The sequence below is a fragment of the Oryx dammah genome, unplaced genomic scaffold, assembly GCF_014754425.2.
Source record: "Oryx dammah isolate SB20612 unplaced genomic scaffold, SCBI_Odam_1.1 HiC_scaffold_16, whole genome shotgun sequence".
Classification (NCBI taxonomy): domain Eukaryota; kingdom Metazoa; phylum Chordata; class Mammalia; order Artiodactyla; family Bovidae; genus Oryx; species Oryx dammah.
Genome location: NW_024070200.1, coordinates 12,967,463 through 13,085,942, shown reverse-complemented (window position 1 = coordinate 13,085,942; position 118,480 = coordinate 12,967,463). Strand labels below are relative to the sequence as shown.

Below are 118,480 nucleotides of genomic sequence, written 5' to 3'. Positions count from 1 at the left end.
GCTTCAGCATCAGTCCTTCCAATGAATATTCAGGGTTGATTTCCTTTAGGATTGACTAGTTTGATCTCCTTGCTATCCAAGGGACTCTCAAGAGTCTTCTCCAGCAGCACAGTTCAAAAGCATCAGTTCTTCAATGCTCAGCCTTCTTTATGGTCCAACTCTCACATCTGTACATGACTACTGGAAAAACCATAACTTTAACTATATGGACCTCTTACACTATTATAGTGGTAAACTTGATTACTCTCTGACTTGCAAAAAAAAGTTTCAAAACCTAGGTATTAGTTAGTTAGTTAGTTCAGTCTCTCAGTCGTATCTGACTCTTTGCGACCCCATGAATTGCAGCACGCCAGGCCTCCCTGTCCATCACCAACTCCTGGAGTTCACTCAGACTCACGTCCATTGAGTCCATGATGCCATCCAGCCATCTCATCCTCTGTCATCCCCTTCTCCTCCTGCCCCCAATCCCTCCCAGCATCAGAGTCTTTTTCAATGAGTCAACTCTTCGTATGAGGTGGCCAAAGTACTGGAGTTTCAGTTTTAGCATCATTCCCTCCAAAGAAATCCCAGGGCTGATCTCCTTCAGAATGGACTGGTTGGATCTCCTTGCAGTCCAAGGGACTCTCAAGAATCTTCTCCAACACCACAGTTCAAAAGCATCAATTCTTCAGCACTCAGCCTTCTTCACAGTCCAACTCTCACATCCATACATGACCACAGGAAAAACCATAGCCTTGACTAGACGGACCTTAGTCGGCAAAGTAATGTCTCTGCTTTTGAATATGCTATCTAGGTTGCTCATAACTTTTCTTCCAAGGAGTAAGCATCTTTTAATTTCATGGCTGAAGTCACCATCTGCAGTGATTTTGGAGCCCCCCAAAATAAAGTCTGACACTGTTTTCACTGTTTCCCCATCTATTTCCCATGAAGTGATGGGACTGGATGCCATGATCTTCGTTTTCTGAATGTTGAGCTTTAAGCCAACTCGTATTAAATTACTAGTAACTAATTACTAGTAAACATTTTACAATTGGTATTGTGATTGAGAGTGATTAATATAAGATATTATCCTGTCCATAGCTGTGCATGCATGCACGCCAAGTTGCTTCGGTCAAGTCTGACTCTTTGCAACCCTGTGGACCATAGCCCACCAGGCTCCTCTATCCATAGGATTCTCCAGTCAAGAATTCTACTACAATGGGTTGCTATGCCCTCCTCCAGGGGATCTTCCCTACCCATGGATTGAACCCCCATCTCTTGCATCTCCTTCATTGGCAGGCGGGCTCTTTACCACTAGCACCACGTGGGAATCCCCATGCCCACCACACACACACGGCTGAGATGACACTAATTCTAGAAATAAGAATGTTTTCTGCTATTAATAACAGAAAACCCAAATTGAACAGTCATAAACTTCAGGAAATGTATTGGCTGATGTCATGGCTTAAATCATGTTCATAATTCTTTGAAATTCCTCCCATCAAGGTTGGGATCCATGTCCTCTCCCTGTATTGAGGGTAACCATAGTGACTAATTGATCAAGAGAGTACTGTGGAAATGACAGAATGTAGAAATAATGGAGTGAGTGATTACAAATTAGAGAGTCAATGTCATGATTAGAAAATGAACTTTTTTTAAAGCATTTTGGCATAGATCAACCAAAATGAACTGGAATTGAATCAAGCCTAAAGAGTTCATTCTCCCCCTTATTGAAGTATCTAATTGGATTTCTTTTAAAAATTACATACACACACACAATCTGTATTTGAAATGGTTGTTGAATTGTTGCCATTGCCCAGAATCCAGCCTGACCTTGCAGCACTCCTAGATATTAAAAATCCTTTCCATAGTCTTACATTTTTTGGTTTAACAAGCACAAGAGGCCATGAACTCCAATATCTGAAGCAAACGTGTTAAACATCTGGGACCTGGCACAAGTTTCTCCTGTGGGATGCTTTGTTTGTGCAAACTTTTATTGAATTAAAAAAAAGTTAGGACTGAATTTCAAAATATTCGTGTAACCTAGTAAGATTATTTCTCTGAAGCTCAAGTCAAAATACAGAGTTCTTCAAAGCAATTAATGAGCTTAATTTAAAATCAGGCTAGAAATCTGGTCTTAAAAACACAGAGCAGTGTCTAAAAGGAATCAAACTGACGTATCCAGAGCTCTCATTCCAACAAGAAACTGGCTAGGGCTTCCCTAGTGGCTCAAATGGTAAAGAATCTGCCTGCAATGCAGGAGACTTAGGTTCGTTCCCTGGGTCAGGATGATCCGCTGAAAAAGATCATGGCAACTCACTTCAGCATTCTTGCCTGGAGAATTCCATGGACAGAGCAGCCTGGCAGGCTTCAGTCCATGGAGTTGCAAAGAGTCGGACACGACTGAGCGGCTAACACATACACAGTCTAAATTAGGTGGATTTTTCCAGGCTAAGGTTCCAGTTCACAACCACTTGAAGAAAGGCCATGACATTGGCAGGAAGGGCACTGGTCTGTGGTTTTGGGCAAGTTCTGTCACTTAAACACAGATGATCTTAGGCAATTTACTTTACTTCTAGGCTTGATTTTCCTTATATCCTATAAAAAGTGAAGAGAACAACGACCCCACGGGTCTTAGAAATTTACAAGCATTAAAAAAAAAATAGAATAATGAGGGCGACAGAACATGTAAAAGCACTATTCCTATAGAAACATGGGAGAAGAGGAAATACATAGAGAGAGGAGGAGGAAATAGAATGCAAGAGATTATCATTAGAAGATGAGAGAGATCGAACAAGTTGAATAAAGATTTTAAAGAAGAAAAGCCAAGCTTGGTCTTCCAGGTTATTCTTCAGGGTGGGCTTGAATTCTTTTAACATTTCCCCAAAGTGCCCAGGGCTTCCCTGGTGGCTTAGACAGTAAAGAATCCGCCTGCAATGCAGGAGATCTGGGTTCGATTCCTGGGTTGGGAAGATCCCGTGGAGGAGGGTATGGCAACCCACTCCAGTATTCTGGCCTGGAGAATCCCCATAGAAGAGGAGCCTGGCGGGCTATAATCCATGGGATCGCAAAGAGTCGGACACTACTGAGCAACTTAGCACAAACTGCCAAGGGCAGCAGCCACTAATGACAGATGTAACCATCCCTCTTAACTGTTCACAGTCCATATTCTGAGCATACTAAAGGGTGGGGTGAGGGTTAAGGCTGACAGGCTTAACCACTGGATCTAACAGGCTGAAGGACAGGAAGTAAAGAAGAAACATGTCTTCTTAAAGGGGCACAGAAATCATTTTCAAAATCCACCTCTTTCTTCTAAGAGGGGCCAGTAGTCCCTACAAAGTGCTTTGTGCAGCTGAGCATTTGGAGGGGTTTCGGCCTGAATGGTGGGCTGGGAACTGAGCTTGAGAGTAAGCGTTCTATATCTTAGAGCAAGATGAATTTGGAATTCGTGGACTTTTTGGGAAGGAGGGACAAGGAACAAGTTGAACAGAAGAGAAAGAAGGCAGGGTGGGTGGGGTGGGGATGGGGGATGGCAGAGGAGCTTGTGAAACAGCAGAAATGGAGAACTGAAATGTAAATTACTCTCTGTCCTACCCTCTATTCTCAAATCCTCAGTAAAGTTGATTACCTACCCAGTCACCACAAACTGGGTGGGTTAAAACAACAGAAATTTGTTCTCTCCCATTCTGGAGGATAGAATCGCCAAGCAAGGTGTCAGCAGGACCGTGAGCCCTCTGGGGCTCTGGGGAAGTAGCCTTCCTTGCCTTCAGCCAGCTTCTGGAGGCTCCTGGAGTAGTATGATCTCAGCTTGATTGATTATATGTGCTAAGACCCTATTTCCAAAGAAGGTCAACTCAGATGTTCTGGGCAGATATGAATTTGGGGGGACACTATTCAATCCACTACCATGTTATTTCATCTTTTTTTGTGTGTGAAAATCAAGTGCAAGGCAGTTTCATGTCAGAATCAACTGGCAAGGGACTGAGGGTGGGGGGGCCATGTTGGTGGTCAAATGGCCTATGCACCAAGTGAATTAATTCAGAAAAGTTCAGAGTTTGAAGCTGGAGGTGACCACCTCCCACAAGAACATTCAGAAATCTAGAAAGACTTTGGAATTTTACAGGACATGAAATGAGGAGTTCCAGCCAATATTACCTAGATCTCATGGGCCAGGAGACCACAGCTAACTTCTGTGCTTTAGTCACTCAGTCGTGTCCTACTCTTTGTGACCCCATGGACTGTAGCCCACCAGGCTCCTCTGTCCATGGGGTTTCTTCAGGCAACAATCCTGGAGTGGGTTGCCATGCACTCCTCCAGGGACCTTCCCAACCCAGAGATTGAATTCAAGTCTTCTGCATTGCAGGCAGATTCTTTACCATCTGAGCCACCAGGGAATCCCAAGAATACTGGAGTGCATAGCCTCTCCCTTCTCCAGCAGATCTTCCCAACCCAGGAATCAAACCGGGGTCTTGTGCATTACAGGTGGATTCTTTACCAGCTGAGCTACCAGGGAAGCCCTCTGGATTATCAATAAAAGAAAAAGGTCTAGAGCAGGGGAAGATAGAGAGGTAAAGAAGAAGAACAAAAGAAAAAAGGTGGGGAGATGAGTAAGAAAGACGTATGAGTTTTTAAAGGGAGACCAAGGAAAAAGAAAGCAGGGTTAAGAATCTAAGGCAAGACCTGGCATATTTAAAGTGCCTAAGAGAAGTTTAGAGAAGAAAGAGAGGGAGGGAGGGAGAGGTGTGTGGGTAGCCTATCCTCTTCCTTATGTAATGTCACCAACAATTGCCACAGTTACCCAGAGCTGTCCATACCACGGCGATGTGCTCATAACCTTGATCAGTTTCAAAGACCAGAGTGACATGTGGAAACCCTAGTTAGTTGCTTCTCTGTCTGTATCCGTGTTCTGTGGACTAAAGAGGCCAAAGTCCATTTTCCACCCAAGGCCCCTGACATCTTTTCTTTTCTGATGATGTATATTCTATTTCAACTCTAGTTTGAGGTACCGCATACTTCTTGTCTCTTTGTGGTTTTTGCTGTCCCTCACTGTCCCAGAGTTTATCTTACTGAATTCATGAAAGGACATGTCACTGCTGCTGCTGCTAAGTCGCTTCAGTCGTGTCTGAGTCTGTATGACCCCATAGACGGCAGCCCACTAGGCTCCCCTCTCCCTGGCATTCTCCAGGCAAGAATACTGGAGTGGGTTGCCATTTCCTTCTCCAATGTGTGAAAGTGAAAAGTGAAAGTGAAGTCGCTTAGTCATGTCCGACTCCCAGCGACCTCATGGACTGCAGCCTACGAGGCTCCTCCATCCATGGGATTTTCCAGGCAAGAGTATGACAATGGTCTAAATTAGTGAATGTCTTTCAGCACAGAAGGGCAAGGAGAACCCTTGTGGATTAAGCAAATAGCTTTCAGATCACTTGAGACACAGTTGAAATAGTTCAGGACAACAAAGATTCTGTGATTTGGGGAAAAGAGAACTACTAGACCTGGAATCAGGAGACCTCTGTGCCAATATACCACCAGATTACCTGAAGCAAGTAAATCCCCTATTCCTAGCCTTGGATTCCTCATTGATGTCATGGCATGATTTCTAGATCCTTTTGGCTGTCATTGTCTGTGTAGAGGCGTTATTAATAAATTTCAATTAAAATGACCTCCCTAGGACATCCATGGTATATTGGGAGAATGAAAATGTTGCTAGAAACCACATTCCCACTTGTAGAAAGTGAAGATGAAATGGACCTGATTTCAAGTCATGGAGTGAAATGAAATGCAATGGAATGAGAAGGAGACTGCTGAGCATATGCCGAGGGAAGTGAGGGCACTTCGGTCCTTCAAGTTCCAGGAACTGTTTATAAACTGAGTTATCACTTGGGTAAATGACTTGGATATTTGGAATATCTGAGATGAAGAAAGTCAAGGGGCAGTTGCTTTTCTGCTAGGACAATAGAGAAGAAAATCAGCAAGAATTTCCGCACACATCATCTTGTTTCTCAAAACAAGGAGGTATCATTGTCTCCATTTCATAGATGAGGAAACTAAGACTCAAAGAACCTAGGTAACTTATTCCAGGTTACAAACTAGTAAGTGGCTGAATAGGACCCAAATCCAGGTCCATTCAACTCCAATTCCAGTGTTCCCTCTGCCTCCCCAGATGGATGCTATTATACCCAGTTGTCTGAGTCAAAAAAAAAAAAAATTCCTATAAAGAAACTGAGGGGTACATATCTCCCTTTTTCATCCTCTAGCATAAAGAACTGGAGAAGGCGATGGCACCCCACTCCAGTACTGTTGCCTGGAAAATCCCATGGACAGAGGAGCCTGGTGGGCTGCAGTCCATGGGGTCACAAAGAGTCGGACACGACTGAACGACTTCACTTTCACTTTTCACTTTCATGCATTGGAGAAGGAAATGGCAACCCACTCCAGTGTTCTTGCCTGGAGAATCCCAGGGACGAGGAGCCTGGTGGGCTGCAGTCTATGGGGTCTCACAGAGTCGGACACAACTGAAGCAACTTAGCAGCAGCAGCAGCAGCATAAAGAACATAGGCATGCTTTCGAATTGAGAGTGATGGCTAGCAGGTCAAAGCCAAGAACAAAGTAGAAACTTGAAAAATATTACTTGACTTAAGTGAATACTGAGTTCAGAGTTAATCTTTTTTGCAGGTTACAAGAAAAATTTGAGATTCAGAGAGGCCAAGTGTCTTGCCTTAGGTCAAGAGACCTAGAAAAGTTCTCTCTTTTTCCAGAGAGAGCTGAGAAAGGAACCAAAGATGTCTAGACTTCCAGACTCAAGATATGCCTACCATATCACCATAACTCCTAAGGCCAATAGAATTTTTCTTACACATTTAATTAAATACAGTATACTTTAGGAGGAAATTAATGCTAACCTCCAATCAAGAATATTTACTTGCCTAATGGGTTAATAAGAAAATGACTCTGCTGTTTCAGAAGCTAATAGATGGTATGGTTAGTATAATTTTCAGTTTTGATATGGGTTATGAGTCATCTTTGGTTTATCTTAGCATTTTTTCCTCAGGTGTGGTATGTCCTGACCATAATTACTGGAAATAGGAGGCCTGTCACTCACTCAGGAAGTAATTGACAGACTTGCAGTGAGTGGATGACCGTTTTCATGAGTGTGTTTGGTCACTTAAGTCAAAAACTGGGTCCTTGGGGGATTTTGCTAGTCAGGTGGTTGACTGCACTTTCACTGCAGGGGATGCGGGTTCGACTCCTGGTTGGGGAGATTCCACGTGCCACTAGCCAAAGCCAGAAAAGGAGGGGGGCAGTTCTCCAGAGTTTCTCCAATGAGTCACTTCATCTGCATCCCCAAGACCACATTGCAAAGGACCCCCAGAACTCAATCTCTAGGATGAAACTCTCTTGTCCAACACACACTTCTGACTATCTTCAGAAGACCCGCACCTGGACGTGTCATAGTCACCTCAAATTCAGCAGAGTCTACCTGTCCAAGGGTATCTAACTGTGGAATTAAGATATAGGCACTTCCCTGTATGTAAATTGTATGCCACAGAGAAATAAAAATAAAGAAGCAAATTTAAAATGGAGTTCATCTTCCCCCATTCCCCAAACTCCTCCTCCTGAGGTATTCCTTGACTTGGGTCAGGGTGTGCCTTAGTTCCATAAGCCTTCACACCCAGTAAGTCACCAAGACCTATTGATTCCATCTACTACAGAGAACAAGGCTTCCCTTGTGGCTCAGCTGGTAAAGAATCTGCCCGCAATGCGGGAGACCTGGGTTCAATCCCTGGGTTGGGAAGATCCCCTGGAGAAGGAAAAGGCTACCTACAACAGTATTCTGGCCTGGAGAATTTCATGGACAGTATAGTCCATGGGGTTGCAAAGAGTTGGACACAACTGAGCGACTTTCACTTCACTACAGTTCTCTATACTCTTTCCCCTCCTCTCCATTTTCTCTTGTCAGTTCCCATCATCATATTCACCTGAATGACCCTGACCCCCTACTTTGGGCCAGACAGACACTATGCTAGCCCTTATGTCTATAATGACAAGCAACATGCATATCGTGTCTTGAAGGAGTTTGCATTTTAGAACTCCATGTGGGAATCACAACCACAGAAACACAGATAACACAGAAGGAGCATTTCATCTTACAAAGGAGTAGGGGTCAGAGTGAGCAGTGCAGTTCCAGGGCTTCAGGGATGGGTCTGGAAAGCTCAGAGAGGAGTTGACCTCTTAGGAGAAAACTGAGAGATGGATAGGCATCCAGCAAGTGGACAAAGAGAAGCGCTGCCAATGAGAAGAGCTCTAGCAAGAATAACTGGAGGGAATATTTAAGCCTTTCAGGTTGGCTAGAGAGGTGGGGACATTGTTTGAGAATTTATTACAAAGGAGAGGAAAGTGATATGAGATGGAGCCCAACAGGTGGGCAGGAACCAGATCATTGGAAAGCTTTGTCAATTACATTTAAGAGTTTGAACTTTATTCTATGGGAAGAGGGTGGTCAGTAAAGACTTTTAAGCAATGGACTAAACAGCCTTCTCTCTAGAAAGATCAGTTTAGAGATAATGATCTCTTATGTGAACAACTCAGTATTTTTCTTGATGCCCATTTCTCTCATCTCCATAGACCACTTCCAAAGTGATCTTCCTAAAAATAAGACCATGTCCCTTCCCTAATTAAAAAGCAAAACAAAATAAACTAAAAACCCTACCATAGCTTCCTATAGCAGATGGCAGCAATTCCTAAACTCTAAGGAAAATTATCCCTGAAGATGTTGATGTTCTGGGGAAAAAACACAATTCCCTTGGAAATAAGTTTCAATCACTTTTATACAATAATTAAACAGTTGTCCTTTTCATTGTAGGACTTCTTGGAGGCTTTAATTTTCAAGTGTCCATTGTGAATCTTTCTAGAAGGGATTCAGAATTCAGATTCCCAAATCTATTAAGCAAGCGATTTCTTCAGTCTTGGAGCTCTATTGGCATCTCCATGGACTGGTATTCTGTGAAATTCTGGCCTCTACATAAAGTCCAAACTTATTTAGATGAGTAAGGCCATCAGTGATGTAAAAAATTTCATGGCTGTCTGCCATACTGACACCCCTGAATCCTCTGCCGCAGCCGCATTGGTCTTTTCAGTGTCCTTTCCTTCCTATGCTTGAGGATTTCTTGGGCATCCTTTATGCTGTTGTTCAGCCACTGAGTCACGTCTGGCTCTTTGCAACCCCATAAACCACAACATGCCAGACTCCTCTGTCCTCCACAATCTCCTGGAGTTTGCTCAAATTCATGTTGATTGAGTCAGTGATGCTAATCTAACCATCTCATCCTCTGCTGCTCCCTTCTCCTTTGGCCTTCAGTCTTTCCTAGCATCAAGGTCTTTTCCAGTGAGTCAGATCTTTGCATGAGATAGCCAAAGTATTGAACCTTCAACTTCAGCATCAATCCTTCCAATGAATATTCAGGGTTGATTTCCTTTAGGACTGACTGGTTTGATCTCCTTGTAGTCCAAGGGATTCTCAAGAGTCTTCTCCAGCGCCACAATTTGTAAACATCAATTCATCAGCACTCAGTCTTCTTTAGGGTCCAACTCTCACATCCATGACTACTGGAAAAACTATAACTTTGATTATACAGACCTTTGTCAACAAAGTGATGTCTCTGCTTTTTTAATATGTTGTCAAGGTTTGTCAGAGCTTTCCTTGCAAGGAGTAAGTGTCTTTTAATTTCATGGCTGCAGTTACCATCCACAGTGATTTTGGAACCTAAGAAAAGAAAATCTGTCACTGCTTCCACTTTTCCCCCTTCTATTTACCATGAATTGATGGGACCAGATGCCATGATCTTGGTTTATTTTAACTTGAATTTCAAGCCAGCTTTTTCGCTCTTGTCATTCACCCTAATCAAGAGGCTCTTTAGTTCCTCTTCACTTTCTGCCATTAGAGTGGTATTATCTGCACGTCTGAAGTTGTTGGTATTTCTCCTGGAAATCTTAATTCTAGCTTGTGATTCATCCAGCCCAGCATTTCACATGATATACTCAGTATAAAAGTTAAATAAGCAGGTGAAAACACTCAGCCTTGACGTACTTCTTTCCCAATTTTGAACCAGTCTGTTGTTCCATGCCCAGACTAGTTCTGACTGTTGCTTCTTGACCTGCATACAGGTTTCTCAGGAGACAGGTAAAGTAATCTGGTACTCCCATCTCTTAAGAATTTTCCACAGTTTGTTGTGATCCACACAGTCAAAGGCTTTAGCATAGTCAATGAAGCAGATGCTTTTCTGGAACTTCCCTTGCTTTCTCTATGATACAATGAATGTTGGCAATTTGATCTCTGGTTCCTCTGCCTTTTCTAAACCCAGTTTGTACATCTGGAAGTTCTTGGTTTACATGCTGCTGAAGCCTAGCTTGAAGGATTTTGAGCATAACCTTGCTAGCATGTAAAATGAATGCAATTGGATGGCAGTTTGAACATTCTTTGGCATTGCCCTGCTTTAGGATTGGAATGAAAAACTGACCTTTTCCAGTTTTGTGGCCAATGCTGAGTTTTGCAAATTTGCCAACACATTGAGTGCAACACTTGAACAGCATTATCTTTTAGGATTTGAAATAACTCAGATAGAATTCTGTCACCTCCACTAGCTTTGTTCATAGTAATGCTTCCTAAGGTCAGGCTCTAGGTGAGTGACCATACTATTATGGTTATCCAGGTTATTAAGATCTTTTTTGCATAGTTCTTTTATGTATTCCTGCCACCTTACTCTCTTCTGCTTCTGTTAGGTCCTTGACATTTCTGTCCTTTATTGTGCGCATCCTTGCATGAAATGTTCCCTTGATGTCTCCAGTTTTCTTGAAGAGATCTCTAGTCTTTCCCATTCTATTTTCCTCTATTTCTTTGCACTGTTCATTTGACAAGGCCATCTTATCTCTCCTTGCCATTCTCTGGAACTCTGCATTCAGTTGGATATATCTTTCCCTTTCTCCCTTGCTTTTTGCTTCTCTTATTTACTCAGTTATTTGTAAAGCCTCTTCAGACAACCATTTTTCCTTCTTGCATTTCTTTTTCTTTGGGATGGTTTTGGTTACTGCCTCCTGTACAATGTTACAAACTTCCATCCATAGTTCTTCCAGCACTCTATCTGATCTAATCCCTTGAATCTATTTGTCACTTTCACTGTATAATCATAAGGGATTTGATTTAGGTCATACCTGAATAGTTTAGTGGTTTCCCCTACTTTCTTCAACTTAAGCCTGAATTTTGCAATAAGGAGTTCATGATCTGAGCCACAGTCAGCTCCTGGTCTTGTTTTTGCTGACTGTATAGAGCTTTTCCATCTTCAGTTGCAAAGAACATAATCAATATGATTTTGGTATTGACCATCTGGTGATGTCCATGTGTAGAGTGGTCTCTTGGATTGTTGGGAAAGGGTATTTGCTATGACCAGCATGTTTTCTCAATAAAACTTTCCATTTTGTATGCCAAGGACAAACTTGCTTGTTATTCTGGGTATCTCTTGACTTCCTATTTTTGCATTCCAGTCCTCTGTGGTGAAAAGGACATCTTTTGTCAGTGTTACTTCTAGAAGGTGTTATGTGTCTTCATGTGTGTGTGTGTTAGTCATCCAGTTGTGTCTGACTCTTTGTGACCCCATGGACTGTAGCTCATCAGGCTCCTCTGTCCACAGAATTCTCCAGGCAAGAATACTGGAATGAGTACCCATTCTCTTCTTCAGGAGATCTTCCCGACCCAGGGGTTGAACCCAGGTCTCTCGCATTGCAGGCAGATTCTTCACCATCTGAGCCATTAGCGAAGTCCTGTAGGTCTTCGTAGAACCAGTCTTCTTTGGCATCAATGGCTTGGGTATAGACTTGGATTACTGTGATGCTGAATGGTTTGCCTTGGAAGCAAGCTGAGATCATTTTGTCATTTTTGAGGTTGCACCAAGTACTGCATTTCGGACTCTTTTGTTGACTCTGAGGGCTACTCCATTTCTTCCAAGGGATTCTTGCCCACAGTAGTAGATATAATGGCCATCTGAATTAAATTCACCCATTCCCGTCCATTTTAGTTTACTGATTCCTAAGATGTCAGTGTTCACTCTTGCCATCTCCTGGGTGACCATATCAAACTTACCTTGACTCATGAACCCAGCGTTTTTGGTTCTGATGCAATATTGTTTTTTTATAGCACTGGAGTTTACTTTTACCACCAGACACATCCACAGCTGAGAGTTGTTTCCACTTTGACCCAGATACTTCATTCTTTCTGGAGCTATTAGTAATTGCCCCCTGCTCATACTCAGTGACATACTGGACACCTTCCATTCTGGGGCCTCATCTTTCAGCTTCATATCTTTTTGCCTTTTCATACTTTTCATGGGGTTCTCACAGCAAGAATACTGGAGTGTGTTGCCATTTCCTCTTCCAGTGGACCACAATTTGTCAGAACTCTTAGCTATGACCCATCCATCTTGGGTGGCCCTACATGGCATGGCTCATAGCTTCATTGAGTTACACAAGCCCCTTCACCGTGACAAGGCTGTGATCCATGAAGGGGGTCCTCCTTTAAATCGCAGCTAAGTCTCAACTCCACTGTGAAAAGGGGGTGTATGGGAAAAGTTTGCTAAGATATAGGTGGATTTGAGTAAAGGTTAGTGTCCATAAAACCGCAGTATATTCTTTATGAGAATAGTTTGGATGAATAATTCTATAAATTGTGAATCTATGAAAAGTGCTAAACTACAAAGAATGTTGAGTTATTTGTTATGGGCAAAGAAACTCTGGTCTTTAGAGACAGTACATTGTCCCGTGTTTAAACAGACTCCAGTTTTTCCCAGCCTCTGCTCCTGACTACATGAAGAATATAGGCACCATGACAAGATGGACTAGGGACAAAGAGAGTGCTGGAAAGATTTTTTAAAGTGAATTTCTGGGAATGAGTAGGGGTAGCCTGGCTCCTGACCAAGGGGTGTTGTTGGAATGAAGGAAGTCAAGCCTGGAAGGGAGAAACTGGAGGTCAGAAAAGATCCTGAGAATGACTCCTCATGAAGAACATCCACAAGGAAGACCCAGAATCAAATCACCGGATAAAAATTCTTTCTATTTTGAGCAGGGAAGACGGGAGATAAACAAGCAAAGGGAAATCGTGGCTTTGCTCAGGAAAGGATGTTCCAGAGACTGGAGAGAGGTTCTGTGTGCTTGGGAGAGAAAAGGAAGGGAGGTGGACAGAGAAGATGTCAAACTATATCCGTCATTTTATACATTGCCACTCGGACCCAGCTCTGCTTTCACTGGACAGGACCCTACCACCAACTTCCAACTTTGGGATGGAGATCAATGGGTGGGAGTTAGGGGACAGTGTGGAAAAAGAAAGAACAGAGGGAAGAGAATAAAGAGAAGAAATGAGAGGAGAAAGAGGAGGGGAATGAAGGATTCTCCCAACCCCAAGCCCACAACCTTACTCAGAACTAAAACGAAGAAACGGAGTTCTTATTTGGGAGGAGGAACAAGAGAAGCCCCATCCTTGTCTCCATCCTTGCCCTCTTCTTCCCATCTCCCAGCCTTCAGCAGGTTGTTGAGGAATCAACAAAGGAGTGGAGCAGAGCTGAGTGAAATCTGGTGAAAGTTACAAACCAGAGCAGCCTGGAGGCAGTCTCCCAAGATGGAAGCTTGCAGCTGGAGGGAGTGAGTATGACGAGCAGAGTATTTATTAGCTGAGTATTAGCAGTGTGCTGGCTCGGGATTAGCTGGAAGGAGGAACTTCCTTCCCTTCCAGAGCCTGCCCCATCTCTCCAGCTGCTCCAGAGGAGCAAACCGCTGCTTTTCCACGTGCCTCATGGTCACAAATTCTTGCAGCACACCTGCAAGCTCTTCACCACTTACTTGAGAAAAGTCCTGGCTTTTTACGATGGAAAATGATGCCATGCGTCTTTAAAAGTGGTACTGAGGGCTCTGAGAAGGTTATACATTCCAAAGTTCCAACAGGAAAAAAGCAGGAAGCAAGACGGGCTAGCTCTCCCCACTCTGGCTAGATTCTGAGCTGAAAGGATCCTCTGGACTAACTGTGGTTTTACTGAAAAATGCCAATTATGATTTCAATAGTGCCTTTGCACATAAAAACGCTGCCTTTGCTGCAGTGTTACTGGCCCACAGCTCTGCTTTTCAGAAAGACTGGGAAAATGCTCTGTGGAAATGCCAAGCTTGGGGTGGACACTTCTGTGGGGTCTCTTTCAATGTGGAACTAGAAAGAAACGAAACAAAGTAAGACAACAGAAAAATGTAAGGCTACAGGATCACTGTAAAGAGCTAATTTATTTGCAAATACCACAGCTTGGTTTAAATGATGGGTACTTTCTTGGTAAAAGTTTTTAAGAGCAGAGAATGAAGACTGTAAGAGCGATCTGTGCTCCTCTTTAACACAGGGGGTTCAACCTGGTGCGGAGCTCTGTGACCACCTAGGGGGTGGGGTGGGGATGGGGCAGGAGGGAGGCTCACAGGGGCGGGGATATACGTATAGTTATGACTGATTTGCGTTGCTGTACAGCAGAAACCAACACAACATTATAAGGCAATTATCCTCCAATGAAAAATAAACTTAAAAAAGAAAGGGGCAATCCAAAATAGGGTAAGTTATAAATGGTTTGTACATTAAAGCTCAGAACTCAAGGCACGTGTTTGAAAGTATAGTAGCTATCGTGTGATAGAAGCCAGTTCTGCGACATCAAATGTATTCTCAGTAGAAAGTAGGAGAGGAAGAATTAGAAAAAAGGCTCAGTTGAAACCAAAACAACCCTCCCCAAACAAAAATTACTTTAAAATGGCATTCAGCAATCCAGTGACTCTCTGGTGGTCTTAAATCAGATTAATAAATTACCAGCTTAAATCTTGATAGATATCATAAGGATCTTAATATTTGCATCTATGCACAATTTACACTTACATTCACCTTACATTATTGCTCAAGAATATTTCAAATTCCTGGGAAAAAAAGGACTGCTAGTCACCCCCTGTCAACATGTCTTTCCCTCTTTGAGAGGACACCAACAACAAAATAATAGATCATTCCTGTGTTGACACCTGTTTTCTTACCCTAAGGATCAATTTCACTGATGGAAGCTGGCGAAGGTTCCTCACCAGGAATCATTAGCAAATCAAAGATTCTAACTAGATGCTGTCATTCCCCCACCCAGGGCCAAAAAAAAGAACAAAACACTACCAAAGTAATAAATCTTGTCTCAGTGCACTCCCTTTTGTCCTGAAGCTTCTTGGTTATTATTATTATTTTTTTACAAAACTTCTTTTAGTTATTTATGTCAGGGATTGTAATGAAGCTATCAGTGATCTGTTAAGTAAAGGCACTAAGAAATTTGAGAACAAAAACATCAACAAGAAGGAACAATCTGTATATCTGTGACAGGTGATGGGTATTGGCCAATTTCAAAACAATGAAGAGCTTTACTAAAGTCTGCTTTTTTTCCCCCTAGAGATGAAAGCATTGCATTTCAAAGTACATACCCACAGTATGTACCTCATATCCTAGAGAGAGAAAAAATCCAGCCTCAGTATCCTAGAGAGAGAAAAATTTCGGCTAACATTGATTTTGTGTTTCCTTTCAGTGTATTTAGTAACTCCTAAGCAGAGGCTTTTGAACTGTGGTGTTGGAGAAGACTCTTGAGAGTCCCTTGGACTGCAAGGAGATCCAACCAGTCCATTCTAAAGGAGATCAGTCCTGGGTGTTCATTGGAAGGACTGATGCTGAGGCTGAAACTCCAATACTTTGGCCACCTCATGCAAAGAGTTGACTCATTGGAAAAGACCCTGATGCTGGGAGGGATTGGGGGCAGGAGGAGAAGGGGACGACTGAGGATGAGATGGCTGAATGGCATCACCGACTCGATGGACATGAGTTTGGGTAAACTCCGGGAGTTGGTGATGGACAGGGAGGCCTGGCGTGCTGTGATTCATGGGGTCGCAAAGAGTCGGACACAACTGAGCGACTGAACTGAAGCAGAGGCATCCTAGTCTAAATTTTAAACACGTGCCTGACGATGTTCATAATTTTTGTTGTATGAACCAGGTATGTCTTAATAATTATGAAAATCTAATCCAAATCATTTTGTTCACACTGCTAAACTGCATCCAAAAAAATAAAAAATAAAAAAAATAATAAACTGCATCCACCATGATGTATTTCAGTTAGTTTTGTCTTGGAGGCTGCATCAATCCTTAGATATTCATAAATTTCTTATCGGGACCTCTATGTATCTTATTCATCTCTGAATCCAGAAACTGGCCCAACCCAAGTGGACTGGGTGGATGCTTAACCAAACTGTGTTCTCCTCTTACAATGAAGACTTTTTACAAACAAGATTTCATGTGTTGAGAGGGGAAAAAAGAATAGTTGCTCTTCGGTCATGTCATCTCTCTCTGGGGGACCCTCAGACCACCCTCTTGGGTTACCCAGATGAAGAGTTTGTACATATTACAGTAAATAATCAGTACACAAAAATACATTGAAACCACCAAATAAACAAAGTAATCAGACCAGCTGAAAAATTTTCACCATCTGGGAAAATAATACCCCAAGCACCAAGACAGTTACCTAAGAAAATTTCTAAGTATGTTACTCAGGCCTGAGAGGCAACAGGTAGGTGGATTCCATGCCAATTAGAAAGTGTTATGATTGGCAAATCGCTGTAAAACTCTAAAACTGCAGTTTAATGGAAACGCTGGCTGTCATCCCCAAAGTACATTTCAAGGAATCGCAGAACTTTAGAATTAAAGGCAGCTGAATGGAAGTTTTCATCCATATTGAACCCAGAAGATCAGGTGGTAACACAAGAACTTTTGTAGGTATCCCAATTCTTAATCTGGCATTTCTTCCACCACATAACCCTTCATTCCTCTGACAGAGCAGGGTTCATGTGACAAGCTACCGGCCCAGCTCAGAGATGGGGTAGAGTTGATGGGGTGGAGGGTGGGGGAACAGGCATGGAATGCCCTGATACCTCAAGTTCCAAGGGAACAGCTAGCCCCTGCAAACTCGAGCAGAAGGGGGCACAGTGCTGAGATTCGAAGAGCAGACTTACTCCTGGTCTTGTGAAAACAGTAACACTCAACTGTTCTCAAAGGGTGGCCGAAACCAACGGCTTTGGGTTCTGGGAGCCTCTGAAACTGTTTCCCAAATGTTTGGGGTTTAGCCCTACAGTACATACATGCTTTGCCCCAAGGCATCTTTCCCTTATTTTTTAGGCCCCAGTGTATTTTAAGGTAAATTGATCCCACATGCTTCTGATTCATTTACACTGAACTCATCAGGCTATTTGGAAAGAGCAATCTGAAGGCCAAGAAGCTCTTTGAGACTGCTTTTATGTGCCTTTTTTCTTAGAAACAGGAAGCCACGTCTTGACATGAACAAATAGAATGCAAACCCTTGAGACTCAGATCTGGTTCCAAAGGTGGCCCCTCTGAAACCCAAGGGTCCTCAAATCATCAAGACAAGGCTGCCCCTCCTACTTTTTCAGAAGTTAAAGGAAACATTACCCTCGTGGTGTTATGAGCCTGAATTAGTCCATTCGGAGCGGCTTGGCGCAGAGCTCACATAAGCCTTTGGCATTCTAACTCCACACCCATTCCTGACACCTAGGACTCCAACATGCAAGGGGAGCTCCAGGCCCAGGGCCATCTCCTCTTTCTGCTCTGCGGAGCTGGGCCTGCAAAACCTGGCAAGTTGATAGGAAGTTGCTCTTTTTATCTGAGCGGCAAAACTGGGCCGTTCAGTTGTTGATTTGTTGCTGGCGTTACTGTTAACATCACTTGAACCTGACAGAGGGGGCATAGTGGGAAATGGTTCGGAAAGGGTTCCTTTTAGGGAGGAAGAAATTAACATATCCCCTCCAGTGGCTGACCAGAACCAGGAAATGTTTGACTTTGCTTCCTCTCCTTTTAGTATATAAGAAGCCTGAGGTCCAACTCAGGCAAGATGGGTTTTGGGATATGCGTCAAAAGTCTCGGCCTGCAGACTTTTGAACAAAGTCGTCATTCTTTGCCCCAACAATTGGTCTCTCAATTTATTGACCTGTAGTGAGGCCAGCAGTGTGAGCTTGGACTCGGTAACAAGTTTGATCTCTGGGATGGGACACAAAGGCAGCTGTCCTAGTCCGTTCTCCCATCTGTGACCTGCTCTGTTGACTCCCTTTAATCCTGCCTGGGGTTCCAAGACTGAAAGGAATCCAGGTCACTGACTAGGAAAAAGACAACAAACTGTACAAGTAACTGAAAAGATGTTGAAGATAAAGGGGCCAGGGCTTCGTCCCATTTGTCTCCGTCTCTTTATACAGTGCACTCTCAACTCCACCCACTCATGAAGTTTTTAAAATTCTTAGGCCCTAGCTAAGAACAAGTAAATCAGAATCTCTGGGGGTAAGGCCCAGGAAGTCAAGTTTTTGTCTTGAAAACCCCACTGGTTATCCTACTATGCCGTCAGGGGTGAGGGCCACCGATTTAAAGCAACTTGAATACTTTCCTGTTCTGGAAAAGTACCTGGAAATAATCCACATCAGAGGGTTTGATCATTTTCTTCTAATGAAATGGACTAGGATTTGGGGTTGATGCTCTCCTCTCCCTCACTCCCATTTTGTTTTTAATGATGATCATGCTCTCTGGAGAGCTTTTCAAGCCAGTACCCAATAAACTAAAGAGAACTAGAACCAACCCCAAAGGCTGAATCATCTCTCATGTCAAAATGAACCAAACACAAGATCTCTTCAAATATTTAATCAGTTTGGAGACCTCTGCCTTCCAACCCAGTTGGGTAAAAATTCAAAAGAAAGCATGATGAAGGGGTCTTCAAAGAAAACACTGGACTAAAATGGAGAGGAGACTGGGTTTGGGAAGACAGAATATAACATGTGCCTTATGACCTTTTGAAGGCATTCTACCATGGATTAAAAATACTAATCATCATCAAAATGAACAAGAAAGGATTAAACGGTTATACAAATTTAAGGACAACTAAAACTTCTCTTATGGCTGAAAATACCAGACATGGCTTTGAAATAGACTCTTTAAAAACCTTTAGATCATTCTGTGGTTTCTTTCTATAGCCTTCTGTACATGCAAGAAGCAAGCTAGCTACACCTAGCATCCCCAGGAGCTTTGGGGGGCCTTGGCAAAGAAGCAATCAGTGAGAGATAGAGAGAAGGCCTGGAGGAAGTGAGAGGAAGTGGTTCACAGTTTTTGAACATGGACTCAGACCCCGCAAACCTAATCTATTTTCTTTGAAAGCTATGGAAATAAACTGAAGGCCTTGAAAAATCACCGTCGATCTCAGGTCAGTGTGCCAATGATAATGCTTTTCGATAACTGTGTCATAGAAACTGGGGAAGTATGTCCTTCAAAGTGATGGGTCTGTAATAATAGAGGCGTGGTCGGGACTCATGCTGACTCCTCAGGAGACATTCAGCCGAAAAGGCCTCACGTCTGCCTCACTCTCGAGCTCTCTCTGGTTTCTCTGCTTCTCTGTCCCTTGGTGCAGTTGGAGGCAGTGTCAGAGGCTGCGGCCCGGTGCTCAGAACGGGTACTGGGATACATATATCCGCAGTCGGATCACAGAGCTGCCTCTGAAGTTGATGACGGTGTTGACCGTGATCATTTCCAAGTCCAGTTGTATGTCTCGGGGCCCTTTGATGGGGCGAGTCATCACCAGGGTGGCACTGATGGGGCCCGTTTGCTGTGGACGGAACCAGGTATACAAGTTAGAGAAGGTCTGACTGGCTGAAGGAGCCAAGGGTAAGCTTGACTCTGGAAGCTGTTAAACAGCAGCAAATGGTACAGATGAGCCTGTTTGTAGGAACAGGAATAGAGACGCAGATGGTGGACACAGAGCGGGGAAGGGAGCTTGGGAGAAGTATTGATATATATACAGTATCATGTGTAAAATAGATAGCGAGAGGCTACTGTATAGCACAGGGAGCTCAGCTCAGTCCTCTGTGATGACCTACCTATAAGGGTGGGATGAGAGTGGTGGGAGGGAGGCTCGAGAGGGAGAGGATATATGTATACCTAAAGCTGATTCATGTTGTACAGCAGAAACTAACACATTGTAAAGCAATTATACTCCAATAATAAAATTTTTAGAAAAAGGAAACAAACAATGGTAGAAAGGGTGAGGAAAGCCTTCAGGTGACATGGCCTCTGGGACAGTCACCAAAGCCGAAGTCAAGTGGTCTGGTCACAGCCAGCCTCTGTAGCCCCGATCGGGGTGCTCCCCCTTGCCCACTGCCAGCAGACTGGCATCCCTTGATGCCCTCCTGCCTGACTTTGCTCATGTTCCCCTGGCTTCTCCCTGCTGCCCCTTTAGGTCTCACTGAAATATCACCTCCTCAGAGGAGCTTCTCTGCTCTTCCCAATTTAATTCAGGTCACTGTGACCCTCTGCCAGTGCACCCCCTACTTTACCAAGGAAGAAGAGTGTTCATTATCACACGTCATCATCCACGCTATTTACCAGGTCCATGTCTGATGTCTAGGTCCACACTAGACTGGGGGTGGGTTTTCCACCGCTGAGTCCTCCAGAACCCAGAATAATGCCTGGCATGTGGTAAATGTTCAGTGACTGGGTCTTGAATGAAAGAACAAACAGTTGCCCGAACTATGTGACTCCAGGCTGTCACTTCACCTCTCTGGACCTCCTCTCTAAAAGGAGAGTTTGTACCAGATCAGTAGTTGCCAAGTAAACAGGTCCATAGCACCTGGGACACTTTTTAAACTAACAATTCCAGGGGCCCATTCCAAGATTTTCTGCTGTAGTGGATTTTTTTTTGATGCTGCCTGGGGAAGTGTGACTTGTTTACCAGCCTCCAGGTGGTTCCGAGTGCAGCCTCTGCTGGAGCTTCTGGCTGTACACACCACACCCCCTGCCCTGCAGCTTCATCACTCTGGGAATCTATCTCTGTCGTCCTGATAGCTTCATGTGAGCTTTTTCCCTCCACTGAATCTTTTCCTAAAGTTTTGAAGGTGGTGAGGAGAGAAGACTGACATAACTGAGCTTCTGCTATGTGTGAAGCACTCTTCCGGCCACTTTTATGTACATATTCTGGTTTAATCACTATAAAAGCTCTGAAAGGCCTGGCTACTCAAAGTGTGGACCTTGGACTAGCAGTATCAGCATCACCAAGGCACTTATGAGTGTTGCAAGACCTCAGCACCCGCCTAAGGCATACTAAGCCAGAATCTGTAGCTTAATACAATCTGCAGGTGATCCATGGGCACATCAACAATTAAGGGGTGCTCATCTAAAAGCACAGGACCCAGTCTGGGGACCCTAGCTGTCATACTAAAGGTATGTCTCGTTATCCCCTTGTTGTTCCTTGTGAACTGAGTCTCCATAAGTTAAGTCACTGCTTAGGGTCACTAGACCACTTATGGGCAGGGACATGGGGTTCCATTCCAGTGCTTTTGACCACAAACTCCAGGCTTTTTTCACTACACAACAATTATCAGAAAAGACTGATATGTGTTTTATTTCTCCCTAGCACTGCCCTAAAGGACAAATACTCAGAGGGCCAGTGCAATGGCCAGAGAGTAGGTCCCTGGAAAGGAAACAGCACAAGGGAACAGGACATGCTGGACGATCCCTTCCTACACGTTGCAAAGCCCGGCGCTGTGTCCAGAAACAAAGCAACAAGCTCTGCAAAATCAAGAAACTTGGCTTGTTTAAAGCCACACCAGACATTTTATCTGTCTCCATGAAGGGAGAGCTCCCCATAAAGTTCTGGACATCCCCAAGAGCTGCCACAGGTATGACAAGGGCAGGGCAGGCAGACAGGTGCCACCCAGGTAGTGGGACCTCCCCTGTCCTCTGGGCTATCAGCAGCCTGACACCACATAACTTCCTCTTGGCATCAGTTCCCTCTGTTCCCGTCAGCATCCGTGCAATTGGCACCCTCTCATACAGAGGATCGTTCCGACTTCCTTCTCAACTCTTGAAAAACCTTGGAGCCCTGGGCTAGGACTTCAGAGGGTACAGCCATACAGGGAAATGCCCAGGGCATTTACAGATCTAAATATCTCACCAGCTTTCACTGTTTACACAAACAAAGGCCTGGGGTTGAGGACCCTGAGCTGTGGGCAGGCTTGGGCAAGCTGCAGAGGGTTGCAGAGCCAGGGACTGGGAGTGGGACAGCTGGAAACGTCCCAGTTGTTCCTTTGGACTGTCCTTGTAAATGTCTCCAGAGTGTGAGAGCATCACTGCCTCTTCTATTTGGAAGTGGTCTTAGAGATCAACCAGTCTGATCCCCAGCAGGATCAGATATGCAGTAGCCTGAGAAAGGCCCGCCCACAAGCACATGGAGGACTCAAGTGTCTGCCAAGTTTGCTGAGGACAGATATCGCCACTCCTCACTAGGCTTTTAGGGCAGACCCAGGGCATTCATGAAATGGGCCCCCTTTAGAGGCTCTGGTCATTAGTGGACTTGGTGATCACTTGGTACAAAATGATGATGGTGGTCATGGTTGATACTCAGCATTTGGCTAAGACTTGGGCTTCCCTGTTGGCTCAGATGGTAAAGACTCTCCCTGCAATGTGGGAGACTCAGGTTTGATCTCTGAGTCAGGAAGATTCCTTGGAGAGGGGAAGGGCTACCCACTTCAGCATTCTTGCCTGGAGAATCCCCTGGACAGAGGGGCCTGGTGAGCTACAGTCCATGGGATCGCAAAGAGTCAGACATGACTGAGTGACTGACACTTTCCCTTTCTTTTGCATACATCTCCTTTTTAATCTTTATAACCCTACAAAGTAAGTAGGTTAAGTATATTAGCACATGGTACTAGAGAATCTGACTCCAAAAATCAAGCTTCTAGCCATTAAACTCAGATAAGTTCTCAGTATCTCTCCATTTCCAGACCATCCCAGGCACTTAGTCTACTTGAGAATCACTCCTTTGAATTGTAAATATTTGCCTGGTTGTTTTTCCCTCCCCTCATAATGGGCAGAAGCCAAGTGTTCCTAAACTCTCAGAGCTGCCAATGTAGTAGAGCTGAATTAACATCAATGACAGAAGGTGGAGCGAGTCGCAATGCCAGTGAAGGGGCCCACAGGGGAGTAGCTTGCAAACAGCCCACCTGACCGTCTGTCTTCTTGGGCCTGCCCCCACACAGGCTCAGGTTTTTCCTGAGTCAACCAGCAAGATGGCATTGTCTGATGCAGGGCAAGCAGCCAGGCCACAGCAAGTCAGCTTCCCCTGGTCCCGTCACCTGATCTCCATGCCCTTTGGCACAGTTTGTGCCCCGTGACCATGTTCCTTCTTCCCGTCCTAACTGTCCCTAAGTCACCTGGCCAAAGCCAGTCACCAGTTGTCTGTCCAGGTCTCAGTGGGAGACAGAGTGCCAACAGGGGCTCATGAAAGGGATGTGTGTGTACGTGTGTGTGTGCACCTGTGTGTGTGCATGTGTGGATGTACCTGTGCACATGAGCAACTGTATGAGTGTGTGTACACGTGTATGTACAGGCATGTGTGCATGTGTGTGTACATTTGTGGGTACGTATGTGTGTGGCTTGCCTGCTGTGAGAAATGAAGCTCTTCTTAGGAGACTGTAACACCATCAGTGACACTCAGGGTGGCAGAGCCTGAACAGCCATCAACACCCACGCCCTGACAAGATGCTGCAGTCCCTTGGGCATCTCCAGCATGTCCAACCTTGCCAGGGCCCAACAGCCCACAACCTCCTAACAACAGTAGCAGCAGCTGCAGAAATGACTCTACCAGTACAATCATAATCAGTGCTTATTGGACACTTTCTATTGTGATTAGATGTTAAAGGAGAGTTATTTGTTACCTCAATTTTGGCTGAGACCCCAAAGCTAGACAAGTACTCCACATCCTAAAGAGAAATGTGAGAGTATGTATAGATACTAGTGGCACACTGTCTGGGTTCTAATCCTGCGCTGGGATTTGCTAAGCTGTAAGATCTGGGGCAAGTTCCTTCAACTCTTGGTGTCTCAGTGCTCTCTGTAAAGTCAGGGAGAGCAAGCAAGCTCTAGCAGTGGTCCCCAACCTTCTGGGCACCAGGGACCGGTTTTGTGGAAGACCGGAAGGTGGGGGATGGTTTCAGGATGATTCAAGTGCATTACATTTATTGTGCATTTTATTTCTACTATTAGTACATCAGCTCCACCTCAGATCAGGCAGTAGATCCCGGAGGCTGGGGACCCCTGCCCTAGAGAACAGGGCTGTGATGAAGATGAGAGCAGTGATATATGGAAAATACTTGGCATATGTCCCACACCATACAGGATGAGCTGCCACTGCTCTTTGTGTAGTTGCTCCTGCTGTTGTCTTTCAGGACTTGAAGGCCATGGCCCAGCGCCAGATCTGTTTCTCTCTGTCACCTCCAGCCTGTATAAGTGTATCAGACACACTTACCAGCCCCCAGATCAAGCTTTCAATGTGGCTCCTCTGAGGTTAAGGGTCCAGAGAGTGCACTGGACTCTCCCGGAGAAGAGAGCCCAGAGATGCTGTGCACCACGCAGGGGACAGGGGGCTGAGGGGAAGCCGGCGGTTGGTGTCCTGAAGGCCCAGTGCAAGGTCTGCCCGCCAGGGTGAGGCAACACCCACACATGCAGACTTTCTGAGAGAGCAGTTTGGGGTGGCAAGCAGCCAACCAGAGGCCCTCGCCCACACCTGGGAATGGTCAGTGCAAAGTCCTCAGGGAAGTCTCCAAAGAACCGACAAAGCATCCCATGAAAGCAAGAGCATTTGGGTCCCAGAAGAGAGCACCAGGTCCTGCCTACAATGGCAACAAGGGAGTAAGACCCTGGCCCCCCTCACCGCCTCCCTTCCACCATCTGTACCCCCAAAACCCCAGAGGAGGAGCCAGGTCAGCACCATCAGTGAGGAAAGGGGAAGAGGAAGGCAGGAAAGAGGCCAAGCTGGCAGGGAGGGCGGGGGGAGGCGGGGACTTTACACTGAGAGACTGGGTGGTTGGCTTCTACCTAAAGCAGCTGGGACTTCTGATATGGGGGAGAGAGACAGTTCAATAGTAACTGAGAGCATCTGTGAATCCTATGGGCTGAGAGCTCACCCAGGTGTGTGCAGGTTCAAAATAGCCAGAGGAGAAATAGATATTGAGAGTTTCATCCTGCTTGTTTGATAAAAAAACAGCTGCTCTGTACTCCAGGCACTGGGCTAAGTAGATGATCTCATCCAATCCCAGAGAAGATACTGTCATTATCCCCTCTATACAGATAAGGATGGCTTCCCAGGTGGCACTAGGGGTACAGGACCTGCCTGCCAATGCAGGAGATGTAAGAGATGTGTGTTCGATCCCTGGGTCGGGAAGATCCCCTGGAGAAGGAAATGGCAACCCACTCCAGTATTCTTGCGTGGAAAATCCCATGGTCAGAGGAGCCTGGCGGACTACAGACCATAGGGTTGCAAAGAGTCGGACACGACTGAAGTGACTTAGCATGCACAGATGAGGAAACTGAGGCTCAGAGAGGTTAGAGTGTGTGTCCAAGGCCATAGGGTTGGTGAGTTGTAGAAGAAAATGAGGTGGGTCAGCCTGACTCCACAGCCCATGACTGCGTGGCCTCCTGAGGAGGGCACTGCTGCTTTGCACAATGTGGCGAGGGAAACCCTACCTCCTCCTGCAGGGAGGCTGCCTGGCTTCACAGAGCCCCTACACCGGGCCTGTCTTCTCTTCCCAAGAGCAGCCTTTAGGACCTTTCCAGCCAGGATCCAGCTTCCCATCCCTAAGTTCCTTCAGCCATTCCCAGGGCAGGTCTGTGTGCCCTCATCCCCTTTGTGTCCTGGCATCCTCAGTTGAATAAATGCTAACAAATTAGGGGCCTTCTCAATGTTCTCCAGAGAGAGAGCAAACCACATACAGCTCAAAGTTTTGTGAGTTTGAAGGGTCCCCTTGTCGCCATAACAATCCAGGCACTAGAGTAAGCTCGCAGGAAGGGGCCCCCCTCCTGGTCACTCGCCTGCAGAAGACGATCTTCCTCCCCCGCCATCATGGGGCAACTCTTACAAGTCAGCTACACAGGTAACATCTGAATCAAGGGGATTTCAGTAGGTGGTGACCTGGCCAAGACAAGGCCACTTCCTACAGAGCTTCTATTCTGCTGGGCTGAAAACTAAAGCAGCTGATATAGGTGATGGTATTTGAAATCCCTGAGAGGGGCATCTTTGTACCCTATGATTGGCACCAGCTGTGTCTGTACGGACGACAGAGGCCAGATTGGAGAGTGCTGGCAGGCTGGGCTTATGCTCAAGGGGCTTATGCAAGCCCACAGGGGCGGGCAGAGGTGGGTTCTGCTGGATGGCCATGGCTGATGGGAACGCGGGAAGGACTGACAGAGACGCAGCTCCATCTGTTTCATCTTGAGAAGTTCCTCTACCCTCAGCTCATTCCGTCTTTTTACAAATCCCGTGACCCCACTACACTGTTCTAGAGATGCTGGGTCCACAGGTGCGTTATCACATGTGACCTGGCTCTGTTAGAGTCTTGCCAAAAACATATTAGTGAGGAAAAAGATACTCGCCCCTGAGGCCTTTGCTAATCTGTTCTAATCCTGCTTCTGAAACCTCTCTGTTTTCAGATCGTCCCAGCCCCAGAGGCAAAGACTGGAAGACAGGGGCTTCGGAGAGGGTGACGAGAGCTCAGACTCTTGGTCCTTTCACCAGCCCACAGGCTGAAGCTGTGAACTTCTGAGTGCCCCACACTGACCCTGGAGGACCACATACTGTGTTCATTAGAAATGCAGACTCCCAAGGGGAATCATGGCCCCCAAGGGTATCAAGTCCTAATCTCTGGACCCTATAAATATTACCTTATATGGAAACAGGATCTTTGCAGATGGGATTAAGTTAAGGATCTCAACACAGGGGGATTATCCTGGATTATCTGGGTAGGCCCTAAATACAATGACAAGTGACATTCTAAGAGACAGGGGGAGATTTGATACACACAGAAGAGGAGGAGGGACTGTGACAACAGATGCAGAGATTGGAGTGGTGTGGTCACAAATCAAGAAAGACTGGCAGCACCAGAAGCTGGAAGAGACAAGGAATGGATTCTCCTCTGTAGCCTCTGGAGGGAGCACAGCCCTGCTGACATCTTGATTTCAGCACGTGTGTGGGTATGCTAAGTCACTTCAGTTGTGTCTGACTCTTTGACCCCATGGACAGGCTGCTCTATCCATGGGATTCTCTAGGCAAGAATACTGGAGTGGGTTGCCATGCCCTCCTTCAGGGGATCTTCCCGACCCACGGATGGAACCCGCATCTCTTACATCTCCTGAATTGGCAAGTAGGTTCTTTACCACGAGTGCCACCTGGGAAGTCCAGAGCAGTGGGTAGATTCTAGCACAGTGACAATGATTTCAGACTTCTGGCTTCCAGAATAAATTCCTGTTGTCCTAAGCCATCAAGCTGGTGACAATTTGTTATAGCAGCCATCAGAAACCGATACACTAGGTCTTAGTCACCATCTTCTGAAATAAATTATCTAGAGAGGAAGTTCTGGGATTCACTTTTTCAACAAGCATCCAAATTCACACTGAAATGTGAAAAACATAGCTGTAAGACAGTGGGCTCCAAAGACATGTGATTACTCCAGAGGTTGAGGGAAATGAAGCTCAATAATAGAAATGGTACAGTATCACATGTGTGTAATTTACAAATAAGCAAATACATTTAGGATGTGTGCTCTAAAATTTGTTCCTGATTAAATCCACATCAATTTATCCTGATATGGCTAAATTGATGCTAGCCAACCAAACTTTCTACAGTGACAGAAATGTTCTATATCCAAGCTAATACAACAGCCACATGTTGCTACTGAGCCCCTGAAATGTGGTTAGTGCAACGAAAGAAACTAATTTTTAATTTTGCTTATTTTACTTCATTTTCATTAGCTTAAATTTAAAGAAACATATGGCTACTGTGTTGGACAACACAGGTGGAGCCCACTTCTTTGAGGAATGCCTTTAAGTTCACAGCTATGTAAGTGCCATGAAGGCAGGGATTCGGGACCATTTTGTTCATTGCTGTAGTCAGTTTCTAGAAGCAAACAGTAGGGACTTGATGCGTGTGTGAGTGGATGCTCAGTTGCTTCAGCCGTGTTGGACTCTTTTGTGACCCCATGGACTGTAGCCTGCCAGGGTCCTCTGTCCATGGAATTTTCCAGACAAGAATACTGGAGTGGGTTTCCTCCTCCAGGGGATCTTCCCGTCCCAGGGATCGAACCTGTCTCCCCTACAGCTCCTGCATTAGTAGACAGATTCTTTACCACTGAGTCACCTGGGAAGCCCAGGGACTTGAAAGAATATACATATATAGACATAGATATAGATATGTCTATATCTGTAAATATAACTGAATCACGTTGCTATACACCTGAAACTAACACAACATTGTAAATTGTCTATACTTCAATTTTTTAAAAATGGTTAAAAAAAATACAAAGAATTGCAGGAAGAAAGAGACCTACCATTGCATCTTGGCCTAATTTCTCATTGCATAGGTAAGGATCCTGAGGCTCACAGAGGGGGAGCAACTTTCTCAAGGCCACTCAGAAAGTGAGAGGAACCAGGACAGTGGAGTCCTGACTCCCATCCACTTTCCCCTCCTGCCTCCACACCCATCCCTCCAAACTGCACTCTGGCCTGTTTCTAGAAGCACACTCCAGGCTAGACAAGAGAACACCTTGCGGAAGATGGTGACTACCACTCAGCACCCCCTCTTACCCGCATATAGAATTCTCTGCCCTCATTCCCAGACTTGATCTGGAAAATGTAATAAGCCCCAGGGTAGCGGGTCGTTGCTTGCATTTGGAAGATGTCAGCGGGAACAGAGCGTCCTGACACCACGTCCATATCCCGGTACAAGATGGTGAAGGGCTGGTCTCTGCAGCCAGGATTCTCCGCGGGACACATGCAGCGGCTGTTGGGAAGGGAAATCGTGTGAGAAAGTGGCAGATCCTTTCCAGATGCTGGTTGTACCTACCTCTGTGCTTGAAACATGGAAAAGGAGGACACCCTATTTCTACCATCCAAATGCTGTGACTGTGGAGGCCCTCTCCTTCTGTCTCTGGTCTAAAAACTCTCCAGCGTGTAGGTGAGCCCTCTGTTTCCTAGAGAACGGCCTGTTCTGGCCAATCAGGTAGTCCTGTTACTAAAGCATAACCCTGAGTTGTCTGGTTTTCAGAACACTGGGACATCCTGTAATGTACTTCATGTTAGTCACATACTTAGTTGGCAAAAGCGTGCTGCATAGCCCTTCACTTCCCAATCATCCATACTCATTGAGAAGCTTTAAAAGTGAGAAATTACAATAGATTGATGGGTCTTGAGTGGTCTTTTTACATTTTCTATTGTACTTACCCCAGTCTGTGTGGAATAGAATTGGGTATTTCCTTTCCCTAAACAAAGCATCAAAACTCACTATATACAAGATACATTAGGACAGGACTTTCAGATGTTAGGACATTTATTGCAATGATAAATTTAATGATCTTAAATTCACTCTTTAATAGGAGAAATAAATCATAGATGTAAATATGTCTGATACAAAGCATCTCATTTGAAACACTAGAAATAGCATAGACTAACTATGTATATATTTAACATAGTATAAAGTTGACTCATTACCAAGGTATGCGTTTTACAGCGGAGAAGGCAATGGCACCCCACTCCAGTACTCTTGCCTGGAAAATACCATGGATGGAGGAGCCTGGTAGGCTGCAGTCCATGGGGTCGCTAGGAGTCGGACACGACTGAGCGACTTCACTTTCACTTTTCATTTTCCTGCATTGGAGAAGGAAATGGCAACCCACTCCAGTGTTCTTGCCTGGAGAATCCCAGGGACGGAGGAGCCTGGTGGGCTGCCATCTATGGGGTCGCACAGAGTCGGACACGACTGAAGCGACTTAGCAGCAGCAGCAGCAGCGTTTTACAGACACCTCTGGATTTATCTTGAATCAACCCCCATCTCTCCCCTCATTCCTGAGATTCCCCCTAGGGGTCCGAGTGCATAACAAGATGAGGATATCTGTTGATCTATGCACTGGAGAAGGAAATGGCAACCCCCTCCAGTGTTCTTGCCTGGAGAATCCCAGGGACGGGGGAGCCTGGTAGGCTTCCACCTATGGAGTCACACAGAGTTGGACACGACTGAAGTGACTTAGCAGCAGCAGCATGCCTTGGTGGCCAAAACGGGGAGTAAGTTTTGCTGTTTCTGTCACTCTCCCCTGACTTCCAATCCATCTTCAAAATCTATCCATTCTATTTCTAAAATGTAGTCCAAATCCAGCTACTCCATCTCCACTGTCCGTGCCCCGCCTCGCTGTCTCACCTGGACCTTGTGACAGCCTCCTTGATGGAACGGAAGGCTCTCCCACTCCAACCCATTACAGCGCAGGCAGAGTGCCCTTGGTCAAACATAAATCAGATTATGTCTGTATCCCGCTTCAAAGGTTCTACAGTGGCACCCATTGCAACTTGGATTAAAAACCAAACACATACTCTAACCTCTAAAACCTCATGGGGTCTGGTCTCTGTTAGTTTCTCTAACTTCCTCACAGGTCACTGTCCATGTCATTGATGAGGCTGCAGCTTCTTCCCGCCCCTGAAGTCATCAAGGTCACTCTTGTCTGATAGTCTTAAACACGCTGTTCCCTCTGCTCTTCTACTCTGTTAACATCGACTCACCTTTCCATTCCAGCTCAAGGGTCATTTACTCAGAGGGGCTTTTAGACTCCCCAGATTAGACCAAGTCCAGCCTACTCTTTCACTTTGTAAATTTCCATTCTTCCTGTTCCCAGCCCCTACTACCATCAAGGGTCATGGATTCATTATGTGACCATTTGTTCACTGTCTTTCTCCTCCACCAGCATAAGAACAAACACCATAGCACCTGGCATTGGGCACAGACCAGGAGTTCGACTAACACTTAATAAGTGAGTGTATAAAAAGAATTTTTAGGGCCTTCCCTGGTGGCTCAGTGGTAAAGAATCTGCCTGCAGGAGAGGTTGGATCCACATGCAGGAAGTACTATGGGTTCTATTCCTCGTCTGGGAAAATCCCATATGCCAAAGAGCAATTAAGCCCATGTGCCAAGAGAAGCCACCGCAATGAGAAACCCTCGTACTGCAAAGGAAGAGTAGCCCCTGCTAACCGCAGCTAAAGAAGAGCCTGAGAAGCAATGAAGACCCAGCACAGCCAAAAATAAACAAATAAATATAATTACTTTTTAAAAAGGAATTTTTTAAGTTTTGGTTTTTTTTTTTAAGGCTCCATCCAAACAGCCAAGTCAAGATGTTCCGGGTGCCAAAATAGCCACATTAAAATGTCACGTGTCACACAGAAACTAATTGCTTTCTAAAAGAGATTTGGAGGAGGGAGAGATGGCTCCCAGCTGAAGAGGATCGCAAACAGCTGGGAGGTGGCATTGGCAGCCAGATCTGAAAGATGGGCCGGGTCTGTCCCTGTGGCAATGGCAGGAAAGCCGTCCATGTGCAGAAAACGTGTGCACAGAAGCCAGGAGGTGGGACATTCCGGGGTGTGGGTGAAGGTGAGAGCAGGTCATGCTCAGGTTGGCAGGAATACAGGACATCTGAACAAAGAAATGAGCTGGATAAGGGCGGCTGGAGTGAAACTGGAATGGGGCCTGGAGGCAGGGTGCAGGAGTCTCCCAGGGCTCTCAGCGGCTTGTCAGGGCCCCGGCAGTAACACCGGCTCAGGGCGGGTCCTTACCACAGACAACTGAGACCTGGAGAAACCCAGGGACAACCAGGAATGGGAGTTGGTGAGGGTGGAGTTCTGCTCTGCCACAAAGGGCCCTGGAACCAGAAATCAAAGAACACTGTTCCACAGGGCTACTTAGAAGCACAGCTCTTAGCAGCCAGCAAAGACTCCTTTAGGACCTGTCTGTTCCTGCTTTGTCTTCTTCTGCCATATAGCTCTGGCTTTTGCTCAGAGCGGGAAGCACACTAGTAAGGCGTGAATTCCTCTTAGGAGCTGTGTCCTTAGAGGGCATGCACGATGGACGTGTCCATTCATCCCTGTATCCCAGTTGGGAGGGCTGGGAGCTATGGGGGTGGTAAACAGGTGACTGGAAGGGAGGAGGGCAGAAGACATCTGTGTGTGTGTGTGCGCGCGCGCGCACGTGCACCTGTTGCAATGCATTCAGGCTGCAGTGGAACTGAGAGTTAAATAGGAACTGAACAGTAAGAAGAGGAATTCCTAGTACACAGGGGCAGAAAACCACTGTTCTAGTGTGTTCACTCTGTAGAGGTTCTCTTCACTTCGGTTCTCACCTCAGCTAAATATTTGCCATCTGGTGATTTCATTCAATCACTATTGTGACATCAAAAACTTGATTAGAGCAAGCTAGGTACCCTCAGTTAACGAGAACTCTCTAGCAACCTGTCCAGCCCCTCGCTACTCCCAACAAGGTCCAGGAAGACTGGAAGCATCCATTTCACCTGGCGGCTTGTCTGCAAGGCCGAGTCTCACACCAGAGCAGGCCCACGGAATCAGAACTGGGCCACTAACAAGATCCCTGGGTGGTTTCTATGCGCGTGATCTTTGAGAAGCCCAGCTCTAAAGCCCCTGTATATCCACCAAAACAGCAACAACATCCAGCACAAAGTCATTAAAGGGAAAAGGAGATTCATGAACCCCACCTCTCCTCTTGATTAGCTTTCTAGAGAATCTCCATATAGCTCTGGCATGAGCGAGGGAACGGTAGAGAAGTGGGGGGGGGGGGGGCGGGCACGCATGTGTTGTGTTCAGTTCAGTCGCTCAAAATGGTGTCCAACTCTTTGTGACCCCATGGACTGCAGCACGCCAGGCTTCCCTTGTTGTGTAGGAGACAGCGGACCACATCTCCCATTACCCTGGCAGGTACTGTCTCCTTGACACCACATCGGCTGATTTCTGAAACAGGCTCCTCATCCACATTCCCATCTCCCCAGGGGAAGCCGTGACTTACTTATCACTGATCCGCAGATAAGGCTCCTCACAGCGGATGGGGTCAATGCACTTGAAGCCCCCTTGCAAATTGTAACAAGTCTGCTGCAGGATGCACGTGTGGTTTCTGTGCTCACACTCGTTAATGTCTGAAATGCATGATAGACAAGAGGCTAAAGCCAGGCAGCACTTCCGAGGTGATGGTCTCAGGGCCGGACGGGTAGGAGCAGGGGTGGAGGCTGCCTGGGTCTTTCTATAGAGCTACACTAGCCAGTATAGCAGCCTCCAGCCACACATGACCACTGAGCACTTGAAATGTGACTAGTCTAAACTGAGATGTGGAAAATACAGATCAGAGTCCAACAACTTAGTAAAGCCAAAGAATGTAAAACATCTTTAATTTTTATATTGAGCACATAGTAGAATGGTAATATTTTAGATATATAGCTCTAAATAAAATATGCTCTAAAATTAATTTTACTTGTTTCTTTCTATTGTTTTAATGTGACTACTAGGACATTTTAAATCATATATGTGGACCACATTTATAGCTCCCAATATATTTCTACTGCTTGGCACTGTTGTGTGGAGAATTCTTGCTTGGTGTTGGGATAAGGCAGGTCCAAGGAGCTGAAAATGAATCTGTTGCCCAGCTACCAGCCTCCTCCATCCGCCCCAGTAGGTGAGCATGGGCAGGAAATCATCTTGAGCAGCCAATCTTGGGGAGACACCACCCCCGTCACAACTGGGGGTCACAACCCTTTGAGGCAGGTGTCCCTCCACCTGCGTCCATTCTCTAGGAAGTGGGTAAAGAAAGGCTGACCAGGCTGCGGTCCAGGGACCATGAGAAAACCAGCTCATGGACCACGACCCGGCCATCAGAGGTCCTGATGGGGTCTGGAGCCTTCCTCAGAGGGGCCACAGAGACCTGCCTGGGGAGGCAGGACCAGCTGTGTGTATCTGCAGAGGGCATTCCAGCAAGGAGACTGACCTTGTCCTTTCTGAAGCCAAAGGATGGGGTTGCAGGGCAGGAACGTACCAGCCCAGGCATCCTGCCCAGAGCCTGCCGCACTGGGAGTCACCAGCACCCATTCACACCCTCACCCCTGCCACCTTCCCCAGGCAAAGACATCCAGGTGGCCCCCTGAGCCAGCCCCATCTCACACCTCCCCTAGCTGGGTCTGTCTAGCAGCCTCACCCTGGCAGCTCCGGTTGTCGTCCAGCAGGATGTAGCCAGCTGGGCAGGAGCAGAAGTACGTGCCTGGCTGGTTCACACACTCATGTTGGCAGAGGAACTCAGAGAAGCTGCATTCATCCATATCTGGGGGAGACAAGTTACATACACCATTTATAATCATAAACTACCTGGGCATGGGAACTTAGTGCTATTCTAGCTTTATTTATCCCAGCCTGCACACTCTCCTTGGTCAGCAAGGAGATCAAATCAGTCAAACCTAAAGGAAATCAATCCTGAATATTCGTTGGAAGGACTAATGCTGAAGCTGAGGCTCCAATACTTTGGCCATCTGAAGAAAAGAGCCGACTCACTGGAAAAGACCCTGATGCTGGGAAATACTGAAGACAGGAGGAGAAGAGGATGAGAGAGGATGAAATGGTTGGATAGTATCACTGACTCAATGGACATGAGTCTGAGCATGACGAAGAGAGACGGGGAAGGACAGGGAAAAGTCTGGCATGCTGCAGTCCATGGAGTCGCAAAGAGTCAGACATGACTTAGCAACTGAACAATAGTAACCACACTCTCCTGACACATAGGATAGCTTCTCTGCCAAGAAGTTTCCAATTCATTTTTGAACACTTCTGGTGATGGGGAGCTCACTACCTACCAAGGAAGCCCACTGATAATTGGGCAGCTCTAATTGGTAGAAAATTCTCTCCTTCACGAAGCTAAACTCTGTCTCCATCAAGCTTCCAACACCGTTTTGCCTCTGGCTCAGCTATATCATCTACTCATCACTGTCTCATTTTGCCCTGTAGGTGAATCTACCCTCTAGGTCTGGAGGTGAGATTTGTTTGTCTGCTGGAGTTTCTGGGTGCAGAGCTCTTCCCCAGACCTAAAAAACATTCCCCAGACCTAGTCTTCTGAAAGGGCAACTTTACCAATGCCTTGTTGTTATTTAGTCACTGAGTCATGTCTGACTCTTTGCAACCCCACAGACTGCAGCAGGCCAGACTCCTCTGTCCATGGGATTCTCTAGGCAAGAATACCGGAGTGGGTTGCCATGCCCTCCTCCAGGGGATTTTCCTGACCCAGGGATCAAACCCGCGTCTCTTATGTCTCCTGCATTGGCAGACAGGTTCTTTACCACTAGTGCTTCCTGGGAAGCCCCAGTTACCAGTGCTAACTCCCCTCTAATCGCCCACAAGTTGAGAAACGATATTATTCCTAAAATCACAGCTAAAAGGGACATCTCCAGAAGGCCGGGGGGGTGCGAATTTTATTAAAACTTCATTGTGTCCAAAAACCTCCCTGAGGGACTTCCCTGGTGGTCCAGTGGCTAAGACTCTGTCCTCCCAATGCAGGAGGCCCAGGTTCCATCACTGGTCCAGGAACTAGATCTCACATGTTGCAACTAAAGATGTCACATGCTGCAATGAAGATGGAAAAGTCTGTGTGCTGCAACTAAGCCCTGGCACAGCCAAATAAATAAATAAATATTTAAAAACTTCCTTGAAAGGGAAAACTCTGTGTGGCATGGGGTGGCCCGCCTGCCTCGGGTGGTCCCTGGGATGTGGGGCCTGGCGCTGGGTCACTCTCCAGCCACAGAGGTGGGGACCTGAAGAGGGAGCCGTTGAACTTGTAGACTGTGGCCAGGGATACAAAAGCAGGCGCTCCAGAAAAGCCAACTCTTCATCACACACAGCGTTTGGCAAGAGAACCCCTATTTGAGCCTCACGCGATAAGCACGCCAAAGAAAACATGTTTTCTTTCATTTGTTGTGTTCCCGAAAACTTGCTTTCACTGGCTTCCCCATGTGACATGTCCTCGGATTGCTCTCTGGAATCACCCAGAGAGGGTGTCCGCACATGGGAGGCTGCTCCTCCACTATGCGATAATTTCTGTTACATGCCTGCTGTCTCCTCACATTCGAGAAGGGAAAACTCCTTTCCTTCTCTCCCAGGGGCCTCCGGGTGATGGGTTACGAGCCAGCAGAACTGAGATGCTGCTTTGAAAAGTTAAAGCATGCTCAGTGAGTCAGATCTGCTCTGTCCTGCCCACTCCTGCTCCCTGGGGAGCCTTGTAGAGTCTGGTCTTGGCCCGAGCCGTCGTAACAGAGTATCCTGTTTATTTCTGTTAAGCGTGTAGATTCCATTCATACCTTTAGTAGAAGGCAGTGGTAAAACTTGTCATTTCCTGAGAGCTCGCTGGGTATCAAGCCCTGGGTTACATGCGCTACACGCCTCATCTTATTCAATCCTCACCTCAGCCCTAGAAAGGGGTGCTATTACTAACCATACTTGACAGAGGGGAGATTGAGGCTCACAGAGATTAGGTAACTTTTTTTTTTTTTTTTTTACTTTTTGGCCATGCCATGCGGTATGTGGGATCTTAATTCCCCAACAAGGGATCAAATCTGCCCCCTGCATTGGAAGCACAGAGTCTTAATCACTGGACCACCAGGGAAGTCCCAAGGTTAGGGACTTTGACTAAATTTACAGATAACAAGTAAGCAGTAAAGCTGGGATTTGAACCTGGCCAGCCAGACTCTGGATTCTATATTCATCAACACAATGCCATAATGTCTCTTGAGTAAATCCTGCCTGAATCAGACTCCAAATTGGTGGATCTGGGGAGTCCTGGGCTTGGGAAGTTCCCTGGCTGGAGCTCACCCCACTGCAGATGGAGAAATGGCAACCACCTCCACCTAACAGAGCCCTCTGCTTATGTTAGGGTCACAATCCCCAGACTTTACTAAGGATTGTGGCTCCATAAGCAGAAATACAATGGACCTAGAGAAAAAAGTTATGACAAACCTAGACTGCATATTAAAAAGCAGAGACATTACTTTGCCAATAAAGTTCCATCTAGTCAAAGCTATGGTTTTTCCAGTAGTCGTATGGATGTGAGAGTTGGATTGTAAAGAAGGCTGAGCGCCAAAGAATTGATGCTTTTGAACTGCAGTGTTGGAGAAGATGCTTGAGAGTCCCTTGGACTGCAAGATCAAACCAATCCATCCTAAAGGAAATCAGTCCTGAATATTCATTGGAAGGACTGATGCTGAAGCTGAAGCTCCAGTACTTTGGCCCCTGATGTGATGTGATGTGATGTGATGTGATGTGATGTGATGTGAAGAGCCAACTCATTGGAAAAAACCCTGATGCTGGGAAAGATTGAGGGCAGGAGAGGGGGATGACAGAGAACGAGATGGGTAGATGGCATTCAATCCTCACCTCAGCCCTAGAAAGAGGTGCTATTACTAACCATACTCAACAGAGGGGAGATTGAGGCTCACAGAGGTTACCGATTCAATGGACATGAGTTTGAGCAAACTCTGGGAGATAGTGAAGGACAGGGAAGCCTGGTGTGCTACAGTCCATGGGTTTGCAGAGTCGGACACTACTGAGCAACTGAACAACAACAAATAAATAAGTGAAGTAAGTCAGAAAGAAATATCACATGTTAATGCATCTATGTGGAATCTAGAAAAATGGTATGAATGATCTTATTTGGAGAGCAGAAATGGAGACACAGACATAGAGAACAAATGTATGGATACCAAGGGAGGAAGATAGGGATGGGAAGAATTGGGAGACTGGGATTAATGTATATACACTACTATGTATAGAATAAATAGCTTACGAGAGCAGACTAGATAGCACAGGGAACTCTACTCAGTGCTCTGTGGTGACCTAAATGGAAGGGAAGTCCAAAAAAGAGGGGATGTGTGTATACATATAGCTGGTTCACTTTGCCATACGGCAGAAAAGAATACAGCATTGTAAAGCAACGAGACTCCAATAAAAATTACTATTAAAGATTGAAGCAGGAATAAAAAAGAAATACAGGCCAGCTTCTGGGCAAGGAGCACAGTTTCAAGCATCCACATGAGAATCCATTGTGGTTTCCTGGGTCAGGTCACTTAGCAAATCTCTAAGGGACATGGGGCTGCACGGAGGGGCCACAGCAGCTGGACCAACACAGTGAAGGTCACGGTTCCCGGCCGGGAAACAAGCAGCACAGAAAGGGAGCAAGTGGGAAGGCACAGACAACAAGCTCCCAGCAAACGTCCCCGCGAATCCTGTCTGACTCTGCGACCCCATGGACTGCAGCCCGCCAGGCTCCTCAACAGAGGGGAGATTTGTCCTGTCCACAGGATTTTTCAGGGGAGAATGTTGCAGTGGGTTGCCATTCTCCTCCTCCAGGGGATCTTCCTGTGTCTCCTGTGTCTTGTGTTTTGCAGGCAGATCCCACCTGCTGAGCATCAGGGAAGCCCAGGCCCACAGCGGACAGGGGTTACCTAAAGATTTCGGAAAGGGTGCATCATCACGAATATGGGGAAAACAATGACCATTTTGGTTAAAGTGAGTCAACTGAAAATCTCTGCCAAAACACCAAGGATGGCTTCTTGAAAAACCAAAAGTTTCTTACACTTAGGCTTAGAGAAAGTAAGTTAACACAAATGACACTTAGGTCCCCCAGCTCATCTCATCTTTATGACTGCCGGTGAAGGTATTTGTTAGTTGGTTTGTTTTTTTAACAAATGAGGAAACTGAGGCTCAGGAAGTGACTTGGCCAGGGAAAGTACTGAACGGGAGAGCTAGAATTTGAAATTGGCTCTGTCTGACTCTTCAGTCACTCTCTCACACCTTCTCTGCAGGTAGCCACATCTGTGCATGTGCAGACAATTCTCCAAAAATGAAGGACCCCATCCCGTAATGCTAAACTTTTCACCTCTTAGTTCCTTAGCCCAGATTCCCCAAAGGAGTGCCACAGGAGATGGGGAGAGACAGGGATTGAAATCTAGGAAGAAAGTAGCTTTTTAAGCCTGAGTGTATTTTACGGCTATTTCTGGGACTGACATTTAATCGGCCTAAGGCTCTCTGTAACTGCCTGCTTGTGGCTGTGTCTTTCCTGGCCGTGGGGAGAAGAGCTCCTTTGTTTCAGAGAATTCCGTCCCCACAACACTCTAGTCCTACCTGAAGCTATCACACAAGTTCCATTCATGGCCTGGGTCAGTTCCTGTTACAGTGAAATCCAGGATTAGGAAACTTTCTATTCTGGAGGACGAAAAGATTTTCACACTCTAGGATATGGCCCACTTGTTTTGAAAAATACAGTGAAGCGTCATTAATTTGGACTGTGCTCCTTCACAATTGCTGATGATGCTAAAACTGAATAGAATGGAGTTTAAGTCAACATTTAAAAAAAAAAAACAGGAAAAGAAAGAAAAGAAGGAGAAATGGAGCAAAGAATGAACTATACATGGCCCTCTGCAGAATGCTACAGGAACAGATGGGAGTAAGAAGCTACTCCTATTCTCAAGGAGTTTACTGGAGTTTACAAGTTTCTAAGATAATTATAAGAGTCCACAAGCTAGCATGAGCAAAGAGTCATAGCTTCCTGGGCTTGGAAAGAATTTACAAAAGGTCAACTGAGCCATCTGTGTTCTCACAATAAAGATTTTATTCATTCAACATCCAATCTTTCATTAGTTGATTTGAAAACTAGTTACTGCATGTTCATGATGGGCCAGGTCTAAAGTTAGGCACTGATTATAGAGATTTTAATAGTTTACATACATAATCTCATTCATTCAACACTCCCCCTCCCAACCCTACCCTGTGAGACTTGCTTTTATTCCTGCTATTATTTTATTAGTACTATCTGCCCTATTCCCATGACTTGACTCAGTGCTGGGTGAAGACAGATAATTCAAACCAGCACGCAAAATTAGGCAATTCCTCTTCCTCTTCAACCCCATGTCAGATCCTAAAAGTTAGCTCCGCTGATTTTTGCATTAAGGGTCAAATAACAAGGGACGTGCAGTTGCGTGCCACCTTTGGGAAGTGACTCATCTGTTTTGTGTGGTTGTAACCCCGCTGCACTGGAAGATGTCCCAAACTGGAAATCTGTCTGGGAAATGAGAGGAAACACCTGTGAAGAAACCCCTGTCCCAGTGCCCCTAGGACAAGTGCAAGTCTCCAAAGCCAAGCTCATTACCACTGCAATGAACGCCATCATCCTCAAGTTCATATCCTGGGTCACAGCGGCAGATGAAAGAGCCATAGGTGTTGACGCAGGTTTGTACACAGGGATTCTCAGTTGCACACTCATTCACATCTGTAAAAAAACAAAAGCATATCACTGACCATTCCCACAAGAGAACGTTTGTATTCACTCAGCAGAAGAATGCACCAGCAACAAAATCCACTACCACCAGGAGACCAGATCCACAGATACCAAGGATCTCCATCTAAGACCTGTCACATGGAGAGCTCAGACCCCAAAGTTTTCACTGAAGAAGCATGGGCTCCATCCATACATCCCCTCTGGGGTTGCAAGTTAGGAAGGGTGGAAATGGCATGTATACATTTCATATACGTGTGTAGACATGTACACGTTTACACCTCCAAGGAAGTCCACTCTCCAAGGCTCGCCAAAGGGAATTTCTAGGCTATATCTGCTCCTTCCCATCCCCAATTAGCTCTTACCTCACCCCCACTGACTTTGAAATTTCAGATAAAGAGGTAAATAAGCATGATAATTTACAAAAAATAACTATTCACTATCATTGTGGACTGAACTGTGTCCCCTCCAAAATTCATATGTTGAAACCCTCATCCCTACATGTGATGATATTTGGAGATGGGGCCTTTGGGAGGTAATTAAGGTTAAATGAACTCATAAAGGTGGGGCCCTTATGAAAAGAAGCACTAGAGCACTTGCTCTTGTTCTTTCTGTTGTGTGAGGACAGGGAGAAGGCGGCCACCTACAAGCCAAGAGGCACCCAGGCAGCCAATCATGCTGGCAACTTCACCTTGGACTTTCAGCCTCCACAACTGGGAGAAAGTAAATTTATGTTGTCTAAGCCACCACGGTCTATGGTGTAATATTTTACCATGGCAGCCTGAGCCGACTACGATAGATGGATATAAATAATATCACTGATTGTTACAGAAGGATCTCGTACTCACCGAATCCTTACAGCCTGGGCTCAGGACCATCACCCCATGTTATAAGTTCAGTAGGTTAAGGAGAGAACCACAAAAGGGCCCAAGGAAACTTTAAGGAGTGATGGGATATTCATTGGTGTTCCCAGGTGGCACTAATGGTAAAGAACTCACCTGCCAATGCAGGAGACGTAAGAGATGAGGGTTTGATCCCAGGATCTGGAAGATCCCCTGGAGGAGGGCATGGCAACCCACTCCAGTGTTTTCCCCTGGAGAAGCCCATGGACAGAGAAGCCTGACAGGATACAGTCCATAGGGTTGTAAAAAGTTGCACACGACTGAAGCGACTTAGCACACACGCATGCGATATTCACTGTCTTGAGCTGGCGATGGTTTCGTGGGGATATATGTATGTCAAAGTGCATGCAATCGTGTGCCTTTAACAGTGCAATTCATCTCATATCGATTATGCCTCAACAAAGATGTTTATCTTGGTTTTGATGTTGACAGATGTGCCCAAGTCCCCAAGCTAGCAAGGGCACAGTTGAAAACGGGACGTGAGTCAGGGGTCTTTGCACAATATGCAGGGTTCAGTCTGCAGAGCTCAGAGAAGGGGAGGCAAGAAGGGAGCCACTGCTACAATGGCACTGGCTGGCCCATTTTAAACTCCTCTCCCCGACACTCCATATGACAACGGCCAAGGTGCCAGCTGAGAACATTTCCATCCCTTTCAAAGTCCAGGCAAACCTCCTCAGGCTCTTGATAGGGATTGGAATGCTTTCAGAATTAAAAGGGAAGTGGCTCGAGAAGCTTTTCTTATAGAAGAGGGCAAGCCCATATCCACATAGCTCCCACTTCCTGGCATCTTTGAAACTTTCAGAGGGGCAAAAAAAAATAGATGGCCATGCAGGGTGAGTCCAGGGAGATGCCAGTCTCCCCCAGTGCAAAGGAAGGCTAGAGGCTGTCCACCCAGGAGGCCAGGAAAATGTGATGCCAGGCTGTCCAGGCAGGACAGCACCAAGGAGAAGGAGGGCTCGAGTCCTCGGCTTCCAGCCAGAGGCTGGCTGTGCAAGGAGAGCAAGCCCAAGACCCACCCTCTTACAGCTTCAGCTACTTGCACTTCTGCCCCCAGGGCCCTGGCAGCCCTCTCTGGCCAGCCCTGCCCTCCACATATACCCAAGGGCCCTTCTGAATCCTGTGGGAGCGGACCCGCTCCCCACTCCAACCTGCTGGACGGGACAACTGGACTCTTGGGCTTTACGCTCCTTTCTGCCACCACCTAGCTGCGTGACTCTGGCCAAGTTGCTTAACCTCTTTGAAGCCTGATTTCCTCATCTGCCCCGCCTACCACACAAGGCTATTGTTGGGGCTCGGTGAAATGAACAAATGTGACAATCCTTTGACAAGGGCAAAGCCCTCTACCTTGCTTGAGGTGTTAGGAATACAAAAGCTTGCTGGAGTCTGTCACATCCTGTCTCGCCGAGGGCCCTGCTGATGCAATATCCCAGTGGCCGAGCGCCTGCGTCCAGGCCTGGGTGCTGTGTCTGTCGCTTTATCACACTGCTGGACCCGGCGCCAGGTATGTTAACTGCTCCTTGTCAGAGGATGCTCTCCACGGGACACAAGAGCCTTTGGGCTTCTCTGTGCATGGCTGTGCCTTAGGAGGGGCTGGCATCTCGAACCTCCAGCCCTGGCACGGAGAAGCCTGCATCTGCGCTAAGCCACTTATCACAGCAGCAAAGGAGCCAGACGCCTGCTCCCCTGCCCAATCAGCTCCCTCAACCTCCCAGGCCAGCCTCTGCTCTCAGGAGAAAATGACCTCTCCTGGCATGAGGAACACAGTCGAGACTTCTTGGAACAGCAGCAGAACCAGCTTTGGAAGACAGACTGACAAAGAATCCAGGATCCAGCTCTTTAACGCTGATGCCTTCCTGTTTACTCAATGATTTAGATACGATTAAACTAATGGAGACATAATATCCTCCAACTAGCTGGCCAGGAGCCTGCCAGCCAGACCTCGAGTGCTGTGACAAGGAAATGGATCCTGCAAAAGCTGGTGGCAGGCTCCAAACAAAGACCTCATTCTGAGTCTCTGGCGCTGTCTCCACCCTGGATGGGGCAGCTGCCAGGGACTGGCGGCCCCAGGCTGCGGGCTGAGGGTGGGGAGCTGGGGGCCAGGCAGGACTTGCGCTAATTCTTTGGGTCTTAAGTCCCCTGTTCACTTCCTGAGCAGAAGATACCTTCAGCTGGAAACTGCCATAAGCCTGGAACTTGTTTTTCTTACTTATCAGTATGTGACATGATCATGTGAAAGTCAGAAAATGCCTTTGTTTCATTCTGTTACTGCGGGGAATGTCGGGTTGTAAGGGAAGTTACCACTATCACCATCCTATTACTCTTTAAAATAACAGGCCCTCCTAGCATGGACAAGGGAAAGCTATAATGACAGGCATCGAAGTTGCCTGTGGGGCTTCCCCTGGTGGCTCCGGGGTAAAGAATCTGCCTGCCAATGCAGGAGACAAGGGTTCCATCCCTGATCCAGGAAGATCCCTCTAAGCAGCTCAGCCCGTGTGCCATAACTACTGAAACCCCCAAGCCCTAGAGCACACCCTCTGCAGCAAGAGAAGCCCACGCAGAGAGTAGCTCCTGCTTGCTGCAACTAGAGAAAGCCCATGCAGCAATGAAGACCCTGCACAGCCAAAAGTAAAATAAATAAATAAAATTATTATTTTTTAAAAGTTGCCTGTGAAACCCTTGCATAAAATGTATGTGAATATCTCACAATTCATCAGGAATCAGGAGCCCTCTCTCTTTATCCCTCTTTGGGCCTTGGGAATTGAACTCAGGCTAAGAGGACATATGAGAAAGCTTCTGACTGATCAAAAATGTTGGCAAGGCTACTTGTGGACAGCGGATACACAGAGAGAAGTAAAATCCATGAAATTGTAAGCTCCCAGCTGGTGGATGATGTGGTTCTAATCTCAGTAAATGCGCAGAGTACATCCTGACATGTTTCACATAAGCTCAGTTAGGATCTCAGGTTTCTGTAAGCAACGGCATAAGCAGGCAGTGAGTGGAAATACACTTTAACAACGGCGTTTCCCACCGACATAAGCTGTCAGACTCTGAAGAAGACAGCATCTAGGGTTTCACACTGTGTTCAAGCTATCATTCACATCACATACCTTGGCAAGACCTTCCATCCTCGTTGAGGGTAAAACCAGGGTTGCATGTACAGGAATAAGATCCGGGAACATTCGCGCACAGCTGCTGGCAGTAGCCATAACGACATTCATCAATGTCTGGAAACAGAATTGCAAGCAAGGTAAGATATTTCTTCTCCATCACCGGTGCCACCCCCAGCATCATTACTGCCCGTCTCTTCTGGAACAGCATCACAAAGGGAAGCGAAAGGGGAGCTAATGCAAAGACAGCACCGACTAAGCCTCAGGGAAAGTGACAACCCTCTGGATTCCAGGCTCAATCTCCCCCCCATCCTCCCTGACCTGTCTCAGTTTTGTGAACACCTGAACCTATCTTGAAAGCTGCAGAAAAAAATTTTTTGCTTAGAGAGGAACGTTGGTCCAGGTGACCTCTAGGCTTTCATCCAAATCTAAGACTTAACACTAAGACGGGTCCAACCCTGACAGTTGCTCTAAGATTCTACGGGAGCATGTCACTGCCCTGGGAATGGACAAGCTAAAGTGTAAAAGGATTCCATAGTGTGGTTCCTGTAGGCTCTTTGCCAGCTCCACTAATAATGAATATGGGGACCTTCCTGGTGATTCAGCGGTTAAGAATCTACCTGGTAATGCAGGGAACATGAGTTCAATCGCTGATCAGTGAACTAAGATCGCAAACATCATGGGGCAATTCAATGCGTGCACCACAACTAGAGAAGTCGCCACTCGCCACAACCAGAGGCCTGCCTGCTTCAACAAAAGACCCTGCATGACGCAACTAAGACCTGACACAGCCAAATAAATAATTATTTATTTAAAAATAATAACAAATAATGAATATATCTGGCTGTTGGGAACAAGACTGAGTACAGGCTAGGCCGAGCTGGGGAGTACTGCAGTCTGGAGACCTGTGAACCCAGGAGCACAAGGATGCTGGAGTTCACCTTGAATCTCCTCTTTGTAGCAGAGCAGTCATAAAACTCTGAATAAACACACCTTTTTCATACTACAACCAGTTTCTCTTGAGCAAGCAGCTATGTGGGTGAATGGTTCCTTTTAGCAGAGCCAGGCTGACATGTACCAGTCAATGGGGAGTCTGAGGTTGTGGGAAAGCACTTCCCAACACCCCAGGCTGATGGGCTGGAGAAATCACTCCTGCAAGATAGGATGTTTTGAATGAAGCCTCCAGGTGGGGACTAAGCTCTCACTTGACTTATAGCTATGCTGCTGCTGCTGCTGCTAAGTCTCTTCAGTCGTGTCCGACTCTGTGTGACCCCATAGACGGCAGCCCACCAGGCTCCCTCTCCCTGGGTAACAGGTCCCTATTTCATGCTCAACTCCTACTAAACGTTCCCCCTCTGGTATCCCAGTTCCTTTGGAACCAGGGCCCATTCAGGGTTTTGAAGACCAGCTTAGAACTTTTCTCTGTGCCTGGCTTCTACCACCTACTGCCAGAAAGCAGTAGCCCCTCGTTGGAAGGACTGATGCTGAAGCTCCTGTACTTTGCTGCTGATGAGAAGAGCTGACTCATCGGAAAAGACTCTGACGCTGGGAAAGATTGAGGGCAGAAAGAGAAGGGGGTGACAGAGGATGAAATGGTTGGATGGCATCACCATCTCAATTGACATAAGTTTGAGCAAACTCCAGGAAAGAGTAAAGGACGGAAAAGCCTGGTGAGCTGAAGTCCATAGGGTCACAAAGAACTGGACAAGACTGAATGACTGAACAGCTGCCAGAAAGGACCCCACCTCCACATTACTCATTATTCAGCCCCCCTCAGAAGCTGTGCCTTGACCTTGTCATTCTGTTTTATCTCTGAGTGGCAGCTACTTTTAACCCAGCTCACCCCACCGCTGAGAGGCATGCAGCTCCCACGTGGAAAGCACACTGACTTTTGCAGTTGCTGGTCCTGACTCTTATGTGGGTGCAGTTGGGTGCATCCCCAAGCCCAGAGAGACAACAGGGGGAAAAGAGGGCATCTTCTGCCTTAGGGGTGGCTTGGAGGAAAGGCAATCCCCTGGCCCTTCTTTTTCTGCAAAGGCAATGCCTCCAAAGTCATGCAGAAAGGGTGGTGGATGGCTATGGAACTTGCACTTTGAAAGCAAAAGAAGAGTTTGGCCAGGAGAAGGCACAAGTTTAGTCATACTGGGGAAAGGTCCTCACTTTGGATGTCAATTATAAGCAGACTCTGCGTGTAGCACCAATTAGGCCTCCAGGAGCATCCTTCCTAAAGCTTCATGCTCTGTGAATAAGAACAACCCTCCTGGGGGAGGAATGTCCCAGTTACTGTCCCCACTCAGACGGGGAGGGATTTCTTGGTCCCAAGGTCTCTGCAATCTGGCCTGCGTGTCTGGGTCACCTGGTCTTCTCTAGCACCCCCTTGTGGTGGAAAAAATTGGACTGAAAAACAGGACACAGATTTTAGACCCAACTAACTGTCCAACATGTCCCTCCTCTATGAGTCTCAGTTTCCAACTCTATAAAAGGTGGATGACATAATATATAACATCCCTTCCAGCTCTGAAATGCTACACATTGAGTTCCCATACAAATAACTCACACTGATCTGCTTATGTTCAAATCAGTGGCCTCAGATTTTCCATAATAGCTGAGGTTGGTTAAAATGCAAAGCAATCATCATATTCACATATGCCCATGCGCAGCCAGCTCTTCGCTGCCTGGAAAGGAGAACCAAGTGAGGTCCAAGCTGGCTTGTCAGGCCTCTTTGGGCAGGGCTCTACAGGAGACCTCAACACAGTCTCAATCAAGAGAAAATGGGAAAAAAGAATCTTTTTGTCTGTTTGTTTCCATGATGTTGTTTGGATTTATTTCTTAGCACCTCCAGGACTGACTTTCAGGCAACAGAACAGTGTCTTGAGACTTTAAACTAGAAGGGCTTTTCCAAGAAACAGGAAAGAAATCACACCCTAGAAAGAGAAATTGCAATGACAACTAGAGATTGCTATGAATGCATTCACTTGGCTAAACCAAAGACTAGAGGGGAAGAAAGGAAAATAACCCTCCAGAAAAAATAAACAGAGGGATCATATAGCCGATGTCAACTGCAAGGGAGAAAATTCTCAATAGGTGCTGACTGACTTCTTAAAAAAGACCAGAGCTAGAGGGGTGGGCATAGGGTGGGGGATATTGTGGGGTATTGGAAGGAGATGATGTTAGATCTGAATCCCCTGATTCACATTTGAAACCTGGGACATTTCTGTGACAAAGCGAGCACTCCCTTCTTTCCGTAGGATTTCTAATTAGGGACAGAAGGCAATGGCACCCACTCCAGTACTCTTGCCTGGAAAATCCCATGGGTGGAGGAGCCTGGTAGGCTGCAGTCCATGGGGTCGTGAAGAGTTGGACACGACTGAGCAACTTCCCTTTCATTTTTCACTTTCATGCATTGGAGGAGGAAATGGCAACCCACTCCAGTGTTCTTGCCTGGAGAATCCCAGGGACTGGGGAGCCTGGTGGGCTGCCGGCTATGGGGTCACACAGAGTCAGACACAACTGAAGCAACTTAGCAGCAGCAGCAACCCACACCTCTACCGCTTCCTGCCTCTGTTATAAATTTCCAAAGGCAGAAAAAAGGTCTAGGTAAGACCAAATATGAACCTTTAAAAATTACATTAAAAAATTCTGATGATAGAGAGGCAGTGATGAAGGCCTGAAAAGCACCTTCCTATCCTGGCAGAGTCTTTATTAGACTCTATATAAACAGGGCAGTGAAAGGGAGGAGGACCGCAAGGCTCAGGGCCTGAAAAGCAGGGTAAGCAGCTGCAGCCATGATGGATCGATCCCAACTGTTAACAGCAGGGAGCCAGGCTGCTGCAAGCTTGTCTGCATTTGGGACTGGACAAAAACATGTTTTAGTGGTTCAGTGGTAAAGAATCTACCTGCAGTACAGGAGATGCAGATCCGATCTGTGGGTTAGGAAGATCCCCTGGAGAAGGAAATGGCAACCCACTCCAATATTCTTGCCTGGGAAATCCCATGAACAGAGGAACCTAGAAGGCCACAGTCCATTGGGTTGCAAGAGCTACAACTTAGTGAGTAAACCACCACCATTATAATAAAAATAAGAGAAAGTGAAAGTGGCTCAGTCGTGTCCGACTCTTTGCGACCCCGTGGACTGTACAGTCCATGGAATTCTCCAGGCCAGAGTACTGGAGTGGGTAGCCTTTCCCTTCTCTAGGGGATCTTCCCAACCCAGGGATCGAACCCAGGTCTCCCGCATTGCAGGCAGATTTTTTTTACCAGCTTAGCCATGAGGGAATACTGGAGTGGGTAGCCTATCCCTTCTCCAGTGGATCTTCCTGACCCAGGAATCAAACTGGAGTCTCCTGCATTGTAGGCAGATTCTTTACCAACGGAGCCATCAGAGAAGCCCCAAAATAAGAAAGTGGGGGAAAGAAATCCCTGGTGGTGACATGCCATGATGCGGTGACGGTGACAAGTGATCTTAAAGGGTGGTGCTCCATGTAAGCTCAACAGTCTTCCGCCACCCCCAGCCCCAAAGAAAAGCCCATTGCCCTTAGGCCACCCAGCCATGACCACAATTCACAATACCCCCAGGAAATCGTTCACTTTCAAGAGTTTCTCTATTACCTAAGCACTGGCCTTCGAGCAGCCAGTAGCCATCCGTGCAGGAACAGGTGTAGCCTCCTTCGGTGTTGATGCAAATCTGGGTAGGGTTACACTGGTGGGAATCCGTTGCACACTCATCCACATCTGTAACACAGACATATTCCAAAAAATGTCACCTACATCTGTTTAGAGCCTTTGGAGCCATCAGAGGGGCTAACTGCTTGCTTGTCTGGCTGGGAGGCAGTTGATTATGTCCCTGGATAACATCACCTCCCTAACAGGTACCACTAGGAGACCCTGGCTTTTCTGGAGGGGGCAGAGCTAATCTGCTCCCTGGAAAATCTACAAGGGAAATGGCCAAAAAGAAAACACACGTCCTTAAGCACTGTCCTGCCATCCTGTCCAACATTCTCTGAAAGCAAGTTCACCTTGATGACAACCATTACTTGATTTAGAAATGTATTTTGTATTAGGCTTATCCATTCACATATAAACAGGTCTGTTGTGTACCTTCTGGGTGCACAGAGCCATGACAAACAATTCTGAGAACAATAACGGAAGGAAGAGAAACATCCCTCGCTAGAGGAAGCTTGCGAGTCATTTGACTGCATCCACGCATGAAAATCTTTTAATTTGAGGCCCCTGCATCTTCAGGAAGCTTCTAGGAGCCCTCCAGCCTTCCCTCCTCCACTCCAGAGCTCTGGGGCTCACCTCCTGCTGCCCTCTGCTCAGATTGGGTTTCCCCATGCTGTCGTTACACATGCCCATCTGTCTGCTGCCGGGCAGGTACTTGTGCCAAGTCAGCCCCTTCTCCTTCACTGGGACCGTCAAAGCGCAGAGATCAAGCTGTATTATGGCCGCGTTTCTCATCTGGTGTACACAGTACTCAGAACTGTTTCAGCTAAAACGAATCCTGCTTTCTTTTCTCCCCACCCTGCACCTTAGGGAGTCCTGTAATGGGTGCTCCTGACACCACGCCCTCACTTTGACAAAACTCCATGGGGATTCACCCAGCGCCCTTAATTCATCTGGCCTGGCCCTGCCTCTCCCGTTCACTCCCACTTCCACCTGCCTGCACCCTTAGTAGGGCTCCTGCCCTTTGGCCTCTCATCAGGGTTTGCTCATCTACACCCTACCCCTCCAGAATGGACCATCGCACCATCAGGAATACCAAGTTGACAGAAAGTTTGTTAGGGTTTTGCCATAACGGCTGCTGAAAACCCAAACAAACATTTTGGCCAACCCAGGAGCATTAAAAGCTGCACTTCACTGGGACTGAGCCGTGCACCTGGCTCCTCATTTTCCTCTCCCAGTCGCCCCAGGCAGTGGGCTCGTGATTCCCATTTTACAGATGGGAAAACAGTGCCGAACATGCTATAGCATCGAGCCCAGAGCGGAGTCCAGGCCTCCCTGCCTCCCAGCCCCCTCTGTCCAGGGATGACGGGGCTCATGCTGCCGGGCCCTGGCAGGTCAAGCAGAGGAGAGAGGGCTGAGCTTTTGCTGCCTTTTCCTGCCCCACCTGGGAAACTGTCTGCCTCTTAACATTGTAGATGGCAGACTGGGGGCAGGGGGCAGCGTTGGGGGCCCCGAGGATTCCAAAGTGTTAGCTCCATAGGTAACTCAGGAAGCGAGCACAACTGATGCAGTGAAACAAACATTCAGCCAGGTAAGTGATGGTCTCCTGGGTCCAAGGACACCACCCACCACAATCTACCACCATGTGCCTCATCAGTCGACACCAAGGACGCTGGTCAATTCCCACCCCAGCCCCAATGACCAGAGTCTGGACATCACATGGAACCAGGCTCCAACCTTCTCTACATGGACAACCTCCAAGAACCTACTTCCAGGGTGGCAGCCACTTCTGCTGCACCCCAACGATGTACAGCCTTGATGGCAAAGACCCAGGGCCATTCTCAGCTGCAAGAGTTCCTGCCTTTGCCCCGGGTATCGCCTCCAGCCCCAGCTCTCCCCACCCAGCAGAGCCTCCCAGGGGAACCCACAAATAATGCTTGGCCAGCAGCCGCTCCTGCTCAAATCCGTATCGAAGCCTAGGATAATAAATAACGCCACTATCAGCCAGCACATATTTACATCTTTCCGGCGGGAAGTGATGGATGACAATTGTACCCTGGGAACAACTCTGCCTTAGGAATGTGTGCTCTTTATCCTGCTTCGAGGGGAACGGAGGGTGAAGGAGTAGCAGAGCAGTCAGAGAGCCCTGGCGACAGCAAGTTCCCAGGGCTCTATGCTGTGTAACCTGCATGGAGACGACGCGCTCCCAGTAACCTGATAGACAGCCACCAAACTGGTAGAGGCCCAGACTGGGCTCAGAGGAGCATGGGAGGCCTCAATGTGTAGGCACATACGAATAATTCAAGTCATCCAGAAATAAAATCTCTAAGGTTTATTTTTTTTTAATCCACCATTTTTACTCAGTTAAAGAATTAACTCAGTTATACTGCATATCTATTGATGGACATTCAAAAAACTACTTGAATTGACTGATTGGATGACTTTCACGGGTTGAATTCATTGTCAATTGATTGACGTTGAACGGATGGTCAATCTAAATATGTTCTGAGAACTCAATAAGTCTGGGAGTCTCTGGGGGGAAGTATGTCCCATCTTTACATCCTCCAAATGTACCTGGTTTAACTTGGGTCCATGTATGTGTTGAATCGTGTCTGATTCTTTGTGACCCCGTGGACTGTAGCCCACCAGGCTCCTCTTGTCCATTGGTTTTCCAGGCAAGAATACTGGAGTGGGTTGCCATTTCCTCCTCCAAGGGATTGTCCCTCCAGGGGATCTTTCTCCTCCAAAGGATCTTCCCTCCAGGGGATCTTCCTCCTCCAAGGGATCGTCCCACAGGATGGAACCCATGTCTCCAGCTTGCGTCTCCTGCATTGGCAGGCGGGTTCTTTATCACTTAAGCCACCTGGGAAGTCCCCACCTCGGGTCCATATAAATGTTCAATGAATGAATGAATGAACACATGGGCAACACACATTAAGGCCTTTGAGTCCCCAGACAAGTTTTTCCAGCCAACTTGCTGACAAGTGTGTAGACTTTAAAAACAACCACCCCCACCGAAAACCCCCATCAGCTTGCACACCTGAGGGGCTGGAACTGAGAATGTTCACGCCTTGGGTTCCGCACGAGGTGAAAAGACTCATCACACATTCCAGCTCACAGCTGAATTGCTTACATTAAATACCTTTAACTTAAATAACAGAAGGGAAAAAATATGTCGAACCACTCCCAAGGACATTCTTTGGAAAGGGGCCTTTTCTGCACCAGTGGAAAAGTACAAGTTAGGGCAACCTAAGTAAGTGCCATTATCCTCAGATGTAAATTGTGCTGGTTACCCCTTTCCTTTTCTGTGTAATGTTTAGGAAACATCCCTTTAGAGAAGAGGGTGCTGGGTTCATTCAATCATTCATGCCCTCACTCATCTATTAATCCTTTCTGTTCTACTGTGGCTGTGTGTGTGTGTGTGTGTATACTCCCAAATCTTCAGGCTGCTGAGAAAGCCAGTGGGGAGCACAGTCCCTCCAACCATGTGACTCCCACAGTGTCTCTCCTGGGGCTGTAGTCCGGGGCAGCTGCCTGGGCCCTTCGAGGACTCCAGCACAGCAGCTGTGGCTCATCTCTCCTCCAGCGGGACAATATCTACCCACTGTCCAGGCGACCAGCACCCTGGTAACTGGAGGACAGAGCTCCCTGATACCTCCAGAACCAGGTCACAGCCCAGCACTGCACCTGCCCAGGGAGAAATCATTCTCCGTGTTGAGCAGCACAACCCTGCTGCCCATTGCAGCTCTGAGCTGTTGCCCTTTCCTACAGACCTCCCCAGGGTGGCCTTTAATTACAACATTCTCGGGACTTCCCTGGTGGTCCTGTGGCTAAGACTCTGCACTCCCAATACAGGGGGCCCTGGTTCAATCCCTAGCCAGGAAACTAGATCCTGCATGCTGCAGCTAAGAATCCACCTGCCAAGACTAAAAGATCTCACATGCGGCAACTAAAAAGAAAATCTTAGGCCTCACCAAAGACTGAATATCTTATGTGTTGCAACTAAGACCTGGCACCCAAAAAATAATAAAATAAATAAATACACGTGCATGCGTGTTAAGTCACTTCAGTCATGTCTGACTGTTTGTGACCTTATTGTCCATAGCCCCCCCCCCACCCCCGCCAGGCTCCTCTGTCCATGGGATTCTAAAGGCAACGACACTGGAGTGGGTTGCCATGCCCTCCTCTAGGGGATCTTCCAGACCCAGGATTCGAACCTGTGTCACTTACACCTCCTGCATTGGCAGACAGGTTCTTTACCACTAGTAGCACCTGCTGCTGCTGCCTAGGAGGCCCCCAAATAAATGCATATAAAAATGATTTTAAAAGAACAGCAATCTCAAACAACAACTGCTCACTTAGAAAAGTTCTCAAAGCAGTCAACCTCATCTCCTTGACCCACTTCCAGGAGGCAGAAGTGAGCTCCCGGCCTTGGTACAGCGGCCCACGTGTCAGACATACTCATTCAGGAGGTCATATCCATAGCTGTGTCCCATGTCCCCAGCTGGTGCACTAAGGCAGCAAGATCTCACAGGGGGTACCAGATGGAGAAATTGGCCTCAAGATATCAGGATACATCTGCCCAACAAACCAGGACAATAAAAGAACAGAATCTTCTAGGCTGAGACCTTAAGAAACATTTCTCTGAACAGAACATACAAGTGGCCATTAGGCACATGAAGAGATGCTCAATAGCACAATTATTAGAGAAATGAAAATTAAAACTGCAATGAGGTACCACCTCATACCAATCAGAATGGCCATCATTAAAAAGCCTAGAAATAAATGCTGGCAAGGGTGTGGAGAAAAAGGGGCCCTCCTACATTGCTGGTGGGAATGTAAGTTGGTGAAGCCATTATGGAAAACAGTGCGGAGTTCCTCAGAAAACTAAAAATAGGATTTCCATATAATCCAGCAATCGCACTCCGGAGCATATACCTGGACAAAACTATAATTTGAAAAGATCATGCACCCCCTAGTTCATAGCAGCACTATTCACAATAGCCAAGACATGGAAACAACGTAAATGTCCACTGACAGATGAACGGACAAAGAAGATGTGATTCGTACATACGATGTGATACAAACGATGGAATACTACTTGGCCATAAAAAGAATGGAATAATGCCATTTGCAGTAACATGGATGGACCTAGAGATTATTGTATTTAGTACTAAGCAAAGTAAGTTCAGAAAGAGAAAGACAAATACCATATGATATCACTTACGTGTGGAATCTAAAGTATGACACAGATGATCTTATCTATGAAATAGAAAGAAAATCAAGGACACATAGAACAGACTGGTGGTTGCCAATGGGGATGGGAAATGGGGGAAGGATGGAGGGGGAGGTTGGGGTTAGCAGGTGTAAACTATTATATACAGAATGGATGAACAACAAGGTTCTACTCTACAGCACAGGGAACTATGCTGACAAATCACAGTAGAAAAGAACATGAATAAAGAATGTCTATATGTGCAGAGCTGAGTCACTTGGCTGTACAGCAGAGATTGACACAACATTGTAAATCAACTATACTTCAACAAAAAATATAAAATTAGAATCTTCCAGGCGGACTCAAGGGACAGCATGGGAAAAGGCCAGAGTCTACAAAGCTGCTGGAAGGTTTAGCCCTTGGAGCCGGAGTCTGTGATAGAAGCAAGTAGCAATAGACAGGTCCCCCCGCCTTGTCAGATGGAGTTCTGACATCCTGACTATCATGCTGTGGCTTTATGCCTCTTATACACCCTTCCCTGGGAGTGAGTTAGTTCTCAGCATACAACCCGCTTTCCCATTCCCTATAAAACTAATGGTTCCAAGTATAATCTTAGGGTTAACTCACAGTTTATTATATAAAAATCTCTACAGGCAGGTAAAATGGACAACATACCCCTATAAACATGCAAAAACGTGTGTGTGCTTAGTTGCTCAGTCGTGTCCGACTCTTTGCAACTCCATGGACTGTAGCCCAGTAGGCTTCTCTGTCCATGGGGTTCTCCAGGCAAGAATACTGGAGTGGGTTGCCATTTCCTCCTCCAGGGATCTTCCTGACCTGTGTCTCCTGTATTGTAGGCAGATTCTTTTTATCCCCACCAGGGAAGCCCATGCATAAACATGTTTGAATACAAATAATATACATACATAAGCCAGGTATTTATTATATTTGAATGCCCATATTATATACCTACACTTCCCCGGTGGTGCAGATGGTAAAGCATCTGCCTACAATGTGGGAGACCTGGGTTTGATCCCTGGGTCGGGAAGATCTCCTGGAGAATGAAATGGCATCCCACTCCAGTACTTTTGCCTGGAAAATCCCATGGACAGAGGAGCATGGTAGGCTACAGTCCATGGGGTCACAAAGAGTTGGACATGACTGAGCGACTTCACTATTTACATTTCAGCATTTATTCCTAAAAGTTCAAGAGAAAATAGATAAACTGTTCTCACAACACAAATTCTCATTGAAATAAATGTCCCTTGAAAACCATAAAACAAAGCAAACCAAAACAAAAACTAATGGTTCCCCCATGCCCACAGGGAAAAGATTTCCTAAGTCATGCTGCCCGTACCAAAGCTGAAGAGGAAAAAAAGACCAAAGGTCTGAGACCTCCCCAGAAAGTGCTACTGGGTTAAAAAAAAAAAAAAATGTTGAGGGCAGGCAGAGCTGGGTGTGAATCCAGTTCTTGCACTTAAGAACTGAATATTACCGACAAGTTGATTAATCTGAGGGATGCTCAGATGCTCTGCAAAACAGAGCTGCAACAGCCTGCCTCCTCAACTGCTAGAAGAGTTCACAAATAATTGTGTTTGCAGGTGCTATTGCCGCTACCTGGCGCACAGGAGGTACTTGGGAAGTTTTAGTTTCCTTCCTTAGTGAGCTGCTGTTTCTAAGAGTTGTAAAGATGGAAGAAGCTTGTCTTCTGCCGGCTGCAGGCTTTGTCCTCGGTGGGCTGTGAGAAACAGTTAGCTGATGGTTCAATCAACCACAGCCGCCAACCATCCACGATTCTGTAACTGAGGATGTCTGAAAGCCTAACGGTGCGTGTGTCTCACTGAAGTCCACAGCCAAATACCTTAACACCATGATTCTTCCCTCTTGCTATGTTTTCTCTTCTCCAGTACTGTGATTAAGGCAGGGCTGACTTTGTGAGCCTGTGTACACACCCTCGGCCGAGCGTCTCGGTTCTTGTGTGAGAATGGCCATCAGCCAAAGGGAAACATTCTCACTGGGTGACACCAGGAGAAAGTGTCCAACGTTTGGAAGACTGCACCTTTCCAGAGGCCTCCATGAGTCCTTTTTTGGACACGGCCAAATCATTTCCTTGGTAGTAAATTTTTACCCAGTGAAACAACATGTTTTCCCAGCCCGTTTTTGTTCCTTCCTTGCTCAAGCTAATGGGGGTTGATAAGAAAGAAGAAAATAAAAATGGCACATTCCAATGCCTCCAATTGAAGCCAGTTTCAGGCCTGCTGCTGGGCTGGATTGGGGCCATTTTTCAGCGAGACGAGCTCAGCCAAGGCTGGAAGCTACACAGGATCAACTTCCCAAACACCTGCTTAATTAAAGATCTCAGCGTTTGAGAACTCTCTTGTTGAATTCCCAGGACATCTGCATTCCATGTGTCTTATGGGTCTGGGGCAGTCATCAGAAGCCAGCTCTTTCTGTGTTTACAGCACTCTTCCCAATGCTTGATATTAAGCTTAGAACACAAAGCCTGCTCGTTTCATGCCTCTAATTAAGCAACAAATATGTGGTCCATTTTCCAAACAACAAAAAATCCTCTTGGATGAAACCAGCTGGGCTGAAGTTTCCAACTTCTCCGTGGATTCTACCTTTCTATCCATAAAGCAAAAGCGTGGAGGAGAGCTCTAAAAGGCCCTTCTAGCCTTCTACAGAAACAAACTATGCAACTAATGGGGATCACATTGTTTGGTTCTTGGTTAATTTTTTTCATCCAGAGTGCTTGGTAAACATCAGCTGACTTTAGCTGCTCTCAAACTGGGCAGTGAATTGGCTAAGCTCATTCAAGTTTTGACAACGTGTGAATGATCACTGCAGGTTCAGGCATGGGGGTGAGAGTGAGGAAGGGACACATATGTTCCTTCTTGAGTATCATGCACCAATAGTCCTGAGAGGTCTCTTCACTGTAGAGTTAATTACTTAATGTATTTATTAATGACTTTAAAGTATTTTGTAGAAATATACTGTAAGATTCTTTATGATAACATTATCATTAGCATTCTTCAGATTTACGTTCTCTAAGAATCTAGGTATTCCCCAAATCATTAATTACCTGAAGATTTAAAAAAATTATAAACTTACAGCAATGAAAAATATTTCATACTTGGGAGCACATTACACAAAACAATGTGAATAAATTTATTTTACTAGACTTAAAAATTGTCCTGAGAGTAAGGGGACAAGGCTGCTTATTGACAATGTAGACAATGGTATTTTTCAAAAGGGCACAAGACTTTAGCTATTATTGTGATTATAAAGCAAACAAACATGGAGCTCAAACTAGATTTCCATTTGCCAAAATTCTTGCCATTTGTCCATCAACAGAGAAGGATTTTTGCAACTGTACAAGTCAGTGGTTCGCAAACCTAGCTGCCCAAGAGAATTCCCAGGCTAACACAGAAAGTCTGGGGTGGATGCTTGAAAAACTTTTTAGAGTGACCTAAATTATTCCAATGTAAAACCATATCTGGAGCTTGCCGTGCCAGACTAAAACTTCTTAAACTTTAATGTGCACATGAGTCAGTGAGGACCTTGTTGAAACGCAGGCTCCGATTTGGTCGACTCTGCATTTCTAATGAGCTCCCAGGCGACGCCAGTGCCGCTGGCTCCAGGACCTCACTCCACAAGGCAAGGTGCTGGATTATGGAGAGCGGTGTTTGGTTCTGTATCCACGCAACCTGCTCAGAGTCTAAGAAGCTGTTCAAAAGAGTCTGGGAGGGAATTAAGTGTTCAAAAATCAAACTGGCAATCCCTAGCCAGATTCTTCTCTAAGATCAAACCTGTTAGTTATAACAGTATTGTGATTTTTAGAGCCTTATTTAAAAAGTTCTCAACACAGTCAAAACCACAGTCTAAAAATGCTTTCCTGGGGGTACAAACAACAGCTATTACTCACATCCACCTGCAGTGGTTGTGAGTACTGTGTACCTACAAAAGGTTCTCCTCCTTTCAATTTGCTGGTGGTGTTTTGATTTCCTAAGAGTTAACTCAGTTCCCTGAATCTTAACTAAGTTCTTAGAAATACTGCCCCCAAAGTGATGACAAAAAGTGCAAAAGATTTCAATTAGGAGAAAAGACAGGATTTTTCCTTCAGTGCAGACCATCCCTTGTTCAGGAACACAGTCTGTAAATACTTCAGCTCTTAAATTGTGTCATCTCCACTGCATCTCCCCATAGGCTCCATCTCCCGGTTCCTTCTGAGCTATTCCTCCCCCACACCCTCAGCTCAACATCATCCACAGGGCCCCAGGCTGGGATCTCATTATCCCTGATCCCCACACCCTCCTCTCTGTTTTGCAGAACCCCAGGCTAAAAAGCTCATACTTCCTTAAATCCTTTCCCCCACCCAGGACTCTCACACAGTTCTCCTTTTGGAAATCTTGCAAATTCTTTCTTACCATCCCTTATACCCTAAAATTCCAAGGCCTCACTGTCTTTTCTCTCAATGACTGGAATAACTCCATACTAGTCTGCTGGCCTCCAGCCTCTCCCCTTGAAAGCAAGTAAAACGCAACCTCCTGAACCATCCAAGACACAGGAATGTGTGGCCCCTACTACTCAACACCGTATTTCGCCTCCTTAGAAACTTCACAGCTTTCTTTTTACATCTTGGCAAAGCACACTATGTGATGTGATGTAATTAAGCACATCAGGTTTTACAGCATCTCACACCATATTATATAATTAGCTGTGCAGGGCTCCATCTCCTTCCACTAAACTGTGAGTTTCTTGAAAACAAAAAGTGGGTCTTATTCACATTTGTATCCTCAGCAGATAGAGGACATCTGGGGACTGTGCTTGCCCAGCAGACCTCAGGCTCCCGCCCAAGATGTGTCCTAACCCCTGTCCAGTCTTCACCGAGGGCTGATTTGAAAGTGTCTACTTTCAAATTGTGGTGCTAGAGAAGACTCTTGAGAGTCCCTTGAACTTCAAGGAGATCAAACCAGTCAATCCTAAAGAAAATCAGCCCTGAACACTCATTGGAAGGACTGATGCTGAAGCTCTGATATTTTGGTCACCTGATGCAAAGAGCTGACTCATTGGAAAAGACCCTGTTGCTGGGAAAGACTGAAGGCAGGAAGAGAAGGGGTTGACAGAGGATGAGATGGTTGAATGGCATCACCGACTCGATGGACAGGAGTTTGAGCATACTCTAGGAGATAGTGAAGGACAGGAAAGCCTGGAAGGCTGCAGTCCATGGAGTCGCAGAGTCGGACATGACTTAGTGACTGAACAACCAACTTCCAAAGGCTTTGACACACCATGTACTTGGCTTGATGGACTGAGTTATATTTCCTCTTTCCTCCTAAAGAGCCAGACAACCTAGACAAGCAAAAAGTTTATTCTCAACATTCACAGAAGGGAGGGACATCAGAGGAGAGAAAAGATACACCTTTTCCTGGCCTGAAAATGGGCACCAGCAAGGAACTTGTAGGGCACAACCAGGAAACCCAATCCACTTTGCAGACCCTCAGTCTGGTGCCGGCTGTGAGAATACCCAGGTGTGCAAATTCACCCCAAGAAATCAATCATCCTGTTGTCAGGATCCAACACTCCCTGCCAATCCCTCCCAGAGCACAAGAAAGGAATCTGCATAGGCCTCCCCACACAGGGGATCAGAGACTCTGCTACCACCTCTGACGCCATCACTAACTAACCAGCATGCCCGTGTGTATGCCATTGGCCTGGCTGTGCTTCCCTGTCTTGGAAATGGGGCCTCAGAGGACCTGTAGGTCAGTGGGGAAGACAGGTGGTGAACAGAAATGAGGAGTGCACCGAGGAAGACTATGGGAACACACAACAGTGAGTGTCCCACACCTGGGAGGTGAGGGCAGGCTTTGACCCGGACAGCGACATAGGGGAATGCTTCCTCCATATACACCCATTCCCGGAGCCCTAAGACAAGAGAGGGGAGAAACAGATGGCTCTTTCGACAGAAGTTACAAGCAGCAGGCCAGTAGGTGATTACGGATATAGATATTCCCTCCTGAGACTTCCCTGGTGATTCAGAAGGTAAAGAATCTGCCTGCAATGCAGGAGACCTGGGTTCAATCCCTGGGTCTAGAAGATCCCTTGGAGGAGGGCATGGTAACCCACTCCAGTATTCTGGCCTGGATAATTCCATGGACAGAGGAGCCTGACGGGCTACAGTCCATGGGGTAACATAAGAGTCAGACATGACTGTGGAGAAGGCGACGGCACCCCACTCCAGTACTCTTCCCTGGAAAATCCCATGGACGGAGGAGCCTGGGTAGGCTGCAGTCCAGGGGCTCGCAAAGGGTCGGACACGACTGAGCGACTTCACTTTCACTTTTCACTTTCATGCATTGGAGAAGGAAATGGCAACCCACTCCAGTGTTCTTGCCTGGAGAATCCCAGGGACGGGGGAGCCTGGTGGGCTGCCGTCTATGGGGTCGCACAGAGTCGAACACGACTGAAGTGACTTAGCAGCAGCAGCAGCAGCAACAGACATGACTGAGGGACTAACACTTTCACTTTTCTTTCATCCTGAGATCACCCCCTCTGATGGTCTCCTCTCCTGCTGCCCACTCCCTACTCTGCTGTGGTCCAAAGTTCCCTGTTCCTCATCTCCAGCCGATGACCTCAGCACATCAGAGAATAACTGTTGAGGCTACAACTCAAGAGGAGATGAAACCCCATAGGATGGGAGAAAGAGGTCAAAGGCACAGAGGGACTCTGAGGTTAGGGGAGAGGATGCCAGAAAGAGACAGAGTCTGTCTGGTGACTGAGGGGTTGCTTGTCCTGAGGGTCTCGAAGGGAGAGCCCCACCCCAAACGGCACAGGACTGCAACAGCCACACCTGCTCCACACAACCCTTTGGACTTGGTAAGCCTTGGATTGTATCACTTAAACCTAAAATAAATATTTGAACTGATTAAATACTTCCCAGGATTGTGTGTTTACCTAGCTGATGGAGTAGGGGCTGCTCTCTTCCATTCCCCCTCTGGGGTCACTAGCAGATGTCTGGATTTCTCTTCTTCAGAAGGCAGGGAGGTGAAGGAGCAATATTTGAGGGCAATCAAGTAGGTGACCTGCCAACAAGTCTAGCCCTCCCTCCAACCATCAGGAGCACAGCACCAAAGACCCAGGGCCTGAAATACAGCCATTCAGGATTCATTTATGCAACAGACATTCACCATGAGCCAACAATGCTGTAGGTACTAGGGAGTCAAAGATAAATGACACATGGGCCATGTCTGTTTACAGTCTAGCAGGCAACGGATAAGAGACCAGATAATCCCAATTCAGTATGGTAAGCGCTGTGCTGGAGAAAAGAATGTGGGCACTTCCGGGAGGAAGAGATGTCTTGGAATAGGGGATGGATTCCTGGAATAGGACAATGGGGTGAATCTAGATGGACGATGTGGCAGAGGCTACTCCAATTGGACATAGTCTTCCGATACCCATGCTACCAACTAAAGACTGCATTTTTCATTTTCCTTCACAGTGATATGTGGCTATGTGATGAAACTCTGGCCACAGGGATATAAGTAAAAATAATATATAACAACTTCTGGGTCATGCTTTAAAAGAACAAATGTGTGGTTCCCTTGTCACCTCTCTCCTCCCTCTGGCTGGGATGCAGGTGTGATGGCAAGAGCTGGAGCAGCTATTTTGGATCCAGAGGTGAAAGTCACACATTGAGCTTGGTCTAGCCAGCCTCTAGCCCTGAACTGCGTGCCTCTGGACTGTACTATGAGAGAGAATTTTAATTCTCTCCTATCTAAACCAGTGTGTTGAAAGTCTCTTTGTTACTGTAACTTAATTTGTTTCTCAAGTAAGCCAAAAGAATGGCATGTGCAAAGGCACTGAGGCATAGGAGCCACAGAACATTTAGACAGCCAAGAGCAGTTACTACAAGCAAACACATATGGGTGAATGCAGGGGAGGGCAGGGAAGATAGGAGCCCATTTGTGAAATGATTGTGTACCAAGCCAAGGATGCTGGAGAAGGGGGAAGAGAAGACAAGCAGAAAGAACTGGAAAGGGGAAAATAAAATGAAAAAAATGAAGAGATGATAAGGAGGGCAAAGGAGGAGTGAGAGGAAGGATTTAAAAAAAGCCATAGTCATCCTTTCCTGCATGTGGGAACTTGCATTTGTTCTCCGTTAACACCACGAAAGTCCTATTAACACCACAAAAGTCCTAGCCCTTTGTGGTTCTGCAATAATTAGCATTAAGCTTCATGTTTTAATGAGCTCTCTGAGTCAGCCTCAATCAGAACATTTTGACATGAATTTTTTAAATAACACAGTAAGATGAACCCTCCAAAATGTAGTTACTGATTCTAAATGGTTGGGTTAACAGTATGCTCAGTTCAGTCTGTAATAAATGCTGTTTTGATTAATAGTAGCGGTAGTGAAGGTAATGCTAACAAAAACACATGATCCAATGTAACTCCCCTGTGACCACCGAATTTCTCTGGGTCCCTCTGCCACAGTCTTCCAGGAAGTAATTGTCCACAGTCACTGCTCTGCCTTCCCACCTCCCACTCTCTCTAACCTGATATAATCAGATTTCCATCTTTTTGATTTTACTATAGCCTTTCTCTTCAAGGTCACAAATGATTTCCACAAGGTCAAGAATGATTTTCACAAGATCAAATCCAAAGATTTAGTCTTTATCTTTCACTACTTCCCTTCAGCATTTGGCACAGTCATCATTTCCTTTCTTCTTTCAAGACTTTCTTCATTAGACTTTCATGATCCCACCTTTCTCTGGTTTGGGTTCTCTCCTAAGGGTACTCTGGTAGTCAGTACGGGTGGGTCAGGACATATTATGGGTAGTCAGCATGGGTGGATTGTTACAGCATTAATCACAATAGCCAAGAGATGGAAGCAACCCTACTATCCATCGATGGACGAATGAACAAACAAAATGTGGTTCTCTACATACAGTGGAATAGTATTTGGCCTTTAAAAGAAAGGAATTTCTGACATGCAACAGCATGAAAGAACCCAGTGAGACATCATACTAAGCGAAATAAGCCAGTCACAAAAAGACTAATATTAATGATTCCACTTATATGAAGTATCTAAAAGTAGCCAAATTCATAGAAAACATAAGGTAGAATGGTGCTTACCAGGGGTTGAGGGGAAGGATAAAAGGGGAGTGACTCTTCGATGGGTACAGAGTTCTAGATTTGCAAGATGACAAAGTTCTGGAGATCTATTTCACAATAATGTGAATGTCCTTAACAGTATTCAACTCTACTCTTAGAAATGGTCCAGATGGTAAATTTCATGTTATGTGTTTTTATCCCCAATAAAGTTAGTATCTGTAAATCAAAACATCATTCATTGACTTCGACTCTAAATTTTATCGATTATTCCTACTGAAGACATAATTGCCCTGTGATCTGAAATAAAATCCCAGAGAAGAGGCAGACAGTAGCATCCTGTGCTTCTGACGAGCTTACCTCCCTGCCTATCAGCCTTCACAGCTTACCTCCCTGCCTATCTCCTTCACAGCTCCCTTCTCCACAAAGGAATCAAGACTTGAGTATCCTTGGATGGGAGCAGAGAATCAGGAGAACAAGGATGGAGGGGGAGAATGATGAAGGCATAGAGGGGAGGGGAGTGGAACAGGCAAAGAGATCTGCACTAGGGCATGGGGCATCTCACACTTCTGGGCACTAGGTTCAAAGGGCAACAGAGGTCGGTGGGAATACGGGCTTTGGAGTCAGACCTGTTTCAAATCCTATGGCTATGTGATTTTAAGCAAGTCTTTTCTTGTTTTTTGCTGATTTGTTTTAGCCCCTAAAAGCCTTGGTTTTCCTCATTTGCAAAAGGAGTTGGTGACAATGCACAACTCCTGGTATTTTGTGAGGATCCCATATAAGTAAAGCCTGTAAATCAATGCCCAACACAGAAATGGCCCTCAGCCAAGGCTGATTATTCCAGCTTCATGTCAAAAAGTAGGAGGAAGAAGGGGAGGAAAATGACGGGAGGGGAGCTCACCTTCTGAAAGAAGAGAAAAAACAAAGGACTGAAAGCCAGATCTTAGTCCAGAACCTTCCACTAGCTCAATGGTGGCCCCAGGCAAGTCTTTCCTAGACTTTCCTCCTCTGAAAAATGAGATCTGGGGTCTCCTTTATCTGGAAAGTTTGATACATCTGAATCCTCTCTGCTCCGGAGGAGTTCCCTACTCTCATCAAGCACTTTACACCTCTTACCTATGCAGGGCTAAGGAGGCCCTCTAGAGGACACAAGCGGAAAAGACATAAACATGGCTGGGGGCTCACAATTTGACTCTGCATACAAAGAAAGGACATGACCTTGTAGAACAGACTATTACAAGGTTGGGAGAAGACACAGGATAAGAGAGAGACCTAAATGGGGAAGGGCTTCTTACCTGATACTCCTGGGAGCACAACTAAAGTTAACTTCTACTTTCTGGTTGGCTCCATGTCAAGTGTCTATTATAATACATAAACATTGTTATCAGGTATGACTATGCCAAAGTCTCTGACTGTGTGGATCACAATAAACTGTGGAAAATTCTTCAAGAGATGGGAATACCAGACCACCTGACCTGCCTCATGAGAACCTGTATACAGGTCAGGAAGCAACAGTTAGAACTGGACATGGAACAACAGACTGGTTCCAAATAGGAAAAGGAGTACATCAAGGCTGTATATTGTCACCCTGCTTATTGAACTTATATGAAGAGTACATCATGAGAAACGCTGGGCTGGAAGAAGCACAAGCTGGAATCAAGATTGCCAGGAGAAATACCAATAACCTCAGATACACAGATGACACCACCCTTATGGCAGAAAGTGAAGAGGAACTAAAAAGCCTCTTGATGAAAGTGAAAGAGGAGAGTGAAAAAGTTGGCTTAAAACTCAACATTCAGAAAATGAAGATCATGGCATCTGGTGCCATCACTTCATGGGAAATAGATGGGGAAACAGTGGAAACAGTGTCAGACTTTATTTTTCTGGGCTCCAAAATCACTGCAGATGGTGATTGCAGCCATGAAATTAAAAGACACTTACTCTTGGAAGAAAAGTTATGACCAACCTAGATAGCAGATTAAAAAGCAGAGACATTACTTTGCCAACAAAGGTCCATCTAGTCAAGGCTATGGTTTTTCCAGTGGTCATGTATGGATGCGAGAGTTGGACTGCGAAGAAAGCTGAGTGCCAAAGAATTGATGCTTTTGAACTGTGGTGTTGGAGAAGACTCTTGAGAGTCCCTTGGGCTGCAAGGAGATCCAACCAGTCCATCCTAAAGGAGATCAGTCCAGGGTGTTCATTGGAAGGACTGATGTTGAAGCTGAAACTCCAATACTTTGGCCACCTCATGCAAAGAGTTGACTCATTGGAAAAAAACCCTGATGCTGGGAGGGATTGGGGGCAGGAGGAGAAGGGGACGACAGAGGATGAGATGGCTGGATGGCATCACCGACTCGATGGACATGAGTTTGGGTAAACTCCGGGAGTTGGTGATGGACAGGGAGGCCTGGCGTGCTGCGATTCATGGGGTCACAAAGAGTCGGACACGACAGAGTGACTGAACTGAACTGAACTGAACCGATGACCATTGTTACAGTATATGGACATTATCATAATATGATGCAAGTATTGTTACAGTATATGAGTCCTGTTTTAATGTATAAACATTGCCGTCTTCCCTGAGATACACTCTGAAAGAAGAATGGTCTCATATTTCCCTCTGGAACTCTTTTAAGACCTGTTGAATAGGCATTTTCAGAAGGCCCTTCTCAGGGGCTTAGGAAAAGACAGAGAAGCTTCTAATTAATTAGTTTCTCCTTTATATTCCAGCTTCACACTCCCTAGGTTTATGTCAGTGTTTCTGTTTTTTAAATGGGTGTATCATGCCTAACTACTTTCAGGGATTCAGTGAAATACGAGTTTCCTTTGGAAGAAATGCCAACTCATACATATTTTAGAGACTATTACCATTATAGAAGAAATATTTTTCTCCAGAAATAAGTGTAAAGCAGTTATCTAATTCTATTACATTGAAGACCGGGTCTGACGGTCTCACACTATCAGTCTTGCAAGCAACCTCTCACCCCTCAGTGTCTATTTCCGAGGCCAAAGGAGGAAGGGTGTGAACAGGAGAGGAGACAGCTTTGGCGGGCCATTATATTCCTAGTGCGCGTTTGCAAGGGTATTTTGGAATAAGATGTAGCTGGCAGGATTGGACAACTTGGCTGAGTAGACAGAGCTAATTCCTCTAAAGCCTGGTCACTAGACATTCATTCATCTGTCATTCATTAGATCAGAAAACATTTACCAAACAACTTCCACATTCTTGGCATCAGGCAAGGCACTGTGGATACAAAGTGAGTAAATCATGTTCCGAGCAAATCTCACAGTATCCCACAAATCATATTCCCCGATGACAGTGCAATTAAGTGGAAATCAATAACAAAAAAGATAACCCCCATAAATACGTAAAATTTAAAAACTCATCACTAAGTAAATCATAGACCACAAGAAGTAGTCACAATAAATCAGAAAATCCCTAGAACTTAATGGCAATTAAAATACTACATATCCAAATTTGTACAACACAAAGAAAAAATATATAGTCTTAAATGTTAGGAAAGAAAGAAGGTTTAAAATTAATTAGCTAAGTATCCAGCAAAAGAAATTAGAAGGGGAACAAAGAAATATTTAAAAAATTAGAAAGAAGATACTAAGGATAAGAGCAGAAAAATAATGAAATAAAAAGCAAAAAGTAAAAAAAAATCCACAAAGCCAAAAACTGTTTCTTCGAAAATGACTAATAAAATAGATATGACTTTAGTATATTTTTAAAAGAGCACTAAAATCCTGGGAATGAAAAATAGCAACAGAACTACAGAATAGCAACAGATTCAGCAGAGATTTAAAAGAAAATAGAAAGAATGCTATGCAAAAGCTCATGCAAATTAATTTGAAAACTTAAAATAGACAAATTCTTAGAAAAACATAACTTTGCAAAACTGACTTAAGAAAGAGTAAAAAGTCCAAAAGTCCTATAACTGTTAAAGAAATTATATCAGTAGCTAAAAATCCTCACACACACATAAAATCAGACCTCAATGATCTTATAGAAAAATTCCAATAACTTTCCATGAATCATTCTAGCCTTCCAGAGAAAAGAAAAGAGAGAGTATCACACTATCAAGATCAAACACAGCAAGAGTAATTTTAAAAAAGAAATACAAGTCATTTTAATACATAGACAGTAATGAAAAAATTCTAAACAAAATATGAGCCAAACAAATTCAGCAGTTTATTTGAAACAAATTATACTGTATCATGAAAAAGTTGGTTATACTAAGAATGAATGAAAGGTGGATTAATAAGAAAATCTGTCATTGCAATTCCCCACAAAAGCAGATTTCAAAAGCATATAATTATCTCATAGTTGTAGAAAAAGCATTTGATAAAATTCAATAACCATTAATTATTTAAAAGAAAAGAAAACATTCTTAATGAGGAAAAACAATAGACACAGTCCTTTTACCATCAGAAAGGCACCAGGATTCCACTGTCAACACCTATGTCCAATATTATTCTAAAGGTGGTATCGTAAGACATAAAAACAAAGAAAAGGTATTAAAAATTAGAGAAGAAACAAAATTCTCATTTTTCATAGATAGTGCAGTTGTCAAAATCACCCAGAAGATTCTACAAAGTATTGGAAAGAATATGAGAATTTCACAAACTATCTAGATATAAGATCAATATTTTAAAATAAACTATTTCTATACACTAGCAACAAAAGAAACACAGAGTTTTTTAAGATATCATAAATATAACAACAAAAATATGTATTATATATATACAGACACATATATATATGTGTACACTTCCAAGAAATCAATCTAGACAAAAGATATGCAAAAAGGGAAGAGATTTAACGTATACAGATAAAGAGATACAGTAAAATGAAGATGACAGTTCTCTTCAAATGCATCTAGAAACTCACTGAATTACAACCACAGTCTCAAAAAGTTTTTTTTAAGGCACTTGACCTAAGAATATCCCAGACACTCCTGAAAAAGGAGCCTGCCTTATTAGATAGTAAGACGACTTATGAGCTCTAATAATTAACACTGAGAGGTACTGGTGCAAAAGCTGACAACAGAGGAGAGTGACAAGAACACAGAAAGAACACAAGTGTAGATATTTGACAGGCAAGTGGGGGGCACCCCAGAGCAACGGGGAGGGGAGGCACTCCTCAGTAATGGGCGATGGGGTAGTCAGTGATCGTCCACGTGGAGAAAAGGGAAACTGGATCTATACTGTTCACCATATACACTAGTAGGTTCCAAATGGATTGAAGGTTTATTTGTGAAAAGCAAAGCTTTAAAACTTTCAAAAGACAATATAAGAAAACATATTTATCTTAGGGTTGGGAAAGATTTTTCAGGCAAGCCTCCACAAAAACATTTGACTACATTAAAATTGGGAATGTCTGTTCTTCAAAAAACTCCATGAAGATACTGAAAAGATAAGCCATAAATTGGGAGAAGTCAATTGCAACTCATACAATTAAAAAAGGATAAGTTTCTAGATATACGGATTCATACAAATCACAAGTACAAAAAGGAAAAAAAATCCAATTGGAAGACAGGCAAAATACACGATCAGACAATTACACAAAAGAAGAAATACAAATGGCCAATAAATATATTAAAATATGATTAAGCTCATGAGCAACCTAGGAAATGTAATTTAGAACACAAAAAATACCATTTACAACTACAAGAGTGGTAAAAAAATTAGGAAGTATATCATACCAAATGTTGGTGAGATTGAAGATCAACAGAAAATCTTAATCACTGCTCATTAGTATGTAAACTGGTATAACATTGAAATTCCTATACCTTCTTGGATATGTGTCTTAAGACACATATTCAAAGTCACACAGCTAGTGAGATCTGGGGTCAGGCCCAAATATCCTGGCCCTGGCTCTAAGGTCTTCCTATAGATGCTTCTCCATTAAATACTTGGAGGGAATATTCTAGTCTACTTCTGACATCTCAGGACTATGCCCCGAGCGTAACTCAGGTCCTTTTCCAGAAAAGCAGTATTCAATTGCTTCAGATTTTCTTTCTCAGTCATGGGACAGTGGTGTATCCCTGGACCATCATTCCAGTTCAAAAGCTCTTAGAAGCTATCCTTACTCTGTAAGTGATCAATGGGGCTTTTCTTTAGGACAGAAGTTAATTACTCTAATGAAACAAGTCTTAGGGAATATATGGCTACCTAGAGCTACGCTTCTTATTTATTCTAACATCACATACTTTGTATACATTCTTTTAATCCTCACAGAAAAACATAAGATAGGCATTATCCTTATTTTATAATTAAGAAAACCAAGGCCATTCCCAAGATTTACCATGATAAGGGGCCAGGAGATAAAGAAGAATCAAAAACTCTGTCCATGTGAGTAGAGGCAATTAACGTACACAAACAATTAAAACTTATCAGTGCTAGTGAATGCTAAGTCTGTTCAGACGTGTCCAACTCTTTGTGACGCTATCGACTCTAGCCCACCAGGCTCCTCTGTCCATGGGATTCTCCAGGCAAGAACACTGGAGTGGGTTGCCATGCCCTTCTCCAGGGGATCTTCCTGAACCAGGGATCAAACCCATGTCTCTTGGGTCTCCTGCATCGGCAGGTGGATTCTTTACCACTAGTGCCACCTGGGAAGCCCAGAATTAACGTATCACCACCATTAAAATAAAAATGGAATCAGAGACACATAGGTTCCTTGATGTGCTATGGTGATGATAATGGTTATACTCAGTACTAATCTGCCATACCTGTTTTTTATTTTTTGTTTTTCTTAAGCGCAGGATAAGAAAGAGCAGCACAAATGATTTGAGCAAGACAACAGGCATTTCTCCTTGACTCAGAAAATTGTAACAGCCTGGTATTTCTAAAAAGAGAATTTGTATTATTATCTCCCTGGCAATTTTTAATGACTAAGAGCATTAATTGTCTTTGAGGGGCAGTGTGGATACCCGGCTACATGAGGACAGATGGGTAGCGTCTGGACAGTTCCAGGCCCCTTACTTCTTTCTTTATTGGCGACCACCCCTCCATGTCACAGAAGGTGCAGGTACAATGGACACTGAATTAGCGGGGGTGCACATTCTCCTTTATCTATCATGTCGACTCAGAACAAACTATGGTCCTTCTGTTTCCTCTGTTTCCATGCGGAAGACAGAATCTGCCCTGAAAATCAAGAAGCCTTTACAGTGGAGACAGGAGATCCTAGCTCTTGCCCACTCAACATCCAAACTCCTTTCACAAGGTAACAGTATTCTAAATTTCCTTTGAGAAACCATCTTTCCTCACCTTAGGGCAGTGTTCCAGACAGCTTTACAACCCAGTACTGGCTCCAGCATTGGGCTGGTGATGTAGGCTCAGTAAATCACAGCCCAAATTGTTGCTGGTCACAGTAACAGGCTCAGGACTGGGCATATGACCCAAACTAGCTAATAAAATCCTACTACATCCTTTTACCAGAGTTCCAAAGATGGAAGCAATCTCTCTCATGTTGGTAACCCGGTAAGAGAAAAGCCTGCAGCTGCTAGGGGCCACATCTTAAGAGAGCCTGCCTCGAGAATGAAGAAGCCTTTGTATTGGAGACAGGAGACCAGGAGAGAAAAAAAACCAAGTCCATATGATACCACATGAGCCCTTGGATCTAGCCATCTCTGGGGCTAATTCTGCTCATGGACTTCTCAGTTATGAAAAACCATAGCCTTGGTTATACAGACCTGTGTTAGCAAAGTGATATCTCTGCTTTCTAATACACTGTCTAGGTTTGCCATAGCTTTCCTTCCAAGGAGCAAGCATCTTTTAATTTCATGGCTGCAGTCACTGTTCACAGTGATTTTGGAGCCCAAGAAAATAATATCTGTGACTGCTTCTACTGTTTCCCCTTCTATTGATGGGACCGGATGCCATGATCTTGGTTTTTCAATACTGAGTTTCAAGCCAACTTTTTCACTCTCCTCTTTCACACTCATCAAGAGCCTCTTTAGTTTCTCTTAATGTTCTGCCATTGGGGTGGTACCATCTGTATGTCTGAGATTGTTGATATTTCTCCCAGCAATCTTGATTCCAGTTTGTGATTCATCCAACCTGGCATTTCGCATGATGCATTCTGCATATAAGTTAAATAAGCATGGTGACAATGTATACAGCCTTGTCGTACTCCTTTTCCCAATTTTGAATCAGTCCATTGTTCCATTTCCAGTTTTAACTGTTGCTTCTTGACCTGCATACAGGTTTCTCAGGAGACAGGTAAGGTGGCCTGGTATTCCCATCATTTTAAGAATCTTCCACAATTTGTTGTGATCCACACAGTCAAAGGCTTTAGCATAGTCAATGAAGCAGAAGTAGATGTTTTTCTGGAACTCCCTTGTTTTCTCCATGATTCAACAAATGTTGGCAATTTGATCCTGGTTCCTCTACCACTTCAAAATTCAGTTTGTATAACTGGAAGTTCTCCATTCATGTATCGCTGAAGCCTAGCTCAAAGGATTCTGAGCATAACCTTGTTATTAATAGCATATGAAATAAGCACAATTGTACAATAGTTTGAACTTTCTTTGGCATTGCCCTTCTTTGGGATTGGAATGAAAACTGACCTTTTCCAGTCCTGTGGCCACTGATGAGTTTTCCAAATTTACTGACATATTGAGTGCAGCACTTTAACAGCATCATCTTTTAGGATTTTAAATAGCTCATCTGGAACTCCATCATCTCCACTAATTTGTTCATAGTAATGCTTCCTAAGACTCATTTGACTTCAAACTCCAGGATGTCTGGCTCTAGGTGAGTGACCACACCATTGTGGTTATCCGGGTCATTAAGAGCTTTTTGTATATTAATACACTGAATGTAATCAAATTGCCCTACAACTTTAATGAACCATAGAGTCCTAATGTTGGCTTTCACTTTGTCCAAAGTCAGAGCACCAAAAGTAATAAGTGAATGTATTTCACTTTAAAAGGTAAATACTGGGAAACCTGCTCAGTGATCCTAGACATCTCTGCAGAACACATCAGTCTAAAGCAATCCTCACCAACCTTTTCCATTTGGAGGCATACGTAGAAAATTCTAAAAGTGTATAAAGCACAATGGAGAGAACCAAGGCAACTGGTCCAAGGACTCAAAGCATCCCAAAGCCCTGGCAACCATCCCAGGAGCTGAAGGGATCGATATCCAGGTATACCTACCCTCCGAGAACCAGGTAGGAAGCTTTACTAGAAGAAGGTAGAGGAAGGAGGGGAGGGGACGTGTTTCAGAGCAAGTCCTCCAAGGAGTCTTCTCTTAACAAGACAGGTGACCTCCCTTATCTAATAGTACATTCCTCATCCTCTGTACACCATTCTGAAATAGTGATTTTAAATTATCAGCATTGTTTTTCAGAATCAGCCTGCCAAAACCCAGCTGTTTTCTGCACAGTCAGGCTTTCTGGGCTATGTGGCTCTGGGTCCGTGGGAAGGACCCTCACTCTCCCGAAACTTCCTCTGCTCTCAACAGCAGACCCAGACGCTCAGCCAAGAAACAAGGGGACAGAAGGTCACAGGACTGGGGGTGGAGGGAGGAGCATCCACAGAGTCAGGCCAAATGAATGCTATTATTCAAGCCATGATTGAAGTGCTTCTTCAAGAACGGCCAGAGGAGTCATTCTCTTTGAACTCTGGGGGTTTAAGAATGCTGAGAACCCAGATGGCAGACTTCTCTGTTGACCCTTGTGGTCAAACAAGGATAGAAGGGTGGAAAGAGCTTCTTTTTTTGATAAACCCAGGAGCTCAACTTTGTCCATGAGTGCAAAGACTCTGAGGAAAGGCATGTTGCTGTGGCTGTTTTATTAATAGCTGCATCTTCCTGTTTATCCAGCACTTATTACCCAACTTCCTTGGACAGCCAGACCATCAACAAGCCAACAAATATTACCAAACCTGCTCCATATGCAAGACAGGAGGTGGTAGGCTATGAGAGAGACACAAAGATGCCGAAGACATGAGGTTTCAGTAAATCAGAAGCACAGACACATTTCTAATGAAGTCTGAGGGAGATGATCATAAATGGCTCAACAGAAGCACCAGCTAAGTGTCTGAGGAACTCAAGGGGTGGTGGGGAGGGAATCCAATGGGCTTGGGATGGAGCGGTAAAGATCTAAGAAGGCTTCCTGGGGGAAACCACCTAACAGCTGGGTCATTAAGGATAAGACCAAAAACCGGCTTTCCCAGTGGCCTTTGATGTCACAAGGGTCCCCAACCGTCCCCCCCTACCGCCCACCCTGGGAGAAAAAGGACTGTGTCCTGTGTTTTGGGCTGAATTGTGCTCCCCCCAAAATTCATATGTTGAAGTCAAACTGTGTCTCTTGAAATTCATTTGTTGAAGTTCTGAGCCCTGGGACCTCAGAATGTGACTGTATTTGAAGGTAGGGTTTTTAAAGAAGGGATTAATTAAAATGAGGTCATCAGGGTGGATCTTAGTCCAGTGTGACCGGACTCCTCACAAGATGGGGGAATTTAGACACAGAGATGTACACAGAAGGAAGATGATGTGAAGATGACTTTTTGCAAGCCAAGGAGAGAAGTCTAGAATAGACCCCTCCCTTCAGGCGCTCAGAGGAATCTGGCTCTGCTGGAACCTTGACCTTGGACTTCCAGCCTTCAAACTGTGAGAAAACAAATGTTGTCCTAGCCTCTCTAGTCTGTGGTGCTTGTTACAGCAGCCTGAGTGCCCTCGGACCTTCTGCGTGCTTCCTCGTGGCCCCGAACACCTCCCTCCCTGGAGCCTGTCCCCAGACTCCCAGAGGGACGCGATGGCTCGCCCTCCCCTCTCCTCCACCCGGTCTCAGGGTTCTTAGTGTGTGTGTGGCTCACTGGACTCGACTCGAACCCCACACACTCTTCCTCAAGGCCAGTAGGCTGCCCTGGAATGCGATCCTGGCAAGCCTGCCCTCCTCATGAGAGCTAAAAGCCAAGTCACACTATCTCCTGCTGTCTTATAATCGCTCTCTATTTTATTAACTCTTTTCTGACTCATTTGCTTCTGAAGTACCAGGGTCTCCTGCCACCTTTTATATATAATTTTTTTTTTCATCTTCAGAGGGAGATCATGCTAACAGTCAAATTTATTCCATGTACAACACTCTTTTCCAAACTGGATTTTTTAAAACTGCTTATTTGGTTTTTGCTGTTGCTGTTGTTCTTCATGCTCTTCTGCTTGTGGGATGTTAGTTCCCCAACCAGGGATTGAACCCACGGCCCCTGCATCGGCAGTGCAGAGCCTTGACTACTGGACCTTCAGGGAAGTCCCCCATTTATAACTCTTTATGGAGTTTGAACATGGAAAGAACAGAGCTGTATGACTCACAAAGAAGATTCAGCTCAGCCTGTCCATGCAGCTGGGTTGGGGCAGAATTCCCGTGAAACCAGACTCTAGTGAAAGCAACTGTGGCCAACGCAATGAGTCTGCTTTAGAAAGACAGTTGTGGTTATGCCCTGACTCACCTTATCCTGACAAACACTAGCTTGCCTAAACTGCTTAGAATATAAAAGTTAACACTGGCACCAGAACCAGAGCTCCCCAGTCTATCCATCTGAGATCGTATGATGTTCATCTCTTATCCCCACAATGAGTGAGGGCCTAAACTAACCCTACAGATCACTGTCCTCTGTGAGGCCCACAGACAAGAAGGGACTTGTTCAAGGTCACTCAGCTTCAAATCCAGTCTCTTTCCACAGCACCACATGGTTTTCTGGAATCAGGAATCCAGTGAGTTTAGGCTCTCTCCCTCCTCTGCAAATGACAGGTAAGGTGACTTTGGGCAAATTACGTCTCACCCCTGGTCTCCAGGTTCCCATCTAAATTATGCCTGTCCCTTCTCTGGGTAGACTTCTTGACTCTCTTGGGCAGAGGTAGTTGCCCCTGTAATATGTATTCCAGAGCAGCCATGTGGTTTGCAAACCCATCCCTTCTTGTGCAGGCACGTGTGTGTGCACACGTACACACACCCACTCTCTCTCTATTTCCCCGGGGGTCCTTGAAGGAGTCCTGCCCACAACTGGAGGATGAAGCGTGGGCCATCTTGGCCCCAGCCTCTGCTCAGCACTCCATAAACACCTCAGACCTCATCTTCCACTCCGCTTTGACCAGGAAAATCAAATTTTACCTTTAAAACCCAATTCCAGTCTGGCAAAATCTCAACTTTTTTCTCTTGAAACCACAGGGTAGAAGAGGCCTCAGACACTTGAGGTTCTGAAAGTACCACTCTGGGAATTAGAAGTGTCCCATGCAAGCCAGTCCTAAAATTTGAATTCACTGACCCAGAAAGTTCCCAAGAGGTTTAGAGCTGTGATATCTGGGCTGGGTCATAGTTTGTTTGAACAAAATGCTGACAAGCCCAAGGTGAAGGTTTCTTCCTGTAATTTCAATCTGCTCATCACAGAGGAAAACCCTGACCCATGGCCACAGCCTGCACGCCCCCAATCCATCACAACTGCAGCTGGCTTGCCGGTCATTTGTCCCAAGTGGAAGAGTGAGGATGTGTGTGCTCTTCCCTGTGGACAGGTGAGGTGAGGTGAGTATCAAAGTTTAAGTACAGCACAGAGACGTGGCAGACTCAGGGAACCACGCTTGGCTGCATATCCTGGTTGGACTTTGGACAGCCCTCCTTCAACCCAGATAGCCTCATTCATTCATCTGGAATTTCATGAAAATTATCCATGAAAACTATATACCAATTTAATAATAACCCTTAGAACAACAAACTAGTGAATTCAACAAAAAAAGAAGCAGACTCACAGATATAGAGAACGAAATAGTGGTTACTAGTGGGGAGAGGAAGCGGGGAGGGGCAAGACAGAGATAGGGGACCAAGAAGTACAAACTATTGTGCATAAAATAAGCTATAAGTATATAATGCACAGCACAAGGAATATAGCCAATATTTTGTAATAGCTATAAATGGAATATAACCTTTCAAATGGTGACTCACTATGTGGTACACGTAAAAACATATATTTTTGTATATCATCTATAATTCAATAATAGTAATAATAACCCTCAGAAAAAGCTTAAGAGTGAAAAAGTGAAAGAAAAAGGTAACAGGGAGAAGAGATCAGACCAAATAACTCCATGTTTCTGTCAATGTTCCACCTTCCTTCTTAGGTGTGGGACAACAACAAAATAAATGAGTTCATCTGAGTTTTCAGTCAACACTCATTTGACAAATACCTATCAGGCACCAATGATGGACCAGGCATAAACAAGCATACAGCAAAAACAAGATAAGAGATCGAACAGACAGTAAACAAACAAGTACTGCCAAGATATGGAAACAACTCACATGTCCATCAGTGGATGAATGGATAAGGAAATCCGCCATAAAGAGGGAAATCTTGCTGCTTGCTACAACATGGAAGGGCCATGAAGGCATCATGCTAAATGAAATAAGTCAGAGCAAGACAAATTCCTTAGATCTCACTTACACATGGAATCAAGGGGGAAAAGCTCCTGTATACAAGAATAGACTGGTGGTTGCCAGAGACAGCACTGGGAGGGTGGAAAAAATTGTTGAAGGGAGTCAAATGGTACAAATACCCAGTTATAAAACAAATAAGTCATAGGGATGTAATATAACTCATGGTGACTAGAGTTAATAATACTGCATTGCATGTTTGAAAGTTGTTGAATGTATATCTTAAAAGTCCTCATCATAAGAAAAAACTTTTTTTTAAATTGTGTGTGGTGATGGATGTTAACTAAGCTCACTGTGGGGATGCAATATACTTTGATACTGTGCTTGGAAGTCCTCCAGGTGATTTTAAACCTGCTCCATTTCAGGACAAACAGCATGGACCTAACAGAAGCAGAAGATATTAAGAAGAGGTGGCAAGAATACACAAAAGAACTATACAAAAAAGATCTTAATGACCCAGATAACCACAATGTTATGATCACTCACCTAGAACCAGACATCCTGGAGTGTGAAGTCAAGTGGGTCTTAGGAAGCATCACTACAAACAAAGGTAGCGGAGGTGATGGAATTCCAGCTGAGCTATTTCAAATCCTAAAAGATGATGTTGTTAAAGTGTTCCACTTAATATGTCAGCAAATTTGGAAAACTCATCAGTGGCCTCAGGACTGGAAAAGGTCAGTTTTCATTCCAGTCACAAAGAAGATCAATGCCAAAGAATATTCAAACTACTGCACAATTGCACTCATTTCACATGCTAGCAAAGTAATGCTCAAAATTCTCCAAGCCAGGCTTCAACAGTATGTGAACCAAGAACTTCTGGATGTACAAGCTACATTTAGAAGGTGTAGAGAAACCAGAGGTCAAACTGCCAACATCCACTGGATCAAGGAAAAAGCAAGAGAATTCCAGAAAAACATCTACTTCTGCTTCATTGACTATGCTAAAGCCTTTGATTGTGTGGATCACAACAAAGTGTGGAAAACTCTTAAAAAGATGGGAATACCAGACTACCTTACCTTCTGAGTAATCTGTATGCAGTTCAAGAAGCAACAGTTAGAACTGGACACAGAACAACTGGTTTCTAAGGAAAGGAGTATGACAAGGCTGCATGTTGTCACCCTGCTTATTTAACTGTTATGCAGAGCACATCGTGCAAAATGCCAGGATGGATGAACCACAAGCTGGAATCAAGATTGCCAAGAGAAATATCAATAACCTCAGATATGCATCAGGTACCACCCTTATGGCAGAAAGTGAAGAATAATTAAAGAGCCTCTGAAAGAGGAGAGTGAAAAAGCTGGCTTAAAACTCAAAAAATAAAGATCATGGCATCCAGTCTTATCACTTCATGGCAAGCAGATGGAAAAACTGTGGAAACAGTGAGAAACTTGTTTTCTTGGGCTCAAAAATCATGAGGACAGTGACTGCAGCCATGAAATTAAAAAACGCTTGCTCCTTGGAAGAAAAGGTATGACAAACCTAGACAGCGTATTAAAAAAGCAGAGATATTACTTTGCCTACAAAGGTCTGTATAATCAAAGCTCTGGTTTTTCCAGCAGTCATGTATGGATGTGAGATCTGGACAATAAAAAAGGCTGAACACTGAAGAATTGATGCTTTTGAACTGCAGTGCTGGAAAAGACTCTTAAGAGTCCCTTGGTCTGCACGGGGATCCTAAAGGAATAAAGGAAATCAACCCTGAATATTCATAGGAAGGACTGATGCTGAAGCTGAAGCTCCAATACTTTGGCTACCTGATGTGAAGAGCTGACTCACTGGAAAAGACCCTGATGCTGGGAAAGATTGAAGGCAGGAGGAGAACAGGAAGACAGAGGATGAGATGGTTGGATGGCATCACCAACTCAGTGGACATGAATTTGAGCAAAATCCAGGAAATGGTGAAGGACAGGGAAGCCTGGCATGCTGTAGTCCACGGGGTCACAAAGAGTTGGGCACGACTGAGCGACTGAACAACAACACAACAGCAAGTTCAGAGCAAATAATGATAAGAATTGTGACAGAGAATGACAGCAGGGTGACTTCGGAAAGGGTGGAGAAGAACGGGCTCGTTAAGAAGACATTACTGAGCTGAAGCCTGAAAAGGGGGAATGAGCCAGGGAGCGTTCCAAACAGAAGGATTTGCAAATGTAAAGGCCCTGAGGTAGGAAAGAGCCTGCTCTGTTTGAGAAGACAAAGGAGGCCAACGTAGTGAGCATATATCTTACATCTTACTGGAAGAGCTGGGTCTGAAGATCAGCAAGTCTACACTCTGGTTGGCCTCTCCCATGGACAAACTGAGATGTTGCGACAGTCATTCAGCCCTTCAAAGTCATCCTTCTGAAATGGGGACATGATTCTGAGCCTGCCTCCTGGTCTGTTTGAGAATTCAGTGAGTTATTGGATGTGAAAGCACTTAGAAAATGGAGAGGCAGCGTTCAAGTGGGAATTATTACAATGAAGGGAGTCACTTAAGGATGTAACCACAGGATTGAGCTTCCCACAGTGAGTGGCCATCAGACCACAGGCCAGCACCACCTGGTCCTTGGCCAACTCCTGCTCTCTGCAGCTGAATGAGATTGAGATGATCCTTTAAAAGGGTCTGTTTAGAAGAACTGAGGGAGGGGGGATTTCCCTGAAAGGAGGGATTGTAGAACTCTTACATTCTTAGCCTGTTGGTCAACCTCAGAAGAGTCTTGGCTCTGTAAGGAATCTGTTTTGCTCCAGCTGCTTGCAGACTCTCCCCAGGTGTTATAAAGGCAATGCCAGATTTATTACAGAACTAGGCCATGAGCTATCATCACAGCCAAAGCCAATTTCATCACCATCCACTGATGACCTTTTCCTGGAGGTACTCAAAAAGGACTCATCTCTGCCTCAAGCTTAAAAGAAGGCTCCACAATATCACTGATGAACATAGATGCAAAAATCCTCAACAAAATCCTAGCATACAGAATGCAACAACATATTAAAAAGATCATACATCATGACCAAGTGAAATATAGTGAAAATGAGTATACTACCCAAAGCAATCTATAGATTCAATGCAATCGCTATCAAGCTACCAACGGTATTTTTCACAGAGCTAGAACAAATAATTTCACAATTTGTATGAAAATACAAAAAAACTCGAATAGCCAAAGCAATCTTGAGAAAGAAGAATGGAACTGGAGGAATCAACCTGCCTGACTTCAGGCTCTACTACAAAGCCACAGTCATCAAGACAGTATGGTACTGGCACAAAGACAGAAATATAGCTCAATGGAACAAAATAGAAAGCCCAAAGATAAATCCACACACCTATGGACACCTTATCTTTGGCAAAGGAGGCAAGAATATACAATGGAGAAAAGATAATCTCTTTAACAAGTGGTGCTAGGAAAACTGGTCAACCACCTGTAAAAGAATGAGACTAGAACACTTTCTAACACCATATATAAAAATAAACTAAAAATGGATTAAAGGTCTAAAGGTAAGACCAGAAACTATAAAACTCCTAGAGGAAAACATATGCGAAACACTCTCTGACATACATCACAGCAGGATCCTTTATAACTCACCTCCCAGAGGAATGGAAATAAAAGCAAAAATAAACAAATGGGACCTAATTAAACTTAAAAGCTTTTGCACAACGAAGGACAAGGTGAAAAGACAGCCTTCAGAATGGGAGAAAATAATAGCAAACAAAGCAACTGACAAAGAATTAATCTCAAAAATATACCAGCAGCTCATGCAGCTCAATACCAGAAAAATAAATAACCCAATCAAAAAAATGGGCCAAAAAATTAAAGACATTTCTCCAAAGAAGACACATAGATGGCTAATAACACATGAAAAGATGCTCAACATCACTCATTATCAGAGAAATGCTAATCAAAACCACAATGAAGTACAATCTCACACTGGTCAGAATGGCTGCTATCGAAAAGTCTACAAGCAATAAATGCTGGAGAGGGTGTGGAGAAAAGGGAATCCTCTTACACTGTCAGTGGGAATGCAAACTAGTACAGCCACTATGAAGAACAGTGTGCAGAGTCCTTAAAAAACTGGAAATAGAACTGCCATATGACCCAGCAATCCCACTGCTGGGCATACACACCAAGGAAACCAGAATTGAAATTGTACTCCAGCTGAAGGGTACTCCAATGTTCATTGCAGCACTGTAACAGCTAGGACATGGAAGCAACCTAGATGTCCATTGGTAGACGAACGGATAAGAAAGCTGTGGTACATATACACAGTGGATTATCACTCAGCTAGTACAAAGAAGGCATCTGAATCAGTTCTAATGCACCTCTAATGAGGTAGATGAAACTGGAGCCTATTATACAGAGTGAACTAAGTCAGAAAGAAAAATACCAATACAATATATCAATGCATGCATATGGAATTTAGAAAGATGGTAACGATGACCCTATATGTGAGACAGCAAAAGAGACACAGATATAAAGAACAGACTTTTTGGACTCTGTGGGAGAAGGTGAGGGTGGGATGTTTTGAGAGAATAGCACTGAAACATGTATATTGCCATATGTGAAGAAGATCACCAGCCCAAGTTCGATGCATGAAACAGCGCGTTCAAAGCCGGTGCACTGGGACAACCCTGAGGGATGGGATGGGGAGGGAGGTGGGAGGGGGGTTCAGGATGGCGTACACATGTACACCCATGGCTGACTGATGTCAGTGTATGGCAATACCACTACAATACTGTAAAGTAATTAGCCTCCCATTAAAATAAATTAATTAATTTTAAAAGAAAGAAGGCTCCAACCAGGACTCTGTGGAGCATGGAGGTGATACCATTGGAGGTGGTCCGATAATTAACTCCCAGAGTTTAGAGTCACTGCAAAATCACTGCCTCCAATAAAAAGATACCACCTCTAAGTCTACCTCCCCCAAGAAGCTAGTCTCCACTTAGCTGTCACAATCATGTCCACATCCTGAGCAGTCAGGGCTGGAGGGAGCCTTGGAGACTGTGGTCCAGCCCCATTGTATAGACAGGGAAATGGAGCCTAGAAAGAGAAGGTTTAGGAGCCACGACACCTTCTACCCCGAGCTTGTGCAGTAATGGGATTAAATCAAGACTCCAGTCCACTGGGTTCCTAAGCCAGGAATCTTCTTCAAATAGATATCAAGACACTACTCCTCTTAAAAACCAGTGTTCATAGAACACAGCCCAAGAGATTATCACGGCATACATGATAGTTCAGGCCAAATTGCTTAGCCTCATCTGTCACCCTGTGCCTTCCCCTGCCCCACCTCATTCCCACACAGCAGCCACACACTGGGTATCACAAGTGGGCAAGTGACCAATGGGCTCATGACCACGGCTGGCCCTCACCAGTATTCTTCAACATGTCAAGAAGTTTCTTGCCTCCACGTCTTTGCCCAGGCTGTTCCCTCAACTCAGAAAGCGCTTCCCCATCTCCACATGAAAATCCTACTCAAGCCTCCAAAGACGGACTCAAATGCCATCGTATTCATTGCCAGGGGCTTCCCAGGTGGCTCGGTAATGAAGAATCCACCTGCCAAGCAGGAGATATGGGTTCATTTCCTTGGTTGGGAAGATATCCTGGAGAAGGAAATGGCTCACTCCAGCACTCTTGCCTGGAAACTCCCATGGATGGAGGAGCCTGGCGGGCTACAGTCCATGGGGTCACAGAAGAGATGGACAGGACTACACAGCAGCAATCCATCGCCAGAGCAGAACCCCTATTCCCTGTGGGCACTCCTACAGCGCCTGGCCATACTGCGCTCACCACCTCCCACACTCAAGCTCACGGAAAGACTCTGCTGAGTTATATGTATCCACCCCTCCCCAGCTCCCACTCACATCTGCTCAGCTGTGAGATCCTGAGGGCAGGGACTGAGTCTTATTCATCTTTAGATCCCCTCTCAGAACTTGGCAATATCTAACACAGAGACATACTCAGTGAATACCTGTATAATCAAATGAATGCACAGATGTGCAACACCTGTCCTTGTGGAAGGATGCTGCAACCACTCCAGCCAGGGCCAACAGAGAATCTCATACCTGCTTTGACTGCTGTCCCATTTCCTCGAGCTGTAATTGTGTATGTGTTGGGTTCCCTACCTCCTACCAACCTACCCCAACTCCTGGTAAGAGAACAGAACTCTCCAGAGCAGCGATGATGCCTGGTTTACCTTTCTGTGCACAGCACAGCTCCCAGCACGAAAATGATACATAAATAAAGTCCATTAATGATAATAAGTTAACCCATGTGGTTAATTTATTATTTATTGAGAAGTAATCAATTTCTCTGGCTCATTTGACTCTATAAGTACAATTCACCTCTATACCTATTAGTAAATACAATTCACCTCTATACATAATTCCGCTTATTAAACAAATATTTTGTTGCTGTTGTTCAGTCACTAAGTTGTGTCTGACTCTTGGAGACCCCATGGACTGCAGCATGCCAGGTTCTTCTGTCCTTCACTATCTCCTGGAATTTGCTCAAATTTATGTTCATTGAGTTGTGATGCTATCTAACCCTCTCATCCTCTGGTGCCCTCTTCTGCCGCCTTCAATCTTTCCCAGCATCAGGGTCTTTTCCAATGAGTTGGCTCTTTGCATCAGGTGCCCAAGTATTGGAGCTTCAGCTTCACCATCAGTCCTCCCAATGAATATTCAGGGTTGATCTCCTTTAGGAATGACTGGTTTGATCTCCCTGCAGTCCAAGAAACTCTCAAGAGTCTTCTCCAGCACCACAATTCAAAAGCACCAGTTCTTCAGTGCTCAGCCTTCCTATGGTCCAGCTCTCACATCTATACATGATTACCAGAAAAACCATAGTTTTGACTACAAGGACCTTTGTAAGTAATGTGATGCTTTTACTTTTTAATACATTATCTACGTTTGTCACAGCTTTCCTTCCAAGGATCAAGTGTCATTTAATTTCATGACTGCAGTCACCATTCCGCAGTGATTTTGGAGCCTAAGAAAATAAAATCAGTCACTGCTTCTACTTTTTCCCCTTCTATTTGCCATGAAGTGATGGGACCAGACGCCACAATCTTAGTTTTTTGAATGCTGAGTTTTAAGCAAACATTTATCAAGCACTAAAAATACAAGGTGAACAGGACAGAAAGTTCCTGCTGGACATAGAGATGTTAAATACATAATCACAAATACCTATTTATCACAGTTATGGAGCATGCGCCAGACACAGCGCGGGAGGCTGTGGTCACCGCGGTTGGCACTGAGCTCATCGTCCGCCATGGTGCCGGCATCCCATCATGCTTCACTTTGCTCACAGTGGCCCCGGCAGAGGTGGCCACCCCTCACCCAGTTCAGATGCAGAAAACAGATGATTGTCTTTCTCCCCAGTGGGAATGAAGCTGAGTCTGGGATTTTTGTGCCTTTGCATTATTAATATAATCTCCCTTAAATTATTATCCCCTGCTTCCCACGGGAACTGTTGAAGATGCCAATTTCATACTGATTCCGGATACAAAGTCTGTTCTGTCTGACCTCATTGATTCCTGGGGGATGCGTTAAGACCTGTGAAATATGTGGGGCTCATAAATCAACTCTGGCTGGGTTTCTGCAAATGTTTTAGTTTGAAGGAAAGTCAGTTCACACTGACAAGTCCCCCACGCCTCACCGCCTCCCAGCCTCGACCCGCCCGCCGTCCCCTGGAGCCTGTCGATGCTGGCTGCCTGGGGCAGGGCCCAGCACTGGCTGTCCCCATCTCCCCTCTGGCCCAGCTCCGACAAGCCGAGGGGAATGGGAGGTCAGTCCTTAACATCCAGTCTGGTGTCTGAGGCCCTCTGGAGGGAAGGAATCCTGTGAATGTCCTTTCCCTGCCAGCCCCCAAGGAGATGGCCCGGGGACCCTTCCCCAAGCATGCACCTCTGTTTCCAAGACAAATAGGAGCCTCCCGCTGCTTGTTGGGCTCCAGAGGATGCCAATGGCAGGGCCGCACAATTGAATGGCGCCCCTTGGAGTTGTGCAAGGAGCTGACCCTGGCTGGAGGTGGATCCCTGAGAGCCAGTCCCTCTCAGGGCAGAGAAACAAAGCCCTGGTTCCAAGGAGAGCACAGCTTATCACAGATTTTTCCTAGCATAGCCCAGGGCAGAACAGATGGTGGAGGTAAGTCTCTTGGTAAGTCAATCTGAGCAGATGATTCTTCCCAAGCATCTTTTCCCATCAGCCCCTCAGCTACAGTGTAAATTCAATTCAGTTCAATGCTTGCCAAGTGCCAGTGGTCCAGTGAAGCATGCTGGATGGGGGGACATGCGGTGAACACGGTGCTGGCACTCAAGGGGCAGAGACGCTTGGTCCCCCTGGTCCCCCTTTGGCATCCAGCACAGTGGGAGCCATTCGAGGGGCGTGCTTTGAGGGGGTGATGAGAGACCAAATGTGGAAATGAGTGAAGGTCCCCGCAGTCACCTGGGTGGAACGGTGCCCACGCTTTCCTTCTAGTCATCCCGTTACTCATCCATTCATTAGTTGCCAATAGCTTGTTGAGAGAGGAGGACATGGCAACCCACTCCAGTGCTCTTGCCTGGAGAATCCCCATGGACAGAAGAGCCTGGCGGGCTACAGTCCATGAGGTCGCAAAGGGTCAGACATGACTGAGTGACTAAGCACAGCACAGCTTGTTGGGAATTCACACTGCCAGACACTGAGGGTAAACAGTGGATGCTGGTTCAGTGGCTGTATCCAAGGAAGCCCCGACACTGTCTCAACTCCCAACACCCACGTCCTGGTGAGAGCACGTGGACCCCTGCCTGCCATCTGTCGCATACCCGGAGGCTGCCAGGAAGCCTAGCCTTTCTGCCCTTAAGCAGGAGACCACCCAGCCTGCTCGAAGATCATCTGACTCAGGGGTCTCTAGATGATAGGTCAGCCCAGCCCACCAGCACTTCCTAGTCACCGCCTCCCGGGGCAGTGTGGTCTGGAGTCTGTCTTTCTGTTGGCGTGTCCACGTGTCCAGAGAGGCTGGCAGCAGAAGAAAGAGAACGAGTATACCCATCTGGCCCCTCGGCACCCCCAGAGGTAAGAGAACCCCAGAGAATGACTCAAAGGCAGCCCCTTTGGCTGAGCAGGGATCAAAGTGGAGCTGGGAAGAAGCTTCAGCTCATGGTTACAAATGCAAAGGCGGTTCCCCTCCCTTTCCCTCCTGACAGCTGCCCACCTGGGATAAGCCGCCAGTGAGCAGCTGCCACTTGTTTGTCCGTGTGCTGGGCAGGGATTGGTTAGATGTGATGCGACAGAGGGGCTGCTCCTCTGTGAAGAGGGTGGTGGGAGTGACAGACAGCAGCAATTGTTTGGGGGGCGTGGACAGCGCACATCCTTTGCTAAAACCAACTCCACAGGGTAAGCACTCCCGTCCCATCTGGAGGAGAGGTCTCTCAAAGGGTTTATAGCTCGGAGCCAGGCACCTGCGCTGGGGGTGGCATTTGAACTCCAGCATCTCTGAACCGAAAGCCCACACTTTCCCCACACATCACACTGCCCTACCACTCCCCAGCCTGTCACCCAGTCCCCTCCAGGCCTTTGAGAACACAAAGATCCCCTTTCTTGGCATAACAGCAGATATAACTCGGGCCTATCAGACAGTATTTACATGAGGATGTTGTCGGCAGCATTAAACATGATTCCTCACTCAATGGCTTGAATCAGTTTCCTTGTACGCATGCATACACTCTCCGCAACACTAATACTTTGCTTTCGTATGGCTTTTTTCCTTCTTTATTTCATCTAATCCGTTCCTAACAGCACAGAGTTCCCAGCTCGCTGTTTCTTGCATCACACTGGGTGTCGGAGCCGCACACGTGCCCTGTGGACCCCGCCCACACACGCAGATCAGAGCCACACAGAGCTCTGGCCGAAGCTGTGAGGCGGGCAGAGAACCTCTGCGAGCAGCTCTGCTCCCGGGTGTCCAGTGGTGTGCTCACCCCACTTCATCAGAGGCATCTTTACAAAGAAATCTACAACCTGCCTCAACGATGAAAGAGGAGGTACAATCATCTTTCTACATATCGGGAACCACTGAACTTCTTTGAGAACCACAGTACCAGGCACCTCCCACTAATTTCAAACACATGTGGCTGAACAGGCTGCAATGGTCCACTCGGCCCTGGCCCCAGAGGGTGACTGCAACCTCGTGCCCTCCTGCCCTGCAGCAGGGCTTGCTGGAGACCTGGCCTTATACTTGCTTTCACCAGAAACAACCACAACAGGGATGGAGCTGCTGCAGCTCAGAGTCCATGTTTCTCCATCCTCCTGCAATACCGCTTGCTCTTCACACACAACTGGCTAATCCCAGAATGGAACAGGATGAAAAGAAACAGGACCAGACCAAGGAACATAAGGTGAGAGCCAAGAAAAAGTTGTGGTTCATTGAGAAAATGGCCATGCTAGGCAGCAGGGAAGTGCCTACCACACACACAAAGGCTTGGAGAGTTCCCGTCCAGCCCCAAGGCCAGCCACTGCCCTGACCTCACTGTGGTCAGGGTGAGGTCACCTAGGCCTCACCTAGGCCAGTCCCTGCAGCCAGCTCCAGCTGTGGGTAGGTCAGGCTTCCTCACAAATGAAGGACTAGCATGGTCCCAGCAGAAGATGTCACTGAGTATGTGGTCTGGTTGAAACATACAAGTAGAGAAGGACCACGTTACAAGCAATCCAGGTGGGAACGAGTTAACAGAAAACCCAGGCTGTCTGGACACAACCATCATCTTCCCTAAGGACCAGGGATTGAAGAAATCATCTGGTCTAGGGTATGTGTTTTGCAGACCAGTGAAGCCATGGACCCGTTTCTCAGAGTAATGCTTTTAATTGCATAAATTATATTCATAGGATTATGAAAGAAACCAATAATACTGAAAGTTATCAAAATATTTTTAAACAAATGTATAATATATCTTAGAAATGACAAGGTTGGGCAGTAGGTCTAGTATCTCCCACAATTTTGCAGTGATGGCAAGTGGGACTATTTCAAAATACATCAAGATCTTCAAAGTGTGTCAGAATAACTGGTACAGCTCTAATGTGATATATAAATATCTGTGTTTCTCTTGTCAATACTGCCACAGGTATTGTTAAGTGTCCTGTGGTTTGTTGCCTATATAAAGGCAGATAATGTTAAATTTCATTAGAAGTTAGTAGGGAAAAAAAGAAGAAAACCGATCTGCTAAATTCTATCCACAGATCCCATAGTAAGACCCCTAATCCCTGCTTTTTACAGATAAAAAACCTTAGGTCAGAGAAGGCAAGTGACTTTCTTAATATCACACAGCTAATACATAGCTAATCTGGGATCAGAGAACATTTCTTACTGATGTCCTAACTTTACCACTACAGCATGATGCTTCAATTTAGGACTTAAAAACATTTCTTTGGGGCTTTTTGTTTTTGTTTTTCAACAAAAATAAAACATTCTTCTAACAAATTCGAACAATATGGGAATTACATTAAAAATAAAGTTTCTACCTTTCTTCAAAGGCAGGCCTATCTAAGAGTAGACAGATGGATGGTAGCTTTCCTGGACCAGCAGCATCTCATCATCCAGGAGCTTCTGCAAAATGTGGGGCCTCAGGCCCCAGAGCAGACCTGCCAAGTCAGATCTTCCCCACAGGTGACTCTGGGGCACATTCGTATGCGAGAAGAGCTATCCTGGACACCCTCCTGGAGTCCCTTCTCTGCTGAGTTCCCCTCGGAAGCACAAGTAATGCCAATTCCTGCCACCGAAAGTGGCACGAATTCAACCCTCCATGCTCTAAAAGGCCTGTACTCTTTTCTTGTTGTTGCTGTTTCTGCGGCATAATGAAGTGAATCTGCTCTGCGTATACACATGTCCCTTCCCTCTTGAGCCTCCCTTCCACCACCACTCTCCCTATCTCACCCCTCTAGGTCATCACAGAGCACCAAGCTGACCTCTCTGTGCTATACAACAGCTCCCCACTAGCTATATATTTTCTGCATGGGAGGGTATAAATGTCAATGCTACTCTCCCAGTTCAACCCACCCTTTCCTTCCCCTACTGTTCACATGCCCATTCTCTACCCCTGCATCTCTATTCCTGCTAAGTCTAACTCCCAGAGGAAAGAATAAACAATAGCAGAATAGCAAGAGTAGGAATATGGAGTAGCAGAATTCATCACAGAACGATAAGATCTGACACACCCAAAACAGTCTAACAACTGTTATTAACCTTTACAGAAAGCCAGCCTCCATGCTAGACAAGTTATGTGAACTATCTCAGTGAAATCTCACAAATATCCTATACTAATAATTGATACTGTCATCCCAGTTTACAGATGGAAAAAACAGGTTCAGAGAGGTGAAAATGCTTGCTTGCTATCCCAGCCAGTGACTAGGAAAGATCTGAAGCAAGATGGGACAACCTGAGTGCAGGGGCTGCACATGAACAGGCTTCCTAAGGCCCAGTTCACAGGGACATCTGAACAAATCTGTGTCCTGCTTCCATCTGGGTCCCCTCCTCCCTGGGCCTGCCTGGTCTGGTCTCAATTGAGTAGCTAAAGAGCCCAGTGGTCTCAGCTTCCTGTGCTTCCCTCCTGGTCTCATCCTGAGGACTTGGTTTCAAACCTGTATTTTAAAAATACGAACAAAAGCCTGCAGGAGCTGCCCCATCCAAGTACTCCTGCTCTTGTCTTATCAGCTGGGTAGTTTGTTTTGTTTCACAATTAAATAAATTCAGGGTTTACCAGCATCTCAAAGCACAGTCTGACTGGTCTCATAAAGTGCTCAACTGGGCAAAGCCCAACAAGGTCTGCAAGGTGAGTGAGTACCAAGCTCAGTTTTAGGTCATTTTAAATGTTTTCAAGAATTAGGACCTTGGGGCTTCCCTGGTGGTCCATTGGTTAAGACTTCTCCCTTAACCAGTGAGTACAGATTCAATCCCTGATCAGGGAACTAAGATCCTGCATGCCACACACAGCCTGGCCTAAGACATTAAATAAATTAAGTTATAAAGATTAAAGCTTCCTTGCAAAAGAAAAAAGAAGACCAGATATCAATTTAAAAACAAAAATTAAGGCACTTAATACATTTTCAGACTTGATGACTCTCTATAAGTTATCATCTCAAGACCTGAGAATCTTTCTTTTCTCAATTAACATTTACCGAGTGATACTCTATGCAGACACTGGGTGAGATATTTTCACATGTTATCTGTGAAATAGGCATTGTTGTACCCATTTTACAGATGAAGAAACTGAGGCCCCAGTCTCAGAGCAAGGAATTAGCCAAACCAAGGTGAGTATCAAGGCCTGACTGGCTTCCAAGTCCCAGCCCTCTCCACTCCAGGAAACAGAGCCTTTTCCTGTCTCTGCCTTCTCTTCGAAAAATCTCAGGAACCTATCAGAGGCCGCCAAGTATTTCAGCTGCTTGTTCCGTGACTAATCTCCCTTCCTTGACGCTAAGCTCTGAAGACAGTCCCATGGCTGTGCCCAGACTCCCTGCCCCCCTCAGCGCCTAAGCCAGAGCCTGGCACCAAAGAGGTGTTCTATAAACAGGGATTGACTACATGTTGGCTGACTTTCAGGAAAAATAACTCAAGAGAACGCTTCAGGCCAACGCCATTCATCTTCCCAAAGGATCCATATGTGTTCCTCTCTGCCTGCTCAGGCGCTTTGATCAATGAGAAAACCCTGGGCCAGAAGAAGAATAAAGATATTGCTTGTAACTCCACAAATGACCAGAGGAATTCCTGTAGTCCCTGGGGCAGTGTGGTTCTAGTAAAAGGCTGCTTTCTCAATTGTGAAACGTCTCATGAGCATTAGTTATTGGTGGAGTCCCTAATTTGGCCACAGAGCCAAGCTGATTAACAAAGCCAGAATGAAGAATGTCCACCCAGAGAGGTGACAAGTTAAGCCACAAAGGAAACAGATACTCCTAAAAGAGTGGCATCAACATGAGGGACCTTAGCCAAAAGTCCTATTCTCAGAGGCAGTGCGATGGTAGAAAGGTTTCTGAGTGGGGGTTCATATTCTGGGTGCCCCAACCACTCAGCTTAGCTCACCCCTCCGAGTCCTCGGCATCAACCCTGTTAGCCCCACAGCATCCTGCCTTTCATGCACCAGTTCCATCCTCCTCGCCGATTAACCAAGTCCATCTGGTTCTCCAATCTCTGAGATGCTGACCATCAGCTCTCCCAAGGGGCCAGGATCCAAGGGACACACTGTAACCAGCCAAGGGTCCCACTACCCTCATAGAGGTTGCCCTGGTGCTGAGCATCCCCAAGCCAAGATGCCGGTCTTCTGGATGACACGACACTTTCTTGGTTCATGTAATTCTTGTGTCACTGTTCACTCAGCCTGCAAAGGTCTTGAGTGATCCAGGTTTTCATCTAGGGGCTTGTGGACTCAAAACTGAGGCCAAACTTTGTTCCAGAAGGAGCAGGGTCTAGGGATCTCCCAAGTAGAACCGAAAACAGAGGGGTCAAGAAGGAAGCAGCTCAGAGGCTCAGGAACCTGGGCTCTGAGTCTGGCCCTGCCCAGCCTGCAGAGACAGAGGACAGGGAAGGAAATCGCTGTCTTGGAAGTGGGTCCAAAACCCAGAAGGAGCAAACCTCAGTGAAAGTGTCCACTTGCTTCTTTAAGCCGGACTGACTTACAGTTTATGTGCAGAAACCTGGACATGGAAAGAAGAGCAAGGACAGTACCTAGAAAACAACTGGCCCAAAATTTAAACTTAAACTGGATCAAGCCTCTAGGTCTAACTATTACCAGTTTACAGAAAAATAGACAGGATGAAGAAATATGCTAAATACCACTCCAAGAACACAAGCAAGATCTCAAATGCAGGAAATTCTACAGGACAGACGACTCAGCCTCTTCAACAAATAAGTGCGAAAGAAACAAAAAAGATTAACAAGCCGCTAAGAGACTTGTTAAATGTAATTTGTTGACCTTACTTGGATCTGATTCTAAAAAAAAAGAAAAAAAGGACATTTATGAAAGAATCACAAAAATATGAACTCTGGATATTAAATGATAAAAAGGAATTATTGTTAATTTTTGTAGGTTTATAATGGTATTGTGGCTATTATTTTTTAAAGAAGCTTTATCTCTTAGAGATAGATACATTCTGAAGTACTTAAGGATAGAACGATTTGATACCTGATATTTGCTTTAAATTGATCCACTTGGTCAGGGTAAAGAAGAAACAAGAGTGGGTCTACACTGACAATTCCCAAACTGAGTGACAAGTAGGTAAGTGTTCACTGTTTTCTCTGCTTTTGTCTGGTTCAAAGTTTTACAGAACAAAAATTTATTTACCAAAAAAAAAAAAAAAAAAGGCAAGAGAAAGTCCTAGTTTTTCATCAGGGCTCCAGGACTGACTCCTGTGAGGCTTGAATCTTGACCTTGTTCAGCCTCATTTTCCTCATCCAGAGCCTGAATGGATTCAAACCCTGGGTCAGCCCCCACCTGCTGTATGACCTTAGACAGATTCTTAACCTCTCTGTGCTTCAGGGCCAACGAGAATAACAACAGTCTTGCTGTATAGGGTTGTGGTGAGGATTCAACATGTTCATTCAGGTAAGGATCTTAGCACACAGCATCGTGTGCTTGCTATTATTACTACTGCTGCTGCTGTTACTGTTGAGCATTTTCTGTGTTGAGGAGGAGGAGGAGAGGCCCCTTGGAGATGTGGTCCTCCTCTCCCACAACATCCAAGTTTGAAAAACAATAGATACATGCACACCTGAAACTATCACAACATGATTAATCAAGTACAATCCAATATCAAAGCTAAAAAAAAAAAAGAGGGATTCCTTGGTGGTCCAGTGGCTAAGACTCTGCTCCCAATGTAGGGGGACCAAGTTCCATTCCTGGTCAAGGAACTAGATGTCACATGTCGCAACTAAGAGTTTGCATGCCACAGCTTAAAGTCCCTGCTTGCTGCAATTAAGACCCTGCTAAGCCAAAGAAATAAATACATTAAAAAAAAAAAGAATACCCAAGTTTCAGAAACACTTTCCAATTCTCCACATCACACACCACTCACTCTAGCTTCCTCCACAGGATCAGACCCCTCACCTCCTCTTCCCAGCAATATCCCCCTCTGGGTTCCTTCGGTTCCTTCCCACCTTCCCCCCCACCCCGCCCCCGCCCCCACTCCCGCCCTCCCCCAGCCTTGCTTCCCTGTGGCCTGTTCCCAGGCCCCGCCTCTCTCATCCCTCCTGGGGCCTCCTCCCTCTGACGTCCCCTCTCACAATGCCCAGAAGAACCAGTGTAAACCAGGAAAGGCGGGGTGGGGTGAAGGGAGGCGGGGAGGAACCCAGGACTTATGAATACATAAGGCTGAACTTTTGGACGTGGACGGCCCGGTGCCAGTCCTCGCTAGGGTTTCTGGATTGTATTCTCCTTACAAAAGGGCCATTATGAGGCTCCGCATCTCCCGTGAGACAGGTTGGAGGCCGTAAAAGTGCCTGACGTCACAGGGACCGGGAGATGAATATGGTTCCCAGCCGCGTGCTTATTCTCCAGTGCTGGGATCCTGGGAAGAGGGCTGGGAGGGGAGGGGTCGCATTGGAGTTCCCAGCTGTTCCCCAGAAGGGGTCTGCGAGACTGCCACCCAAGACCTGCCCCCACCCCGAAATCCTGGAGTGACTCACAGGGTCCTGACAACCCCTTCCTCACTTCAAGATGTGCACGTGGTCACGCGGTTTCTCCAGCCCCACAGGACATCCTGAAGAGCAGCTCCCCACCCCCCAACTCTTTCTCTGCCTTTTCTTCCAGATCATTCCTCTTCTACCAAATGAGAGCTGTCAGGTAGGCGTAGGCTACTGAGGAAAATGTAGGCTGGCTGTCAGCAGAGCAGGACCCCCATGCTACCTTTGTAATTACCTCTCTTGGTGGAGTCCACATCCTCATTTTTATAGAATGAAGAGGCTGTGGGTAAAGACTGTTAAAGTCCCTTTCAGTTACAATGGTCTATTGTCCTAGTAGTCATAAGGAAGTACATTACTATCTTCCCCACCAGCACTTCAGTCTGTGACTTGATTGGGTCCTGCATTCTTTTTCCTTGAACACTCATCTATATTCAACTTAACCATCAGTCAGCTCCTTGTCCCTCTCTCTCTCTCTCTCTCACACACACACACATACACATCTTGAGATCAGTAAGAATAGAGAAGTTGGGACAAGGCGTATCCAGTTTTCCCTTTTGCTCTGAAAGACACTTTGTTTGCATATTATTTCCATGTGGTCAAAGGAAAATGCACACTCATTTGCATGGTCATATAGAAGACACGACAAAATCACCAACACAACCTCCTCAGCAGTAGGTCACAATACCACCTTCAGAGCCCTGGAATGGGACCAACATCAATCTCATTAAGCACCCTGATGGTCTCTCAAATTTTCAGGGCACAGGAAGGAAATATTAGAATTTCAATTCATATTTTATTTTGATCACATTCTTTAAAATTTTCTACGTTTCACATATGCTTTACACTCCTCAAACCATATGGCACTAACAGGATATGTATGTAATTTATAAACATGCATGTAATAAGGGTCCAGGTTCAAAAAGATTTTGCAGATGGAGCATATGATCAAAAAACTTTGGAGCGATCATCACTCTAGACCCACCTTCCAATGCTGGAAACAGTTGCAAAGTTTTGGTCCAACCAAAGCTTAAGCGACGAGTGGGGATACTGGGTAACCCTCCACGAAAGCCACACTAGCCTGCAGAGCTCCAGCACTCCCCCAGACACCATCACAGTTGCCAACAGCGTGGGGACCTCATGGCATATGGCATCTCCTTCTTCCCCAAGATCCACTCACACTATGAGCTCCCATCTACAAGGTTCCGGTTGGTCAAAAGACTGGTCCCCACCCAAGGAACCCACTTTCTTTCCAGAACAATTGGCCTTGTCCCTCAAGGCTTCTTTTCTTTCAGGAGCAAACATTCCATTCAAGGGTGTGTGATTCTGAAGGCTCTAGAAAGCTGGTCCTTTTTAGATCTTTAGATCCTCTCTCTGGAATTCACTTAGTATGTTTGACCGAATATATTTGTTATTAAACAGAGAAAAAACATGAGCTTGGTCTTCAAATAGATAGATGATAGATACAATTGAAAGACAGATAGATAATAAATACGTAGATGATAGATAAGATAGATAGGTGAATACCTAGATGAACATAAAGCAAAGACAAAGTGGCTTTCTGGAGACAACCTTGGGCTAGACTTCCTGGACAGGAACGTGGCTTTGCCAGCGTAGAGGAAGCCTAGGACGCTGGGCTACTCACCCACACACTGGTTGCTTTCATCCATCTGGTATCCAAAGCGGCATATAAGAGGCCTGGAGATGGTGGGGTAGTTTGGAGCTGACAGCGGGGGTGCAGCTGCTGGGTAAGAAGCTGAGTAGGGGTTGGAGTAGGGGTTGGTGTAGGGCCCTCGGTACACGGGGTTTGTTCGGGGGATGCACAAATACCCGCCGTTTTGGTTGACACACATCATGTCTCCTCGGCAGGCCTCAGGGATGGTCCGGCACTCATCAACATCTGCAAGGCCACAGAAAGGACAGGTGTTAGCAGCCCCTCAGCCACATGGTGCAAACTAAAGCAGAGCTCTGTACTGACAGCACCGGGAAGGACCCCAACCATGATTTACCAGCATCTGCTCCCAAATACGTAGGGCAGTGCCTGGCTCATCACCATCAGGTACTACCCAAATATTAGCTGAATTGAATCAAATTGACAAGTCATCAAATACCCCCTTCACAATGTCTGGGCTGTAGCTACCACAGCCTGGACTGTCACATACTTGATCCAATTAACCAATCCATCCTGTGTTTGGTCCTGTCCAACTCTTTGCAACCCCGTGGACTGTAAACCGCCAGGCTCCTCCGTCCGCGGGATGTCCCAGGCAAGAACACCAGAGTGGGTTACCATTTCCTCCTCCAGGGGATCTTCCTGACCCAGGGATTGAACCCACATCTCCTGCGTCTTCTGCACTGCAGGCAGATTCCTTACTGAGTCATCAGGGAAGCCCCACATGCTTAACACTTTTCTCTAAACGAATCCACATTGTAAACCCAAGTGAGCATATTGTTTTCATCTTTACATGATGACAGCAAATGAAAAAAAAAAAAACTATCAATTATGAAAAATAGAAGGTAAGAGTAAAAATAAAATATAAAACTATTAAAATAAAGAGTGTTTTTCTGTGGATGTATCACCCAAAAGCATCTCAGGTACTCTGGTGTGTCCATACGACACTCAGGAAACACTAGGATGGGCCTCATCATCGTACTCAATTCTCCTCCAAATAACAGCTAGGCAGGGAGAATGAGGCCCTTGCGTCCAGAAAGACAAGGCTTGGCCAAGAGTGAGTTACTTGTTAGGAAAGTGGAGACTTACTTGAGAGTCAGCTCACGCAGTGCCAGCAAACAGGGCCGGTTTCCAGCCAGGCTGGTGCTGTTGTTTGTTGTGTCTGGAGTTGGGGTGGGGTTTGGGGCGGGGGTAGGTTCTCTAGAAAATCAGCCTTGCTGGGCCAGGGACAGAGGAGGCCTGGCCTGGGTTCCCAGCAGGAGCAGCTGACCTGACCCCACACACTGGGGCTTCTCACCAACCTTGGGGGGTCTGTTCTCCATGGGACCGGAGGCTGGCGGGGAGGGCCCAGAATCCTGACAGCTCACGCCTGCCACCTCCTCTGAGAGACTCGTGCCAACTACCCCCTCAGGAAAGGGAAACATGGAGCTCCATTTTCTAGCTGTAAGCCTGAAGTCACCATTAAAACTGGGGGGCCGGGGAAGACGGCTGTCATCCTGCTCTGCCTCCATTGGTGTATCCTCACGCCCCCTCACCTTAAGTCAGAGTGGGAGCCTGGAGCTTCCAAGTCATGGTTTTGTTCCTCACCACCCATTCTTTCCAACCCTAAGCTCAGAGATTACAAATGATTTGGCCTAAAGCAAATATAATTTAAAAGGTAAATATATCCCCAAGGTGGCAGCCGTATTCTTTTTCTATACTCTATGCTTCGTCCACAGCATGCTATTCTATACCCTGATTGTCTCCCTGGTCTTTGCTGATGCTGTTCCTACCACTTGGGATGCTATTTCTCGGGATCTTATTCATCCTTCAACACCCGACTCAAATGTGACCTCCGTGAAGGCTTTCTTTATTGACCGCAGACAGAAGGCATCACTCTCTCCCCTACTTCTGCAGGGGAGATCACCTCATCTTGGCAATGACTTTATTCCACTCTGTACAGTTCACTCTGCCTAGGTCGACCACCCCCACTAGATGGCGTGCTAGGAGAAGAGCCCTGATTGTCCTCCTTGGAACCTGTGTCCCTGCTGTTGGCTCAGCTGGTAAAGAATCTGCCCGTAATGCGGGAGACCTGGGTTTGATCCCTGGGTTGGGAACATCCCCTGGAGACGGGAAAGGCTACCCACTCCAGTATTCTGGTCTAGAGAATTCCATGGACTGTATAGTCCATGGGGTCACAAAGAGTCAGACACAACTGAGCGACTTTCACTCACTCACTTGGAACCTGTGACTACATTAGGTTACAGGACAAAGAGGAATTAGGCATGGATGGAGTGAATTTAAGAGTTTCCCAGGTGGCTCAATGGTAAAAGAATCTGCCTGTTAATGCAGGAGACTCAGAAGATGTGGGTTCAATCCCTGGGTCATAAGGATCCCCTGGAGAAGGAAATGGCAATCCACTCCAGTATTCTTGGCTGGAAAATTCCATGGATAGAGGAGCCTGGAGGGCTCTAGTCCACAGAGCAGCAATTCCAAGGAGTCAGACACAACTGAGTGACTAAGCATGCATGCACTCACAGAATGGATTTAAAGCTAATCAGAAGACCTTGAGATGAGAGGATTATCTGGGATTATCTGGGTGGGCCCAGGGAAATCATACAAATCCTTAAAAGTGGAAGAAGAGGAAGAAGGATTGGTCAGTGAGATGAGGCAACAGAAAGAGATGTGATTAGAAACATGTGAGGGACTTAACTTGTTGGCGAAGAGGCCAAGGCAGAAGGTGGCCTCTAGAAACTGAGAAAGGCCTTCAACTGACAGCCAGCAAGGAAACAGGGCCATCAGTCCTACAGCCGCAAGAAACAGAATTCTGCGGAATGTAAATTAGTGCAGCCACTGTGGAATACAGTGTAGAGGTCCCTCCAAAAATTAGAACTAGAAATACCATACAATCCAGCAATTCCAACTTTGGGTATATATCCAAAGGAAATGAAAATAGAATCTTAAAGAGATATCTGTACTGGTATGTTGATTGAAGCATTTATTCAGGATAGCCAAATTATGGAAACACCCAAAATGCATATCAATGGATAAAGTTCATAACAGACAGATGTGTTATTATTATTATCAATTAATATTATCATCATATGAATAATATAATACTAATAATAATCATATGAATATTATTCAGTCATGAGGAAAAAGGAAAAGCTGCCATTTGCCACAACATGCATGGACCTTGAGGGCATTATGCTACATGAATTTAGGCAAACAGAGAAAGACAAATGCTACAAGATATCACTTATATGTAGAATCCAGAAAAGCCAGACTTACAGAAACAGAGAGTAGAATGGTTGTCATCAGGGGCTTGGGGGTGGGAGAGATGAGGAGATGTAAATGGTACAAACTTCCAGCTAGAAGATAAGTTCTAAGGAACTAATGCACAGTATTGTATTATGAACAATACCATATTGTATGCTCGAAAAATGCTGAAAATAAATCCTGAATGTTCTCACCATAATTATGTGACAGGAGGGAGGTGTGAGCTCTAAGCTATGATGGTCATCACACTGGAATACATAAGTGGATCGAGTCAACACACTGTACACCTTAAACTTGGACACTATCGTATGTCAATTATATCACAATCAAAATAAAAGAAAAAAGAAACTGAATTCTGCCAGCCATGCACGAGCAGGAACATGGATTCTTCCCTCAAGTCTCCAGAAAGGAACAAGGCCTGCCAACACCTCAGTGTTAGCCTGGTAGAAGCCCCCATCAGGCTTTTGACCTGCATATCTGTACGATCATATAGTTGTACTGTGTAAGCCCCTAAGTTTGTGGCAATTTGTGAAGGCAGTCCGGGGAAACTGATGCAGATCGAGAGCTCCCTGAGGATGGCGATCAAGTCTTCCTCATCTTCGCCCTGTCGCACAGGGCTTACCAGTGCTGGGCACAAAGAAGGTGACCAGCGGAAGACTGTCACTGATTTCAACCATCCCGTGGCACTGTTTCTGCCCATTTCTGTGGGCAAGGCTGATACAGACTTGCCAATACTGAACAACAGCTGAGAGAGAAACAGCCCTGCGCTGGAGCTGCGGCTGCACCCCCACCCGGCAAAGGACCTGCAGGGCCTCATACCTAAACACTGTCCTGACGAGCGGTCCAGGTCAAAGCCATTAGTGCATTGTTGCTGCGGGAAGGAAGAGAAAAAGGAGAGGTCATTTTACTTACTTTTTTTTTTTTTTACTATAGAAGTATTCTAACTGTATCACAGAAAGTACAGGAAATGGGCAAAGAAACAAGGCATTTGTAATACCAACATCTGTATTATAACCCCTTTTTGTCTGTTTTCAGGTATTTTTTTTTACAAACATTTTACACCTAGTCTCACTTTTTAAGCTCCTGCATCATTGTGTCAAAATGCCCATTTTTAGCAAATGGTTATTGGGGCTTTTTCCTGCTCTAGTTAATGAAGAGCAATACTAATCACATCTGATGTGCCCAGCGAGGCTTACCCTATACTCACCCCTTCCTGGGAGAGAATATTATTGCTTTCAGGGCAACTACTCTCTTTCTTTGGGGGCTATTTAACTCCTTTCCAGTGCCCAGCATAAGTTCTTTGGCCCCTCTGGAATCTTGTACCTGATTACAGGGTCTGTGTATAAAATAAATCTACACAGTGATGTATTCAGTTTTCTAAGAGAAACAGAATTGGCGAAATTCTTCCATTTTAACCTCAGGAAGACAATTACACAAAGATGCTTCCAGAGATAGCCAGGTCTCAACAGCCTCCGAGGGTTGCAGGCTTCACATACAACTTGAGTTACAACTTCATCCATTTAGAAAAATCTCATGGGCTCAACAATCAGCCTCTAGAGCTGACATGTTACAGGAATAAGTCAAGGAGGTGTGGTTTTGCCTATGAGGGCTTCTTCCCTGGCCTTCCCTATGGTTTGGGGGGAGTTAGACTTCCCTGAGCTATGGGTTGATGTGTGAAGATGATAGATTCAGCTGCATTCCTGGGAGTGGGTTCAGGTGTCTTAGGGCCTTGGGGCAAAAGAAATGGAATGAATGAGCCAGGAGGCTGTGCCATAAAGTTCAGAAAACCAGGAGCTGTGGTAAGCCTCAACCCTCATTTGCTAAGTGCAGGTGTGGGTTCGAGTCTACTGACTGGCTTCCAAGTCTCACTCCAGCCCCTACTCACTGCATAACTTTTCTATGCCTCAGTTTTCTCATCTGTAAAATGGGGATGATAGTACTGACATCTGAGTGGTTATAAAGACTAAATTGTTAATGTGCCTAACGTGCCTATAATTCAATAAACACTATATTATAAACACGGCCCTCTCTGGATCTAGATGTCAACTGTCACCACAGAGCTATAGTGGAGATTGCCAAAGCCTTTCCAAGGCCTGAAAGTCTTTGGTGGGACTTCCCTGGTGGTCCAGTGGTTGGGGCCCTGCCTTCCAAGACAGGCCGTGTGGGTTTATTTCCTGGTCAGGGAGCCAAGTTCCCATATGCCTTGGCCGAAAAAATGAAACATAAAACAGAAACAATACTATAACAAATCCAATAAAGACTTTACAAAAATGGCCCACATCAAAAAAATTAAATCTTTGCTACTTTTCTCAAGATTCTTTCCACCACCAATGAAATCTATTTCAAAATTCTTAATTTTGAAAAAACACTTAAAGGATGTGACCAAAACAAATGTGAATTGAAATTCTAAGATCTCCTTCCTAGACCCTGAAAGTTTGGGAGAGCATCCGTCTGCTCAGTGAGAGTTTGGTTGGTCCCGTTTCAGGGCTCTGGTGTACACAGCTGTAACCAACAGTTAGAGGGGCTGTGTTGGTGATTTTGTCCTGTCTTCTATAGGTTTGTGCACATGCACATACATTTCTACTTGACTACGTGGCCCCTCAGCCCTGCTCAGAGGTGGGGCTTCTCTCATTTCTGAGCTGGAGATGCAGAAAGTCTGCCTTAGGAGCTCTTTAGCTCCTTTACAAACATCACTTTGTAAAGTCAGGGATGGTGCAGGCTTCCCCACATAGCCCCCCGAGGAGCTTAAGATCCCCTTCACACTCTTCCCAGGGGTCTGGGCCAGAGCCAGGTCTTCACTGGTTGGGAGCTGAGTCATACTTCCTCTGCCCACCTCCTCCAGGAAGGACACATACACACACACGGGAAACACAGGGAGAATAGAGAGGTACCACTGCCCAAAAACACTAGAACATGCTTGAGTTTTTAGCACTTGCAATAACTCAAGACCCCCCAGCAAACACAAATGAGGCAGCATGATCTGATTATAAGAGCCTTGGATGGAAAATCAGGACACCAAGGTCCCAGCCTTGCCACTTATAAACTGCACCAGCTGGGGCAAGTCTCAGCTTCCCTGAGCCCCAGCCTTAACCTCTGTACAATGAAGAGCTTGGTTCAGGTAAACGACACGATCCTAGGATTCTAAAATGCATGGCTGGACACCCTCAGCCTGTTTTTTTAACATACTTCATGACAAGTAACAAAATAAAAATCTTACCTGTGCATTCCCAGGACTTGGAAGACAGAGAGCCAGAATGGTCACGGTGAGTATCCTGTGGGAAGTAAGAAGTTGACGTAAATGCCCGAGACACTTTCAGCATCCGGGTCTGGGGTTATATATGCATCTTGTCCTGCCTGTGTGTTTACAATGGTGACTTCACCTTGTGCTTGTATTTGGAGGGTGAGGGGCGTGCTCCAGAGTAGCCAGGGACATGCGGGAGGTCCCAACCATCCCTAAGAGAACTGCGCCCCTTCCACTGGTGTCATATCAACATCTCAACACAACATAATGTGTTAGGTGGCATTTTGTAAACAATTGAAAAAAATTTTAATGACATGATTGATTTACAACATTGTGTTCATTTCTGCAGTATAGCAAAGTGATTCAATTATATATATATATATATATATATGTTCTTTTTCATATTCTTTTCAATTATAGTTTATCACCAGATATTGAATATAGCTCCCTGTGCTATACACTAGGACCTTGGGTTTTTTGTTTGTTTGCCATCGTGTATGACTTCAGGTGGCATTAAAAAAAAAAAAAAATCAGGGCTTCCCTGACAGCTCAGTTGGTAAAGAATTCGCCTGCAATGCAGGAGACCCTGGTTTGATACATGGGTCAGGAAGATCTGCTGGAGAAGGAATAGGCTACCCACTCCAGTATTCTTGGGATTCCCTTGTGGCTCAGCTGGTAAAGAATCCACCTGCAATGTGGAAGACCTGGGTTTGATCCCTGGGTTGGGAAGATCCCCTGGAGAAGGGAAAGGCTACCCACTCCAGTATTCTGGCCTGGAGAATTCCATGGACTATATAGTCCATGGGGTCGCAAAGAGTCGGATGCAACTGAGCAACTCTCACTTCACTTTAAAAATAAACAGTTTGCTTCAAAGAACAAATCTAACACCCACCACTGTGATATTAATAATGTATTCACCACTGTTTGACCTTCACTCCTGACCCAAGGGGACTTGCCTGAGTTTTGAACATCTTTACTCTGAAATGACTGCAGCATGAAGGAGCCGTTGTGCCCCCGGAGGATGAAAGTACAAACGTGAAGCATGTGAGTTCCACGGAATGGAGGTGTCACAGGGAACACACATGCTCCCAGAGTGCACCTCACACAGACCCAGATGGAGGACAGGACATGGGGACCCACGCAGCCCCAAGAAAAAGGAACACTGTGGACACTTAGAAGGAGGTGCCAAGAAACTGTGTATCCACTTTATATCCATCAGGTGGCTATAACCAGAAAAGCTCAAAGCTAGTAAGGCTGTGGAGAAACTAGGGCACCTGGGCACTGTTGCTGGGAAGGTATACTGATGTAACCACTAGGAAAGCAGTCTAGAGCTTCCTCAAAAAATCAAAAATGGAACACTATAGGATCCAGCAATCCCACGTCTGGGTATACATACAAAAGAACTGAAAACAGAATCTCAAAGAGACTTTTGTACACCCCTGTTCACAGCAGCATTATTCACAATAGCCAAAAGGGGGAAGCAACCCAAGTGTCCATCACCAGATGAATAAACAATGCGTTACACACCGAAATGGAATACTATCAGCCTTAAAAAGGAAAGGAATTCTGACAAGTGCGACAACATAGATGAATCTCAAGGATCTTATGCTAGGTGAAGCAAGCCAATCACAGAAAGACAAATACTGTTTGATTCCATTTATATGAGGGACCGAGAGCAATCAAAATCATAGGCAGAAAGCAGAATGGTGGGTGTCAGGGGCTGGAGGGAGGAAGGATTAGGGAGCTGTTGTTTGTGGGTACAGAATTTCAGTTTTGCAAGATGGAAAGAGTTCTGGAGATTGATTGTACAACAGTGTGAATGTATTGAACACTACTGAACTGGACACTTAAAAATTGTTAAAATGGTTTTTAAAATAATCTATGCAAATACAGAGCTTTATTTGGTGCTATTATTACTGAGTTCAATAGAGGGTTTATCTGAGCAACTACTACTTGCAGGCAGAAAAGCTACAAAACTATGACACAGACGCTGCTCTGGAAAGCTGGTTGAGGGGCCACCTGAAACAATAACGTCTAGACATTTTGGTTAGGGCATGGATAGAAACACCCAATGAGCACCAGGAGAGCCAGGCTGGGGCTAGAGAAGGTCAGGGAAGACTTTCTGGAAGAGGTGACCTCAAAGGCTTCTTCAGTAAAGCAGTGGACCTGGGACCTGCTTGAATTTAGTGACCTGTTGCTATCAATATACACCTTCACTTTACAATCCCTCCCTTTAGAAAAAGAGAGTTCAAAAGACTACAAAGCTCACTCAATCCATGACACAAGGTTCATAGGAACCAGCAACGCTGGGCTACTTGGAGAGCCCCAGAATTAAGGTGAGGTTCAGAGGAAACAGGACCCTGATGTGGTGCTAGGAGAGGCAAGCCCACTCCCTTCATCTAATCCTCAATCTGAAGAATAATGACCCTAAGAGTCCACAAGCTTTCATTTCATCTGAGCGCCTGCACGAGACAGGTTCTAGAATGCTGGAGACAGCTCTGACCTTATAAAGCACAGAGCCAAATCCCAGGGCTTTTTGATATTTGCAAAGGCCAGATTTATATCTGGAAGGAATGAAAGAACAATAACAAATTTATTTTCCAGGCTGTATATTAAGAATTTCAATGTTTTCCTGTTTCTTCACATGAAGTTTCCTTTCGGTTGGCTATAAAACCCTGTTTCATTTTTGTTGGAGACAGAACAGGCTGACTGCACATAGTGGACTTCAAGACTTAGTAGAAAAGGCATGCTAACCCAATGTCTCCCCTATCCCTGACTCCCCCGTTCCCTTTGGCCAGAGGGCAGTCCCAGGACAGGTCTCCCCTGAGAGATCCTGCCCCAAGCCCAGCCTCCTGGAAGAGCCCCAGCTGGGGCCTGGGGACCAAGTAAGCTCCAGGCTAATTGAGACAGTTTTCCAAAAATGAAATAACATCGAAGCATCCCTGCTCTGACAGTGTCACAAACAGTTATGTTTGTCATGAAAAACTCCAGAAAACTCCAAGATAAATTAACTACAGGAACCCTGGGGATCCTCTGATGCTCATAACAGGTCCCTGGGACTTTCAAAAACAGGTGGGTCCACCTATTTTGTGTTCCATCCTCAACTGGGAGGAAAGCCAAGAGGGACCAACCGAATCTCAAATCTCAGGACTGTCTGTCAGAGAAGTTCTGGTCCCCGATCCAGGATGACAGGATTACAGTTCCGTTTTTAGCATGCACACACACACACACACACACACACACACAGACACAGATAAACACACACACACACTGTCTAAAGCAGTTACGTTCTCAAGAGTTCCCTGGATAAAAACTGCAGATGTAATCCAGATAAAGTTCTTCAAGGTTGAAGGATCACTTGACTAGAACAGCAATTTCCTTAAAGAATATCAAAATGTTTGCTTACATGCATTTCTGTCTGCAGTCCCCACTTTTCATTGGCTCGAGACTTCTGGGTCGCATGCCCTTTGTGAATCCCACACAGACATAGAGCAATTCCAGCCCTGGGAGGTGCAGCTAGCTTGTTCTCTGGTCCAACAGCCGATGCAGCAAAATAATTGCTAGTGAACTGGTAACTGATCTCTCAAATTAAGGAAAAAAAAATTTTTTTTTCTTTTTTAAATTAAAAAAAGAAGAAAAAAAAAGGCACACAAATCTGCGGCCCTTTAGGAAAAGAAAGAGGAAAATCAAGCTCTGAGATTTTTGCTGTCCTCTGTCTGATGCTGGCTTCTGAAACTGTCTTATAAAATACCCACTCCCAAAAGAAGACTTCAAGATGGAAATTACAGAGGCGCAGCTTTTTATAATTAACAATATCATTGCATCACTAGCTAATGCCTTTTCCAATATCCTGACACAGCCTGAATCACGGCCATAGCCATTTTCCACCCATCGGGTTTTGAGTAAAGTTTCCAGACCCTGGAGAAAAAAAAAAGTCCGGAGCAGAGAACGTACCTTTTGAATCCTGGCATGTCCAAGATGCGTGGGCAGGAGAAGCAGCTGGTGGGGAAAAAGAGGAAGAGCTCTCAGCGCCCACGGGACCCCCGGAGGAGCAGTTCCTGAACTTCGGCCTCCTCTGGGCCTGTGGGGCTCGCCGAGACTTTTATTCCAGGGGGGCCGAGCCGAGGCGTGGAGAGGAACAAGGGGAGAGCCTGGGTCCTCCGAGCCACTGGAGAGCCTACAGAGAAAGCACCTGGTTTTGCTTAGCCCTCTTCAGTAATTCAGCATTAAACCAATTGGAGGAGGAATGTTAAAAATGAACACTTCATTTTCTAAGTATGTTAAACAATGCAAATGGGGCCTCAGTCTGGACACAGCTGGTTCAGATTACAGCGCTCACCAACTGGCTAGACTCCTCACAACAATCTTGGGGCGTCTGCCAGGACCAAGTGCTCAGCGCTGGGAGGAGAGCCCTTTCCCGGCGGAGCAGTCGCCCTCGCTTGGGCTCCCAGCATCTCTATGGAGGCGATTGGCGGGCAAGTGCAGGAGGGTGGGGTGCCGGGGGGTGGGTGGGCGGGTGGCTGGGAGGGCCCGTTGACCCTTTACTTCCCACCGGGGAGGAGGTCCCCGGGGCTGGGCAGTCGTGGGCCGAGGCGGGGGCGGGATCCAGAGCATCAGCACTTCGCTGAGCCTTTGGGACACCCGGGAAAGTGACTCCCACCCTGGGAGAGGACTAACTCGAACTCGTGACAAACAGCGACAGGGACTAGAGTCTTTCGATTTATTGGGAAACCAGACCCAACGAAGCACAGGCTTGGGGTAAGCGGCCGGAGACTCAACGATTTTCCAGAAGAAGGGGTGGGGAGCTTGAGGGAGTGGGAGAGAGGAGGAGGATGGAAACTGGCTGACACTAACTCCAGACGTCAGCTTGTGCAATGCAGACCTCGGAGAGGACACGCTTAGGCCCGGCCTCATCCTGGGATTCTCAGGGCCATGTTCTTGCTTGAATCAAAATTTGTCCCTGTACCAAATCAATGATTTGTACACCGTAAAGGTACACAGTGTTGTATGTCAATTACATCTCGGTAAATCTGGGAAAACATTTTTAATTGAAAAAAGGTGTCCCTTGGCTTGAAAGTGATTTTAACAAGTAACCAGGTGATTTGAAGAGAAAGTCAGGGTAAAGCAGAATGATGCCTAATAATAATAATAATAAAAGCACTACTCTGAGTCCTTTACATTGATTACATTGGTGGTTTCATACTATTTCTTTTTCTTTCTTTTCCTTTGTTCTTTTATGCATTGTCTGTGGATCTGTGCCCTCGGTCATGTCTGACTCTTTTTCGACCCCATAGACGGCGGCCTGCCAGGCTCCTCTGTCCATGAGATCTCCCTGGCAAGGATACTGGAGTGGGTTGCTATTTCTTCCTCCAGGGGATCTTCACGACCCAGGGATTGACCTGCATGTCCCACATCTCCTGCACTGGCAGGCGGGTTCTTTACCAACTGTGCCGCCTGCGAATTCCTTTTGAAGCATTAGATCCTTTTTTATCAAATGAAATTTTACTCAAGACCCTATTCTTTTCTTTCCTGTCTTTTGGCCGCACCACATGGCATGTGGGATCTTAGTTCCCCAATCAGGGGTCGAATTTGAATCCCCTGCATTGGTAGCATGGAGTCTCAACCACTGGACCACCAGGGAAGTCTCAGTCTCTATTCTTTAAAAGATGAAAATGGATTGGTAGTAGTCCAAGCCCTTCCTGCCCCACCTGCATCTTCCCTTGGGCCCCTCAACACAGCCCTACCTCCAGCTGAGAAAGCACTGATGAGGTCCTTTTTTCTCTTTATAAGTCTGTGCATAGGCACTATTATCTCCACTGTATTGGCTGAGCGCCGAAGAATTGATGCTTTTGAACTGTGGTGTTGGAGAAGACTCTTGTGAGTCCCTTGGACTGCAAGGAGATCCAACCAGTCCATTCTGAAGGAGATCAGCCCTGGGATTTCTTTGGAAGGAATGATGCTAAAGCTGAAACTCCAGTACTTTGGCCACCTCATGCGAAGAGTTGACTCATTGGAAAAGACTCTGATGCTGGAAGGGATTGGGGGCAGGAGGAGAAGGGGACGACAGAGGATGAGATGGCTGGATGGCATCACAGACTCGATGGACATGAGTCTGAGTGAACTCCGGGAGTTGGTGATGGACAGGGAGGCCTGGCGTGCTGCGATTCATGGGGTTGCAAAGAGTCAGACACGACTGAGCGACTGAACTGAACTGAACTGAAGAGAGGTTAGTTTACTTCCCCATAACACAGCTATTGATACCACTAAGACTCCAAAGACTGCATTTTTAACCTTTTTAAAGGGCTTTTTTTTTTGGTTAGTAAATAGAGTCCTCCTCATGAAAATACATTTGACAAGAAACGCAAAATTTTGATGGTTGTTGAAGCTGAATGTCCATTATACTATTCTATTTACTTTATATGTGTTGGACATTTCCCATAGTAAAGTATTTTTTAAATATATTTACAAGGTTATTCATTGCTCCCATTGCTTGGAATAGCAAAAGGTATAAAGAGACATATCAATCAATTAGGTATCAATAGGGTTAAATAGTTTGCAACCAATAGAAAAAATAGAAACCAATAGAAAAAAGTGGACATATAAGAGTACATACTTGATGACAACTTTAACATGGAATTCAAAATGAGGTAGAAACTAGGAGTGGGCACAGGGAACTACTCCATGCTGGTAATATTTTAATTAGTCGTCTAGATGCTGGCTCCACAGGAATGGGTACACTTAAGACCTGTGAAATCTTTGATTTGTAAAGTTCATTAATATTAAAAAAGAAAAGAAAAAAAGATTTGTGAAGTCTTATGTATGTTGCACTTTATTTTAAAAAAGAAAAAGACTGAAACAGTTCCTTATGGAACTGTTAGTCATTAGTCATTATGGACTAATAATGAAAGGTTTCCAATAAACTTTGTAGATTGAAATGGAAGAATATCAGTAATTGCACATAGATCAAACTAATATATTAATAAGTATATCAGTACATTGTAGAACTGTGTGTAAAGCATGTCACCATTTGATAAAAATGTATATACACAAGTTCTTACTTGTCATATGTATAGAAAAGACTACTCTAGAAGGATATAGGAAGAACTGTTAGCGTTTTTTGTCTCCCAGAAAGGAAATTGTGTAGGCAGCTGGGAAGGAGATATAAGAGAAGAATTAGCCCTTTCCTGCTCACCTTTTGCTATAATTTGAATTGTGTACCATGTACCATCTTTTGTACCTATTTAAAATATGAGGCTAATTTAATAGTATACGGTATTTGTGTAGAGCTCTTTGGTGGGGTAGAAAGAGGTTTAAATGACTTAGTCCATTACCTCAGTTCTATTGTCAACCCTTCTGAAGGATAAGGAGAGAGTGGAAATCAATATGACTGCTTTCTACATGGGCAAAAGGAGTCTTGAAGGCAAAACCGCTCAGAGATCCATCTTGGACCAGAGATCATTCCCACCTTAAAACTGTAGGATTGGAAGAAGGGAGAGAATAAGCATTCCAATAAAAGTCTGAGTCTTGATTTTTGCCGATTATCTGATGGGTGACCTTGGACAAGTCACTTAACATCTCGGTTTCCTCATCTGTAAAGTGGAGATACTATTTATGTCTCAGGGTGGCTGTGGGAATGAAAGAAAGTGTTAGTCATTCAATCGTGCCCGACTCTTTGTGACCCCACGGACTGCAGCCCACCAGGCTCCTCTGTCCATGGAACTCTCCAGGCAAGAATACTGGAGTGGGTTGCCATTTCCTTCTCCAGGGGATCCTCCCAACCCAGGGATCGAACCTGGGTCTCCTTCACTGCAGGCAGATTCTTTACAGACTAAGGAACAAGGGAAGCCCTTTACCCTCATGATGTTCACTGTATCTAAATTCCCCCCCATACACACTGCTCTCCAGTTATCTTTAATAACTAGTAAGTTATCCACTTCCATGGGTGAAACAGCCGCACTCACTACTGAGCAGGTCAAATTGCTAGCAAGTTCTATCTTGCATTGAATCCAAATCTGGAAAAGACCCTGATGCTGGGAAAGAGCAAGGAGAAAAGGGGGTGACAGAGGGCAAGATGGTTGGTTGGCATCACCAACTCAATGGACATGAGTCTGAGCAAACTCCAGGAGACAGTGAAGGACAGGGAAGCCTGGTGTCCTGCAGTTCAGGGTTGCAAAGAGTCAAGAGACTGAACAACAGCAATGGGTTACTATCTTCCATGGATTCTAGTAATAATTCTCCCCTCTGCAGCCATGGGCTCTTCCCTCTTCTATGTAACCAACTTCCTTTTCGTGAAAACAGTTCCGCCCCTTGCCCCTACTGGTATCCTCTTCCCCAGGCTGAACGACACCCTCCCCGCCAACCCCTGCCCCAGGCCATGACCCTGCAGCAGCTGAGTCTGTCTCCTCCCTGGGCTGCATTGCCTCTTGGTTTGCACTGAACTTGCACCAGTGAAACAACCTGCAGTCCACAGACTCCGTCTCCTCCATCCCACACTTGCTAATTTTTTTTTAAGGAAGACAATCTCTGCACACATCTCTATTAAGTTTTCATCCATTGTTCAGGATCTTTTTTCAAGATGACTTCTTCTGTCTAAAGTATTAAGTATCACTCTCAGCTTTAACAACTACAGATATGTTGATCTTGACTGTCGTGACTTTATCAGCATTATCAATAAAAAATTTACTGGGACAGGTGCTGGAGTGAAGCCTTCAGTCCAGGTTGGCACAGACCCACTTATGTTGTCAACATTTTGGGGCCACTGCTGATTGTCTAATTTGAGGTGCCACCAACTCCTCTCACTCAGCTTACATTTCTGCAACCTGTCCATAGACACTGGGTGAGAGACTTTGTCAGATGTCCTGCTAACATCAAAATTCACTTTTTAAAAAATCACATTTCCTGATTTAGCAATTTTATTTTAAAAAAGAAAATGAGATTTGTTGAGCATGAACTGCCAAGTGATTGTGGTTGGTTTCTCAGAACGTCCTTTCCTGAGAGTTGTTTGTTTTTGGTTTTTCATTACAAAATAAGGATCCAAACCTCTGCCCCACCTCCCATCATCAGAATCAAATACATCACAACTACAGAACAACATACAACATGTAAACTGTAGTATAAACGTAAATGGTTATCACATGCTGAATGGAACTTTCCTAGCTCCAATGGAGCTCAATTTGTTCACAAGGCCATGGGTTGGAAGACAGATGGACTTTTTTTTTTTTTTTTAAGAAAATACTTTAGGACTTTCCTGGCAGTCCAGTGGTTAAGACTTCACCTTCCAATGCAGGGGGTGCAGGTTCAATCCCTGGTCAGGGAGATAAGATCCCACATGCCTCATGGCCACAAAATGTAAAATAGAAACAATATATTTTAACAAATTCAATATAGACTTTAAAAACAGTCCACATCAAAAAAAGCTTTTTTTTTTTTTTTAAAAAAAAGATAATAATGCTTCAAATTGGTGGCTGGGGATTCACAAAATTAGACATTCAATGATAGATTTTGATGATTAATACTAAATTGTTTATTGTTTCACTGTCAAAAAATAACTACATTGCAAATTCAAAATGGGGAAGAGGGCAATATTAAATGTCCACAGTTGTGCTGGGCTCTCCACACACCCTCTCCTTTGACCCCCACAGTAACTCTGTCAAATGGGAAAACTCTTCTTTTTGCAGAAGGAAAAACAAACCCAGAGAGATCAGAGCCTCACAGACAATAAAGAGTCCAGATTCAAGCCAAAATCGAGCCAGGTGGTTCTAGAACCAGCATTGCCTCCAGCTGACCAAGCCTTGCTTCCCCTGACTTTGCTCTTATACGGCTGGTTCCTACCCTTTGCCCTAGCTCCTCAGGAACACCCCGGAACTCCCTGGGCTCTTCTATCATTACCATCTGTTTCTATTTTCTTAGCACTAATATAGTCTTTTGCTTTCAATATTGTCCAAACTTGGTCCCAAACAACACGAAAACGAAAATGACAGCCAGTGTTGAAGAATGGCATCGGGCAGCACCTCACTCCACAGGTCCTCCTATCCTGGGAGGCCGGAAGTTGTTGTCCTGATGTCCCAGTGGCTTCCGCTCTCCTCCTCCCTCCAGCAGACTTCTCAGCCAGTCACCTCCTCACCAGCTAGTCCTGACATTTAACCCTCTGAAACCTCACCATGTCCAACCAGTTCTCTCAAATGGTGCTCCCTAAGTCTCCTAGTGATCTCACGGCCAAAACAGTGACCTTTACTCCATTCTAATATTCCTTTGTCAAGAGTTGCAGGAAAGAGAATGGGGCGTGAGAGAATGGCCACTTCCCAGGTTACGTCTGAGTCCCTGGGACTGCCACCAAGTGTGGCTTCTTGGCTTCTTGAAGGAAAGAGTTCAAGAAAGAGCCACAGTGAAGCAGAAGAAGGTCTACTCAGGGAGGAAACACATTCCATAAACAGAGTGTGGGGCATCTCAGAGGGTAAGGGTAGCAGCAGGGTATGGGGTTGTCATGTTTTATAGGGATGGGTTATTACATAGGCTAATGAGTGGGATGAGTAATCCAGCTGTTTTGGGGGATGGGGTGGGGACTTCCAGGAATTTTATTAGTTCACGGGAATGAACTTTTTGACCTCTACAGTCTGAGTGCCTGTGGGTGTGTCATTGAGCCTGCTGATGTGTTACAGCGACCGAATAATGAGGCTCAAGGTCTAGTAAGAGACAACTTGCCCACCATCTTGGACCTAGTTGGGTTTGATCAGTTTACGTCATGTACTTGGGGTATGTCATTCTTTTAAAGGATATGCCCCCTTTCCTGTCTCACTTTGAAGTGTTTGACTGTTGATGTCACCATTTTCTAAGTTACCCTGGTTTTCCTCATGTGACCCTGACTATACTTTCTCCAGACACAGCCCCTTTTATCTCCTCCTCCCTAATAAGCAAAGAGTTCCACAAAGTTAGATCCAGCCTCTCTACTCTTTGGTACCACCCTCTTGTCCTGGGATCACTGGTCCCATAGCTATTATAGGACCTAGGTCTCATAAACTGTCAGCATTTCACACACAACTCTAAATAAATACCTCTCACATCCCTGACTTGTCTCTTGCTCTGCAGTCCCCAAAAGTGGAGTATTTCCCCCAGTCCATTTCTACTCCTGACTTAGTGGATACATCTCCTGTCTTATCAGACACATATTAGTTTACTCCCATGAACTAATAAAAAAATCAAAATGATTCCACCCTAGTGGTGGTTTTTGGTTTGGGGGGAACGGCTACCCACGCCAGCATTCTGGCCTGGAAAATTCCATGGGGTCACAAAGAGTCGGACATGACTAAACAACGTTCGCTTCACTTTGAAGGGTGGTGGTTTGTGTTTTCTTTTTTTTCTTAATAGAAATAGCTCAATATTATGTTTGCTGGTAAAATGACACATGTTCTCATATTATGCTCTATAGGTTGTAGTGCAAATATTTTCCTGTTTGTCTTTTGCCTTTTAATCTTCTTTATGATATTTTTGCAAACACGTTTTGCATTTTAAGTATTTAGATGACTTCATCCCATCCTTCATGGTTTCTTCCCTCCTTGTCATGCTTATGTTAAACATACAATGACCTTTAAAAGTATTGGTTCTGTTTCTCTGGAGAGGCTGGACAAATATAGGACTCTCAGCTAAAGTTTTTAACCTTGCTGAGCTTCAAGTTCTCAGCTGTAAATGGGTCCAGTGGTTAAGCTCCAACACCTCCAAAGCAGGGTGCATGGGCGAGGCCCTGGCTGTGAACTCAGATCCCACATGCCTCACAGGGCAATGAAAAAAAAAGGGGCAGGGAACAAAAAGATATCACGGTATTGTAAAGGAGATGGTGTTCATAAAGCACCTAGCAGATGCCGAGGCACAGTAGGCCCTCGGAAAAGGTTAGTTCTTTCTCTCTCTCCTTCCCTCTCCCTCTTTCTCTTTCCCATGAGGCCACTGATTGGTCGACAGTGCAAGTACTGACCCCCACCAGTCTTGAGAATGTTAAAAAAGAACATTGCCTCGAAGAGGCGACGAAGTCCTGAACCTTATAACTCATTTACTGTAACCCCCTAATTTTAAAAATGTGAAAACTAAGGCCCAGAGAGCTGAACTGATCCAATTTTACCCGAGTTCATATCATTAGAAGCAGAACAGGGACTGGAACACAGGTTTCTGAACTTTTGCTCCAAGATTTCTTTTCCTGATACGTGTGGTCTCATGTGTACTTTAATGTAACGAACTTTTCAAGGATGTCAGGATTTTTTGCACATACTTGGAATTCTCAGGAAATTCAGCAAATCGTGAAAATACTTGGACTTTTCTCATGGATTGTTTTAACTGATTGTGGTTTTAACATATAACCAAGTATAAAATATGAGATCTTTACAAAAAGATTTTAGGTGAGCACACTCTGCCATGGGGCCCCACCAGAGCAACACACAAAAAATATAGCTAATAGCACTCTGCTAAGTTGTCATCTGTTTCCTTTTGGCCTGTTTGCTTCCCGACACATAATGGATTGAGGTTTGGGGCAAACTTAATATTTTAAATATAACTTTATAATAGAATGATGTCCAAATTATCTCATTTCCTATTTACGGTCTACACAAAACAAGTGTCTCTCAGATTCTTGAATTTACCAGACCAGTAAAATCAACCCCTTCCCAAATTAGAATATTATTACGCTGTCAGCTTTTAATTGCTAAATAAAATAAAAAATGTATACAACTATCATATATCATGTCACTATGTTACACAAAAGAATGGACTTTCAACACTAAAAGTAGGAGAGACCGTGGAAACTTCTCTATGGATGCAGATGGGATGTCAAATTTTAACAACACTCCCAGAGAATTCTGGAACAGGAGAGGCATACGTTATTTGACCATCTCTATTGTTCTACTAAAAGAAGCAAGACTGGCTCTTTAGGTATTACAGTTCTAAGACATGGTATGTGGAAATGCTTTCAAACTGAAAAAGGCAAGTAAGTGAAATGAGAGTTGAAAGTCAATCTTGCGTTGATAATCATTGAAGCTGGTGAAGGGTACACAGGTTCATTATGCTTCTCTCTCTACTTTTGTGTCTACATTCAAAATGTTAATAAAGTTTTTAAAATTCTTTAGAAAATATGGCATAATGTTAAGATTTGATAAAGCTGGGTAATGAGTATGCAAGTATTTACTCTGTATCCTTTAAACACTTTCCTTTAATTTTTGCATTTACAATCACTGCTTTGAAGTTTTTGTGGGCTAAATTTAAAACCTAGACCCACGCAGTTTCTCCTAACTGCCTTTTTCCTATGTATGGGTCACACTTTCTTCTTTGCTTCACTCCTAATTTTGGGTTGAAATCTGGACAATTTAGATTATACTTATAGCACTAATGATTCTGATATTTTTCTGATTTTTAAAAACCTGATTGGATTTAAGCTGAGAAATCTGTGTCCCTCAGGAGAGATTGCCACTGCCGATGGCTCTGCTGTTTTTATATTATTTTTATCTTTTTGGGGGAGCTTCCCTGGTGATCCAGTGGTTAAGACTCTGCACTCCCAATGTACGGGGCAAGGGTTCAGTCCCCGATTGAGGAACTAAGATCCCACATGCCACAGAGCACGGCGCCCGAAAAAGCACTGCTGTTTTCATCTTTTCACTCTGGCTTCCCAGAGGGTGCCCCGCATGGCTTAGTGGTCAGTAGAGGCTGTGCTCGTTAAAGTCCTCGAGCCCAAATTGTTTCCGTCCATGGCAGTGGATCTGCGTACGGATTGAGACACTCTCAAAGGCCAGTCTCACGGTGGCTTAAGGCTTTTCTTCCCACCAGGCTCTCTTGGTTCCCATCAGCCAGGGCCCTCCCATGGCTTCCTCAGTTCCAGGGACTCTCCATTAAATTCCTACTGGTGGGCCACTTTGCCCTCTGTAAAGGGAAGCCTCAGGCTAGCAAAACCGGCTTTTCGCCGTTTCCTTCCCCGTTCACCACCGGTGAGTGACAAAGTCATGTGTTTTTGCAGCCTCCACTCCCACCCCCGGCCCCCGTCATTGAGTTCACCCCCTTGGGTCACTGGTTTCCATAGCTGATTGGTACTAGAGACACTGGGAAGTCTGGTGAGTGGGGAAGCTGCAGGCAGGAAAGCTACAGATGTCAGTGTTCTTAACCTGTAGCTCTAGAGGTTTTTCAAATATCAATATTTTTCAATCTCTTATCTGCCGCTGGTCGATTACCAGAGCCCCCAGATGGCTGTTTTCTGTAGGGAGGATTGGCTGACATCTTCACACTGCCCTGCCTAGACGTCCCTCCTAATATCCTTGTTGTCTCTTCTTAAATGTCTAGAATATTTCACACATACATAGATACAAATTAAAGGATGACAGCAGGAGGAAAATTACTTTTCACCATGTACAACTAGTGTCTGAAGGGAAAAAACCAAAAGTGAAAAGACTTCTAAAAATGGAAGTATTAATTTCTTCAAGTAGCAATTCTGTGGAGAATTGATGTTTACCATCATCAATATTTTTCAACACAGGAGCTACAGTTGGCAAGTGCGGTCCTAAAGGGAACTACACAGTTTGAATGCCTGTATCCAGACTATTCTAGTAGTAAATTTGCATGAGGCCCTGCAAATGCCTTAGAGAAATGACTTTGAAATGCTTCCAACATTTTTCAAAGACTATACATTCCATATGAGTTTTCAAAAATACAAAATTACCTCATTAGTCTGCAACTTGTAACTTTATCACCACTATCCCCTTTTTATTCACAGAGTGCCTGAAAATCCTTTTATAAAGGGATTAATGTGTTAACTCCTAGATGACATGGTGGTTCTTTAAATACAGCTAAACAGAAGGAGCTGCATAGGAAACCCGAGCAAATTTTTTACTGTCTTTCCAACTTTTTTCTTTCTTTTTTAATATTTACTTTATGTATTTGGCTGCACCAGTGAGATCCTTTAGTTTGGCATATGGGATCTTTTTTAGATGGGGCATACAAACTCCTGGTTGTGGCATGTGGAATCTAGTTCCCTGATCAGGGATCCAACCTGGGCCCCCTGTGTTGGGAGTGGGGAGTCTTAGCCAGTGGACCACCTAGGAAGTCCCCCAACTCTTTTCTTTAAATGAAATCATATTTCCCTGCAATACCTGGGATGTTCCTTGCTCTGGGACATGAATGCCCTTTAAATATATCCATTTTACCCATGGGTCCAGAGGGCTTGAGACTGATTCACCATTGTTAGAGGGAACTTTCTCACAATATAATGTCCTTCAGCATCAAAAATGCCTCATAATTTACAAAATAATATAATGTGTCTTACATTTTTAACAGTCCAAGTATATCTAGAAAACAACTTTACCAAACTCTTAAGTTACATTAAGTTCACAAGTATTTTTAATCACTGAGATTTAATTCTTGAGGGTCAAAAACAGTTCACTACAGTTCACTGAAGTCTAAGAATATCAGAGGTGAAAAGGAGAGTACGTTTGTAAAAAAAAAAAACAAAGTCCCAGCTGAAAATGATCACAGTCAATACATCATTATAGTGCAAAGTATTAATTTCTCAACCCAAGAAGGGCTAAAAGGCAGATACACAGCAATAGCCAAGGCAGAAAATCATCTAAGGGTTCAAATATTTGCCTTAAGGAGGATGCATTTATGAACATTCTTGAGTTTTTCTCTATCTCCAAAACAAATATTGTTGTAATTATAATGGACTAATAATTTACTGGATGTATTAAATTATAATAATAACATGCCATAAAACTCTCAGATACATGATATATGTTCACATGACCTAAATCCCAAGGATAGGAAAACAAGGTTCAAGTTAGTAATAATTGGTATTCCAATAGAATGGGTTTGGGCAAGAACTGTTTTTTATCTATGTGTCCTTCCCAAAAGCACTGACAGATTGTTCAAATCTCCCAGCTAACAACTGCCTCCACCCTACTTTCCTCTCCCATTATCCCCTTTCCTAACCTGATTTCTCAGAAGTTGCCTATAAACACCACCATCATCACTTGCTCAGCACATACTCAACCTGCTTAACATGGCTTTTGTTCCCTCCATTCCATCACTTCTCCAAGTCAAAACCAACAGCTTCCTGAGCCAGTTCCTAAATCTGAGAGCTTCTTCTTACAACGTATCCCATCAGAGCAACAAGCACTTCATGCTTTTCACCTCTCCTTACCTTCTAGAAACAACACTTGGATTCAGTAACACCCTCATCCCTGACATTCTTATCCACTTTTGGGCAGTGATTATCACAGCTTCTAACATCTGTGTAGACTTTAGTAGGCGTTTCCATTAGTGGTACATTTATTCATTTAATAAATATTATGAATGAACATGCTGGATTGTGAAGTCAAGTGGGCCTTAGGAAGCATTACTATGAACAAAGCTAGTGGAGGTCACGGAATTCCTGTTGAGCTATTTAAAATCTTAAAAGATGAAGCTGTTAAAGTACTGTAATTTTGTGAAATATAGCATCTCAGCTTGTTTCCAAGGCAAACCACTCAACATCACAGTAATCCAAGTCTGTGCCCCAACCACTGATGCTGAAGAAGCTTAAGCTGACCAGTTCTATGAAGACCTATAAGACCTTCCAGAACTAACACCAAAAAAAGATGTCCTTTTCATCACAGGGGATTGGAATACAAAAGTGGGAAATCAAGATACCTGGAGTAACAGGCAAGACTGGCCTTGGGAGTATAAAATGAACCAGGGCAAAGGCTAACAGTGTTTTGACAAGAGAACACACTGGTCACAGCACACACCCTCTCCCAAGAACACAACTCTACACATACACATCCCCAGATGGTCAATACCGAAATCAGACTGATTATATTCTTTGTAGCCAAAGGTGAAGTTCTATAGAGACAGCAAAAACAAGACCCGGCGTTGATTGTGGCTCAGATCATGAGCTCCTTATTGCAAAATTCTGAATTAAATTGAAGAAAGTAGGGAAAACTACTAGGCCATTCAGGTATGACCTAAATCAAATCCCTTATGATTATACAGTAGAAGTGACGAATAGATTCAAGGGATTAGATCTGGTAGAC

General features: G+C 45.2%; 1 protein-coding gene across 3 annotated transcripts; it reads right to left on the bottom strand.

Moving 5' to 3' along the window:
* Nucleotides 1–18,735: 18,735 nt before the first annotated feature.
* Nucleotides 18,736–105,886, bottom strand: FBLN5 (fibulin 5). 3 transcript variants are annotated; one of them, XM_040256629.1, is made up of 12 exons: nucleotides 105,790–105,886; nucleotides 105,405–105,627; nucleotides 101,427–101,481; nucleotides 99,029–99,080; nucleotides 94,928–95,182; nucleotides 48,876–48,998; nucleotides 44,268–44,384; nucleotides 40,133–40,252; nucleotides 34,148–34,270; nucleotides 32,972–33,098; nucleotides 28,726–28,921; nucleotides 18,736–19,705 (listed from the first exon to the last, which is right to left on the bottom strand). In XM_040256629.1, exons 2-12 carry the CDS (start codon nucleotides 105,419–105,421, stop codon nucleotides 19,544–19,546), a joined length of 1,347 nt encoding a protein of 448 aa, XP_040112563.1. In that variant the 5' UTR covers nucleotides 105,422–105,627; nucleotides 105,790–105,886; the 3' UTR covers nucleotides 18,736–19,543. The 3 variants fall into 3 exon arrangements, with proteins under 3 accessions (XP_040112563.1, XP_040112564.1, XP_040112562.1); XM_040256630.1 differs by having other exon boundaries at nucleotides 105,405–105,449; XM_040256628.1 differs by lacking the exons at nucleotides 105,405–105,627; nucleotides 105,790–105,886 and adding an exon at nucleotides 104,857–105,282.
* Nucleotides 105,887–118,480: the final 12,594 nt, after the last annotated feature.

Excerpts from the sequence above, each read along its gene's own strand:
- FBLN5 (XM_040256628.1), bottom strand. The coding sequence starts at position 104,912 with ATGCGACCCAGAAGTCTCGAGCCAATGAAAAGTGGGGACTGCAGACAG. Across the intron at positions 99,081-101,426 it reads CAAGTCCTGGGAATGCACAG|CAACAATGCACTAATGGCTT; the intron begins GTAAGATTTTTA and ends TCCTTCCCGCAG. Across the intron at positions 19,706-28,725 it reads GCAGAGAATTCTATATGCGG|CAAACGGGCCCCATCAGTGC; the intron begins GTAAGAGGGGGT and ends TTCCGTCCACAG.